The sequence below is a fragment of the Sabethes cyaneus genome, chromosome 2 (genome assembly GCF_943734655.1).
Source record: "Sabethes cyaneus chromosome 2, idSabCyanKW18_F2, whole genome shotgun sequence".
Taxonomy (NCBI): domain Eukaryota; kingdom Metazoa; phylum Arthropoda; class Insecta; order Diptera; family Culicidae; genus Sabethes; species Sabethes cyaneus.
In genome coordinates this window covers 220,633,872-220,750,836 of record NC_071354.1, presented here as the reverse complement: position 1 = coordinate 220,750,836, position 116,965 = coordinate 220,633,872, and the positions used below count along the sequence as shown (strand labels likewise).

The 116,965-nt window shown below is 40.4% G+C and overlaps 7 protein-coding genes across 16 annotated transcripts; 3 read left to right on the top strand and 4 right to left on the bottom strand.

Moving 5' to 3' along the window:
* Positions 1-1,842: 1,842 nt before the first annotated feature.
* LOC128737015 (transmembrane emp24 domain-containing protein 5) lies at positions 1,843-3,228 on the bottom strand. The gene is made up of 3 exons (XM_053831557.1): positions 2,786-3,228; positions 2,461-2,724; positions 1,843-2,336 (listed from the first exon to the last, which is right to left on the bottom strand). The coding sequence occupies exons 1-3, from the start codon at positions 3,008-3,010 to the stop codon at positions 2,106-2,108; spliced, it is 720 nt and encodes a 239-aa protein (XP_053687532.1). The 5' UTR covers positions 3,011-3,228; the 3' UTR covers positions 1,843-2,105.
* A 3,159-nt stretch (positions 3,229-6,387) lies between these two features.
* Positions 6,388-18,437, top strand: LOC128734176 (WD repeat-containing protein 26 homolog). 3 transcript variants are annotated; one of them, XM_053828226.1, is made up of 5 exons: positions 6,388-6,595; positions 7,303-7,425; positions 7,514-7,622; positions 14,180-16,684; positions 16,863-18,437. In XM_053828226.1, the coding sequence occupies exon 4, from the start codon at positions 14,777-14,779 to the stop codon at positions 16,676-16,678; it is 1,902 nt and encodes a 633-aa protein (XP_053684201.1). In that variant the 5' UTR covers positions 6,388-6,595; positions 7,303-7,425; positions 7,514-7,622; positions 14,180-14,776; the 3' UTR covers positions 16,679-16,684; positions 16,863-18,437. The 3 variants fall into 3 exon arrangements, with proteins under 3 accessions (XP_053684201.1, XP_053684200.1, XP_053684199.1); XM_053828225.1 differs by having other exon boundaries at positions 6,787-7,425; XM_053828224.1 differs by having other exon boundaries at positions 6,388-7,425; positions 7,509-7,622.
* An 8,392-nt stretch (positions 18,438-26,829) lies between these two features.
* Positions 26,830-37,444, bottom strand: LOC128734579 (E3 ubiquitin-protein ligase RNF185-like). 2 transcript variants are annotated; one of them, XM_053828845.1, is made up of 3 exons: positions 37,048-37,444; positions 27,675-28,126; positions 26,830-27,613 (listed from the first exon to the last, which is right to left on the bottom strand). In XM_053828845.1, exons 2-3 carry the CDS (start codon positions 28,106-28,108, stop codon positions 27,346-27,348), a joined length of 702 nt encoding a protein of 233 aa, XP_053684820.1. In that variant the 5' UTR covers positions 28,109-28,126; positions 37,048-37,444; the 3' UTR covers positions 26,830-27,345. The 2 variants fall into 2 exon arrangements, with proteins under 2 accessions (XP_053684820.1, XP_053684821.1); XM_053828846.1 differs by lacking the exon at positions 37,048-37,444 and adding an exon at positions 36,360-36,604.
* Positions 37,445-38,608: 1,164 nt separating this feature from the next.
* LOC128736679 (uncharacterized) lies at positions 38,609-42,645 on the top strand. Its single transcript, XM_053831168.1, has 3 exons — positions 38,609-38,777; positions 38,886-42,535; positions 42,616-42,645. The coding sequence occupies exons 1-3, from the start codon at positions 38,609-38,611 to the stop codon at positions 42,643-42,645; spliced, it is 3,849 nt and encodes a 1,282-aa protein (XP_053687143.1).
* Positions 42,646-47,552: 4,907 nt separating this feature from the next.
* Positions 47,553-49,989, top strand: LOC128734719 (PXMP2/4 family protein 3). Of its 7 annotated transcripts, none has more exons than XM_053829040.1 (5): positions 47,553-47,676; positions 48,085-48,143; positions 48,266-48,389; positions 48,817-49,192; positions 49,253-49,989. In XM_053829040.1, exons 3-5 carry the CDS (start codon positions 48,301-48,303, stop codon positions 49,364-49,366), a joined length of 579 nt encoding a protein of 192 aa, XP_053685015.1. In that variant the 5' UTR covers positions 47,553-47,676; positions 48,085-48,143; positions 48,266-48,300; the 3' UTR covers positions 49,367-49,989. The 7 variants fall into 7 exon arrangements, with proteins under 7 accessions (XP_053685015.1, XP_053685011.1, XP_053685012.1 ...); XM_053829036.1 differs by having other exon boundaries at positions 47,553-47,711; XM_053829037.1 differs by having other exon boundaries at positions 47,553-47,711; positions 48,211-48,389.
* A 12,547-nt stretch (positions 49,990-62,536) lies between these two features.
* On the bottom strand, positions 62,537-103,505 carry LOC128734422 (serine/arginine repetitive matrix protein 2). Its single transcript, XM_053828621.1, has 9 exons — positions 102,891-103,505; positions 97,448-97,552; positions 75,963-76,412; positions 75,806-75,868; positions 67,913-68,060; positions 66,102-66,157; positions 63,260-66,040; positions 62,968-63,192; positions 62,537-62,851 (listed from the first exon to the last, which is right to left on the bottom strand). Exons 1-9 carry the CDS (start codon positions 103,130-103,132, stop codon positions 62,749-62,751), a joined length of 4,173 nt encoding a protein of 1,390 aa, XP_053684596.1. The 5' UTR covers positions 103,133-103,505; the 3' UTR covers positions 62,537-62,748.
* A 3,814-nt stretch (positions 103,506-107,319) lies between these two features.
* Positions 107,320-109,604, bottom strand: LOC128733969 (transcriptional regulatory protein AlgP). The gene is made up of 4 exons (XM_053827894.1): positions 109,560-109,604; positions 108,338-109,161; positions 108,016-108,143; positions 107,320-107,728 (listed from the first exon to the last, which is right to left on the bottom strand). The coding sequence occupies exons 1-4, from the start codon at positions 109,588-109,590 to the stop codon at positions 107,467-107,469; spliced, it is 1,245 nt and encodes a 414-aa protein (XP_053683869.1). The 5' UTR covers positions 109,591-109,604; the 3' UTR covers positions 107,320-107,466.
* Between the last annotated feature and the right edge of the window lie 7,361 nt (positions 109,605-116,965).

Genomic DNA, 116,965 nt, shown 5'->3' with positions numbered 1-116,965 from the left:
CCTTAGCTAAAAAAAAGCTATAAAACTCACATTGTTGCTTGGGTATTCACGACAATTTGCTTACTTGGCTTCGCTCCTACCTCACTGGCAGAACTATGCCTGTCAAAGTTACCTCCGGGGTCCCCCGAGGCAGTCATTTGGCACCGTTCCTATTTCTGTTGTATATGAATGACGTGAACATGATCCTCAAATGTTTGAGATTATCATATGCTGACGACTTAAAATGTAGTGTACAGTACAAAGCTCTAATGACGCCTACCTCCTGCAACAGGACTTGGGAACCATTAATTTAGAACCGCTGGAAGGAAGGCGCAATGTGGCTAAGGCGTGTTTCGTTGGTGATCTCCTTTAAGGGAATATTGATTGTCCTGCACTGCTTAGCCGCCTTGATATCCACACTAGGAGACGTAACCTTCGTTTACACGCTTTCCTCGTCAATCGGCACTCAAGAACCAACTATGGATACACGAACCTGTGCTAAGTATCTTCTTCTTCAGCATAGAACCGGGGTGGTGGCCCGTGCGGTTTCAAGCACTCGTCTCCATTCAACTCGGTCTTGGGCCACTCGTCGCCAATTTCCTAGTCGTCTCAGAGTCGCAAATCGCTTTCGACCTGGTCACTGGTTCGACACGGCAAGGTATGTCCTCCGTGAGCAGCGTCATGGCTTCAAGTCAATAAAGAACTATCGGACTGCGCTCAGTATGTACCGGGTTTTTAATAACTGCTATAATGTGTTTGATTTTAATGTGTCTCGTGAAAACAATAAGCGTTCTTTTAAAAGATATTTGTGTTAGTTTAGTTGTCATTAGGAAAAATACTGTCTGAAAAAAGGCTTTCACGAAGTTTTTCATGGTGGAGGAGAACTCCAAAGAAAAACCGTTAAGACCATGTTCTGAATCCTAGATTCTTAGATTTGCGCTAGTTAGGCCTCTGCAAAATATTTTTAAAGATTTTGTCACCTTCCCCCCTTTGAAATCAAACTTTTGAGAATGAAGAGACAAAAAAATTTTTTGTATAAAATTAATTTTCTGTGAGCCTAAAAATCTCGAAAAATGACAGAAGTGAAAGTACATTTTTTTTTAAATTTTGTCTCTTGATAGATTTCGTAACAGAAACTAGTGTAACAGAAACTAAATAGAAAATTAACAATAAATAGCAAAATTAAAATCTAATCAAAATGTTCTAGACACGCCTTCTTAAACCCTATTCTTGATTTGATTGTTTGAAGCTTTACCGGTAGTTAGTTGCAAAAAGCAATTAAAAAAGTTTTGCTCTGCAATACCTGGTTTAAAAGATTTAAATCCGGAAAATTTTGTTTGGAATAATGTATCGCTTTTTTTAAATAGTGTTTTCGTTTATAAATCCTTTAACTGCTCGTTTATTCTGGGACTCTTCGGGTCAATGCTATCCACTCCTTTCGTTTCTTCGAAGTAACCAATATAAACAAATAATTCAAATTAGAAACATGATAGAAGCCCCCCAGTCTGGAGGTCTCGAAGTATGATGCTAACCTAATAAGCCTCTGTCGTCGTATGTTCGAATCTCAGCTGGGAGAGGCTGTTAGAGTCAGCAGCATCGTAGCAACTGGCTCTGCAATGATCCTGTACTCTAACAGCTGGCTGCGAAGTCTGTCATATAAAAACAGAAGGTCAAGTTATTCGATAACGGAATGTAGCACCTAGGAAAAAAAACATGATAGAAGCAATTTTTTGTCCGTCATTTTAATGCAATAAAAAGCTTATATCAACACTTTCAGACACATCGCCGTAAACTCTTTGGTGTTTAATAAGCAGAAGTATAAAAAACTAACGTTCGTTTTGATCAAAATAAACACACTTAATAGAAAACGTATTTATTTTATTAAATAAACAATGGGCTTAAATGAAACGACGCGACAAAATACATTTGTTTTTTCTTTTAAAGTATACTTAGCATACTGAAGTACTTCTGAATTATGCGAACTGTTTCTGAAGTTTTGTTTGCACGCTAGAATATCCAACTGATTGAGGCACGAGACAGACGGAGGCTGCCGTTCATAGTATTTCCTAAGTTTCCTCAGTCCACCGGGAATGATTGCAATAGCACCGTACCAGCTGTCGCTGCTGTTAGATCCTCATCTTGGTGTTTGTTCCTGTTTTGATGTCGAACAACTTCCGTACGAAGTAAACTTGAATCGAAGTGGTCAGAATTATGACCACAATCTGCAGGATGGACCATTGCAGCACATACGAGTTGTTATCGATTATCAATGCGTAGTCCCGTGCCTCAGTATTTCGCGAGTAGGCCTGATACTGGAACATGGCGTTTAAATTTCGTTCCACCGTGGAAATTGTGTTCTGTGGCGAGAAAAGGTGATAACGTAAATTAGTAAGATTGTAGATAACTAGAACATACAGTGAAGGTAAAAAATATTTATACCCTATAATAAATTATAGGTTTTAATCATACTAATATACATACCGTAAAGTTGTTCATATTGACATTCAAGTCTTCAATCTCTTTAGTATACTTCTCCCACTCATCGTACCGAATGACGGTGAGATACAGATTGACTAGCTTGCTGGCAAATTTGGCAAACTGATTGTCAATGCAAACGGCATAATATCCTCCCATGGAAGAACCGTCGGTAAAATCACTGGATGCTTGCCATTGGTACGGATGCACTATTTCCCCCCGAGGATTGCGAACCGCAAATCCGGCCATTCCATCACCTCCTCTGATGACCTACAACGTCGATTGTAATTAGAGGTACCCTATTTTATGTCTATAGTTTAATTGGACATACCTGAAAACTGACATAGAAAGTGCTACCCGGTTGCACGTACTGAAAGTAACAATCTTCCTTGCCAGCGTCGATGTGTACCTTGTAATCCATTGCGACGGCTGGCAGTTTTTCGTACCATGGCCGTGTTTCCTGGCTGTTTTCCTGTGTGCCGACTAGGTGGCTCCCAAGAAAACTAAACACCAAACCCGCTACCGTATGCCACGTAAATGCTTTGATAGCAAGCATGTTTTGCAGAAATGTCTTTACACACTAGTATTCTGCCTTTGCATCCAATTCAGACAACTGAACTATATTAGGTCTCTGCTCGAATACACTGTGTTGAACCTGTTCAACTAGTGCTCCTTTCACTGATTTGTTTATCCGTACTGTGTGCGTAATATCTGCTTATGGTAGAGATCAAATTTTGGATTCCACTTATGAATGTTGAATGAAGTTGACTTGGCAAGAGAACGGGCGATAGTAAGCAAGTGTGTGTTGGTGAAGTATGCAGTAGGATAGCAAAGCTGTTTATTTTTTAGACCCAATGAGATACTAACACAGGTGAGGCAATTGGCTTTGGTTGTGTGTGTGACTACGTTTCTCTCACAAAACCAGTTAAGCTCGAACGAGCATAAACATTGTTTCCATAAACGTTTTCCAAAATAGTTTTGGATAATAATAATAATTATGAAATTATCGTATAAAATAGGTTTCACAATTCCATGGACTGTCCATGATGGACATTGTGACCGTGCATTGGCACTTATGAACGCAGAGAATGTTTGGAACTGCTATTTTTCCAGTAAACCCCAAGGAAAATTTTTCGATTCTCTTGGACATCGCGTATTTTCAAAATTTATAACAAAACTTTAAAATTTAAAACTTTGAAAATGTAAGCAAATTTTTTCAGCATTCCAGGAAAAATATTTGGAAAAAGTTATGAAATTTTTCACGGTAGAGGGAAATTGGTGGAAACAAAACAAGCCAAAAATATTACGTTCTAAATCAAAGAAATTTTTTAAAAGCTTGTTGACTTGTTTAGAGTTAGGTACGAAGCCGGTTACCATATTTCAAAGCTGCTACAGTACGCGCAGAAAAGAGCAATTGCGCAAAGCACGCGGCATTGGACGAGTTCTCTACTTTTGCATATAGCAGGAAATTAACATCGTTGAAGTAGATGAGATAAACCATAGAGCCGAGATGGCTGCCTTGTATTCCAGATAATGAGGAGTGAAAGATCTCAAGACAAAACCTTTACATCACAAGCACTTTACGGGACAAGCTTTAGATGGAGATCGGACAGATGTGAATTAAACCATCGTAGCCATGGGATTTCGATTCCAAGCTTATCCAGTTTAGTGATTGCGATTTGAAGACACAATTTATCGAATACAGCCGATAATCCGCACGGCCACGGTACGATCATTTCGTTTTTAAAGTTGATTGCAGCTCTATAGCGCCATAAATGCAAAAAATAAAACTATGCTCTCTTCAAAAATCGTGTAGATAAAAGTTAACTCTATATATGTACACACTTAAAAAAAAGTGCCGAAGTCAGCAAAATTTTGCCGAGATTTGGACAGCCGAGCGTTCGGTAAAATTTTTTATGATGCCAAACGTTAGTAAAGATCCGTAAACGTCGATTTGCAAAACTGAAATTTTCACCGAACGCTCGGCTGTCCAAATCTCGGCAAATTTTGCTGAGTTTTTTAAGTGTGTAGGGCATATTGGCCAAAGTCCCAAAAAAAGGAGAACTGGCCTGGCATCTCCAATCTCCGTTCGTTCCCTGGCGTTTCTCGGTATCACTCTTGAAGTATTTTGTAAGGTATTCCTTAACCGGATCCAGGAGGATCGACGTTACTCTCCGGCGGCAGCTAGCTGGATTCCGGGCTGACCGATCACGTGTAGACCATATCACAGCGCTCCGCATTGTATTGGAGCAGATCAAAGAATTTCAAGGCTTTCTTCTGCTGGTGTTCGTTGACTTCAAAAAGGTGTTCGACCACCTTAACCACGAAAACATCTGGAGCGCTTGTAAGCGTAGAAAAGTTTCAGATAAGCTAGTCTCATCGAGGCTCAGTACGAGGCGTTCCCGTGCAAGGTGTTGCACAATGGTGCTTGTCCGACCCTAATGAGGGTTACTGGTGGTGTGAGACAAGATTGCATTTTATCATCACTTTTGTTTCTCATCGTTATGGAACGATTGACAGTAGACCAAATTGAGGATTGCTTTGGAATAACGATGGAGCAGCGATAAATGACCTCGATCTAGCCGACAAAATTGTCTTGCTCGCTTAACGCCAAAACGATGTGCAGAGCAAGTTAGATGACCTTTTCGAGAGCTCTAGGCACTCAGTAGGTCTCACAGCCAATGTAGCAAAGACTAAGTCACTTTTTTTGTCTCGATTTTGCTCTTTTGATTGCTGCACCTCAGCCAAGCAGCATTTGAAAAAGTGCTGTATGGGGCATTTGTAAAACTAGTCGTAATAATTTGTAGAATTAGTTGTAATATTACGTTAAATTAAGCTTAATCAAAAATAATTCATGTCCGTAATATGAATGAAGTTTCATCATTATAACAAGATTTAGTTAAGGAGAAATGAGCCGGCATTGATTCTATGAATTTCGGGAGCAGTTTTCAACTGAAACAAAAATTCTGTCCCTGAAAATGTATTCATTGTGCTCAGGTTGACAAGAAAAATGCAGTGAATACATTTTTCAAAGCAAAACTCTGGTTTCGTGCGTCTGAAATTCGAAAAGTTAATGACGACTCCTTTCCCCTTAACTTTTATTATTATGTTTAATTAATTTACTCAACTCACACGCTCTTTCTAGCATTATTAATAAATAAAGTTATAATAGAAAATATATTCAGTCGGTGATGCAAATTCGAACCTTATCTGTAGTTAGAACATAATTATTAATTTATTAATTATTATATTATTATTTAATTTTCTCAACTCCAGTAGTCAAAATTACTGTAAAAATTATCAAGTCAAACTGTATCATCAAAGCAAAGTAATTCGTATATTTATATATATTTTAGCAAAACAATTTTGACTGTACATGAATTTCAAATACCTTGGATTTGGACGAGTTTTATGTTTATGCTCTCACTCTCTCCTTCTGTGTAAAATCCATTCAAAGCGAAGTGCTCTACTGGTATTTGTGAGTACGGTTTACGGCCCAAAATACAAACAATTTACAGTTACTGTAAATTGTAGAGAAGACAAAGGGCCACTTTTACCGATTTGGTTCAGCAAATTACCATTAGTTTACTATAAACCAGTAACGTTTCTGAACCACAATGTGAAATGAACTTTTGGTTACCGCTGTTCAGCGACTGTAGAGACAAAAAGTAGTTCTGTAATCCAATTTTTGTTCAGCAAATTGGCTTAGGCAAATTTTCTGAACCAAAACGGGAGAATTAACCACTTGTCGCCTCTATCGCCTACGCTCTGGTTACTCTCTGGCTCTGGTTAAAGAGGTATTAGTGTTTGACTTTATCCCTGCAGCATCACTTACACTTTTATACAAAAATATCATTAGCGAAGCTCCCTCTTCCATGTTCCATCCATGGATATTGAATCGACACAATTCGTTCGTCGTCATTATTCCCTGCGTAGCTCTTCTGCTGCTTGAACTGTATTGAAGTATAGTGTTTTAATGTAGTACTTAGACCATTTTTCTAAACAGCAATAAATAAATGCATTTCCTGGCTAATTGGAGTGATTAATGGTTTACGGATCGAGATAGAAACTTTCTCTGCAGGACAGAAAAAACCAGTGAAGTAATTAGCTTTGCGTAAGGTACTCGAAGAAAAAGAGGACGGTGCGTAATTTCTTTGTGTAATCGGACAAAGCAAAGACAGTGTTATTCCGATTGGTTGAAAATTTATCGATCCGTTGATCAGTACAGATTTAAAGCTAAATTGGATCCGGTAAATGTTGGTTTAACGAAAAAAAATAGTTTCGAAGAGTTACGCGAGACGAAAGGTTAAATAAATTTTTTTGCCTACTAAGGGAGTGGGAGAAGATTTCCCGAAAAAAAGACCTACAAAATGGGAATGAAAAAATAAAACGTAAACAAAAACATCCAAGAAAATTTTGCTGAAGAGACACAAAGTCCCCTGTGTAGCATAAGCGAATAAGGGAATAAAAATACAGCATAAAAATAAGGTGGTATTAGTGACGATTCCTCTACGTATGACATAATAGTGCCATCTAGTAGGCAGTTTGTGTTACTAGAATTTGACTGATTTAGCAGGTTAGTTCTTGGGACTCTCGCCAGGTGTTTCTTGACGTTTCGACACACAACTACTATCTTATTGATTGAAGATTGCATTGGAATCAATTAAAAGAGTGGTGTTTGTGACTGGACCGAGAAAAGTCCAGGAAGGAACCGTAGCAACAGAAAAAAACTAATAATACTGTTATGTGCGTAGTCGTGCGTGACTTTATGTAGTGGAACGCTCACGAACACCTTTTCATACAAAGTATCACGGATCAGCTGTGGAGTAGTAGAGTGTATTTTTCTAGCAGTCGATCGCTGTTACTTCTGCTGCCACCATCATCGTAGTATTTTGAACAGATTGGTTTGATACACAGTAGCGAAGAGGAATAGGAGGAGCAACAACGCAAGTGAGAGCAGCGACCATAAAGGTACAGTATTAGTAGCAAGAAAAATATTGCATATGGCTGCAATGAATATTATTTTGTTGTTTTGATTCCTGCCTTTCGTAAAGTGCAGGAAGTGACGGATTGGCCACTAGCACTTTCTGCTACGCTATCCGAATTCTGTTTCCAACACATCCACGGGAGGGACTAGGAACTGGGATTACTTCTAATTCGCTGCTGCGGTAAGTGTATTAATTGTTTAATTTTTGCAGAAAATAGTTCAGGTATGATTAAATAGAAAAAATTCACGATACTGGCGTAGATTTTGTGTTTGAATGTAGCCTAAGCAGTAAGCAGCGAATTTGAAAACTGACTAACCAGCCATTTTCTAATTAGTTGCTGGGTAGAGTTTTTCATGCTACTGCACTTTTTCCTTGGCTCTGCTTGAAGGTTTCGTCTCAGTCGTGTGACGTCGCACAAAGAACATTTTCTACAGAGCATAAAATCAATTCCAATTGCGATGTGATTCGTGGAGTGAGTTGGAGTTTGGATAGACTACTCAACTAACTGGTGACTGTGACTGCATGCATTTGTGTGTATGCTTTTCTTTGTGGTCACTGCTTGCTTATCATCCGCAGCAGTCAAAGCAGTCTGGTTTTTTATTGTCTTAGTTTTCGAGTTTTCGTGCGAATTTTATAAAGTTTCACAGTTGTAAAACATAATACCAAAATTATATAATTTTATAAAACCAAATATTTCAATCTTCTTTTGTTAAGTTCGCAGCTATGTTATGTACAGTTGAACCAATAATTTTATAAGCGTATCAAATTTTTCAAATGAGCTGTCATATGCAGGTATACCTTATTTTATCAAAGCCTTTGCTAAAATAATTAATTAACTAAATAAAACTTTAAAAATTGGATAATCGAAGCTTACCTTGATGCAATGTTGTTAAATTTTCATTGTTATTTATGAAAATGTCACGATTCCACAGAAATATTTGTTTTATATTGAGATAACTCTATTTATATATATTCTTATATTATCATTTACTTTGGTAACATTTTCCCAAAAATATAGTTTAAGAAATCTGTGCATTAGGTTTTTGTAAAATTTTAAATTTTTTTTTATCCTTTCGAAATACAGAATAAGGATGTTTATTTTATTTCAAGTTTAGGAATTAAATCTGCAACTTTTTTTTAATGCGAGATGAATTGCCCATTTCTTAACTGTACATCCATTTAGGTGGATAAAATATTTTGGAAAGTACCTACTTAGTAAAACAATTTTTTATGTTCCAGCAGGAGTTCATTATGCGGAAATAACACTACTGCATACAAAATTTTCTTTCCTTTAAAACGGGCAGACAGCAATTATTTACAAAAATCTATGCATGTTTTCTTTGAACCGAGTGCAAAAGCCATCCACCATCCCCAAACAACTGCAAATTGTTTGAATCAACGTTACTTTAGAGAGGTTTTCGTATGTATCAAATTTGTTTATGAGTCATGCTGGGCTGGGACAATTCAACTTATCGGAAGAGGGTGAATCTGTTACAAAAATACAGGCCGAATAGGGCTGGTATCAGGGCCCTACAACGTTACCTTCAATTGCATAGCGTCACTCATAAATGAAGCAGTGAAGCTTCGGTTTCTACAGAAGCAGCACCGCTTCAGTTTCAAACTAGCTTCAGTCAGTGTCAGCAAAACGGGTTTCACTTCGTCATGATGATCAGTTTCAACTTTTCATTAGTATATTTCTATCAAATATTCAGAAGAAGACCAGCAACTATGAATGCAAATTAATTGAATTTGAGTAACAATTCCTACAATGCAACGCATATTAAAGGTAATCTTGTCAATGTCGACAAATCGTGCCTAACTTTCTGCTATCGTCAATTGAAACTGCCACCAACTTCAACTGAAGCTTGCTTGAAACGTTCAGTTCAACAAACGAAGCAAGTCACTTCATGTATGAAGCGAAGGTAAGAGAAAGCCAGTTTCATTTATTTGTTTCGACGATGCCGGGCCCTGGCTGGTATAACTAGACTTAAAATCAAAGTTGAAATTGGACTAGAAAGTAGATATAGACTTGATCCTTAAATCAGGCTTGAATTCGATTCGTCGTTCCGGTTAGTAAACAAGTTAGATTAAACTTCTCATTCGGTTTGACTACAATAGATGGAGGAAGAAGCACAATTTGTGTCTAAAAATAACTTAACCCCAGTGTTGGTGGAGTTTAAAGTATGCCGCAAGTTTAATAAGCGGGTTGTAGAGTCTTCCTTTCATCCATGGTTCAAAGGATCATCAGTACCGTTGATCTACAGGGCCTGGGAAGAAGGGGCAGTGGGTTCGAATCCGTTTGTAAGGCTCCGATTACAGCTTGGTTCGATCTAGAAGCGGTACACAACTTCCTAAGTGTTGCTTCAGTGACCCTCCCTTACCTAATTTTCCGCTCTTGCCCCTTCACTTTCGTTACTTGCTTCTACCGCTTCCTACGTTAATTGTAAAAAACTACCGTGATAAAAATTTAAATTTGGAGTAATTCGGCCTCACGTTTAAACGGAGTTGAAGTTGGTCCCGTAATAAAACGATTTACTTAAAATTAGACATGAAATCGAGCTTAAAATAAAATTGGATATTTTAGTTGAAACTGCTATTCAATTAGACTTGGAACTGGTTTTGAAATAGGATAGGAAATCGGACCTGAAATTGAACTTAAACTTGATTCTAAAATTGCAGTTGAAATTAGATTTAAGTTTGAACTAATTTGGACTTTGAAGCCTTCCTTCAAATTGAACTGGATAAGTTCCGTTTATTGTACCTAAAATCATAATTAAATTAGACTTGACATTCGATAGGAATTAACAATCGCATTTAGGATGACTTGTACTTCAATTTGATTGGAATGTAAACCTAAATTCAGGCTAAATTGGACTTCAAATTAAACTTGAAGTTGAATTTGACACTAAAATTGAAATAGGGTCCTAGGGAAGGGCCTTATGTCAAATATTGTATGACAAGAAGTTGAATCTACGCAATCCAAACGTTGATCGCTTATAAAACGGCACCAAATATCTGGATGTCCCCTGGAACCATTTCTGGGCTACTTGGAAACGTGGGTTACTGATAGTATATGTTAGTCCCTGCTCGAGTATGCTTTGGCATAGAACTGGTTGAAGGTACAACACCTTTGAAGAACTTGTAGCGGCAACGGTAGAAGGCGCTGAGGAATCGCGTACACGAAAATTACACAGAAAGTGCCTGAATTGTTTTCTGCAGCAGAGCTCTACACTATGCAAGTGAAGAGTGAAGGGTGAATAGTTCTGGAATCGGCAAGGCTAAATAATATGGTCATGTGAGTTCGACCCAGATGATGTGAATTGTACATTCTTAGATAATATTACGAAGTACCTACCGATGACCAACAGCTGGGAGTTCAGCACTAGCCTCGTTGCACAGTTTTTTTTTTAAGAACTGCATTACTGGGAAGTCGTAATCTGGGATTTTAAGTCTAACGCCGTCGGGATGGACGATTTGTCAATTAACTTCGTGTAGAATATCCTGCCGTTATTTGTGCAGAATACTTCATATTTATTTAATGTGTTTATTGAACATTCCACATTCCCTGACTCCTAGAAACACGCAAAAGTTATACTGCAAGGGAAAAAGGTGCACTTGAACTACATCTTAAATCTGCGAGCTATAAGGGTTGTCGAAGGTTTGATAAGCCTCAAACAGCAAATGATATACTACATAGAAGGTAACGCTTTGCTGACGGATTTTCAGGCTGGTTTCCGTAGAGTACAGAGCATCAAAATGACCGTTCAACGAGTATATAATGATTTAGCAACCTTTGTTGATAAGAAAGAAACTGCTAACCAAGCTGAATACTCAGTTCAATTTTTTTTGCTGCCGTAAGCCCAATGGGATCGTATCTATGTAGAAGAGCACAGACTACAGACCGTGCTTTGTAGGGATTGCCGTTCCCGTATTGTGGAGGCACTGTCCGGTGTTCCTCAAGGCTCGGTACTCAGCCCTTCATTATTCTGCTGTCATATCAATGATCTACCGAAGGTATTGAAGTACTGTTCGAGTTAGATTAGCGTCGATGAACTGCAACTCTACATCTGAGTTAGGATGACGAACGCTGATCGGTGTCGATTATCCAGTGAAAATAAAATTCCCTGACTTTTCCAGGTTATCCCAGGTGTATTTCGAAAAGTGCTTAAAGTGTTCATCATACAAACGTTTTTCCTTTTCAATTCAAATTCATTTTTTTATGCAAAATTTGTATGTGCACATCGAAATTAAAGAATTGAGCTAAATAAAAATTGCAAAATGTCCTTTCGGAAAAATAAAAATAGTCTGCTGGTTTATCCATTCACCAAAAGGTAGTTGGCGCAAGAGCCGTTTTGTCTGTTTGATCACATGTAAAAAATGGGTATAAATCCGCTTCAAACATTTAACTATGCAAAACAATAAGTGTAAAGGTTGGTCTTTAGATTTAGAACATAATTTGAAGAAATTTTTAGACACAAAGCCCGATTTGTCTGAGCAGTTATTTCGATTTGTTATCAAAATTTTAGGAAATAATTATTCCTCTGGTATTTAAATATTTTTGATGCCAAATGATCGCTCAACGATGAATTGAGAAACGCAGCATCGTTGTATTTTTTGATATTCAGGAAAACTTCGGGTTTGCGACTCTATCAACTCTGCTCGCAGTCGAATTTCAAAGATATGACTCATTTGTTAGACTTAATTAGAATTTTGAGGCTGAGATGGTCTTTCACTGGAATACGCATTAAGCGTAGGTTTTCACTAGTAATCGACAGAAGAATAAAAAGTCCGGGTTCTGACTCGTTCAATACCGGTTGAATATCGCAGCAAAACTTGAAAAGCTGTTCTTGGTTCAGTTTGATTAGTCCTCGTTCCAGTTACAGACTGTTTTTGGTCCGGAAGGCGAAATTATCTAGAGACAAAATTTGCTTGTTTTAAATACCGGTTTTTTCTCTAAATATCAATGAATATTTGTTCTCGAAGCATCGAAGAGTGTTTCAACAATTTTGCTGAATTGGCCGCAGTGGAGTTTCCAACAAAGTATGCGCTTTGCGTGTCAACATCCACCAGCGTGGTATAGACTTTTTATGTCACTTTCCCCGTACAAAATAAGTAAATTTCTGTACCCAACTTTTGGTCTAAATATCCGATTAATATCGAAGAAGTCAAAAGATATTGATAATGATCGATTAGATTGTGAGCCCCTAACTTTTCCGATGTTTTCTTCTCATGCCAAAAATCCCTGACTTCAAATGATATTCCCTGACTTTTCTAGATTGAAACGAATTTCACTGGCATTTCCAGGTTTTCCCTGATTTTCCAGGTAATCGAGACATTGTGATCTAGAACTTGAAGAACTTCAACGTTACAACGGAATAATTTTTCTGTAAATCTGTTCAACGCAAGTCGACGTCGTCGAGTCGGAAGCATAGTTTCACCAGCGTTTGGACTTATTCCGGATGGTCAGAGTGTCGAATGGTGATGAAGTGTCAAAAACTGGGGATTTACTTTCCTAAGTGATCTGCTGTGGGATGGCTTGATAGCACATCTACACTAGCCTCCTAACGCTGTATACTGTTGCGCCCCTTTGTATCAACTGCCGTCAAGCTAAAACCGTTTGGATCCTGCCGCATTTCCTTTTTAGTGATGGTCTCTACATCCTCCCCAACGCAAGTTCTTTCGATCGCAAGCTCTTTGATCGCGTGACTCATCTGTAACAGAACTCCATTGAATGTCCGTTACAAATCTTTTACGCTCATAGATACGACCTTTTCTTGCAGAATCTGTTAACAACACAATTTCTTCATTCACCAGGCATTGTTAAAACTCGTGGACGTTGAGTGCAGAATCTTGTACGTTCTGTAGAACCTTGTGTTATTCCGACAGTATCGTCTCTACGATGGAAGAAATGCAAGAAAGTCGTCTGATTCAACCGGATTACCTACGAATGACTGAATCAAGATTGGCCGAAATACAAATTGTCGAAATAATAAATGGCATAATAGATCTAATTTAATAGCCAAAACTCCAAATTCACTTGCTTCGGTCTGCTCAAAAGTTGTGTGTATGCGGTCCTTACTCGCTGCCGCTCGTTCGAATCCAACTAAGGGATAACCCCTACTAGTCATTATTAAATCTAGGAAAATGCATGCATTTAAATAATGGTTGTTCCTGGGAAAGGGAGGGCTGCCGACAGGAGGTCGTGTTTCGGCCAAATACAATTTGGACCTTCTATGATAGTTGAAATTCGACTCGAGTCGTTGAAAATCACCAATTGGGCAAAATTGGTGGTGAACTCCAAAGAAAAACTATGTTTAAATCATGGATATTTAAGAAAATTCTTGTTCGCCAATTCCTTATGTTTTAGTGATAAAAATTTCCTATCGCAAAACTTTATTTTGTTTTCGTTCCTGAGTGCTGTTTAGAGAAATCGATTCTTTTAGGACGGCGCATGACCGGTTATTAGTTTTTAGGCCATACCTTCATTATTTATTTATTCTCTTTATCATTTAGATGACTGTGAACTGACTGTTCTGATAGACCACTTAAATTTGAAGTGGTGAAACAATCAAATTGAATCTTAACTGCATTAAGCTAAATCGAACCTATTTGTGCCATCCGTTAGGCAAAATGAGTCATGCTAAACTTGCTGGCCTTATACAATAACTAAAGAAATAAGCTACCATGTTGCAATATTAATCTATTCTCGTTCTCTTTTCTTCCCCGTGGCTGCGCAGCTTGAATGTTAAAACAAACTCAAAATTGCTTACGTTCGGGAGAAGCACGGCTCTTCTGCAAGGTCGTCCTCGTCCTCAGAAGAAGACCTCAATGAACGACGAGCTACGCTACCGAGCACGAGCAGCACGAGTGACCAACAGCATAGCCAACAGAGCCACCCGAATCGCTCCCAAAACGATCGGCTACACCATCAGCAACAAAACCGCCACCATCATCACCATCATCATCAACAGCAGCACCAGCGTGTCCGTCACTCAACGTCTTCTTCATCGTCGTCCTCGTCGTCGTCATCTTCGCCATCGTCGTCTGCGTCACTAGACAGACTTCATCGTCCTGTCGGGGGCAGCAAAGCCGGATCGGCCGTGGAGCAGAAAGTGGACAAGCTGAGTCGACGGCAACGCCACCAGCAACAGCAGCAGCAGCAGAAAGAGGATCAAGACAAGCAGCACCAGCAGCGCAGAAAATCCCAAAGACGCAAAAGACAGTCACCGGAGGCGGAAGCTGATAAGCGTCGGTCAGCAGAAGGTGATAAGGGAGAGGGACTCGAGGATAAAGAAGGTTGTCCCTTGACCAGTCCTCACGGCAAGCGACGAAGGATGTTGAACGATAGCAATAATCTTAACGGGACTTTGTCTTCAACCTCCCTGATGGCTTCGACCTCGTGCGATGTGAATGGTCATAATAGTACCGTCACCAACAGCAACAACGATCAGCAGCAGCAACAGGGTGAGACTAGCAGTAATGGCACTACTGAGGCCACCAATGGAGAATGCTCGGGAACACCTCGTGCCATCATCAAACTAGACAAGACCAACCAGGAAATCGTACGTTTGATTGGCCAACATTTGAAAAATATTGGATTGGACAGAAGCGCCGAAACGCTGATGAAAGAATCCGGTAGCAGCCTCGAGCATCCCTCTGCCAGCAAATTCCGTCAACATGTAATCTCCGGTGACTGGACCAAAGCCGATCACGATCTCGCTGAGTTGCAGTCCATGGTTGATCCCAAAACCGAACGCACCAGTATAAACGAAATGAAATTTCTTCTACTAGAACAAAAATATTTGGAGTTTCTGGAGGAAGGCCGTCCCATAGATGCCCTGCACGTGTTGCGTAACGAGTTAACGCCGCTGCAACACAACACCCCTCGAGTCCATCAATTGTCGTCGTACATGATGTGCACCAACAATCAGCAACTGTACCAGCGGTCCAACTGGGAAGGTAAAGGTGTCAAGTCACGTACCCGACTGATGGATCGCTTGCAGTCGTATCTGCCGGCTACGGTTATGCTGCCTCCCAGACGATTACGCTCGCTGCTCGCACAATCGGTGGAGATGCAAACGGAACGCTGCCAATGTCACGATATGGCCTGGAGTACGAATATCGAAAACGTCTCACTTTTGGTTGACCACAATTGTTCATCGGAAGGTTTTCCTATGCAAGCTTTGCACGTACTAAACGACCATTCTGATGAGGTCTGGTTTTGTAAGTTTTCACCGAATGGTTTACGGTTAGCTACGGGCTCCAAAGACAACACCGTCATTGTCTGGGAAGTCGATCCCGTCAAGTTGGTTCTGAAGAACAAACGAACGTTCGATGGTCATACCTACGGGGTGTCGTTTATCGCCTGGAGTCCGGACTCGAAACATTTCATCGTCTGCGGACCGGAGGATTGTCCAGATCTATGGATTTGGGATGTCGAGCATGAAAAATTGGTGACGAAAGTGTCGCATTCTACGGACGACAGTCTGACATGTGCCGCATTCAACAAGGACGGTACACGGTTCGTTACCGGAGGAACGCGTGGTCAGTTTTATCTTGTTGACCTGGACGGAACGGTCCACGACAATTGGGAGGGCGTCCGTGTCAATGGTCTTGCCTTCCGAGCAGATAACAAAACTATTCTCGCTGCCGATACACACTACCGAATACGGGGTTATACCTTTGACAATCCGCGTAGTGACTACAACATAGTTCAGGAGCAGTGTCCAATCATGACGTTTTCGGTCAATTCGGCCGACCGATTGGCACTGCTGAACATTTCTTCTCAAGGACTTCACCTGTGGGATTTGCAAGACAAATGCCTCGTTCGACGCTTCCAGGGTGTGACGCAAGGAAACTATACCATCTATTCTTGTTTCGGCGGCGTGAATGAGAGCTTCGTCGCCAGCGGCAGCGAGGACAACAAAGTCTACATTTGGCACATCCGCAAGGAAGAGCCGTTGGCTACGCTGGTGGGGCACACGCGAACAGTGAACTGCGTCAGCTGGAATCCCGTCTATCCGTCCCTGTTGGCGTCCGCTTCCGATGATGGTACGGTGCGGATTTGGGGACCGAAGCAACCGCAGCTGGCCTGGGCTGCCAGCAGTAACAACGGGGACAGTGCATCGATTGCATCCACCAGCTCCACTGCTTCATCGACATCCTCCTCGTCGTCATCTTCGTCCGGCGGCGCGAACAATGATCTTATATCCAACTCATCCTGGAATATCACATAATATTAGGTGAGTCACGTCACTGCTGTGACACATATTAAATGGCACAAACAATGAATCGTTACTTTCGATTACTGGTCCGATAGAGTGGCTATCTCTTATCAGTGCACGTTCCTTGTAAACAGGGGCTTAGAAAGTGTGCTCATCTAATCACATACCTCCTTACTGTTATTTCTTCTGCTTGCAGATGTTACAGCACCTACCCGCCCTTACCTTAAAGCGATCATGTTAAGCATTATATTCGGTTCAACAATATTAACACTAAATTTAGTAAAGTAACCCAACGCTACTATGAAGGCAGATAATATTGTAATTAAAAACAACCAACAAATGAAGTAGATGCGGAATTCACACGCAGCATAAGCTACTATATATTAAATATAATAATTTAAAGAAGGTAATTATTAAAATCGAATCAAATAAACAACTGTGCGTGCGCGCAGCAGCGGGAGGAACAGAGCCGCCGTAAATTTGACGGCTTATCGAGAATCGGTTTAAATATCCTAACCGAGTTCAAAACGTTATATTATCATGGCTTGGTAACATGCAATCAGTATAGAAGTCATCGCCAAGCCAAGGACTCAAAAATAGATGATGATTATGATGATGAATCGGTGACGCTTCATTCGAGTTAAACAAAAAACAAGCATTACGATGCTCATCCGCGCTCAATTATGCGGTTCCATTTCTCATTACCAGAGCCGTAACACACCGTCGTAGTTGCATACAACCGTAGTTCAATAATATGACAGTCATGGCATTAGGTAAACTAATAAGGAAACACTTCAGAACAAGCGTACCATACTCTCCGATCTGGGGAGTAAATTCAAGATAAATGATAAATTGGTCAAACAAAAGAAAATGATAAGAAAGGAACTTTAATCAAATGCCGAGAATGTACCGAATGAGAAAAGTGAGGAAAACATAATTTAATATTTTACATTATTTGGTCTTTTTAACTGTGAAACAAAAAAAGTCTAAAACTAAACATTTAATTGAGGTGAACCAGACGACCTGGTGTACACCACGATACGAACGCATTCGAGCAGTACGTACCTACTTACGGTTTCATATAATTTCTTGAGAGAATTTTTTTTAAAGCGCTGTGCAGGAATTAGAAATACGAAACACAACAACACGCTATCCTGGTGTGGCTTTGTCCTTTCACGCCACTCTGATAGTAGGTATCTAATTTAGTAGTCGATTATGGGCGTGCGTGAGCGCCAAAAGTGTGTAGATTACTTGGTTTTAACTTTAAACGTCCTCCATTTTGGTTCCATGAAAAAGTCTATTTATGCACATTGTCGTTCTTTGTAGTTTTAATCAGGCAATACAAGAGTAAATCAAGAGTAGAGCAGAGAGCTGAATTTGTTTTTCTTATTATTAGTTACGGATTTGATAGGTTTAATGTATACACAATGAATAGTTTTAATTTATTGATCTTAAATTTCTATTCACAAATTGAAAGTAGCAATAAAAATAATAAGAGAGAGAAAAACACAAACAAACAGAGAAACCCAAAATAGGTTTGATTTTATAGATTTTGATGTGTAGGCGATTGTTTTCCCATCTCAGTTTGATTTTAATGCGTTTACGTTGATTAAGAAGCGAAGGAGGTAGTTCGTATCTACTATCATTGAAAATTGCACCGCATGATGAAAACCGATGAATAATAATTTGGCAAAAATCTAAAGTTGTGGAGTATGTATTTTACTGAATAAAGTTTTAAGCTGACCGATTTGGGTTTAAACAATAGCGATTAAACACCAAACATGCAAGTTTTGTTTGTAAATGAAAGAAAATACCGGATGTCAATGTGGAATTTTATACCATGATTGAAACTTCAGTTAATTGGATTCAAAGTGTAGATTTCCTCCTCGCATGACACATTTTCAGAATTAAAATTATTAGAGTAGTAGGTCATGAATTAGTATGAACTACTTTTAGCAAGCTATGATTTGATAAGTGCAATAAAATTGTTATTTTGTTCTGTTGTCAAACGTTACACAACCAAGTTGTGTTTACTGGAGTATTTACCATAAATTATGGGCCCGTTTTCGCTGCGGATTCGAAATCACTACAAATTTCGGAAGCTCGCGGTTTTTCAACTTGCCGTCAAGACATACTTCGAACTCGAAGACCTCTGAAAGGCTGTCAAATTCAAGAAGGTAAGGTATGCTACAAAAGCAACATTGGCGAGACGAGGGTGGGACAATCTCTTTTGATGAATTGAATAAGCGAGGAGGACTTTTGCGGAAGCTAGTGAAGACAAACCTTGAAAGCTGTTCGTTGATGTAATATGTCAATGAGGTAATTTCGGATTTTCGTGAACAAAATTGTGCAAAACGGATATACCTATCGTTTCCGATGCTCCACATCCCAGAATGCTGAACGAGACCAGAGTGCGATTTAGTGGCAACATGAAAGATCCCATGGATCCATGAAGTATCCCTGGGTATCTGGGGTAGACGGATGGGTCGTCTGATCCCGGCGGGACCGAAGAAGCTTGCAGATAGATTGGTTGTGTTGGAATAACAACGACCTTGCTACCTATACACAACTTGTTTATGAAGGACCCCCTGCGAGCAGTATTAGCTGAATGAGTGAAGTAGCAGCATTTGTTATAAGTAAAAGTGATCTCGTAGAGATAACATCGTTTTCAATCAACTTGTTCATTTTGTTAAGTTCAACCTTTAATTTCACTGCAACCTCCAATCCAAGAGGTTATGGGCACAGTTTTTTGCTTGAAAAGGCTTGAGTTTTATCTTACAGACAATAATTAATTGACAATAATTACAATCTTACAGACAATAATTAAAACAATTAATCGTTCGTGTCGCATCAGCAGAAACGAGTGCTTGTGAAAAACAAAATGACGGAAACAAAAACCACGATTGAAAAACTGAGCGATAGAAACTAACTAAGGAAAAGCTGCTGAAAGTTGTCGTGGATCCGTAACCCGAAAATGCTGATGCAATAACCTGAGTCTCAAATGATGAGAAAGCTCAAACGTTGATCGGGTTGGATTTGAAGGACACGCAGCTCATTCATGTTATTCATGGGACGCGCTGAACGATTACCACGAGCGCGCACCTCTGTCCAATATAATCCACGTAGTGAAACTGTTGATTACTTATATCGGGGCATGAATGATATGGCTGCGACTTCGATTAACAGCATTAGGTGGGGAAGTGATGGACAACTGGTTCGTGGCATTCATGTTGTGAGTCTTCCAAAATCCTACGATGGGTTGATCGTAGCGCTGGAAAGTCGACCAGACGCAGATTTAACTGTAGACTTCATGAAGAGTAAGCTGCTCGATGAGGGTCGATGTCGTGTCGAAAGTGAATTTCATAGTGATGAAAAGACACTGATAATGACTGTGGTTAAACCAAACAGTGTAGGCAACCGTAGTGCGAAGAAAAATACGGCAAAAAGGACGGTCATTTTCTGAGGGATTGCCGGAAATTTGCCCAGGATAAGCGTGAACAGAAGAAGCCCGATAATGAGAAGGCGAATGTTGCCATCGACTCTAGTTCCGCATTTAAAGTGTGCTTGGCTGCAGGTAGCGTTAAACGGTTTGATTTTTTCTGTTTAGATTCAGGTGCCTCTGCTCATATGACGAGTGAAGCGTCATTGTTGCATGGTGTCGTTGAATATGAATATGAATATATGGTACTACCACCTGCCTTAGCAGAACATCCGTTCATAGCAATGAGCCTATCATGTCAAAAAGAGTTGAACATATTCAACGATTGGTCATGCTTCCCAACTCTTGTATGAAGGGCCAAAAGGGAATTGGTCGATAAGCAACATCACTTACACGTACCAGGGATTTAGAGAATCTCCTTCCAAGGGCTAAGTCACCTGAGTCAATCGTTGAATAAACCGTCTTAATGCAGAATGACTCCAGCAGGTGGGGAGAAGAGCCCGCTCATTATCCACGATGTGTTGTTAATCGGGCCAAGATTAACCCTAGAAAGTTGACTGTTTCACTCTCCCTAGGCCCACCGCTTCAAACAAGTGCTCTGATGGTCCCTCCCTCTTCCCGATTCTAGTTTATTTATGAAATGTGGCATATATGGGTAAAAATAGAACAATCTCACCAGCAGTCCTTCGAATAGAATAGAGTTGCGTCCTTTTAGTTTCCATAAATGCTTCTAATAATTAATTTAATTTTTCTTCTGGTATCCAATATCCATGTGCAGTATTAACACTCGTATTGGCCAAAGTTTTCACTATAAAGCAGTAAATGCTTCATAAGCTAAAACGAAAAAAATAATTAAAATAACTTATATTATATGCTTACCAGATCGTGTGGCTCCACCGTCTGCCCAAAACCTCGATTATGAGATCAGGCAGCCGGGAACCACACAGTATCGCACCTCCTAGCTTGGCTACTCAATAGAGCATTACCGGGTATGGCCACGTGGAGGCGCTAGGTAGGGGCTTGGGATAGCTAGAGCTATATTGGACGCTCCTCATTTGCCTTCCCCATTTCATACCCTTGTTGCATGGTGTCGTTGAAACGCCCAAAGCGACTGTTTTTTGTTTGGCAAATGTGAAATCTATCGAATCATCGGGAACCGACTCGAGTAACATAATCTCGTCCAATTAAGCTGATGCAAAAATAAACGTTATGTTTGATAATGTTTTGCACGTTCCGTCGCTTGCTGCTAACTTGCTGTCGGTGAGTAGAATCACGGATTTGGGATTTCGCGTCTTATTTGAGCAAAATAAATGTCACATTCTGAAAGGAGAAGAATCGTTAGTGGTTGGACAGCGAAAAGTAGGCTTATACCACTTAAATCACGCGTCGGAGAAAGCACTTTTGGCAAATCCAAGACATGATGGTATGTGCAATCATCTGTGGGATCGGCGTTTTGGCCAGCGGGATATGCAAGAAGTTGACAAAATAGTTCGTGCTAACCTGGGGTTGAAAGTAAATCCATGTGACGTGTGGTCGGTATGTGGTTCATCCAGTAAAGCAAAGATGAGTCGAGATTCCTTTCCAAAGGTGTCTAACAGCAAATCTGAACAAAAATTGGATGCAGAGGCTCGAATTTGAGAATATTGCGGTGAACCAGTTTGGGAACTTTCCCAAGAAATTTCGTTCTGACGGCGATGGTGAGTTTTTGAGTAACTCTTTACAGAAGTATTTTGTGGAAAATGGTATAGTGCACCAGCAAACAGCCATTCGCCCCAACAAAACGGTGTTGAGCGGAAAAATCTCTATTTTGTGGAAATGCTGTGGTATATGCTTTCGGAATCAAGGTTGGAGAAGTACTGGGGCGAGGCGACTTGCACAGCAAATTATTAGCAGAATTGTTTGCCGTCATCTTCCGTTACAGATTACAGACACACCGTTTAAGATCTGACATGGTAAAAAGCCATCGTCATCTAAGGATTTTTGGGTCCAAAGCGTACGTACAAGTATCCAAAGAGAAACGCCGAAAACTGAATTACAAGGATGATAAATTAGTGTTTGTTGGGCACACTGGCTGGTAAACGGCTGAATATTTCGTACCGTCGGTGCCTTGTGCACGTGTAGACATAAAATAGACCCTACAGTGGTTCATAGCCGGTTATTCAGCTACTCCTGTTCCTACCTCCTCGTGGTACCAGCCGGGATACGAGCAACTTTGGTGGAGATCGGGTAACCAACCCCGGTGGAAGCCAAGGTCGTTTGCCGACAGGAAAGGAGGGCTCTTTCGAGCTTCGTTGGCCCTCCGGCGAAACAGGGGGTTTGTGTAGCAGGCTTTGCAAGCCGTCAGCACGAAAAATACTAAAGCACGGAACGAAGAACAAGGAAATTCTTACTGGAACAATCGTAATCCACGCGACGAAAAAAGACTATGGATTGGAAACTCGGGACGTGGAACTACCGATCTCTCAACTTCCAAGGGAGCACTCGAGTGCGAGTGCTCTCCGACGTATTGAAGAGCCGCAAGTTCGACGTCGTAGCGCTGCAGGAAGTGTGCTGGAAGAGCTCAACGGTACGTACGTTCAGAGATGGACATACCATCTACCAGAGCTGCGGCAATACACACGAGCTGGGTACAGCTTTCATAGTGATGGGCAAGATGCGGAAACGGGTGATTGGGTGGTGGCCAATCGAATGCGCAGGTTGAAAATCAAGAGCCGATTCTTCAATATAAGCATCATAAACGTGGACAGCTCTCACCTCAGAAGTACCGATGACGACAAGGATGAATTCTACGCGCTACGTTGGAGAGTGAATACGATCGCTGCCCAAAACATGATATCAAGATCGTCACCGGGGATTTCAATGCTCAGGTCGGTCAGGAGAAGGAATACAAACCAGTGATTGGAAGGTTCAGTGCACACTGATGGACCAATGAAATGGGCCTAAGACTTGTCGACTTTTCCGCCTCCAAGAACATGGCCGTACGTAGTACCTTTTTCCAGCACAGAATCCACCATAAGTACACCTGGAGATCACCAAATCAGACTGAATCACAGATCGACCACGTTTTGATCGACAGTCGGCACTTCTCAGATATTATCGACGTCAGATCCTATCGAAGCGCTAACGTAGACTTGGACCACTACCTAGTGATGGTTAAGATGCGCCCAAAACACTCCGTTGTGAACAACAGTCGGTACGGACGCCAGCCTCCGTTAGATCTCGCGAGGCTGAAGCAGCCAGACGTTGCCGCAAACTACGCGCATTCACTCGAAGCTGCGCTACCGGAAGAGGACGAACTGGACGAAACCCCTCTCGAGGACTGTTGGAACACTATCAAAACAGCCACCAAAAGTGTAGCGGAGAGCTCCATCGGGCATGTGGCCCAGAATCAGCGGAACGATTGGTTTGACGATGAATGTAGGAGGGTGATGGATGAGGAGAACGCTGCGCCGGGCGGCCAAGATGCGCAGTGCCACACGTCAGAACGTGGAAAGACACAAACAGAAGATGCAGCGGAACCAAATCTTTCAGGAGAAAAAGCGCTACCTGGAAGAGCAGGAATATGTAGAGCTGGAGCGGCTGAATCGTTCTCAGGAAACGCGAAAGTTCTACCAGAAACTGAAGGGATCCCGCAAAGGCTTTGTGCCGCGAGCCGAAATGTGTCGGGATAAGACTGGCAGTATTCTGACGGCCGATCGTGAGGTGACCGCGATAGGTGGAAGCAGCACTTCGACGAACACCTGAATGGCGCCCAGGCGGAGAACCATGGCAGCGGGGAAAGCGATTTCGACGGTGCAACAAACGGGGAAGAGGTGCCAGCCCCAACGATAGGCGAAGTTAAGGAGGCCATCATGCAGCTAAAGAACAGCAAGTCGGCTGGAAAAGATGGCATCGGAGCGGAGCTTATTAAAATGGGACCAGAAAAGCTGGCCGTTTGTATACACCGACTAATTGTTAAGATTTGGGATACGGAACAGCTACCGGAGAAGTGGAAAGGTGGGGTTATCTGCCAGATCTATAAAAAGGGCGACAAGTTGGACTGTGAGAACTATCGAGCGATCATCGTTCTCAATGCCGCCTATAAAGTGCTGTCCCAAATCATTTTCCGCCGACTATCACCAATTGCGAACAGATTTGTGGGAACTTATCAAGCCGACTTCGTCGAAGGTCAGTCTACAACGGATCAAATATTTACACTGCGGTAGATCCTCGAAGAGGACCGTCAATACAGAGTTCCCACGCATCATTTGTTCGTTGACTTCAAAGCCGCATATGATACCATCAACCGGAAAAAGCTATGGAAAATCATGGACGAGAACAGCTTCCCCAGGAAGCTCATTGAACTGATTAAATCTACGATAGAAGGTACACAGTGCTGTGTTCGGATTTCGGGTGGATTGTCAAGTTCATTCGAATCACACAGAGGGCTTCGTCAAGGTGATGGTCTTTCATGCCTGCTGTTCAACATAGCGCTACAAGGTGTTATGAACCGAGCGGATATCAACACGCGGGGCACGATATTCAACAAATCAAGTCAAGTCGTCTGCTTTGCCTATGACATGGATATCATCGGCAGAACATCTGTGGCGGTGACTGAACAGTACACCAGACTAAAGCGCAAAGCAGAAAAGATTGGGTTAAAGGTAAATACGTCTAAAACAAAGTACATGCTGACCAGCGGAACCGAGGCCGAACGACACCACTTGGGCAGTAGTATATTGATCGACGGCGATGAGTTTGAGGTAGTCGATGAATTTGTCTACCTTGGCTCACTGGTAACGGCGGACAATGATACCAGCCGTGAGATTCGGAGGCGTATTATCAGCGGAAGTCGTGCTTACTATGGGCTCCAAAAAAGATAATCCAATGGATTAAATTTTCTCCAAATCCTACGGGCTTACGGCAGTTGGTCGCACCCTTAGCGGTAACTTTCGGTAGGTTCATACTGTATAACTTCCCGGATAGAGCAGCGACTTGGACATTTCGTTCTTTCTGATTGCCAGCCACAGGAGGACCTTCTTCAGGAACTTGGTGGGCGAGACATATTTGACGTCATCGACGGCTCTGTCGAGGCGTAACGTTTCTTGAAATCGCCTGCTTCATTATGGGAATGATTCGGATTCCGCTGAGGCAGACGAAGAGCCTGAAGGTGCAATCCAGGAACAGATTACTTACTATTTTACGATAGTGCTGCTGAAGGAAACGATACGTTTCGTGGGTTTCCTGTAGATGAAATAGCACGGCGAGACGGTCGACAAAAGGAATAACACCACGCAGATTCATCGAGGAATCATATGCTGTTGGAGTTCTGAGTACTGATGTTGATGTTGATGTTGTTGAACCGAATACTATTCAGCAAGCAACAGCCTGTAAAAATAGACAAAATTGGAAAGCAGGACTGTTGGACGAGCTGGAATCGTGGAACGTGGGAGCTCGTTGACTTACCGCATTACTGCCAAATTCTGTGGAAGGTTCATATTTCCTCTTATCAAAAACGGGTAACGTTTAGAATAAAAAGTTCAAGTTTTTTGTCTTTCACATAAAACTACTAAAATTTGAAAATTACAGAAATGTGGTTAGTTCTGCCTTCATAAAATCGTAAATATCTCAGCGAGATTTGAACATACGTCCTTACTTTCTTCGGCAAAGTTGTTCGTCATAAAGTTTCCCATCTATACAGTATATACTGTTTATTTACACGAAATTTCAAAATTTTGCCGAATTCATTAAATTTTTGTAACCAAATATGACTCCAGACATGCCACCATAACTTTTTTATGAATGTACCTGACCTCAATGATTGTGAAAAAATAGTTAAGTACAAACAAAGAGTGAGGAAATGACAAGCCTGGTTTGCCGTCATCAAAGTCATTGGCCACCCTTGGTGAGAATCTTCTCTCGTTTCGATGCTCGCTTGTCGGATCACCCCCTCAACAATGATGTTGAATAGTGTGCAGGATAAGCCGTCACCTTGTCTCAACCCTTGCCTCTTCCCGAAGGTACTCGAAAGTGCCCCCTAGATGCGCATGAAACACATCACTCGATCCTACGATAGCTCTAATCATTCGCGTCAGTTTGTCCGAAGATCGTGTTCGTGCAATGTTTGCCATAGTTGATCTCGATCAACTGTATCGTATGCTGCTTTGAGGTCAACAAAGATGTCTGCATGGACATGTTGTACTACCGTCATGTTTGCAAGATCTGTCGGACGATAAAAATTTGGGCCGTAGCCGTAGTGGCGCGAGCTCCCATGAAGCCGGCCTGATAATTTTTTACCGAACCTCGTACTACCGGTGACAGCCCCGGCGTAACAGGATCTGGGAATGTGTTTGCTTTCGGTGTTATCTTACTCAAAAGTTGACAACGTTTTACACTACAAATAATTTGCTAAATTTTGAACTTAGCTTGCTGAGCAAGAAGAGAATTGCAACGAAATGAGGAGGCCGAAAGCAACAGGAAGTATTGATAAAGAATGAAGTTTTGAGCAATTATTTCATTTTTGAAACAAAAGTTTGCGTTGCCGGAGTATTTAAGTCTACGACGAGAATTTGATTTTGTTTGTGTTTTTTCAAAAACTGCAGAATTTAAATATTTGAGTTTTGAGCTGGAATTGCTCTATATGATAACTTTGGTATATTCTAGACTCTTGGCATTGCCCAGAACGGTCATCACGTTTTTATTGAATCGCAACAATGGTTGACTAAATTTCAAATTTTATTCGTCTCGTAATGTCCTTCACTTACGAGTCCTCGAATAAATTACACTGCTCATTTTTAAGAGTTACTTTTAGTAAGAAAAAATACAGCGACATGTAAATGATTTGCTTTCATAATTTTATTTGTTTAATACACATAGTTTCTAGAAATATAGAGGCAGATAAAATCGGATAAAATAAAAACGGAAAATGTACAGTAACTTCTGGTGAAAACGCCACCAATTCAACGACGGTTCCAGGGTACACTGATTGCAGAAATGTCTAAGATACGACGAAAACTAGCTATTGTCTATTATAGACATTCCTTGTCGGTTCATCGATACCTCCCAAAAGGACCTGTGGTCTTGTATCGTTTTTGTGTACTATTTTGTTTCATAAACCCAAAACACCACTTTAATATTTTTATATTGATTCATGAGGTTGCTACCGTTGCCAAAACGTCTTTCATTCGCGGGTTTGTAAATTTTTATATCACAACGCATGTACAATTTTGCATATTTCATCAATGCCTTACCGATGCTGCATCTAGGCTAAAACCAGCCATGCCATAAAGACCAATGCCACGTACAAGAAGATTTGCGACAGAAAGTGGTCCTCATCGAACTCGCGTGTATTTTCGTGTGGGGGATTACCGCGAAAATCTCCAAAGTTGAGAGTAGATGTGAAAAACCCAAATGGGAAAGCACCAATGCCGAATGACATATGAAAGCCACCGTCTCCGGTGAAGCCTTGGAAACCTTGCGGCTGCTCCGGTTCAGTTCGCTGTCCAGCCGGACGCGGCGGAACTGTTTTTCTGCAAAATACAATACGCTTTTTAAAATTTGAATCAAAATTACCGACAAAAAACGACCTACCTTGGATCTTCCTTGCTTCCGCCTCGTCCGTACAGTGGAATGACTTTCTCCTTGCTGATGGACGATTTGCAAACCGGACACGTGTTCCGGTAGCCGTTCATCCACTGGTGTATACAGGGCCAGCAGAAGAGATGGCCACACATGCTGACCACCGCATCCTTGGCCGTATCCAGGCAGATATTGCATTCAAACATGGAATCGTCCTTTTTTTCCTCTTCATTGTTGCTGCTGCTGCTGCTGTTGGTCGGTTGCTCTGTCGAACCTTTCGATGAATCCGAGTTGCTCTCCGAGGTGGTGCTCGTTGTTGTTGACCCTGCTGTTTCTGGTTCTGCAAAAGTAGCGTTGCCGGCAGCTGAGGTGGATGCTGAGTTAAGATCTTCCAAGCTGGGTGCTGTGGGTGTCGGGTGGGTCGGGCGCTCGACGGTTGATGCCATTATGACGTTATAATTTTGCTGAAAGTGAAGAGATTATTTGACGTTTAGTCTACGTGTCGTTGTGCTTGAATGAAGACACTTTATGTGCCTTCAACAATATGGTAAGAATGACAGATTTTTCTGAAGAAAGATTCTAAGCAACATAATCAATCAACGCACTTCACCCGTTGATTGGAAGATTTGTGCAAACAAAATATTTCTGAATACTGTAAATACCTAAATTAAAAAAAAACGTCGCTTCAAGCTAGCAAAAACTGAGACGCAATTCAACGATGTATCAGACGATGTATGAACTAAGAACTAGATAACGATGTGTACCGTTTTATTTATTCTTTTGAGATTGGTTTCATATTTTTGTGAGTTTTGCGCGTGGTTTGTCAGCATGACTTTGCCAACCATCAGCTATGAGGTGCTGTCAACATTCTATCTTTACTTAGTTTGATTTTTTTCTTGTCAGCAGGCTAGATCATTGTGTCCATTGTTTAGAACTTTTGTGGTTTTGATTCACTACATCTAATTATACCACTTCTTTGATCTAGACTGTTTCACGTTTGGAAATTTTAAACCTGCTGATTTCCCATCAAAGATCCATTTACTGTATCTATCGCTTCTGACATGTGTAGTTGTTATCTTCAACCATTTTCTTCTTCATTAGCATCTCTCTATCCGCAGTATTCAAATGCGCTTGTCTTTTATGCCAAGCATTGAAACTTATTTGAGATCCAACCAACAGATTCCATGGTTGTAATCTTTTCATTATTTTCTCTTGCTTCTTTAACCGAAAGCAGGTTCGTTTTAAATCAGAATGACTAAGCCGTTTTACCGTTTTAGGTTTAGGTTTAACGTTGAATCCAGTTATTAAATTTTCTCCAGCGACAATTTTGACGTAGGACTACGTCTTACGGCAAGGTTTGGGACTGGGTGTCATTCCAAAAAATCGAAAAATGCGAGCGTCAAATAAAGGGCCTGCATAGTGTCGTCGTCCTGCCAGTAAAAACAAGTTAGATTAAAACTTCTCGGTTGGTGGTTTCTACAGTAGACGGAGGAAGAGGCACAATTTGTGTCTAAAAATAACTCAACCAGATACGTCGCTACCTTAATAAAGGGGTTGTGCAGTCTCCTTTTGTCCAGCGCCTCGGTGGTTCAAAGGTGCATAGGTACTAGCGAACGACATGCCCTGGCGGGTGTTGTGGGTTCTAATCCGGTTATAATCTTAGATTATAGCTTGGTTCGACCCATGCACCTTCCAGCATTGGACAAAAGATAGGAGTCACAAGACTCACCAGCATTAACAATTGTCATAATAATTGGTTTATACTGCTCTTCTACTTCTCACACTTCTTCCCTTGCAAAGTTGAGTATGCTGCTTACCGGCTTATCCACCTCCTACCAACCCTCATCGCGTATGTCTTTGTTATCTTTCATTTGTGACTGTATTTTCCTCGGTCTTTCCTTTGCTTTGATTTTCTCATCCTCTGACAGTCCTACATCCAAGTGAAGCATTTCGAAAACAGGGTGCTGCGCTCAGTAACGCTCATTGGACTACAAAAAAAGCAAAGCCTTGCACATAAGCGTCTTTCTAAGACTTGACCCCTCTTTATCGACAGACTTCGTAGCCGGCTGTTACAGTACAGGACAGTTACAGGGCTAGTGCAATACAGTGGTATTCCGATTATATCTACACCTGGTTTAATCTACACCCGATTTTAGGTACCCCCGATTTTGTCAACCATTTTGACCCGGTTTTATCTACCTTTTTTTAAATTGTTATTTTAACCGTGCGGCATGAAAATTTGGAAGATTTCATGGATTTATGCATAACAGAGAATATTTCTTTGTATTTTATAGTTTACTATATGGCATTTGTGGTGTGTAATTATACACACAATGGGTATAGTAATGCTGAAGTCAAATACGCAAAGTAACTTTCATTTATTTTGTAACGCATAATTTAGCATTTCACAATGATCCTTTGTGAGATTTTTCTATACCGTAACGCTAACGGGCACACCTCGTCTCCGCTAGGAACTATGATTATCACCTTTCTTTTCTTATAGATTCTCATCTTTTGAACCATTTAATCGATTTTAATGATTTTATTACTAAAAAATTGTATTTTAATGAGGTTTTCAGAAAAAAAACAATAAACTGACGTTTAAAGTTTTTCATGATTGCAAAAATCACCTTAAAATCACCTAAAACATTTAAAATGTTCGTTATCTATTTTTTTTAATAATGCATTCAATGGCAAGCTACTTGTTTACATAGCAAAGCAAAGCCTAGGTGCTACATTCCGTTATCGAAACTTGACCTTCTGTTTTTATACGACAGACTTCGCAGCCAGCTGTTAGAGTGCAGGACAATTGCAGGGCCAGTTGCTACGATCCTATTGACTCTAACAACTTCTCCCAGTCGAGATTCGAACATACGACGACTGGCTTATTAGGCCAGCGTCATACCTCGGAGCCAACTGGGAGGTTACTTGTTTACATACGATATAAAAAAACAGATGTGATATTTTTAGTTTTTGAGATAGTCTTTTTTTTAAGAAATAAAGTTACGAAAATGTAATGGACTCGCATGGCATTTTATTTTAGAGACGCATTCCTTTGTCAAAAAAACCCTTTTATCACAGAGAACAGATTAACAGGCTCGAAGAAAGTAATCGACTTTTTGTGTCTAAAATCTGCCGGTGGCGCCCTCCAGAAACAGTTTGCCAAACGCATAAAAAATATGCATGCACCTTTACCAATATTATTTTGTGCTGGAGTTGCATAGTAGCGATGGCAGCGACATCAAGTTTTAGTTTACCACTTACTGCTCGAGAGGTGCTCCATCGAAGGATTACTTGTTGATTACATAAAAACCTTTTACATACGTCTCGTCGATTAGCTGGTAGTCTGTTCTCTGTGTTTTTATTACTAGTAAAAACAAAAACCATGCGTTTCCATTGTATTCTCGACACTTTATGAAAACTTAGAGTTTCTTTGGTCTACACACCATGTAAACACAAAAAGTGAATGTTTTCAATATTTTTGAGATAATAAAAAAAAACTAGGCTTCAGTATATTTTTTCTGAAAAGCTCATTAAAATACTTTCCATTTGGTATTAACATCATTCAAATCGGTTCAATAGATCAAGAGTGATGAATTTTTAAAGAAAGAAAGGTGGAAAAAATGGTAACTTTTGGGACCACACTGACTCAGAAAAGAGAACCCCCTAATTTCGATATGTCTTTTTTCATAATATACTGAGTTGACGTGCATTATGGCTAATGGTAGATATGACTAAAATGAGCCCTAAGCGCAAAATTACGCTGAAATAATTCACAATTGAAGAAAATGGTCAATATTAACAATATTTTTCGTTCATTTAAATTATTTTGGAGCAATCTATTTTTCCCCAAATTTGTCTACTTTCCAAATATATCTACCAAAAATTTTCGGATGGGTAGATAAAATCGGTAAACCACTGTATTACTACTGACTCTATCTAGTAGCACCGCCTAGCCGAGATTCGAGCATACGACGATTGACTTGTTAGACCAATATCGTACCCCGAAGCTAACTGCAGTCATTGAACTGCAGCCTGCCCAGTATTGAAACTCAGTCACACGTAGCTACTGAGACTATAGATTCAGAGGCGACTTGGCACTCAAAAACCGCTAAATTTTGAATCAAAGCAGAGAGTACCATCACACATAAAGTAACTCTCCGTTTTGATTCAAATTTTGGCGGATTTTGAGTGCCTTGTCGCCTCTGTAAACTATAGTCTCTGTACTGTAGTCTCTGTACAGCGATGCCGCTATTGCCAGATATTTGACACGCAACGGCAATAGTGACATCTCTGGTAACACTTGCATCTGTGAAAAACGCTGATATTGATATTGAGTCAATTTTGGAAACGAATTTTCAAAATGTTCGCAATATCACTCGAATGTACATTACAAAATACTTTTACAAACAATTTGCTTACAAGTGACTTGAAATTCGTTCTAAAATTTAGAAAAACTTTGCGCTTGAAAAAGCAAGGATACACGCATAACAGTCACAGCATGCCTTGGTCTACTTACTTTGCCGTTTTCAACGTTTGGATTGAAATAAAATGTATCAATCAATTGAATTGTATTTAAACTTTTCTTTGAACTATTTTGACTAAAATCTCTAGATAGCCTTTTCTGCTTTTATTTGTAATTTTGAGTTTTTATTGGGGCCAGGGACGGAAAATCTGTGGGTTATCGCCACACGCACAGATCATGACAAACAGTGAATCTTTAGCATTGATCACAAGATTTTGTTCTCTAAACAGTCTCAGCAGTCAATCTAGTGTTACATCTTACCTAGCTGCGAGAAAAAACTCACCATGTTGTTTGCATTGTGATTCATACGATGCTCACAACGGTTTGTATCTGCTATACTTCTCAACGCAATCATGCAATAAACATGATCTGACATGAGGTTTATCATAATTTATACAGATCGCGATTTGTTGCTTACAAGTAGTGATGCCAATGAATCTGAATCTGATTGCTCTTATGATCATGATCGCTAGAAGCGATTTTTTTCATCCCTGATTGGGGTCGTATGATGGGGGTTGGTTCAGCTCAGAAACTGGTTGCTTTCCTAGGTGTATCCGGAACGCACCCAGAACATGTCCGGGTGTGACCAATGTGGCTCTGGACACTTTACATGCCCACAAATGAACTGGTTTTGTAATTCCGAGTACTTAGAAATGGCACAGTTTGTATTTTAGTTTAATTCAAATATTGATGGGTATGTTCAGATGTGGTCAATGAGGCCTTGAACACTTTCTATATTACTACCAATGATCTAGTTTCTCAATTCTACGTAGAGTACTTAGAGGTGTCGTATCATAAGTTTGTTATGATTCAAGATGTCTATGGTAAAGTCCTATATATTCCTACTTGTTCCGGCCATATCCTCGGAACCGTACATCCGATCCATGTTCTGTTCAATAACGTTCTTCTAGGGCAAAAAACCTTCCGTATGTTACTTGTTGTAGTTGAATTGGTTTCTTTCCAAAATCTGTTATTTGGAAACAGATGTTTATTGTTATATTTTCACTATTGTTATGCGTTTATTTAGACTGGCATGGTTTGGGGTTTTTCTTTCTTCAACATTTTGGGAACAAACATGTTTTTCAGGTTCTGTAGGCGACGTTTCTTCGACAATTTCTCATAGAATACTGACCATGTTGATCACGGGAGATATTGGAATAAAATTCACGTAGTAGGATATTCCCAACAACAATTTTGATTCCCCAATAGTTAATAATGTTTGTTTCATTTTTATAAACAAGGAACATCACTGTTTTTTCCAACAGTCCGGAAATGTTCTTTGTGACAGACTGATTAAATTCTTAGTGGAACACACCGCGGTTGTACATATTTTTAAGATGTTGGCGGAAATACTGACTGGAACAGCTTACTTACTACTTTACTTTAGTGGCAACGGTCCGTTACCGATCCTGCGCCGAACGAATTATGGTCCTCCAGTACCGTCGGTCCTGGGCTGCCATTCTCCAATCCCCACGAACACCAGCTGAACGAACCAGCATCGTCTTCGACAGCACACACCCACCAGGTGCGGGGTCTGCCTCGGAGTCTACGGCCTATTCCTGGTTCTCTGCTGAAAATAGTTTTGGCTACTATTTCATCGGGCATTCTGGCCACGTGTCCAGCCCACCGCAGCCTGCCACATTGCACTATCTTCACTATATCAGCATATTTGTATACTTGGTACAGCCAAGTTTTATGCTTAAAAACCCTAAGCACTCATGATTCGTGTCCGTTAAGGGCCACCGGGAGGATTAGTGTTCTGTAGAGCGCCAATTTTGTGCTAATTTGCAAACTTCAGCTGGCTACGTAATCCGTAGAAAGTCCGATTCGCGGCTGCAACTCGTCGTTTCACTTCGCGGCTTACATCGTTGTTACATGTCACGAGTGTACCAAGGTATATAAATTCCTCCACTACTTCATATCGTTCCCCATTTAACCCCACCCCGGCACCAACACCACTTGGGCTCCCACGTTGCCTACCAGCAGTCATGCACTTCGTTTTGGCGGTATTAATGGTAAGTCCCAATCTCACAGCTTCCCTTTTAAAGGCCTGAAGGCCTCTTCCACTGCTCTACGGTTGATTCCGGTGATATCGACGTCATCCGCAAAACCAAGAAGCATGTGAGATTTCGTGATGATAGTTCCATTCCTTTCCACGTTTGCCCTTCGTAATGCACCTTCCAAGGCAATGTTGACCAGCAGGTTAGAGAGTGCATCCCCTTGCTTCAGTCCATCCAACGTCACGAAAGCAGCTGAGGTCTCACCCGCTATTCTAACGCATGATTTGGATCCGTCCAGCGTCGCACGAATCAGCGTAACTAGTTTCGTCGGAAAACCATGTTCTAGCATTATCTGCCACAGCTCATTTCGTTTAACAGAATCGTACGCCGCTTTAAAGTCCACAAACAGATGGTGTGTCTGCAAGTTGTACTCCCGGAACTTGTCTAGCAACTGGCGCAGGGTAAACATCTGATCCGTCGTGGAGCGACCCTCACGAAAACCAGCTTGGTACTCGCCGACGAAGGACTCCGCTAACGGTCTCAGTCTGCAGAACAGGATACGGGAAAGCACCTTGTAGGCAGAATTGAGCAATGTAATTCCTCGATAGTTTTTACACTCCATTCCATGTCCCTTTTTGAAAATTGGGCAAATGAGGCCATCCAACCACTCCTCCGGCATTTGTTCTTCCTCCCAGATCCTGACAATGATCCGGTGGATTGCTTCGTACAGCCGCTCGCTCCCCGCTTTTAGAAGTTCAGCCAGGATACCGTCCTTCCCAGCAGCCTTACCGTTTTTCAGCTCACTGATTGCCTTCTTAACCTCCTCCTGTGTTGGTAGCTCCACAGCTTGACCATCGCTTACAATTTCTATCCTGTCCCTGCTGAACGCCGCATTTACCTCTCCATTCAATAGTGTCTGAAAATGCTCCTTCCACCTCTCCACCTTTGTCGGTAAGCAGGTTGCCAGCACTATCATTGCACATCACAGGCATGGCAAAATTACTGCATCTCACCGTTTTAAAGAAACTCCGTGTTTCGTTGCTGGCGTATCGCTGCTCTGCGCCGGCGAGCACGTGCTCCTCGTACTCGCGTTTCTTTAGACGAACAGCTAGTTGGTGTTAAATCAGCACTTCGAGCACTGTCCACGTTTCACGCCCGTAGAGAACAGCCAATTTTCTGAGCGCCCTTTGTACGGGGGCTGGGATGCTTCAACCGAAACCCATAGTAGGCACGACTAATGCCTCCGAATCTCATAGTTGATGTCATTGTCTACCGTCACAGTTGAATCACCAAGGTAGACCATTTGTCAACTACCTTGAAATCGTTGCCGGCGATAGCTACACCAATGACCGACGTATAGTCGCTCTCTGTTCCACCTGCTAACAGTTTGTTTTGAACGTATTAATAATTTACAAGCTCTTCAACTATTTTTGTTTAAGGGCACCATATGTTTCCACCAGTTCGAAACCCATTGGGAAGCATTGCCCTTGCTAATTATTAAATTTAAGTGTGATTTTCAGTTTAATTTAGCATCTAGGATTACTCCCAGATAGCTAACACGTTACTTTCTGCTTTCCTTGCTTCAATGTGATAACCTAACTATGGCATCAGCAAACAATGACAGCTAGCAATGACAAAAGGCAAAAATGGAAAAAAACCTATTTTGTGGGCTATGTGAGGCAGCCACGATCTATGCAACGATACAGTTATCAAAGGCCCGTACAATATTAAGAACCACACAAAAAGCTGAGTTCCTTTCAATAAGAAATTTTTCAAATGTCAATAGTTTTAGAATTACCATTTACTAGCCAATTCAAAGTTTATTGGTAATTTACTGGTGTCATGCAAAAGAACTTCATGCTGTTGTTATGTGTAATCTCTATCACATTCACGATAATAAATTAAAAATAGATTGGGAACTTCACAACGGAGCAAATCGAAACGAATCGAAAGTCATCGTTTGTCACATGTTTCTTATAACCAATCGTAATAAAATAAAATTTATTCAACTTAGTGAAGGATTCCTTTCTAATTTCACCATTTGTAAGCACAATATGCATGATAATAATCTCTATACATATTTACCTACGATGGATTGCCTTGCGTTTGTAGGTGGTTCTGTTCATAAACAGAAAGTCAAGATAATTAAACTATTTTAAATCGTTCACTTACGTTTCCTTTTTTGTGTGAGTTTGTTTTTTTAAACCTACAAATAATAATGCCAGTATCTGTTTTGCTTAAACGACCTTCAATTGTTTGTTTTGTTGTTTCTTCTTCTTCAGCACTTGGTGCTACTACGCTATACCGATAATAAATTCAAATGAACCACGTCATACATTTAGTGTGCCTTATTCCGAGCTTATCAAGTTTTCCCGTGTAGCAAGTAAAAAACCTCCACAATCACAGCCCACATTGTACCTACTACACTAACTAAGAGTGTGACGTGAACCGATCGCCTGACTTTACTATCGATTGTGGCTGGTTGCTTGGGTTGGTTGGCTGCTGTTCGTTTGTTAGAATTAATTAGCTTAAAAATTTAGCGAACGCTTCCAACGCGAGTAGAATGTCGTAGACAGAAGCAGACAGAATCTACCTACTTCGCTGAGCGACGAGTTTTGTCAACGCCCAAAGGCCACTCGATGCACGAACGAAGTCAAAACCTGTGCTGAAGGTCAACACCCTCCCGGGTTTCCTCTTTCCACTGCGTTTTCGATTAAGTCTATATTAAACAGATTTCGACTCCGAAAGCCATCCAACTTATTAAAACCTTGCATAATGTTGTATCTTGACTATGCGCAAGGTCCTAGCATAATTAACATTAAAATAATGGCAGAATTGAAAAATAGAACGATTAACTTACTGTAAAATTACTTGCAAACTTCGTCTAAAATCTGGATTGACTGCATGAAAACCAATATGCTGGCGTCGCACTTTTCACGATTTTTCCTTTTTTTTTTAAATTATGAACACTCGAAAATAGAAATCACTTGGTTTATCATTTGAGGAAAGCGAAAGTACGTGACAAATTATTTACTTTCCCGTTTGAATCAATATCAATGCACAGTGAGTGCTCCGAAGAAAACTGCGTGAAAATCTTATAAACAACAGACGTCACAATATTCGCCAAGATTGCGGTTTCTTAAAACACTCTTCTTCACTTGTTTTGCGTAAATTTTGCAACTTCGAATGGCAGATTTTTCCTTTGCACTGACTATTCAACGTTCCGCTCTGTCTATACGTGTACCAATATGCAAATCTATGTAGTCAAAGCAACTAGCACTATAAAAGTTTCGTCATAAAAAAATAATCTATGTTGCTCGTTGCTGTCAAAAATTATTTGACGTATGCGCTGTTCGAAGACAGTTAGCACCGTTAATACACAGTAGAGGCCGCATACAGGCACACTGCCGTCGAGGGTCGACCCAAGTAACAACGGCAGCTGAATTGCAAGAGCAATTGCTGTTTACGGGTTGATTTTAGGCGATCAAAGCTGCATAAAGTAAGCACTTAAATGGTGTTTGTACAAGCGTCCCATGTTAGATTTAGTCATTTTCGACATTTTGTTGTCTAACGTTATAATTCGATGTATATTTCTAAAATGTGAATCGAAAACATGATGTTTATACAGCCAGAATTCGTTAATTGGGCCACGATTGCACTCCAGCTGATTCGCTAATTGGGCCGACTGACAGTTGTTAGAAATTTCTAAACTCGAAAATTCCATACAATTTTGACATTCAAGTTGTCATATAGCCCAATTAGCGAACACCCAATTAACGAACCGCCCAATTAACGAACCACCAATTAACGAAACTTTGCTGTACTAGAAAAACTCGAAAAAATTTGAAGATAATTTGTCCCACTGGAAAAATGGACGCATATTTGTCTCATATCATGTCTCATATAAAACTCGATATAAAATGTTTTCAAGTTATATTGTCAATTGCAAGGAAAATTGTACCATCCAAAGTGCGATATCGCTCATAAAAGTGCTATTTTAGCTTAAATCGTTTCGGTCTCTTCGGCGCACTTATTGCTTGGAAGATAACGAAAAAGTGCGCCGAAGATACCGAAACGATTTAAGCTAAAATAGCACTTTTATGAGCGACAAATGTTTAGTGCAAAATTAAATGAACTTTTTTGATGAACAACTTTGGTAATACTTTTATTTCTGTGCATATATGGGCGCACTGTTATTTGCTATGTGTCAAAAATGAACTTCCTGAAAAATTAAAATTGAAACGTGATTCTTACAAAATGGTCGTGTCGGTCTTTTGTTAAGAAAAGAAACCCCCTTTTTTTTAAGTTACAGTCCACTGAATTGGCTTCCCCGTGAATAGTTCAGAACATCTTGGTCGCGTTCGAACCGGATTAGTGAAATACGCGGAATCGTGAAGTGACCCATATGAATAGATTTAAAAATGGTTCACCGTTCTGGACATAAGAAGAAGCTAAATTTGGATGCTGCTGAAGGTGATTCTCCCTCGCCGAGAGTACCACAGTCGTCGGTCAGTGAGCAGAAGGCCGAGCAGGAGGCAGCAAAAATGAAAAATGCTATAGTTGCCAATATTGATGCTTTGAGTGTGTGTTGTGAGTCAGCAAAAAATAAAGTGAATCGCATACGGAACGCCATTGAATATGCGCGTCTTGATTATCAGCGTTTTCGTGTGCATGCATTGCAATTGTACATGAAAACAGTTGACGCAGCCTATCAAGAGTACAACGATTTCCAAAACAAGATTTATCTTGCTGATCCGACCAGGCGAAATGAATTTGAATCAAAGTTTGTGGAGTTTGAAGAACTTTACGAGTTTACTAGCATTGCCATTCGTGAGATGATTGAATCACATGAAAAGTCTCAGAATGCTCTTAAGTTTCCCGATAGCAACCACTGTCAACCAAGCAGCAGTAGTGTTTCGCAGTCGGTAAGAATAACGCCAACGATAGTGCTACAGCAGGCTGCGCTGCCCAGCTTTGACGGACGGTACGACCAGTGGTTCAAATTTAAACAAATGTTTCGCGACATTGCAGATAAGTGTACGGGTGATTCTGCTGCCACAAAACTGCATTTTTTGGATAAGGCTCTGGTAGGGCGGGCACAAGGTTCATTTGATCAGCAAATTATTCGTGACAACGATTACGAAGGAGCCTGGGTTAGTCTGGCACAGCAATATGAAAATCTGCCAGCCTTGATTAGCGATACAGTTTTGAAGCTGCTAAACCTGAAGGCAATGACAAACGAATCGTTTCATCAATTGAAATCGCTTACAGATGACGTGGAAAAGTGTGTTAGTTCGCTAGAGTTTCATGATTTGAAAATGGACAAGCTCTCTCAAGCGATTATAACTACTCTCGTTTCAACAAAGTTAGACCCAGATACACGCAGAATTTGGGAGTCGAATGTAAAGCGCGGACAGTTACCGATATACAAAGAAATGATCTCTGTCCTTAGAAATCAACAGCACGTTTTGGAACGATGTGAAAACTACAAAAGCATCCAGAAAGGCAGAGGTGGAATTCCGATGGCACGACCTGTTCAATTAGCTGCAGCGAAGACCCATACGGCAGCGATTCAGAAAATTGACAACTGCCCAGTTTGTGAAGATAATCATCTGGTGGAAAAATGTGACACTTTTAAGAGGTTGGCCGTAAAGGAGCGCTACGATAAGGCGAGGCAAATTGGACTATGCTTTGCGTGTTTAAAAAGAGGGCATAGAACAATGAACTGCAAAAACAGTGTGAAATGTACAAAATGTTCTAGACGCCATCACTTATTGTTACATCCAGAAGAGCCAGCTTCTCAGGAAGAGAAAAAGTGTACTGTAAAAGAAACTGAAAAAAATAGTGATGAACAATTGAAAAATGATACGACGGTAACAAACTGTTTGATTCCTTGTGATGCTGCAAAACCAACCAAGCAAGTGTTGTTGGCTACTGCAGTAGTGAGTGTTTTTGATGTAAATGGTGAGGAACACAAATGCCGTGTACTTTTAGACTCAGGAGCAATGGCGAATTTCGTATCGAAACGACTGGTTGATATGTTGCGATTGAAAAAGAATTATGTGAATATTCCTGTAACTGGTGTAAACGGAATGAAAACAGTAGTGAAGTTTAGTGTGCACTGCAAAGCCAAATCGAACATTTCTGATCAAGAATTCTGCTTGGATTATTTAGTCGTACCACGTGTGACTGGTGCGTTGCCTGCGTCGAGGGTGGATGTACAAGGCTGGCCAATACCAGTAGGCCTACACTTAGCAGACCCAAGGTTTTACGAGCCATCTCGCGTCGACATGCTTGTCGGTGCTGAAGCCTTTTACGATATTCTACTGGCAGGTAAGGTAAAAATGACAGAAAACCTTCCAACGTTACAAGAGAGCCTACTAGGATGGCTCGTTTCGGGACCTGTTGCCTCTTCAGCCGTTACACCAGCGGTTCGGTCGTACCATGTAACGAGTGTTCGTGACGCAGACAAAGAATTGGTCAGCATCCTAAAAAAGTTTTGGACGGTTGACAATCAGATTTGTGATTCAAAGATAGACGACGATCTCGAACAGCATTTTGTAGAGACATTCACTCGCAATGATGAGGGACGGTATGTAGTAAGATTGCCATTCCGTGCGAATGCTGGAACATTAGGTGATTCGCGACGACAAGCTGAGAAGCGTTTTTATCAGTTAGAAGGAAGATTAGATAAAAATCCAGAACTAAAAAATCTTTACTCAGCGTTCATTAGGGAGTACATTGAGTTAGGCCACTGCAAGTTGTTACCGAATACGGCAGGCAGCAACGAAATTTCTTACTATATGCCACACCATTGTGTTATTAGACCAGACAGCTCAACAACAAAGTTGAGAGTTGTTTTTGATGCGTCATCGAAAAGCTCATCGGGAACGTCGCTTAATGATTTGTTAATGATTGGTCCACCGGCACAGGATACCCTGTTCGACATTGTCTTGCGATTTCGATTTTATCGCTATGCATTTACGGCTGATGTGCCGAAAATGTATCGGATGATATTAATGGATGAAAGAGATACCAAATTTCAAAAAATCCTGTGGCGCGAAAAGAAAACTGACCCGTTGCAAGAAATTGAATTGACAACTGTGACGTACGGGACAGCGGCTGCCCCTTTTCTGGCGACGCGTGCTCTAAACCAGTTGGCGGAAGACGAGAAGGATGATTTCCCTGTAGCCAGCCTGGCTATAAAAAGAAGTGTGTACGTCGACGATGTGCTTACGGGAGCTTCCACATTAGATGAAGCAAAACAGTTGCAAGCGGATTTGATTCAGTTGCTTCGACGAGGCGGTTTTGGATTGCACAAATGGTGTGCAAATGATGCTGCTCTGTTGAACGATATCCCTGCGGAGCTTCAAGAAAAACAGTTGAACTTCAAAACCAATGAAGTAAATGAAACAATAAAGACTCTTGGCCTTCTCTGGGATCCGGTAGATGATAGTTTTGCGTTTCGAGTAAACCCAGTGGAAAGTAAATATGATAATGTTACAAAACGACAGGTGATGTCAGAGATAGCGAAACTTTTCGATCCGTTGGGTCTTCTTGGACCGATAATCGTTATCGCAAAGGTTATTATGCAAGATCTGTGGCGTGAGGGCTTAGCTTGGGATGAACATTTATCGAATGAGCAGTTGATTGCGTGGAAACGATTGAGGGATGAGTTGCCAAAAATTGCCAGTATGCGAATTCCAAGGTTAGTGAATATACATGCAGCATCTCGATATGAAATACACGGTTTCTCCGATGCATCGATGAAAGCTTACGGGAGTTGCATATATTTAAGGAATTTAAAGCAGGATGGGTCAGCGGAACTTTATCTACTCTGTGGAAAATCGAGGGTAACTCCAATAAAAGAAACAAAACGAGAACCAGGATCCGTCTCAAATCCAGCTGAAATGACCATGCCGCGACTGGAACTGTGTGCGGCTAAATTGTTGGCGGAGCAAGTAAGTGCTGTACTTAACGCATTAGAGCTTGAAGTTAGTCGTGTCGTGCTGTGGTCGGATTCACAAATCGTGCTCGCATGGATCAACAATATGAAACCAGATGTGGCGGTATTTGTTAGGAATCGAGTTTCCCGAATACGTGAGCTTACAAATAAATACGAGTGGAATTATATTCCTACGAAATTGAATCCTTCCGACTTGATATCTCGTGGCATGTATCCGACGGAGCTAGCAAACAACATGCTGTGGTGGAAGGGCCCCGCTTTCCTGCGGTCGCAGGAAACCGACTTGGCAGTTTTCTGTGGTGCTGGGATTAGCAGTTGTGGATCGAATAATCCCACAATAGAAATAAATGGTAGTGATGCTGTTGATGATAACTGTATTATGGTATTGATCTTGAGCACTAGTAATTTTCGTCGGTTGGAAAGAATTGCTGGTTACATAAATAGATTTCTAATGAACTGCAGATCCTTGAGCGGACAACGTCGCAGTGGTAGACTGAACGGATATGACTTTCGAGATGCTTTTAAGATGCTTGTCAGAGTGGTTCAAAATGTTGAATTTCACGATGAGATCAAATGTATTAAAAATGGGAAACTCGTCAAGGGAAAATTGCTGAATCTCAATCCTATTTATGGAGAGGATCGATTGTTGAGAGTTGGTGGACGTTTACGGTATTCCAACCTATCATATGACCAGAAGCATCCGATGATAATTCCAGAAAAACATCATTTCACTGAGATGTTAATAGAAACTCTTCATCGTGAACAATTACATTTGGGACAGAATGGATTGTTGGCAGTTATTCGTCGCAGAGTTTGGCCGATTAAGGGAAAGCAAGCTATCCGTAGAGTGTTGAGGAAATGCATAAAATGCTTTAGAACAAAGCCGACAGAAACAAGTCAGTTCATGGGTGATCTTCCTAAAGCAAGAGTGACTGTGACTGATCCGTTTCTTAAAACCGGGATAGATTACGCAGGGCCAGTGTTATTGAAGCAGGGACGGATGAAGGCACCAGTAAAAGGTTACATTGCACTGTTCGTTTGCATGTGCACAAAGGCGATACACATCGAGCTTGTGACGTCTATGACAAGTGATACGTTTCTTGCAGCTTTGCAACGGTTTGTGGGAAGACGAGGTCATGTAGCTGAACTGTTTTCGGATAATGGTAAAAACTTTATTGGTGCGAGTCGGCAATTAACACAATTACAAGAGCTGCTTAAGTCGCAAGTGTTCGAGAAAAAACTCGACGATTTCTGCCAGGCTCGAGGCATATCTTGGAGTTTCAACCCTCCCAAGGCTCCTCACCAAGGTGGCCTGTGGGAGGCAGGTGTCAAAAGTGCAAAATACCATCTATACCGCGTGTTGAATGAATCCTATCTAACTTACGAAGAAATGAACACGTTATTGATACAAATTGAGGCTGTATTGAACTCACGCCCGTTGTGTGAACAGTCGAATGATCCTTACGATTATCGAGCACTTAGTCCTGGACATTTCTTGATAGGACGCGAAATGACTGCTATTGCTGAACCTTTGTATGACGACATCAGGGAAAACGCACTCTCCAGGTATCAATTGATTCAAAAACGAAAACAGTCATTCTGGAAGAGGTGGTCGAATGATTACTTGACCGAGCTTCAGAGGCGTAATAAGTGGAACAAGGTGCCTACAGCTGTACGAAGTGGTATGATGGTTCTTCTAAAGGAGGATAACACTCCCCCTCAGAGTTGGCATCTTGGGCGAATCGTCGGTGTGAATCCAGGCCAAGACGGAATAGTTCGCGTTGTTGAGGTGCGCACTAATTCTGGTGTATACAGCAGACCAACGACAAAGGTAGCCGTGCTCCCGATTACGGACAATGAAGAACAGGATATAAGGTGAAGTGTTGGGCTGAGCCCAAGGGGGGAGGATGTTTAGTGCAAAATTAAATGAACTTTTTTGATGAACAACTTTGGTAATACTTTTATTTCTGTGCATATATGGGCGCACTGTTATTTGCTATGTGTCAAAAATGAACTTCCTGAAAAATTAAAATTGAAACGTGATTCTTACAAAATGGTCGTGTCGGTCTTTTGTTAAGAAAAGAAACCCCCTTTTTTTAAGTTACAGTCCACTGAATTGGCTTCCCCGTGAATAGTTCAGAACAACAAATAATAATATAAAAACTAAATAATTTTAGAAAAACCAGTTGTTCAACTTTGAGTGCGATTTTCTCATTCTCGTGTTTTGCAACATGGGACAGATATGCTTCCAGCGGCAGTTCAGGTGTAAAGATATTCCCACTGTCTGTTCTGCAGATGCAGATGGGGCGGATTATATATCGCACTTCCCACCAAACTGGACTCTGTTGTTTGAAAGTGCGATTGCACCAAACTGCGATCAAACTGCGACCAACTGAAATCACTGTACAAAGAAAGAGAAAGAGCAACAATGACAATGTTGCTGTTTCGTTCCGTCATATACATTGATATTAGGGAAAATAGTTTTAGCTAGATTTAGCTGCCAGGCACAATACTAGAATATTTTCTGTAACGCCAATGTATATGACAAAACAGAACAGCAACATTGCCGTTGTCCCTCTTTCTCTCTCTTGCTGCAGTAATCTCACAATGGTGCACTTTTACACTGTGCTGTCCGGTGTTTAAATACCATAGTGTTTCTCAACCTCATATCCAGTAACTTTTATCCCTACCTTTTCGTGGTACTAAACGCGATACGAATAATCTTAGAGGAAATCGAGCAACCATGCCGTGCTGATAGACAACATGGAAGGAGGCTCTCATGTGAATGCTCTTTGCTGTGATGAAAAATAGCCTTGAGCATCCTTTTCCATGTGATAAGCGGTTCTTGAGGGCTTGCCGATGCTTCAACCTAGAGAGCGGTTATCCCAGTAAACCATTTGGTTTGTATATCTCAATTGCAACTGAGAAATACGACATCATATCTGAACGAAAAAGTTATATTTCACATCAGATAAGAGCATATATGTTCCAAAGTGGAGGCAATATACGTGCGAAAATGTTGACGATTAATTTTAATTCTGTCTTGCATTTTATACAGCGATTTTTGTAACACGCAACTTAATACTCCTGAATATATGATTGAGATATAACTACCCAAGTAACCAAGAGTTCCGATAAAAGGGGATTTTTTGGCTTCATCAGCCAACGAAATGATCATGAATAGAACTCTTTTCAGCCTAATTTTTAAGAATTTAATCGTACTTTCAAGTTCGTATTTGATTATTAAACTTCGAAAGGAATACAAAAAAAACTTCTAACCGAACTAGAAAGTTCACAAAAAGTTCACTTAAGTCGCTATATAGAAAACTCTTCAGCTCAAAGAGAAACTCCTATAATCTTAAAAGTGAAAAAGATTGGGGGAATTTTCCCGCTTCTTCCTGTTTTGTAGATTCATGACATTTCCCATTTTAAGTTAGGCATTTAATTTTGGTTAATAGTGATAACCATTATCAATTATTTTACTTGATGGAAGATTATTACAAGAATAGTCGGCTGTTTTTTTATAAATATTAAGTTATTGTAACTTACCACATACCAGCAACCAAACATCGGGGGGAATTAAACTCGACTACTCCCTTTCGGTGACTCAGACGCATACCACTGCTCCGTTGCTGGAATATGCGATGTGCATCGATGTTCTAATTTCCCAATTACCACAGCCCCGAAACGAACTTACACTCAAGAACAACTCATCGGCAAAATTCATGTCCCTAGCGGCATCAAAGATGGCGCAATGCATCAGGATAGACTTTGTAACGCCGAACACTCGGGTTCAAATCCAGCAGCGGTAGGTGTTAGCATTTTTTTATATGGTCTATCTTAATTGCATGAACCAACTTTACAGAAGTTAGGAGGCGGAGGTAGAAAATAGAAAAGTATAAGAATAGAACTTAAGTGCTATTCTATAAATTTTTGACAAGGTTTCTTTAGAAGCTGCTTAGCGCTCTATACAGCGAACTTAAGACGGCTTTGAAGTTCGGTTAATTACAGGTAAAGCTGCTTAGCAACCTATAGATCCATATACATAAATCTTGTTAACCTTCCTTAGACACAATTATCCAAGCTCTTAGTTACTTTCAAGTAGCATATTGAACTTTGATGCTGCATGTTAAACTTTCAAGTTGCTACAGATATTAACGGTACTTTATTGAGAATGAAGTTCGGTTTACAAATGTAGTGTCTGGTTGTTCAGCAAGAAAGTTCTGCGGAACTAAATTTGAACCAAATATGAAATTCCAAGTGCGTTCCTTAAGTAAAATTCGAACTTTTGGTTGCTTGGGTAAATACTGCAGACATCTATACTTTATAATACACAGTCATGAGTTGTATATGAGGACACGCACGACTGTAAAACAACTTATTGTTCACTTTGTTTTGACACACTCAAATCATTATGCAATTCCAAGGTAATATTGATATGAAAACGATTTAATGTGAACTTTCTATTACGGTCTTGTGTTATCTGGGATATTCACGATTAGGAGCGGTTCACGACAACGTTTGATCCGGAGCGGGCTGAAATAAGAAATGTGTTATCTCGACACTTAAGCACAGAGAACAGATTAACAGGCTCGAAAGAAGTAATCGATTTTTTGTGTGTAAAATCTGTCGGTAGCGCCCTCCAGAAATAGTTTGCCAAACGTATCAAAAAATATCCATGTACCTTTATCAATATTTCTTTGTGCTGGAGTTACATAGCAGCGATGGCAGCGACATCAAGATTTAGTTTTCCACTTAGTACTCGAGGGGTGCTCTATTGAAGGATTACTCGTAGATTACATAAAAACCTTTTACACACTTTATGTCAATTACCTGGTAGTCTGTTCTCTGTGACTTAAGTAAGATGGGAAACTACCTAAATTTCCGTTATTACGTGAAAATCGCCAAAATTCGACATCAACAAAGTTGACGAAACAAGGAAATTGAACGGATGCTTACCAGAGTAGTGGGGCAGCCAACGAGCTGAAAACGGGATTTGTAGTGATGGACACAATGCAGGATCGCGTGAGAGATTGGAAGGCGATCAGCGAGAGAAATTGTCTAATGAAACCGTAGGCCCAGTAATGAGCAGGAAGCGTATGACAGCTGTTCGCTACGGAACATTAAAATCGTTATCGGGGATACGAACGTACGGATCAGTAGGGAAGACATTTAACTGTTTCAACAATCTGATTCATGAATTTTGACTATCAAAGCAAATATTTTTTAACAAAAACGCAATAATGATAGCTTAGCTAATATTACACGTAACGACAAGTAATGTGTGAATAGACCCTATCTTTCAATCCAGTGAAGATGGTGCTGGATGATGTTGTTGCTGGTGCGGGAGAAAGTTATTGGCAGCTGGTGCTGCTGGTCTTTCGCGTAGTCAAGTTTTTTCCTCCCAGTCCCAGATGAAGGGTTGTCTTCTCTGGCAAAATTGTTCGGTCTTTCTGGACGCATTTTGACGCAGTATTGCAGAAACAATCAACCGGGGAGAGAAAAAATCCGATTAACAGTTAGGTATTCGATTTTCTACTCCCTTTAGTACAAAGCGAGTAAGTATTAATCAGCGCATAACAGGTAAGATGCAAATTTTAATCGGTAGACTCGATCCATTCAGTGCTAGTGGTAGGCGAACATGGACATGTTTTACGGTCATGTATTCCAGTTATGTTAGCATAATACAGTAGAGTAGGTGCCTTAAGTAACCTTATGCTGTTTACACTCTTATCATTTCACCGATTAGACTTTATCATTTATTTCATTTTTCCTAAAATTTCACACCAATACTACCCCACTGCGGTAGTATTCATTCCAAAAAATAATCAGAAGTACCTACACAATACATTCCAGCTTAGTGTGAAGATAAGTAGCTTACCACACGGTCATCTCTACTCAATTAGGTAATTGGCTAATTATACGTTTCAGTTCGGTTTGTCCTGATAGTCTACCGGCGACCAAAGGCCGGATTGGTTATCGTGCTATAGGTATCTATAACATCAAGAAACTAGATTGACTTGTTTTTCAGTTTTTTTTTATCTGCTCTAAAACCAGATTCTCACTAATCCTCATATTTATGCTTCTACCGTTTCGCTGCTGGCAATTATAGGATCTGAGTGAGGTGTTGCGTGCATCTTAGCAAAGATGTCACTATCGAAACCGATTTACTCGCTGCTGGGGTCGTACTTTGAACAACTGTTCAACCACCCAGTCAGAACGAAGGCAATTACGAGGTAAGTTGAACTATTGAACTCTGTATGGGTTATTGATTCCTAAACAATACATACAACAATACATACAAAATACAGGTTTGTGCGCTGTTTGGGGATGGCATTAAACAACTTTTTTACGGATTCTACGAATTTACGTGCTCAAATTAACGTTGTTACTTGAATTGTACTCTAATTTTAAATGTTATTTGGGTGTCTAAATCTCCAGTTATAAGTGCATAAATCTCTAAATCTAACTTTTCACACAAACGCCGGCATTTTGCGCCGGGGTAATCTTATCTCGTTGCTGCCCGCAAGTAATTCTCCACTGATAATGTCTTTCACTGCATCCCAACAAACATGGACCTTGTTTTGTATCAAATAAGCCATTTTTATGTACTCAACGGCGCTGGTACGTTGCTATTATAGATTACCATATCTCTATTTCCAGCTGCGTCATTGCGACCTCGGCTAACTTTTGCTCGCAGAAGATCGCCGGAGCGAAGAAAGCCAACAGCAACACGTTGGTGGCCTATGGTTTGTTTGGTTTGATTTTTACCGGCCCTCTGTCGCACTACTTCTATAAATGGCTGGAGCGAGTTACGGAAGACCGGCGCTTCAAGCAGCTGCTGATGCTGTTAGGTGAACGAGCTATTTTTGCCCCGGCTATTACTGCCTTGTCGCTCTATTTCATTACCCGCTTCGAGGGTAAGAGCCATGAAGATGGATGCAATAACATGAACGATCTATACAAGCTGATTCTGTTGAACAACTGGAAATATCTAACGCTACCTGTGCTGATAAACTTTAAATTTGTGCCGCCGATGGTAAGTTTAATCATAGGTACTTGAAATGAGCTTTTATTAACGGATGATCCTACGAAACAGCTACGTGTTCTTGTCGCTAACATCATTGGCTTCTGCTGGATAGTCTTCCTATCGGCTAAGCGCCGAAAGGCTGAACTCCGCCGACGACAGGCCGAGGAACAGAGAAACACCTGAGTAGCGGTGAACGTCTCTTTCTGGCCTTTCGCGGTATTAACGGGGAAGCGCCTCAATGATGACGACGATGTTGACAATTACGTAGCACCGGAGAAGCCCACATCCTACGAGAAGCTGGCAGGGGGCATTGTGTAATGGATCGTATTCAGGAAATACAGCAAAAGTGGCCTGCGCGGCCAAATAAACAACAAGAAGAGGGAAACCGCGCAGCTTAGTTCGTATATGAAAGTAAAATAAAGAAGAAAAAAAAACAATAGCAACAAAAAGATAACATTTAGCAAATTTGCATAATGCCAGCAAACACTAACAAATAAATACCAGCCTTTTTAAATTCGCATATAAGACACGCGCGTTCGACAGCTATCGAAAACCAGAAAATATAATATTAGCAACATAGGATACATTTAAAATTATAGACTTGTTCAGCATTTAAGAAATTTGCTTCCGTAACATGGTGAATTAATGCAATAATATTTGTGAGAGGATATCCCGTTTCCCGTTCAGTTATTAGCGTTCCATTTTTAGGTAAGGGAGGTTTAAGACTTTTTTTCTGTTAAATCTTTTGTTTCTCGGATGTAAGTTATTATCATGGGTAAAAATATAGCATTTTTATATCACAGTACAAGTGATTTGGGGTTTGTTTTTGTTTGCTAGAGAAAGCTACAAGTGGATGTAAACATCACGAGGAATGTGGTTATTTTGATGTAAGGTAGTTAGAAAAGTACTCAAAATAGGGTCTCTTATGACCCTCAATTTCTATTCAGACTGCTTGACTGAAACTGCAGACATTGCCTGAAAGTCATAATTGTCGACCACGCTCATTGAGCTTGAGAATAACGAAAAGAAGTGATGATGTAGTACTCACTTTATAGGAGACCTCCGATTCAGTGACTCTCCTGTAAATACCACGGAGTTGGAAATGGGTATGTTATTAGTCAAGTACCTCAACAAGTGATGCGACTTAACCCTCTCTATCCCATGGTAGCACAGGTGCTCCATGACTTCTGGTACTAAAACTGGCCGATAAAATTTTTGAATGATTTTTAAATGACACACTAATATATTCATATTCATATAATTAATTTTCGGCAACAGGGCCAAAAAAGATTGGGAAAACTTATAAGCAGAAACACTTGTGCGCATTAGGATTGGCTAAGAGCACAACAAAATTGTTGTGTCAGCCATCTGAGAGTTTTATCCTAAATTTACCCCTGAATTTAGCAAAGCACGCATTCCAAAATCAAATGCAATACCTACATATTCGTGCAAAAATAGAACAAACTCACCTGTCAGTTGTTCTTTGAATCGAATATAGCTGCATCATTGGAGTCCAAGAGAACCTAATATTTATGTGCACTATTTAATTTTGATACGGTAAATATTGCCACTATTGAGTAGGAGGAGTTTTATTAGCTGAAATAAAAGAAAATACTAAAATATAGTCATAAACAGTCAAACACTATCCAAACTTACTTGGTATCGTAGTCATGTGGTTCAATCGGGAACCACAAGTGTCGCGCCTGCCAACTCGGCTGCTTTATATTATGGTCAGAGCATTTCCGGGTATGACTTCGTGCGAGGCGCTAGGCAAAGGAATGATAAGTCTAGATTAGTCTAGCACCAGGGCCCAACATCATCGAAATCAATAAACGAAACCGATTTTCTTCCTATTTTCGTTTTAAACATAACGTGACTTGCTTCAGCCTTTCAAGCAAACTTCAGTTGAAGCTGCTGATTGTTTCAAGTGGCAACGATTTGTTGATGTTGACAGGATTAATTATTACATGCGTTTAATTAGGTCAATTTCAATTTATTTCCATTTAACGTTGCTAACTTTCTACCCAACATTTGACGATTGAAATGTTAAAAGTGATTATAATAATGAATTGAAACCCGGCTCACTGATGTTGATTACAATCAGTTTTGAAGCGAATTCGTTCAATTTTATTTGTCGCTTCCTTAGCTATGGGGTAACTGCATAGCACGAGCCCCGCAATTGTCCTGTACTCGAACAGCTGCCTCGAAGTATGTCGAATTAAAAAAACAGGCCAAGTACCCAATACGGAACCTCACAGGTAGTACACCGGGAATATGCTTTGCCTTGCTTTGGGCTTCCGCAGATGACCGAATCAGTTAAAGGCTAATACGCGTCACACTCTCGTAGCAAAAATTGGGGTAAAATATTCTTCAGGTCGATAAAACTATGTTCCGTGAACAAATACCTAACCATTGATGAAGGTAACATAAAAATTTCGTTCTTTTGAAGAAAAAACTATTGTATCTAGTCCTGTAGAAGCCAGAATTATTAAATTTTACATCGAGAAAATTAGAGTAAAATACCTTTCACTTGATCAAAAGCGCCCAGTTAGCTTTGGGGTACGATGCTGGCCTAAAAGAACCGACAAATCTAAAGCAAAGTAAAGCCTAGGTCCTACATTCCGTTATCGAAACTTGACCTTCTGTTTTTTTAATACGACAGACTGCGCAGCTAGCTGTTAGAGTGCAGGACAATTGCAGGGCCTGTCGCTACGATCCTATTGACTCCTAGTCGAGATTAGAACAAACGATGACTGGCTTATTAGGCCATCGTCATACCTCGAAGCCAACTGGATGCAAACCGACAAATGTACATATTTGATATACAGGTCAGAGAAGTTATAGTTCTTCCAAAACAGAAAATTTACATTTGAACCAACCGATTTCGGGAAATATATTTTATATCGAAGAGGTGATGCACAATATGGTGAAGAGATAGAGCAGCTTCAGATTTGGTTAATCCAAAGAGCAGTCCCAACAAACATTTTATTTAAACAGTATGTCATTTAACCATTATATAGCCAATGTTCGGAAATTAAGCGCTTAATAAGCAATTCTAGATAGAATTAACAAAAGGGCGAATGTCGCAAGCGTAAACAAACCGAGTGAGGGTTGATTTTCCTATGCTGGTCCAGCAAAAAGTAACTCTCGCCCGATTTGTTTACATTTGCGACATTCGCCCTTTTGTTAATTCTATCTAGAATTATACAACAAAAATGTTGGGGAGATATTATCGTTTTTCAGCTGTGGATATTAGCATAGACTCCCAGGCATTTAAATCCGACGACTTTCTCACGTTTTTATTTTTCATCATTTATGCACTGACTATCTGGTGTTGTTTGAAGACTGATGGAATGCATCGCCACAATGCACAGTGGTCCAAACTGCGAAATACGTGATCGTTTGATATAGCACCGAAACGTGAAGTTTTTCGCGTATAGTGTCTTTAGGAACATTTCTTGGTATAACAAGCCCCTTCTTGTGAGAGAAATCTTTGGGTGATTAACCCCTCTAAGGTCTACATCATTTTTAGCACCGCAAAATTCACTAAAATGGCCATAACTTTTTTATCTTTTAATATTTTTTCACCAAATTTGGGAATTTTGCCGAAAATATTTTCTATTTTCATAATATCTATAGATAATGGCCATATGTCATATGGTCCCGGAGTTCCTTGGGGGACCGAGATATGGCTTTTTTAGATAAAGTTGCCAAATATCTAAAATTTGTTTGAAATCTGTTGATTTTTGTAAACATATCATCGACTGTGGACATATCAGTTACTTTGCCGCAGTTATGAGCCATGCTGCGCGCCATCCGGATCCGGGGGGACCCTATGAATCCGGAACCGGTTCCCGTAACGGGACATTTCAGCATCAGTAAAGCATGTCGTGTCGCATATCAAAAAACATCAGCATTCGACAAAATAGCGATTGGTGATCATCTCATGTCTCTCAGAGGCCGTATGACCGGTTCCGGGTCCGGGGAGGGTTTCTTTTCTGATTCAAGCACGGAACGGATTTCGGAGGAACTTGTCCGGGACCTGGAATCGGCCATATGGCCTCTGAAAGACATGAGATGTTCGCCAATCGCTATTTTATCGAATTCTGATGTTTTTGGATATACAACACGACATGCTTTACTGATACTGAAATGTCCCGTTACGGGAACCGGTTCCGGATTCATAGTGTCCCCCCGGATCCGGATGGCGCGCAGCATGGCTCATAACTGCGGCAAAGTAACTGATATGTCCACAGTCGATGATATGTTTACAAAAATCAACAGATTTCAAACAAATTTTAGATATTTGGCAACTTTATCTAAAAAAGCCATATCTCGGTCCCCCAAGGAACTCCGGAATAACTCCGGGACCATATGACATATGGCCATTATCTATAGATATTATGAAAATAGAAAATATTTTCGGCAAAATTCCCAAATTTGGTGAAAAAATATTGAAAAATTAAAAAGTTATGGCCATTTTAGTGAATTTTGCGGTGCTAAAAATGATGTAGACCTTAGAGGGGTTAATTCTCTTAAAAGTGAGATACGAAATTTATTTTCTCGTATATTCGAAATAAAGGTTTGGGACTTTTGGCAAAGTTGTAGTAAATATCAATACAAATAACTTTGTCAAAGACACCATACTTGTATCTCTTCATGGAAAATTGTCTATGAAGCGTTATTCGTGGACAAACCCTTCAAAACAATTTTTAAACCCTGGCTTATTTTGGTCAACTTTTATGTGTTCATTGTGTTCTAGAAAGTTGTTTATCTTGCTAAAATCAACATTTTTGTAGAACATTATACACGATTATCTGTAGTTTCGGAGATTTTGAGCATTTTTGATGAACAATAGTACTATTTTGAGCCTAAATATTAGCCAAGGTGGGTACTTAAAAGTACAACAAAAAACTTTTAAAAGCAAGTGTCAATTGTCTGTATCCGTTTGTATCCTCAAAAGTTTAAGAGTTGTTTTAAAAATTCATCTCAGTCATGTTTATAGAACAATTAAAATGTACTTCGGATGCAATAAACGCCATTTTGTTTACGTTGACAATCTCTTTCTAACAATTTGAGTTACCAGTAACTTTTTTGCCTATTTTCGAGTCGAAAATGAATGTAGACTCAAAATCATTTGACGCAATTAATAAGAGAAAAGCTTCCAAATAACTAACTTAAGTCTACTTTGTTCAATACCTTCGATTGGTGTCTTTTCAAAAGATTACACTCATAATGGGCTGATACCAAATGACAGAAACACAAATGGTCGAATCTCGAATGGCTGAAATCCAAATGGCCGAATTTCAACAACAGTCACAGAAGGCCGAATTTTCTCGGAATGACTAAATAACTATTTAATTAGAAAACACAAATTAACAAGCAGTTAACAATTAACTTTACTCAAACCAATAATAAAATAAGCAACTCATCTTTTTGTTGTACTTTTAAGTAGGAGTTGTTTGATCTGCCACCATTTGCCACCTTGGGAAATATTTAAGCTCAAAGTAGTACTATTTTTCATCAAAAATACTCAAAATCTCCGAAACTACAGAGAATCGCGTATAATAATGTTCTACAAAAACGTTGATTTTAGCAAGATAAACAACTTTCTAGAACACAATGAACACACAAAAGTTGACCAGAATAAGCCAGGGTTTAAAAACTGTTTTGAAGGGTTTGTCCGCGAATAACGCTTCATAGATAATTTTCATGAAGAGATACAAGTATGGTGTCTTTGACAAAGTTGTTTGTATTGATATTTACTACAACTTTGCCAAAAGTTCCAAACCTGTATTTCGAATATACGAGAAAATAAATTTCGTATCTCACTTTTAAGGGAATTAATCACACAAAGATTTCTCTCACAAGAAGGGGCTTGTTATACCAAGAAATGTTCCTAAAGACACTATATGCGAAAAACTTCAGTTATGGCGCAATATCACACGATCACGTATTTCACTGTTTGGACCACTGTACAATGGAGTAGTTTACACGTTTATTCTCTGTTGTTTTCCTGTGTCCCTTTATCTTGAGTTTGATTTTACGGCGAGTTTCTTCAACATATATTTAACGGGCAATCTACCTTCTCGTGGCACCAACCGGAATACAGGCAACCTTAGCGAAGATCCGGTAATCACGGTAACCAATTTCGGTGAAAACCAAGATCGTATACCGACAGGGACCGAGGCACTCGTGCGGATACTGAATGCAACAACGAGGAAGATTCCGCAGTAAAGCACACGGTAGTACTCCTGGTTAGGACACCGGCTCACGACAGCGTCTAATCCGGAGTGACCGAGAAATGTGTTGTACTAGGTACTACACCTAAGATGACAGCCCCATCTTGAGACACGGTAGCGTGGCCCTAGTATCTATCGAAATCTTAAACATTACGAACAATCAAGGAAATCCCACTCGAAACATTTGGCATTGACAAAGGCGACGAAACAAGGACATGGAATGGATGCTTGATATCTGGAACTGCAGATCGCTGAATTTGGTCGACGCCGCAAACTACGCGCATTCACTCGAAGCTGCGCTACCGGAATAGGACGAGCTGGACGAAGCCCCTCTCGAGGACTGTGGGAACACTATCAAAACAGCCATCAGCAGTGTAGCGGAGAGCTCCATCGGGCATATGGCCCGGAATCAGCGGAACGATTGGTTTGACGATGAATGTAGGAGGGTGATGGATGAGGAGAACGCTGCGCGGGCGGCCAAGATGCGCAGTGCTACACGTCAGAACGTGGAAGGACACAAACAGAAGAAGATGCAGCGAAACCAAATCTTTCGGGAGAAAAAGCGCTACCTGGACGAGCAGGAATATGCAGCGCTGGAGCGGCTGCATCGTTCTCAGGAAACGCGAAAGTTCTACCAGAAACTGAACGGATCCCGCAAAGGCTTTGTGCCGCGAGCCGAAATGTGTCGGGATAAGACTGTCAGTATTCTGACGGACGATCGTGGGGTGACCGATAGGTGGAAGCAGCACTTCGACGAACACCTGAATGGCGCCCAGGTGGAGAACCATGGCGGCGGGGAAAGCGATTTCGACGGTGCAACAAACGGGGAAGAGGTGCCAGCCCCAACGATAAGCGAAGTTAAGGAGGCCATCATGCAGCTAAAGAAAAACATGTCAGCCGGAAAAGATGGCATCGGAGCGGAGCTTATTAAAATGGGACCAGAAAAGCTGGCCGTTTGTCTACATCGACTAATTGTTGGAATTTGGGATACGGAACAGCTACCGGAGGAGTGGAAAGATGGGGTTATCTGCCCGATCTATAAAAATGGCGACAAGTTGGACTGTGAGAACTATCGAGCGATCACCGTTCTCAATGCCGCCTATAAAGTGCTGTCCCAAATCATTTTCCGCCGTCTATCACCAATTGCGAATAGATTTGTGGGAACTTATCAAGCCGGCTTCGTCGAAGGTCGGTCTACGACGGATCAAATATTTACACTGCGGCAAATCCTTCAAAAGGGCCGTGAATACAGAGTTCCCACGCATCATTTATTCGTTGACTTCAAAGCCGCATATGATACCATCGACCGGAAAGATATATGGAAAATCATGGATGAGAACAGCTTCTCCAGGAAGCTCATCAAACTGATTAAATGTTCGATGGATGGTACACAATGCTGTGTTCGGATTTCGGGTGGATTGTCAAGTTCATTCGAATCACACAGAGGGCTTCGTCAAGGTGATGGTCTTTCATGCCTGCTGTTCAACATAGTGCTACAAGGTGTTATGAACCGAGCGAATATCAACACGCGGGGCACGATATTCAATAAATCTAGTCAATTCGTCTGCTTCGCCGATGACATGGATATTATCGGCAGAACATCTGTGGCGGTGGCTGAACAGTACACCAGACTAAAGCGCGAAGCAGAAAAGATTGGGTCTAAAACAAAGTACATTCTGACCAGCGGAACCGAGGCCGAACGATACCGCCTGGGTAGTAGTATATTGATCGACGGCGATGAGTTTGAGGTAGTCGATGAATTTGTCTACCTTGGCTCACTGATAACGGCGGACAATGATACCAGCCGTGAGATTCGGAGGCGTATTATCAGCGGAAGTCGTGGTTACTATGGGCTCCACAAGCAATTGCGGTCGAGCAGACTAAGTCCCCGTACAAAGTGCACCCTGTACAAAACGCTTATTAGACCGGTTGTTCTCTACGGGCATGAAACATGGACAATGCTCGAGGAGGACCTGCGAGTGCTCGGAGTTTTCGAATGACGAGTGCTAAGAACGATCCTCGGCGGTGTACAGGAGAACGGAGTATAGAGGCGGAGGATGAACCATGACCTCGCACAGCTCTATGGCGAACCCAGTATCCAGAAGGTGGCTAAAGCTGGACGGATGCGATGGGCAGGGCATGTGGCAAGAATGCCGGACAACTACCCTGCAAAGATGGTGTTCGCCTCAAATCCGGTAGGAACAAGACGACCAGGAGCGCAGCGAGCAAGATGGTTAGACCAGGTGGAGCGAGATCTGGCGGAGAGTACTCGGTGTCCGAGGAATTGGAGAGCGGTAGCCCTCAACCGAGTTACATGGACAACCTTTGTGCAACAGGCTTTGTCTTAGGACGGCAAGCCACCTAAGTAAGTAAAGTAAGATTATTTGACCATTATATAGCCAATGTTTGGAAATTAAGCGCTTAATAAGCAATTATACAGCAAAAATGTTAGGGCGATATTATCGGAGCGTCGTCGTTATCCATTAGCGGTTTTTCAGCTATAGATATTTGCATAGACTCCCAGGCATTTAAATCCGACGACTTACGTTTTTATTTTTCATCATTTATGCACTGTCTATCTGGTGTTGAAGACTGATGGCATGCATCGCCACAATGGAGTAGTTTACACGTTCATTCTCTGTTGCGTTCCTGGTGTCCCTTTATCTTGAGTTTGATTTTACGGCGAGTTTGGTCAACATATATTTAACGGGCAATCTACCTTCTCGTGGCACCAGCCGGAATAAAGCAACCTTAGCGAGTATCCGGTAACCACGGTAACCAATTCCGGTGAAAACCAAGATCGTATACCAACAGGGAAGGAGGCACTCGTGCGGATACTGAATGCAACAACGAGGAAGATTCCGCAATAAAGCACACGGTAGTATTCCAGGTCAGCAGCGGCTCACGACAGCGTCTAATCCGGAGAGGCCGAGAAATGTGTTGTCTAGGCAAATCTAAAACATTACAAACAGTCAAGGAAATCCCACTCGGAAAATTCGGCATTGACAAAGGCAACGAAACAAGGACATGGAATGGATGCTTCATATCTGGAACTGCAGGTCGCTGAATTTGGTGGATGGCGATCAGTTAGAACCCCGAAAGTTCGGTATCGTAGCATTGCAGGAGATCTGTCGCAAAGGTAAGAAGGCGTGGAGAATCCGTGGCGACAAGGCTCAATTTTACTAAAGCGGTGGAGCGACCAACAAGCTAAGAACGGGCTTTGTAATGATGGTCGGGATGCAGGATCGCGATGTGTACGTTGAGGATATAAGACCGTTTCATCAACTACACCATCATAAACGTGCATTGTTCACACGAAGGTGGACTCAACGACGAGAAGAAACCTATGGGCAGCTGGGAGGGATATGAACACCCAGATCGGCAGGGAAAGCGACCAGACACACCGACACGAACGATAATCAAATTTGCAGCTGCCCGAGGTTTGGTGATTAAAAGCACTTTTTTTCCTTGCAAAGATATCCTGTAGGACACCTGTAGATTCCCTGACCAACATTGAACCCAGGCTTCATTTTCAGTTTTTTGCTCAGTAGATGCACATTTGACTGCAGCGCCTTAACGAAACAGAATTCGAAAAAGTAGTGTAAAAGGCAATTGTAGAGTTAATTATTAGCTACATTATTGTTGAAGAAAGTATAGTTCTATCTTTTGTATTTACGGCGCTATGGGGCTGCTACCCCGTTGGTAGCAAAAAGAGCGCTCATTTGGCTATTAACGGGGTAGCAATCGCATTGCGCCGTAAGTACAAAAGATAAAGCTATACTTTCTTCAACAATAATGTAGATAATAATTAGCTCTACAATTGCCCTTTACACTACTTTTTCGAATTCTGTTTAGTTGAGGCGCTGCAGTCAAATGAGCATCTACTTAGCAAAAACCCGAAAATGAAGCCTGATTGAACCAAATTGACATAGTCTCATTGATGGCTGTTTTTTCTCGAACATCATCAACATACGCTTCTTACGATGTGCGGATATCGACTCGGATGATTACCCTACCCTCGAACAGAAGAAGACGGAACGGAAGTTAACCTAGGAGTGCTTTCAAACGAAAGCATTCGTCCCCGCTCCCGATCTCGAAGAGATCCGGCGAGAGATTGGTTAGCAGAAAAATAGTTGCCGATAAAAACTGACTCCCGGCCGATCTCTGCAAAGGAGAAACTACCAGTGGAATAGATGGAAGATGTGGTTTGTCCTATTTATAAAAATGGTGATAGGCTCGATTGCTGTGATTAGCGCGGCATTAAGTTGATCAACGCCAGGTCAGGGATGGCACGATCACTTTGACTCAATTCACGTTTATTTGACAGTACCGTCTCAGCTAAGCAAAATTTGACATTGGAAAATAGGTACCAGATTGTGGATGTGCCCCAAGAGCGCTCCTTGCACACCACCCAGTGTGAAGTGAGAGTGCGCCCTAAATACTTAAGATAGAACAATACTTAGTTCAACAATCTTATGGATAATAATTGACTCTATAAATGCCCCATACATAACATTTTCGAATTTTGCTTGGCTGAGGTGTTACAGTTAAGGGGGCATAGTACTTTTTACACCATATTTTTTGCCTTATTTCAAATATTTTTTTCTCGATAACGCGAAAAGCGAATCGATTCGGGTTTATTGCTTGCTAAACATTGCACTTTATACTAATATTTGCAGTTTTGTTTGCATATGTGAACCTCTTCCCCTCTCGCCTACGGCTCCTTGAACATGATCATTCGAAAAAAACATGATTTGCGGTACCATGGATTGGCGCTGGGGGGCTTATCCGAATTGAAAAATTCCAAAACGACATGAAAGAATATTAAATTATCTCGTGTTTGACCCATCCTTTTTTTAAAATTCGAACGCATAACAAAATGGCGGACATTCAAACATAAAAGTAAGGTTTTTAGCCGAAAAAATTGGCTTTAAACATTTCTAAAAAATACAAAAATTGTAATATCGAAAAAAGGATGGGTCAAACACTAGATAATTTTGTTAACTTTCAAACAAAAAAAGAATCATGAGAAATGCTTCAGCCGTTCTTGAGATATTTATGGTACCGACTTTCAAAACCTGGTTTCGAGAAAAACGACGTTGAAGTTTTTATTCGCTGTGTAATCGCTCCAGACATGCGCGGTACAAATAGCTGTAACTTTGTCAATTTTTGGAATTCATCGAAATTACTTGAAACACATATGGTCAAAATGTTAATCTTTCGAAATAATCTATAAAAAAAATTTCGATTTTTTTAAATCGAAAAAGTACTATGCCCCCTTAAAAAAGCAAAACAGGTGCAAACAGTGCAGGACAGCCCTGATTTGGAGTGATTCCCATCGTGCACCTGGCGAAAGTTGGGAGATTATGGTGGGCCCAGCCATCAAGAACGACACCGACATCAGAAATAGATAGGCCCAACGTTCTAGGTGGCTCGACCAGGCTGAAGCAGGCTTACGTGTGACGAGACGATCAACGAACTGGCGACGACTATCTCATGACCCAGGATAATAGAGAGAAATTCTTGATACGACTCTCGGTTGGTAGAAGAGAAGCCAGCCCAAAAAATTATTGCACCGTCGAGGGATCCTAATACTGCAGGGAAACTCACATAACTACAAAATGTTTCGTATAAGTGTTTCTGTTCGTGGATCCGCTTAACCCTTTCTGACCCTTTTAGGAACAGTATTAGTGCGCAATTCATTTAGTAATCAAATTTGTATTTATTCTACCGTGATGCTTTCGTTCATAAGACATTCTGGTAGCATTCGTCCTGTTTTATATAATAATAAAAGAAATTCGAAGAAAATTGTAGAAGAATGAAATTCTAAAAGACCTTCACAGCAGAAATAATTGTAAACTTGTAAACTGATAGAAAATAGGTTTGGCATTTCAAGAGGATTATGAGTAGCTTTAAAACCGCCCAGTTAGCTTCGAGGTACGATACAAAGCCAGTCGTCGAATGCTCAAATCTCGACTAGGCGGTGCTGTAGAATCTTCGCACTAGCCCCTTATTTGCACTAGCTAGGTTGCCCAATAGCCTTTCGGTGCGCTGGTGGCCGACCAAATAAAACAATAATAAAATAACTTCGTTAGTACACGAATGCTGTTAGACCTTAATAGAGGGTTTCGGAATATAAGCAAAATCGTTTGTTGTTAGTATATTTTGTTAATCACATTGTATTTACCATTGGATGCTAGTATTTCTTAATGGAAAGGAAAGTTTTGTTACCGAGTGATATGATTTAAACTAGGAGAAAGAATGTTACTTTTCAATAAATAAATAAATAAATAAATAAATAAATTAGACATTACTTGACTAGGAGTATTAAAATCGATATTAGTTCATTGCACCTAAATAAATGACTAGAGGAAAATTAATTATCAATACCATTTTAAGCTTCAACAAAAAATAAAAATAACTCTGATAAATGATGGATTGATTAAAAAAATACTTGTTTTCAGTTTGCGTAAGTACGGAGAAATTTGTTAATTCAAGCTTCAAGATATTATTTGAGAAAGAGAGAGAGTGGACACTTTAGAGATCAATTAGATTAGACTCAGTTTGAAACTTAATGAGTATTCCTGTTACTAATATCTGCTGTTAATGCTGTTAATACCTTCATCCGGGAGCGGGATGCTTGCTTACGATTGATTGTTTTTGATTTTTATTTGTGTATTTTAAAATACCTCGACGACAGTCGCAAGGATCGAACATTTTTTCATTTGTTTTAGGTTCAGCAATTGTATGGGTTTGGTTCCATTCACAACGTGGAAATAACTTAACAGAGATCGGTGAAATGCAACTAAGCGCTTTTGCTGCGACTTCGTGATCGTGAGCGGCTGCAGCTGTTGTAACTGCTTCCGCTCGATTGCGACGACGGAGTCGGACGACGATATGGAATTGGACGTTTCCGGGCACTGTGTCAGTTTCCGTGTAAGCAGAATAGTCAAATAGAAGTAAAATGCATTTTGAGTTAAAGTAGTTTTAGGGCACTTCATATGGACACTACATTAAGAATACCAAACTTACCGTAGAAGCAATGCAAACAACTCATAATAAGCAACTGATTTCGGTATATTTCAGGACAACAAACAAAAAACTGTGCTACATTTCCAAGCCTTCATTCAGTGATACAAAATATAGTTTGAACTTAGAAATAAACTGAAGATAATTCTACAATCAACACAACCAGCACTCCGTCAAAACGTGAATGGAACTGAAAAAACTTATGACAACGTTTCGCATGTTGTGAAAACGTAGTAAAGTGCTTAGACAAGCGCATCAATTAATGAAGAAATCTAGCGCGATAAATCGATTGACCTATCTTCGCCTTCGCCTCCGTGCGGAACGATCGGAACTACTCGATCGGCTACTATAGCTAGAGCTACTGCTGGATCTACCGCGCGATTTACGCGTTCTCGAGCTAAACCAAAGAAGAAATGAAACGATAATCAAAATAAATAAAAATATTCATGTAGAAAAAAAATCAGTTCGAAACCTAGGGAAACTTGTAGTAACAAACGTGCAATTTACACCTACCTGGTGATTCGGCGCCTGTCGAGGAAACTGGGTGAACCGGCTCGCCGGGGTATTGATGGCGAGCGAGAACGACGCGGGGGCGGAGTTCTGGACCGCGAGCGGGACGTGCTGCTGTGCGAGCGAGAGTGGCTGCTGTCGCGGCTGGACCGCGAGCGTGACCGAGACGAGCGACTGCGCGATCGGGAACTGCGAGAACTGGAACTGGAGCTACTGTAGCTGCGGGATCTGCGGAGGTGTTCAAAAAAGCACTTTTATTTTGTTCCCTAAATATTTGCGTTTGTTTTAAACATACCTATGGGATCTGGATCTTGATCTGGACCTTGATTTGGACGTACTGCGAGACTTTCTTGTGTTTGCTGCCGCCGCATCAAGAGCGCCGGATATTTTCTCCTTCAAAATGCTGTCGACCGCACTTAAGATCGTACTTTTGGCCAGACTAACGGCAACGCTGTTGCTCTTGTTGTCCTCCATTCGGCATGCACTGACAGTAGTTAAAATATCGTGAATATCTTTCTTGATCTGACTGGTATTGAGACAGCTGCTGCTGCTTGCTTCGACGGTACCGCTGCTACTGCTGGTACCGCTGTGGCTGCTGTTACTGTGAATCGGAGAGTCCTTCTTTTTGGACGGTTCCTGTGTATGCGCAACTGGTGGTTCGGTACTGAACTCGATTCCCCTACCACTGCCACCACTAACCGTGTGGACAGCCGCCAGATTGGCGGCGGTTCTGGCTTGCTGAATCTGAATACTGCGTTCGCGACTTTCGCCCAGCCGTGGCAAGCCAACCTCCGACGGATCACCCTTGCTGGACATTTCCGAGACGGATTTTTTCTTTTCCAAACATTGCTTAGCTTTGGCGGCTAGATCGTTCTTTAGGGCTTTCAGTAAGCACAGGTCTTTGTCTTCCCGATTGTCCCCGTAGGACGGTAGGAACGCATCCAAATGGTCGGACCTATCTTTCTTGCCGGATTTATTGGGCTGATCAGGTGAGTCGGAGTCCGAGTCTGACGAAGATGAAGCAGGCGATTGCAGCTTTACAACTGGTTGGACCACCTGCGGTGGTTTCTTTTTCGACTTTTTGGCTGATTTAGGTTTATCGCTTGCGGGTGAATGTTTCGGAGACTTGCTTTTAGTTCGTCTCGGCGCCTCTGGAGAGGGCGTGCGTGCCCGGTTGCCATAATCCGGTTCACTGTGCTTTGGAGGGGTCGGTTCTCGGATCGGTTTGGGAGGCGATCGTCTAAAATCGCTCGATTTCGACGGAATTGGGGGAGGTGTGCCATCCTTACGTCTCTTTATCGCCGGTGGTGAGCGAGATCGAGCTTTTGTTTTTTTGCTGGTGGTTGGTTGTGCATTTATCAAGGGCGGTGTTCCATGCTCACGTTTCCTCGATGGAGACCTTGACGGTGAAACGGTTTCTTGCCGGATCACCACCGGTGGTGGCGATGGGGTGCAATTCCGGGGTTGTTTTTGTTGCGAGTGGCTCGGTGGAGGACTGCATTGTTTTGCTACTTGCACTGGAGAATGGGATGAGCGGGAAGACGACGAGTTATGCTTTCCCTTAGAAGGAGACCGAGAAGTTTTAGTCTCTTTTTGCTTCGATAGCTTATCAAGTATGTCCCGGTATCTGTCGGGGTCTCGCTGTGCTGGTGAATAACTGAGATCCGACGACGTGGAGGATCCTGAAGAACGCTCCGATGACGACCGACTACGGGCATTCTTAGATTGCTTCGGTTCCGGCATCTTGGGCTGCTTCTTATCACTCGGTGTGAGCGATCGGTTAGCTTGCGACTGTGGTTTTTGCGGACTTGGTGAATGACCTCGTTTCTTACTCGGTGGAGTCCTCGAGGCTGATCTATGGTTAGGTGTTCTAGAGCGATTAGGCTTATGTTTTTCAGCGGGTGCTGGATTTCCCCGCATTTTATTGCTTGTTGGTGATTTAGAAAGGGTTCTTTTCTTGTTTTTGGCGATATCCGGGGAAGATTTTCTAGTTTTGTCTGATGGCTTTGCATGTTTAGATTTCTGCTCGATCGGGGACTCTGATCGTTTCTTTCGTTTGTTATCTGGCGACTTTGAACGATGCTTTCGTTTCTCAATTGGAGACTGGGATTTTTCTCTGCGATTTTTCGACGAACGTTCCCTGTGACTGTTGGAGGTTGATTTGGATCGCGCTCTTCTGTTGCCTGTTGGCGATCTTGGACGCTCTTTGCGTCGTGGAGTACGACTGCGTGCTTTCTTATCGGATTCGTATTCCTTGCGTGGTTTTGCTGGGGATACACTCGGCTTTCTAGCAGGAGTAATACTTCGTTGTCTCTTCCGGTCTTCCGGTGAAGAATCACGTTTCTTATTTTCTTTACGATCTTTTGATTTGTTTCGGTTCCTTTCTTTGGAAGCAGACCTGTTTCGTTGACGACTCGTGGAAGGCGACGGTTCACGGCGCTTTTCATTTGATTTTGTTTCCAATCTTTTCCTACTGGTTGATCTGGAGCGGTTTCTACGTTTTTCTTTTGATTTAGTTTCACCTCTTGGCGAGCTTCTTGATCTGCTACGTTCGCGCACCCGATCTCTTGTCTTCATTTCTTCTCGTCTTTTGGTAGGTGTTCTTGAACGTGATCGAGACTTATTTCTGCCCTTATTTCTATCACTTTCTGACTTCTTCGGTGGCGATTTCTCCTTTCTTTTGTCTTTCGATCTATCTGCATCTCTAGTATATCTTTCGTATGACTTTCCACGTCTTTCACGTGCCCTAGATGTTGATGAAGATCGATCTCTTTCCTTTGAAGCAGATCTTGACCGTGATCTAGCTCTATCGATAGATCTATGTGGGCGACGATTTCGGGAGCGACTTCTTCGTTCGCCACGATCGCTAACTTTTGCGGAACGATCTACTCTGCTACCACGTTCACCACCATGGTCGTTTCGTTCACGTTGCTTCTGTGGTGGATAGTGAGAATCTCTTTCCTCATGCTGTCGACGATCACTTCGAGCTCGGCTAAGACTCGAACCTTCTTGACGATCTCTTTCTCTTGCATTACCGCTTTTGTCATTACTACGTTCCGGATGCTTGTATGAAGAACTAAAGTTTAGAAAGACCCAGTTAACTTGAAAGTTTGTTTGACAAAATCAAATAGACATACCTATCATGCGATTGAGACTGTGACCTAGCTCGCTTCTTTTTAGAAGATTTCTTTTTCTGTTGGTGGAAGCATAAATACAAAAATTGACATCTTAGAATGGAAAAAGTAAACCTGTATCATACATTCTAACTAAATCACTAAGTACTAATTTACTTGTATGTAAAAATTGATACAAACTAAGGTTTCGCATTAAAACAAATTAATTGAATTCTTTAAACTTGATCTTGATTGATGAAATAATCTGTCAGTGAATCATGAAACGAAGAAAAATGGAACGAAATACAAATAAAAAAGTACAACTTACGTCCAATGTAAATCGAGATTTTTCTTATTTAGGTGGGAATTGTGCGGTGCGGCCTTCGAGGTTTTTCCTCAGAGCTAGTAGGTATACATAACGGATAAAACTGTGAGAATGGTCAGTGTAGGGTTGGTTTTTTTTAACAACAGACGGTGTCTCGAAACAGGATTCCTAGTTCCAGTTTTATTCAACACTTGGTTCAATAAGTAGTAATTTACTTAACAAATCTATTATCTGTGGCAATTTGGCTATCTCGAGATACATTGACAAAAACTGAGAAAATACGTAAATCATGTTATAGTTTGAAAGATGCCCTCTGGTTACGGACGCTGGCAGACGTGGTAGATGAAAAACAGCTCTCTTTCACGGACAATGCAAATTTTTGCAAATTGCTAAATGATAACGATTGAATATTTAAACATGTTATTTGCATTGGCAGATCACGTTTTTATTGGTGAATGGCCAACTGGTCAAAACCACATTAAAATAAAAAAAATAGATCATGTTTTTACCCAGAGAAAATATAACAATGAAGATAAAGTAGTAAACATGGCAACGGAATAAATATCAAAGTAAGCCTAGCGTCGCTGACATACAATAGTAAACAAAGTTCTTGGGATCCGCTTTGAGAACTTGATTGGATTCGATGCTTTGGAGAAGGATTTGGAGCTTTATCAACTTTCTTTTTTTATATTTTCAAACATTTTGAAGAACAAATTTAAGTCGGAAGGTCTCTTAACTGGTTTCATTAAAATCTAGGATATATTTGTCAAATTATTAGGTACTCAATCGCGTACAAGAAACTGAACAAGCAGCTAAACTCTTTAGTAACAGAACCAGAGGGACAGTTTCAAACAACGAAAAAAGAATCGAACCAAAGCAATGTATAGAACACAGTAATGCGCAATATGGTAATGAAAAAGTTTTGTCACTCATAAAATTTATATGCATAAATTTTCATTTATTTTTTTGGCGGTAAAACATTTTCAAACAAAGTACAAAAAATACCTTGGACTTTTAAAATCGGTTTCTATAGAGTTCCCGTTAAATATTTGGCGAGAGAAGAAGTTGATAATCAAAAAGAAATTAATAAACATAATCCTTATGTCGCATTGTAAAAAGGAGATGATAGCTTAGAAAATCTGGTTTCGCGTTGTTAGCTATACACACACAACAAGGATTTCGATTAGTATAACGGTATATTTGGTCGATATTTACACTTGGCAAACTTTCTTTGCAGTTTTCGCAAAGAAAAGGAAGAAAAGAGAGAAGAAAAGAAAATATAATGAATCTAATTCATTTGAATTGCTTTGTGATGTATTTTACACTAACAAGCATATTTTGGCGTGACGATTCGGCCGAGCAAGAAGTCAATTCGGGATAAGGCGGTTACTAGAGTTACTTTCGACGAATTGGCTTCTTCGGCGAAGGTAAATAATAAGTGCAGCTTGTTTGAAACTAACTTCGAATACACATTGGTTTGAACCGGCTTTCAGCTATCCTAGCAACGTACCTTGTCTTTACGGGAGGATTTCCGATGGCGCTTTTCCCCCTCACGGTCGGAGTGATCCGAGTCCTCGCCGGAACTGGCTGAGTCCGAGTCCGAATCCTCACTGTCGTCTCGATGGTGTCCCGATCGTTTTGAGTGTTTCTTCTTCGATCTACACATACATTTACAATTCGATTCGTAGCGTCGTCAGTTGGGTTACACCAAACCAAAATAATATGGAAAATAAAAAAAGAACATTTGAACAGACCATTATTACCTAGTTAATCTTTTCAATAGAGAAAAAAGAAATTTCTAAATGGAAAATAGATCTCTTGCGGAGAAGAAGAGATACCTTTCGCAACTTGGTTTGGTTGAAAAAATAAAAAGTCAAAATCGTAACGGAATTGCCGTAACTGTCGTTGATTCACAGTCAAAAAACATTGCTCTATGAAGCGATGAATTTTGAACGGAAAAATGGTTGAAGTTGATTCCAAAGAATATTAACCTTTGAACACAGTAGGTGAAAGAAAATTTGCTTCCGAAAAATTACGAAAAAAATTTGATTATGAGCAAAAAGTTTATTTACGGATCGGATTCACATTTTCTGATCAAAATGTTTAGGGTTTGTTAGTACTTAGTAGAGGAGGCGAGAAACTTCGGTTAATCGATATGAAAACTTAACACTATTTATAGTAAATCGTTGGTAGTAGTGATAAAATGATTAGTTCAATACTTATGTAGAGATAAGTCGCAGCGGTATAGAAATGATTGATTTTACCTTTCCTTTATGTTAAATTTATTTTCTTCGTTATATTGGTCTGTCTTTAGGAAAAAGGAGAGAGAAAAGAACAAAATAAGAAAGATTTCCTTCTCTTTTCGGATGACAAATTGAGAGGAAGGGAGCATATCTTGTGAGAGAGAAAAAGACTAAAAATTGCAACCAATTTTACGTGTCAAAAATCAATACTGACCAAAAATTAAAACTAAAAAATTAAAAGATTTTTCTTTAAATAACACTAGTACAAGTGAAAAAGAAAACAAGACTTTAGAAATTTGCGCTCTTATTTCTGATGAGCCACGACACAAAACGCACATGAGATTTAAATTATCGCTTTAGTCTATAACGTACGAAAACAATTTAAGATATGATGACATAAAACCCAAAGAAAAACGTAAAAGAAAACAGAAAAAGAAGTGGCAACAAACTAATGTTAGCTGACAGCATACTTACCAACTGCGAACGGATTTTGAGTGGTTTGATTTTTTGTTTGGTTTGGAAGTATTTGTATTTTTAGATAAGTGATTTGCGATTGAGGGCAAAAAAAGTTAAATAACAACGAGAATGTAGATAGACGTGAGTGTTAGTAATTGAGAATATTAAAATGCTGGTTTATCGGAAATTAATAGAGAGAATAAAAGCTAAATAAAACAACTATTTGGGGATGATTCGTTTTTTCGGATTGCATTTTGATACAATAATATGCATTTGTTTCCCATTAGGTACAGTTTATGCTCTCCTTTGTAAAATGTACCATCGTTTTCTTGAAAATAACTAAACTTTCCACAATTTTAATATACTTATTTAGGATAAGAATGTTAATTGCATTACCTAAGCTTGAGTTAATAAATAAAGCAGTTGAATTTTTTAAATAAACATAAAAACTCTTGCTTAGGTTTGCCACTTTGCAGATATGCTATTCAACTAAGAAAGTTTTTGCCATTATCGGGGTAAAAATATAGTCTAAACTAGTAGACAGTAGAATACTTGTCACCAGTTATGAGCGTATTATACCTACTCAATTTCAAATTTTAAATACGCAATGTGTTGAAACAAGCACTTGAGGGTGAGGGATTGGTTAGCCGAGTACGTGAGTAAAACTGTGGTTTTCGGATACCGAGCGAGAGTTATTCTTGTGTGATACCACAAGGTCGCCATTCACCGCTCAGCTCCATTTACCGCTCATTTCAAATAAAATATGTTTATACCTTTTTAAAATGGTTCATTATTGTAAAAACTATTGGCAAACAATAATTTTGTATGTTTAATGATTCGAATTAAACATAAATTTCCACTATATTTATAAAAGCTCATTTCCAAAATAAATATTCTTTATAGTGAGGAGCGAAAAACGACATTTTGTTCGCGTCTTTATTAAGACCGAGTGCAAATGACTAAATTAATTATTAGCTCAAGCGAATTTGTTGCTTTGGTTATTTAGAAACTATTCTACTAAAAATTATGCGAATTAAGTCAACAGTATTTATATTACCGTTCTATTCTGCTGTAAATGGCAAACCGAAAACAAGGGTTAAAACGCGGCTTTTATTTATTTGGTAACAATAAAAAGCGGTAAATGGCACCCATATGGGCGGTAAATGGATCATTATATTTCAAGTGAGCGGTAAAAGGGGTCATGAGATTGCATTTCTTTTTTTAAAACAGTTACTACCGTCATCTGGGGTGAGATTGTGCCAAAAAAGCATATGTTTTTGTTCTTTAGCTCAGTATGCACACAATTTAGGAACTAGGTTGATTTCAAACCTGTCAATATATACTAATTTGTTCAATTAACAACTACCGTAGAGATGGTTTAGTTACAATGAAACCTAATTTTACTGGAAGTTAAGGTAAATACCTAAACGGTGAACATTAGCATGTTTATAAACAATACACATAAATATCAGTATAAAGTAGTTCATATGGGGCCGTCCAGTGGACTATTAGGGGCCAAAAACAACGCATCATACAAAAAGTGTGAACGAAAATAACCCGGGGAGGTCTGAAATAACTAAAAATGAGTTCGTAGTCAATGGACAGCCTTTATATAGCCAGTAGCGTTTCTGGGGTTAACAAGGGAGAGATATATGGAGGGCGTGTATCCTTAGGGGGCATACCTATTTGATCAATTAACAAAAGTAACCATTACTTCGTTCGAGAACCCGTGGTCGCAGAGAACATGTGGGTCCCTCCCACCCCCCTCCCCTTTCTTTAAAACTGGCAGTTTATATACGGTATAATATATTGGTCTTATACTAGAGTGTTGCAATTTCATTGTAATTTGTAATATCCAATAATTTTTTGACTGTATATGTATTTTTGACTGGTTTTCTGTGCGATTCGTAACGTCTGCACTCGGAAAAGGCTGGCAAATGAGTGAACATGTGCAAGTATATATTTACATTTCATGCAGTTTCATTGTAATTTCTAAAAAAAATTTGTAATTCATAATATCAAATAATTTTTTGACTGGTTTTCTGTGCGATTCGTAACGCCTGCACTCGGAAAAAGGCTGGCAAATGAGTGAACCTGTGCAAATATATCACTTCTGTTTACTAACTCCTATCTCTACCTCCGGCAGTGGTGCCGGCTGGGGTATGGCAACCAAAGTTGCGCACTTTGTGGTGCGCAATCTTGATTGTCGTACGCAGACAGAGAAGGTGGAACGCAGTTCGGCACCGGTTTTTCGGAGGGCGTTGCTGCGGGGTGTGTGCACACCGAGGGAGATTTATTTTCTCTGCTGGATTACCATAGAGAGAGATCCTCAATCAGTCTGTTTACACATTCCGCAGTTGTGCCCTTTGGCGGTTGGTGCCGAATTGTACATTTAAGCAAAAATTGAGCCACGGGACCTGACCCTGCCGTGAGAGTCGGCAAATCAGGAGCCCCTAAGTCAAGGTGTAACTCCGTGCCGATGACTGGATGGCTGGAGGGGTGAAAACATGCCAGTCGCGAACGGAGTGCTTTGGGCATCTTGCCCATACTGTGCCATGCGGGGCTCTGGTACGGCCGATCTTTGTTGTCCCTTGCGTCTCGTGGGAACAACAGAGGAATCCTATCCCATTTCCCTTATGGATATTACGCCAAGTGCGTTATGGCCAACATAATTGGCCTCGCTTACAATTTTCTGTCTGATCTGTATTGGAGATTGTTTGTGCATATTAGCGCTAGTCAAATAGTTAGAGTTGCACAAATAAATCTTCAACACAAACGGGCAGCAAATTTGTAATTACGCGAAAAACTTTTTAATGGCTCTGTTACCATCGCATTGGTTCAGGAGCCATATTTTCGCAAGGGGTATTTTCATTCGACGGTTATTGGAAACCAGAACTTTGCTGCTTTCAGCAAAACTGGTATGACAAATCCTCGTTTGATGCCCAGGACATGCATATTGTTGCATAGGTCAATAAGTGCATGCCTTATCTCTGAGTTGACTACTCGAGATATTTGTGCAGTTACAGTGGAGCTCGTCGTGGATGATGTCCATAGGCGCTATGTCTACTGTTCTGCATACTTACCACATGACGAACCGTCTCCCAGCGACAATTTCAGAAATGTGGTGAGATACTGCCAATCTAATGGGCTTCCGCTCATTGTAGACAGTGATACCAATGCCCATCTCATCATTAGGGGCAGCTCGGGTATCAATCTGAGAGGCTCTGATTTGACGGAATACTTGAGTAGTACCAACCTTGAAATACTCAACATTGGCAATTGTCCAACTTTCATACGAGCTGGTAGAGAGGAAGTGTTAGATATAACACTCTGCTCTAACAGGATCAGTCTTGAGTTGGCACAATGGCATGTTTCAAATGAGACACCAATATCTGATCACTGCTTTATATATTTTGATCATTTGGGTGTCTCCTTGAACGCTGCAACTTTTCGCAATCCGAGATTTTCCGACTGGGAACTCTTTGAGGAAGAACTGGCGACGAAATTTCAAGGATTCGAACCGACGATTGAATCATCGATCAACTTGGATGTTGCTGTAGATGTCACAACATCTTTTATTGCGGAAACTTTTGAAGTAGCCTGCCCGCTAAAAACTATTAAAACGACTAGAGGAACACCATGGTGGAACTCTCATCTCGCGGAACTAAAGAAACGATGCAGGAGAGCCTGGAATAGACGTTGTAGGGATGGCGTGGAACCTTTCAAGCAGGCCCGGAAAGCCTATGCGAAGGCTCTAGGATCTTCAGCACGCACGAGCTGGCACAGGTTCTGTAGCAACGTTTCCAGTTTCGGCGAGGCAAGTCGACTTAATAAAATACTGTCAAAATCGAAAGATTATCAGGTTAATAACATTCGAAGTTCGAACGGTGAATACTGTTCGAATGACAATGAAATCCTGGAATGTCTCTTTTATAGTCACTTTCCAGGCTGTGTAGAACCTGAAGCTCGAAACGATCCGAAAAGCGTTTTAGGTGGCTTAGACTCATGGGTTTTCGCTCGGAGACTTGTCACGACTGAAGCAATTGAGTGGGCCGTGAATAGCTTCTCTCCATACAAATATCCTGAAACAGATGGAATATACCCTATTCTACTGCAGAAAGGATTCAAATACTTCAAACACATTCTGAAAACGATGTTTGTGTGTAGTATTGCTATTGTCAGTTTCTTTACGAAAAACGAAGTGCGGAATACAGAAAAACACTGGACGATATCACAATAATCAGAATACTGTGATAATCAGTGACAATCCTAAGTAACAATATGAATTTTATATTTTTATATTTATACGATAACGGCTCTGGCCGCAAAAACCAAAATAATAAGTCAATTTTTTGCCTGGTCAATGTCCCTACAGGAATATGGACACAGAACATGGACATTTGGACTTATGGACATTATGGTTAGTGGTTTAACAATGAGGAAGATTTAGTTTTAAACAGTGATATGCCGCTAATACCTTCATTACGCCATAACGCCCATCAAAATAATCCAGGAGCAAGTAGAATTTTGTTAAGATTAATACTGTAAAGGCATCTAAAATATATGGAGCTTAAACATTAGGCTCTGTACGCTTCAAGCGACATTTTTGAGAATAACGTTTCTAAAATATTTCATCATGCCGAAGTGAAATGATCACCAGGGGCAAGATGGACCCCCTCAACGTAGCTTGCAAAACTAAAAACTATAAGTTACTTCTTGTCATTGTCTTAAACGTATTTTTGGGTGAATACGAATAATTAATACTGATCTTGGGGCTACCAATGGAATGAGGCCGTTCAAAACCATATTCAGCCAGAAACAAAAACTTACTTTCAAATTGAAAAATACCCTTACGAAGTGGCCCACTTGGGGGTTTGGCATTCGAGTTAGCAACAGAATGTTCCTCATTTATTCGATAACAATACAGTGGTTTCCGGGAAGGACTGGTGCAGCGAATTTCGCACGCAGCACAAGCAACTTTAGATTCGAATTCGCTAACAAACTTTAATCAATCATTTCAACGCAAGTTTTCTTAATGATAGCTTGCATATTATGCCAGCAATTGATTAATGAATACAGGTGCATTCAACTTTATTTGCATCTCCGTAATAAACTCAAGAGAGAAGAATCAAAGAGTATCTCTAATTGTTACATTGGACCTTTTGATAAGTTAACAAGAACTTGAAAGGGTTGAAAGCACAAAGTTCTTTTACAAATATGCAAGTATCATCTGATAAAGTTATTTATCAAACAGAACAGTGAAAAAAAAAACAACTATTTACTTATCACACTTTTTGAATATGACTTAAAACATTTAAAATTAAAATTATATAGGAGAGCAAGAAAAATTTATATTAAATTTAAATAAAGGAGACAATAAGTTGCTTTCAAACTCAATTTGTGATAATTTGCTTTTGGCGACGGGCAAAAAGGCAGTTTCCTCATTCAACGGTAAAACTGCAAAAGAACGAAGTGCGGAGTACAGAAAAAACACCGGACCTTGCGATGGATCAAAAATCGGACCTTGTGATGGATCAAAAATCAAAATACAGGCGCCAATAATTTATATGGGAAAAAAGCGTCCTTCAGGTTTTCAAACAAGACTTTAACCGTGTTGATTTCCAGGAAAAAAAAACATCCCGTGCAAAATTACAACTCAGTTGGACTTGATTCACAAGCGTCGCAGCAAAGCTGTCAAAATTTGAGGTACGATTTTTGTTAAAAAAATATTTAGATAACACCACGTTGCATGCATTTCTAAGTCATTCAATATCAAACAGAGTTCTTTTGAAAACCCCGATGTCACGAGCGGCTTAAACTTTAATGGCTTGGGAAACTCAAATCTTGACCAATTACCCGGATGGAAGTAATGGCAGAATCGAATGCGCCCACGATTGCCATATCGAAACACCAGCGCTGGAAAGGTCACGAGCCATGAATAAAGCATTGCAGTCGTTGTGGAGTATTTGTAAGCGGATAAAGACAATGTTTCAAGCACATTACTATGACTTCAGGAAGAATGTTATTATATAGTACTATTGAGGGACATGACTATATGATTTTCGACAAGATTTTCGTGAGACAAAACCGATTTTTTATATCACTTAGTGGATGTTATAGCATGTTTCTTATCGTATCGGAAATATTTCGCTGCATATTTTCAGACTGGAGTGAATGGACAAAATGTATAACAAAGATTACACAGAATACTTCATGGTAAACATCGTAAATAATCTGTTCAATTTATATGTAGAAATTCAGAAACGATTAATATCTTCAGTCACTACTCAGATAACGATTGGTTAGTAAGTTAATTGAAGCTTATCGCACATAACACGTAGCACGACGTAAGCACATACAAGACAAAATGGAACGGTACTCAGTTTCAGATCTTTCAACATAGAAGCTAGATGATAAATATTAATTTTATCGACAGCCAGGAGTTTTGAAAAGTGCAAAAATGACTAGCTAAAGTACGAAGCTTTTATAAGTCCCAGGAAACCATGCATACGAATTAGATTAATTAGATCTGGTATACTATATTTTCTAAACATTTGAGAATTGGATGGGTTGTAAAACAACCCCGTGTGAAAAATTTACACAGCACGGTAAGAGTTATCGTTCCATCCGAACACGAGACAAATACAAGTAGCGGCAATTGTATTATAGGTACATGAACGTCTAATGTATCAAATTTGAATTACCTGTCTTTCCTGTTTTTCTTGGACTTCTTCTTCTTTTCCTTTTTACGCTCAGGACTTGATGACCTGGGAAAGCAATTAAAATTGTTATTAGATAAAGGTGTTCCATCCTGCCCGTTTGCAGCATCCGTTTGCGAATGCAAAGATAACGTATACTCACGTATCGCGATTCTTCTTCTTGCGTTTTTTCTTATCATCTCTCCGCCCACCGTCTAGCAATTCATCATCATCTACGTCCTCACGACGACGTCGACTGTCTACCTCACCATCCTCTCCTCCGCGTTCGTCATCATCCCGCGCCGCTCGCTTCCGATGGTGGCCTTTGCCATTGGCTTCAGCCGTCGCTGTCGACGCAGACGCCGATGGTTTCTCCGGCGAAGGAGTCCTGACGAGGGCATACCGCTTTCGGGATGCTTTCTCCGCTTCACGGGACCGCTCCTTCTCCGCCAGTTCCTTCTGCAGCGCTTCCGATTTGGCCTGGTCCTCCTTGGCCTTCCGGTCCTGGTCGAAGCTGGTACCTTCGACGAAATACTCGGAGATCCCGAACGCTTCCCTTAGTTTTGCGTTTTTCTCCTGCTGGGCCTGTGCGATGTGGTGAGTTTCGCGAACGCTGCAATCAAGAACAAAAGAGAAAATTCGTTAGCCACGTTTCACGTTTATAAATTATCATTTTATCATAAATTATATAATTTGACGGTATAAATACAATTAAATAGGCTGTCCTAAATGCTACCAAGATGGAAGAATGTATAGTGGAGTACCCAAATTCGTATAAAATTGAACTAAAAAGCGCCTCAAAAGCGACTCTAGTGCACGTTTGTCGGTTTCTGTATCCTTCCTTCGGAACATAAAACCCAACATGCAAAACGTCGTTCGGAGAAAGGAACTATTAGCATACCGAGCCACGAACCACTTCCGGTTGTGGCCTGTCGAAAAATGGAATACGAGGTGAGAGATGCAGAAAGGAAACATTACGGAAACATTTTCCGCTTTCGAACGCCGGTCTGTCTATCGACAGGCATGTTGTCGGCGCATTAGCAGTGTGGGATATGATAAGCGTTAGCGTGAAGGTTTTCATGCAAGCTTTGCATGAATTACGTGTGCCGGAGAATTTGTCTATATTTGAATAAGAGAGAACCCCCAAAACGGCCTAAAAAGATGTAGCATGCAACCTCCTTTTTTCAAACACAATAGCAAAAGCACTGTTATGTTTGTATTAAATTAAGTTTGAAGTAACTGTAGGTATGTATTTAAACAGTCAATTTAACAGTCACGCGAGCAACCATGATTTACTAAACGAATTCCGTAAAGTCCGATGAAATACCAACTCTCGTACGTAGGAATACAGAGGAAATAATGGTTATACATAATCACACGGTACGCCGTTTAAAAATTAACCATTTTAACTCAATTCTAGGTGTACCGGTTACAATGTTACCACTCCAGAAAATCAATACAAGACAAGATAGCATAAATCATGAAACGAGAGCAAGTTCCAGCAAAATACGTTATCCAAATTAGTTTCACCATTTTAATTCGAATCAAAGAGGAAGCTAGTACCGCACTATGTAATTCACTTTCATCTTGCGCTTCTTGTTTTCTTGAAAAAAATATCACTTCTAAATTAGTTGTAGAGCGCATCACGGTAGTTAGTCCTGGCGCTAATTGCTTTTTTTCACTTCAAACCTACCTGACCACACTGTGCATCTCTTTCGTGCAGAACGGTACCGTAGCACCTGCCGGCGGCACAGTCCGGAAGGAGGACTCTTGCGATGGAATAGGCCTTGGAGGAAGACACTGCGTCGTCAGGTGTCGTCCCTGCGACCGACGATGCTGAGGCGGCAGCTGATTATGGCGATGGTAGCTTTTATGGCACTGGTTTTGATAATGATGCTGCTGCGGGTCCTGTTGATGATGAAAGTAGTAGGTCGAAGGTTGAAAGTCAAATTCCGGTGGCGCGCAGCCTCTGCTGGATCCGGAAGGTGATTCCACAACTATTAGAGGAGATTCGCTTTCCGGAGGATTTATTGATATTGAACCGAACTGCGAGGAGTTTTGATATGCTGCCAGACTCTTCGACTGCTGGTACTGTTGTTGCAAAGGATTTTCATGTTGCTGAGGGTGTTGGTGTAGACGAGGGTGATTGTTGTTTAGGGAACATGCGCACTGACAGCAGCACTGTTTCGCGTTCGTTCCATGATGCAGTCCCAACGAAAGTTGTCGGTATCTCGGCGGAAAATATAATGCCGGATGAGACTGATGCAGGTGTTGCAAGCGACGAAGCTTTTTCAAGTACCGCTTCTTATTATTATTCACGGCGGCTTTACGCTTTGAAAAATAGTTGTTGTTTTTAGCACGTTTATTCACCTGTATCAATGATTTCATTTTTGGCTCCGTGATTGATTCGGAAGACGTTGAACTAGACTGTTGCTCCGGTATTAGCTCTGCAGGATTGGTTGAGGAATCCGGTGTGACTCCAATATTTTCTTCATTTTCGTGTGTGGCATCATTTGAGGAATCTTTTTTGCCATCGTCATTGTTGCGAACGTCATGTTCAAAAAAATTCTTATCCTTCTTGCTTTTGTTGGCTTTCTTCATAGCAGCTAACCTGCGCCGGAATTTATCCGCTGGTGAAAGCTTCTTCATTTTCACCCAAAACAAATTTCTTATCAAAATGGAAGACTGATTTTTATTCACTGCTGATCCTAGCACTATTGGAAGACGTTGGATCTTGTAAACTTTTAGTCCCTTCTTCTTACATTACTAATCAACTATACTAGAGCGCTGTTGGAGAAACAGCTGGAAGACTATGGATTATTGCACCTTTCTCAAAGGTTACATCACCTTCTATTCATTGTATCTCATCTAACCCTTATTTCACCTTTTTCTATTAGTTTACATTAACTATCTTCTAATCTTCTCATTTTGCACAAACACCTTCACAGCGGGAACTGCTTCTAATTGAAAACTGAACTGATATTCATCGAGTTCCATTTTGCTCCTTCAGCAGGATGCTGCGTGACTCTTCCAGAAAGCGTACGACGATGGAAATTATCGATCGATTCTAAATTAGGACTTTTGTTCGCAAAAGCACGTTACTCGAAATGCAGAAATCAAACAAACACCAAATGTAAAACACAGAATCACTGTTTCCTATTGAAATTACACTAAAGACTGCCGAAATACAGCGACAAACAAACAGCTTTAAACGAGATGCATTTGAACGGTTGTGTGGCCATCTTTGAAATGACACCGACCGTGGGTGAGGTGGTGTCGACTGGTCTACGAACGCAACAACAATACCACCCAACCCAACCCAGCCCAACCCCCACCCACAGCCACAGGGACTGCTGAAAGAGCAGCAGCTCGATGAACGAGACGGACAAGGATGAAGGATGAAAACTTTTGGCACAGCTGAAAATTCACCATTGACGTTGGTCGTTGTAGTGGTTGCTCGTTGTTGGCATTTGCTGTGTTGATTTGAGTGAAATGCTGCTAGTGTGGTAATTAAGATTGTGTAGAACAGATTACCATAAAATAGGTCGATTGCCGTGATTTATTAATATAAATATTCCATTTAACCAGCAGGACTGTTTTGCGAAATTATTGGGCTCAATGTACTATTGAATGCTATACAACCATAAAAAATATTGGGGAGTGGTAAAACCTTGTTAAAACGATTAAACCTAACTCGAAAAGCACCAATTCATTTACTGAAGTTTGTGGAGCGTCTTAGTAGAGTTCGAAAACAGACACCGAGGAAGCCTGCAAGTCATAGGCGAAATACGTATCTGTCAAGAATAAATATACATAGTAGAATTAAATTGGATCAGTTTTCTTTTTTCTTTTAATTTAATATCAATTCATTTGAAAAACATCAGGAGAGCTGAATATTATCGATTTCAGACCGTGAACATCAGGAGAGCTGTGAAGAAGTCACATACGGCCCATTTTGCCTGATTATCTCCTAGATCCACAGAAACACGTTCATTTGCTATTGCGTAAAAATGCGTAATTTTTCAACAACGGTGTCTTTAGGGAAGCTTATCTATAAAATATAGCGCATCTTCTTACACTATTAGGCTGACCATAAATTCACCTATTAGGGTCACCTGATTCACCAAATTCACCTAAAATGGTCAACTTTGCCGAATATAGTAACTATGTATCTCTCAGGAACGTGCTGCTCGAGCCAAAGATGCTGATACCTGATCTCTCACTAGTTGAGGGATATACTAATTTGTTTAAAAATAACCCTTAAAATCAAGCAGCTTGAGAAGTCCAAATTTTTGCAAGTCGATAATTTTTTTTTATATCATTTATACCGTTGCATGATTCAAGGCTACTTTGTATAGGGTAACCAACCTATTTTGGACCCCATCAGCAGCTGTACATAATTTGGACACTTCCATTTGATTTTGCTGTAAGTGTCCAAATTATGAACAGCTGTTGAGGGGGTCCAAAATACGTTGGTTACCGTACAAGTGAGTTGAAGTTCACTATTGGGGGACGTACAAAAAAAATCGGTCGTAAAAAAAGTGAACGTTAATTCAAATTTTGGACGTAAAACAAGAGGACGTTAATTCAAATTTTGGACGTAAAAAAAGTGGACGTTAATTCGAATTTTGGACGTAAAAAGAAATGATGTTATTTCGGATTTTCTAAAACCACCTAATGATTTTTGACGACGACGTTAATTCAAATTTTGGACGTAAAAAAAGTGGACGTCAATACAAATTTTGGATGTAAAACGAGAGGACGTTAATTCAAATAACGTTCGAAAAGGTGACGTAAAACAAAATCACGTAAAATGAATGGACGTAAAACGAGATTCTAGTGTAAACATTGGCATTACTACGTATCCTTCCAGCCTTGTCTTGTCCATTATTTTCGAAAGAAATTAATCTAAAGAGACAAGGTAAAGAATTGCAAGCAACTAACTGACGCAAAGCAGTAAATGAAACGATCAAACCTATTCTCGGATAAAAGGGCCGCTAATCTTCCTCGCTTTGAGAATTGCTGCGATACGTCACATGCACAAATATCCCCTCAGCCTGTTTCCGTGCAAGACAACAGCTCCGAACAAATTCTTGCAGTACCTATATGGATACAATCTAGCAGAAGGAAAGGATGACCGCTCACTTTTCTTTGACGTTTAACTTTCAGGATATAAATTTAGACTCAATGCTTGAAGATTAAATCGGTTGAAGAAAAGGGGTGGTTTTCCGGTCTGACGTACTTCCCAAGCACAGATATCAAATTGATATAGGTTTAAAAGTCGTAAAGATTTTTCGACCTGTTGGGATGGGGAGTTTATGTCACTTTTATGCAAAAAACACGTTCAAACTTTGATGACGTCTTTTCCAATCATTTCAGTTTTTCAATAGTGTACACTTACAAATTAATAGTGTTCTTCATTTGGGCCAACGCGTAGAAGATGTTCCGATCGATTGAAGCAAAAAATGAAAATCGATCGGGAAACCGCTAAGCTATTAGCGTTCAAAATCTGACCACTTTTCTGGAAAGGTTTTTTGGAACTAGCCAAACCGTGCCGTAAGACGTAGTCCCTTATCAAAAGATGGTTCAAAGAATAAAATTTTTGTCGACCTGACGGGTGTCCCTCATTCGAGGTAGTCATTCGTTTAGCATGTCCTGAAAACATGTACAGTAAGGAGGGGCAAAAGTGCGATGGGGGTAAAAGTGCGATTCACTGATTTATCAGTGCAGATTCCAAGTAAATCAACTACTTTGGCATATATTGGTGACAACTTTAATAGCTTGAATCTATCGTAAACATTTGTTGTTTACGAAGCATGGTTGCTTAGTTATGTGCAAATGTTGTTTTAGAGTAATTTTGATGTAATTTTTCGTTATACGGCGAATACGATATCAACAGAAGGATATTGCTTGTTGAAAAATTGTAGCAGCATTTCACATCTCGCACATATCTCTCTTGAAAATGCAGTGAAAAGAATTAACAAAATATATTTCGCTTTTCCATAGTTTGATCAAACCCTATCAAGCGCCTAGCGGGCAAAAGTGTGATTCATGGACGGGGCAAAAGTGCGAATCATGAACGGGGCAAAATGCATAGGTAATTATATACAGTTTTAGGCACTGTATTACAGATACTAGAAATGGAAGATCTGCCAAAAACTGTGTTCTCTACAGATGCTGGCCGAAAGGAAACAGTGTCTATTCACTGGTGAAACAAAAAACACGTTTGGTAAAGTTTCGATCTGACGGAGGCTGCAGTACGCTAGCGGAAAACAGGAAAGGTGCAAAGTGAGAATATTCCTTACCAAAACATATCGCAGATTGAAGATATTATCGTTTTGTTAGCTACTGCTGTGCTAATTTCATGGATTCGAACTTCGCACTTTTGTCCCGCGGTATTCGTACTTTTGCCCCGCTAGTGGGGTAAAAGTGCGATTCGGCACCTAATCCGAAATCAAAGAGGGATTTGTTTTGCATAACACTATTACTGCACATGATTTATAGTTGAATGTGAAGATATTGAGTTATTGCGTCAATATAAAATATATTTTATTACTGTGTTTCTTTTTATCTCATGAAAATTGATGACAACTTTAAACATCGCACTTAACCCTCCGTTACTCGCGCTGTTGTATTTTGTACAACGCCTGTGAACCAGGCGATAAAGTTAACATCTCGGTATATTTCGGGATTCCAGCAAAAAAGAAAATAACTGTTTTCAGCAAAGTTGATCCGTAGACTAAGATCTTTTAATCGGTGGAAAAAGTTTCATAAGTTTTTCACCAAGTGACATTAGTATTCGAGTGAATTCTGTTAGGTTTTATCATGCCTATAAATCGAAGCTGGCGCGAGTAACGAAAGGTTAAGCCTCGCCCTACTCTAATAGACGGAAACAGCTAGTGGTGTTCCGGCCAGCTACAAACTGTATGATGCTCTACAAGTGGTTTATTTACTATTCCCTAGAGTGCTTCCAATAATTTCAATCATTAGAGTTTTGGTACTAGTACGGTGAAGGTGTCAAAATTAAGTTAAGTAGTATTATGGAGTTTGAAGAAGTAACGTTACAAGTGAAGTCTTATTGGAAATAGTTTAATAATACTTGCCGACGTTTTTTATACCAACGCTTCAGCCAGTTCTTTTAACAAATTGCGGGTCGCGGCAGATGCATGTGCAAGGTATGTTTACAACATTTCAAGATTTGACAGAGTATCCCACTACTTAAACAGCTTAATAGTGTGTCCATTTACAAAATTCTATGAGTTTCGGTCATGTATCACTAGCTTCAAAATTGTACGTACTGGGAAGCTAGAACCACTACGCAACACTCGTACTATAAACTTCCGCATTCCTCAGCATAGCTTTGCCTATTATGGCCAATCCTTGCTTGTTAGAGGCATTTTCAATTGGAACTTTCTCCCACAGACTTTGAAATCCAGTTTATCTACGTCTATTTTTAGATAGAATCTTTTGTCAAGGCTCAGTCGCACGAACAATGCAATTGAAAATTGAAAATGAAATATACAGCAGAGTATTTAATTTTGAGTAGAAATAGAATTTTTGCATTGCCTAAGGTCCAACAGATTGTAACATTAAAAAAGACAACATGTCTTACGTTGCATTATTTGATAAATAAATAAATAACAGGCAACATCATCGAAGCCATCAAGCTATTTTTATGACTATTTTTTCATGATAGCTCACTCAAAAAAACCTGAAGTTTTAATTTACATGTAAGAACTGTCTAAAAAATTGTTCAAGAAATCTTTTCTGAACCCCTTGTTTCAACACATTGTCCATATTGTCCAAAATTTATAACTAATCTAAATTTTATAACTAATCCAGCTTATTGTAATCGAATGATTTCATCGGTCTTGTTTAAGCATGTTCTGCAAAATAAATGATGATGATGATGGTCCCGCCGCATACCCCCACAAAGGATTGAGCAAGACGTGATATCTATGAGATAATTATTATTATAACAATATGAACCAGTTATGCAAAAAAACGAACTGGTTTTATATACAGATATAAGAAGTCAAAGTCATTTATATCCGTATGTCGCGCGCGAGGCTCAAACTTTTGTAGACTACTTTTGTATTTTTTTAAAATTATAATATGAAAGAAAAAAATCCATCATCACCATCGTGGCGAACATAGTAGTTACTGTGGCATTACAAGAATAAAGAAATAAATAAATTAAGAAAAAATATGAATACAATTTCAATTACAATGAGATCATTCGTAAAAAAAAAACTTCGTCAGTTACAATCTTCTATTCAATAAAATAAATAAATAAATAATCCTAAAATGAAATAGTCTGTTCAATACGTCGTCAGTTATAATCTAAGTCAATAAATATTTTTAAAAAACTGATTTTACGTGTGAAATACATTTCCTCTTAAACTCTGCAAGCGTTGACGCACGTTTAATGTGTCTTGGCATCGAATTGAAAACATTTATTCCTTTATAAAATAACGAATTTTGTGAAGCACCTGACAAGAAATTTGGTGTTCTTACTTCATCCGCGTTTCTAGTATTATATCTATGATAGTCTCTTCCTCTTTCAATTCGATTACACAAATACTGAGGCAGCAAACCGTTGACTACTTTATAAATGAACACCATAGTCAGATAAACAATTCGCTGCTTCACTGACAACCATCGCAAAACGTCTAGCATTAAAACCGAGGAAGTAAATCTGTCACATCTTAAAATTAAACGCATAATTTTGTTCTGCACCGTAAATACCGCAAAGATTAAAAAGAAATTACAGTAGACAGAAAAAAAACTAGCCTAGACTAGAAAAATACTAAATACTGTCAGTAGCATCGTTGCACTAGCTCCATAATGGTCTTGTACTCTAACAGCCGACCGCAAATCTATCGATAAAGAAGGGTCAGGTCTTAAGAGACGTTTAAATCCAAGGCTTTGCTTTTTTATAAAAGGGAATAATAAACTTGTATATCACAAACTTTTTTATATTGTATGCATATTATTTTCTAAAAGTGTATGCTTGTATCTGGGACGAGGAAGTATGTCGATGGTAATGCCATATTTTCGTCCGGATCTTTAGTTTTGAAAAATCTTTTCCATCGGCAAATTCAGCAAACATTAACTCAAGTGTCAATATAAAATCTGTAAATTTTATAAAATATCTGTTAAGATTTGTACATGGCGGTCTTCCCCATTTTTGTTGGAATTGTACCTTTGTAGCCAAGCAAAGCCTGGGTGCTAATTCCGTTATCGAAATTTGACCTTCTGTTTTTATACGACCGACTTCGCAACCAGGTGTTAGAATACAGCACAGCGCGGGGTCAGTGCTACGATCCTATTGACTCTAACAGCCTCTCCCAGCCGGGATTCGAACATACGACGACTGGCTAATTAGACCAGCGTGTTACCTCGAGGCCAAATGGGAGGGGAAATTGTACCTTTGTATACATGGTTAAAAAAATGGTGCACAAAATGACGATAGTAATGATAATTAATTCATTCAATTTAAATATTTTTAATCCTGCTGATGTAAGGTATTCGTCAGTTGTAACATCATAGAAAAAGCGTAAACCGATTTTGACATAAGGCATTCAATTTCCATAGCACAATCTGCAATAAACTGTTCTGTATAAAAAACGCTCATAAAACCTATAATTTTCATACATGTTATTATTATTCAGATCTATAAGCAATTTTAATTTAAATTGCAATAAAAAAACTCGTCTACAAAGTAACAGTGCAACTAGATAAAACCGTGAGAAATTAAGTGCCATTTCGAGCGATAAATGTCGTAATAAAGGGCTACACACTCACAGAAGAAATAAAAAATTCTTCCATTCACAGTGAACCACTATTTGTCTTCACAGTGCAATCAGCGAGCAAGCAAGCAAGCAGGGAACACCCAGTCATCATCAAATGCATCTCGTCGCAGCCGGCATCTACTAACATAAACAGACAGCAGCGTCAAAGCTACTTGATACAAAACAAATCCACCCTTACAATTCCTGGATTGCCTGCCGTTCGTTCGTACTATGTTGTTATGCTCTCGATTCGTCAACCACGTTTTCCTGCGCTCTCTCGTTGCCGCTCATCTATAACCCAACATTAAAAACATTATTACCGCACATAAACGCGGCGAGAGCACAATGTAGCTGGATATATAGCATCGTTATAGTTATATTAAAATGACTCTCACGTTCACTTTGACGCATGTACCAGGTCAGTCTGAATGTGTGTCGGTTTTATTCTGTTTCTTCAGCCATTTTCAATTTGACTGCCAGTCCGATCGGTATAATTCCTTTCGAGAGCCAAACATTTGGTGTGCTACTTCTAGAGTAAAAAACAAAGTTTTCAAAAATATTCTACATTTTTTTGGTGAAATGAGTGACAAAGACTCACTCGAGCCAGAAGGCATTGAAATAGAACCTCTGGACGAGTACGAATGTCTGGAGCTAGAAAAAATAATCATCAACGAATGGGGAATGCAACGAAGTTCATTGAACAGAATGATTTGTAAGTATAATCTGATAAATTCTTTTTGAACATGCCTGTAAGCAGGAAAGTGCGCATGCTCATAGCAGATTCGAAATGCTGTGCTGGTTTCAACGTTTATTTGAATTGCAGATTGCGGCATCACGGTACGATGTCTGGAGGTGATACAAGATGCGGAGTTAAATGAACTATTCAATGACCCACGAATGCTGGGTCAGAAGATTGTCTTCAAGCACAAGGTGAAAGAGTTGCAGGCAAATGCAGCATTTCAGATTGTTAGTGCGCGAAAAAGGCGTCGTTTCTCTTCAGAAATTGGTAACATCAACAAGGTTGACGAACCCCGTGACGTATTGCAGTTTAATAAAAAAGTTAAAGTGGAGGAGGATTCCCTAGAGGACCCATCTTTCCTCGAACCAGTTCAATCGCTGGAATCATCCGATCAAGCTATTCCGATCCATGAGCTTCCAATCGAAAACGGAACCACTATCAAAGCGTCAACTGCTCATTCCGTGGCCGGTCATTTGCCGATACGAATTTCAGCCGATGGACTTCGGCAACTACTGCAGGCCAGTTGCCAGGGCCAATGGGTGCTTTCGTACTTCAACACGTACCACACGATGAATCGCAAGACGCAAGCTGCTCTCACGCACTGCATTGTGGAACAGTTCCTAGTGTATAACATCATGTTCTCCCACCGGCTAATGCGCCATTATGCTCACATCATTACACAATTGTTTCCCACCGAAAACGCGGAGGTCTACTACAAGCCGGCACAAACACTCGGCTGGAAGCGAACGTGCGCCTCGGGCAAACTGATGGACCGCTGGGCTAATCAACGGATGCGTCACAAGGATCGTTATCCCCAGCAGCGGCCACGGATCCTGGACGACATGTCCGACCAGCGAACGTTCGCCGAAATGTCACTGGTCATTGGGCGGGTGTGATGGATGGAATCGAGTGCACTGTAGGGTACTGGGCTTGATACACGTATACTTATCAACATAAGCAACAAATATTAAAAATAATTAGTAAGCCGAAAACTAGTCAGGAAAATAATTCAAAATCGATCATGCGTTACTTAATAAACTATTAGTATGCAGTTTATTGTCAAGTTTCATATTAAAATATCACATTCAAATGTATTTTCGTCATTCTTATTGCCTAACTCTCTGAATTTTGGGTTGTCGACAATGAATTCTATTTTACTTTTGAAATCTGAATGAATGTTTTTTTGCTGCCTCAAACTGCGTTTCGAACTTAGATTTTCTCCAGCGTCTAAGATTTAGTCGATACGCAAGATGGAAAATATTTTGAAAATTTCGGATTCGAACATTTCAATAGAATAACATGAAAAATATAATGAAGAGTTAGAATGAACTTTCATTTGCTGGCTGATGGCCAGCGATTTCCCACTGTGCAATAGGGTAATATAGAATTTAGCACAAAAGAAGGGTAACCTGTACGACCATTGGTTTCTCAAAGCAGACTCAGTAACATTGCGGCCACAAAGTCCCTTAAATTATACTTAAGTATAAATTTAAACACTTACACATTAAAAGCGACAAAAAATGAATTTTACAAATTTTAACATTTAATGACATATTACAATTCGCCGCCTCCAACAACATGACCATACGTAATATATTTTTCCAGCATAACCTCTACCATCGGTACACCCGGAGGTCGCCCAACCAGACGGAATCACAAATCGACCACGTTCTGATAGATGGTCGGCACTTTTCAGACATTATCGACGTCAGAACCTATCTGGCGCCAACACTGATTCGGATTACTACTTAGTGATGGTAAGGATACGATATCGGCCTCCGCCACGCGACTGAAGCAACCGGATGTCGTCAAAAGCTACGTGTTATCTCTTGAAACCGCGCTGTCGGAATAAGGTGAGCTGGAAGAAGCCCCTCTTGACGACTGTTGGAATGCCACGAAACAGCCATTAACAGCGTAGCGGAGAACGTCCTGGGTCGTGTGGCGCCGAATCGACGTAACGAATGGTTTGACGAGGAGTGTCAGAAGATATTGGATGATAAGAACGCAGCGCGGGTACAAATGCTGTGTAGAGCCACCCGTCAGAATGCCGAGCGATACAAACGATACAAACAAAAGAAGAAGCGCCACCAGGAGGAGAAGGAGTGCGAAGAACTCAAGCAGCTGTACCGCTTTCACGAAACACGGAAGTTCTATCACAAACGCAACGGATCTCGCAAAGGCTTTGTGCCGCAGGCCGAAATGTGCAGAGATAAAGATGGAGGTATCTTGACTGACAAGCGTGCGGTGATCGAAAGGTGGAAGCAGCACTACGATGAACACCTGAATGGCGTGCAGGCGGAAGACCATAACAGCGGAGGAAGAGACAACGTTGGTGTAGCAAGCAACGAAGACGTGCCACTCCCATCGATAAGGGTAGTTAAAGAAGCCATCCAGCGGTTGAAGAACAACAAAGCAGTTGGCCGGCTGTCTGTATCAACTGATTGTCAAGATTTGAGATACAGGACAACTACCGGAGGGGTGGAAAGACGTAGATATTTGCCCTATACCCAAGCAAGGCGATAAGATAGATTGTGAGAACTACCGAACGATCACTATCCTGAATACCACCTACAAAGTGCTGTCCCAAGTCTTCTGCCATCGTCTATCGCTAATAGCCAAGTTCTCAGGCCGGCTTCATGGAGGGTCGGTTTACAATGGACCAAATCTGCACCCTGTGGCAGATCCTCCAGAAGTACTACGAATTCCGAGTTCCCACGCATCACCTGTTCAAAGATTTCAAAGCATCATATGATAGTGTAAACCGACAAGAGCTATTTTGGACGAAAACGGCTTTCCGGGTAAGCTTGCTAGTGAGTGCTGTGTGAGAATCTCGGGTGGATTGTTGAACCCATTCGAATCTCGCAGGGGACTTCGATAAGGAGATGGTCTTTCCTGCCCGCTATTCAACTTTGCGCTTGAAGGTGTTGTAAAACGGGCGGCGATCGAAATACGGGGCACGATTTTCACTTGTTTCCAGTCAATTTATCTGCTTTGCTGACGACGTGGATGCTGTCGGCAGAACATTTGAGGCGGTGGAAGATCAGTACACCAGACTAAAACGCGAAGCAGAGAAGATTGGGTTGAAGATAAATACTTCTAAAACGAAGTATATGCTGGCGGGCGAGAGCGAGCGCGACAGGGCCCGCTTGGGCAGAACCGTGGTTCTCGATGGGGAGTTTGAGGTAGTCGACGAGTACGTATACCTTGGCTCACTGGCATCAGAGGACAACAATACCAATCGTGAGATTAAAAGGCGTATTATCAGCGGAAGTCGGGCCTACTACGGACTCCACAAACACATGCGGTCGAACAATCTAAGCTCCTGTACAAAGTGCACACTGTACAAAACGCTTATTAGACCGGTTGTTCGCTACGAAACGTGGACACTGCTAGAAGAGGATCTACGAGCACTCGGAGTTTTCGAACGGCGGGTGCTAAGAACCATCTTTGGCGGCTTGCAAGAGAACGGTGTAGGCAAAGCGAGTATACAGAGAGTAGTTAAAGCTGGACGGACATGTTGGACAGGACATGTTGCTAGAATGTCGGACAACTATCCTGCAAAAATGGTTTTCGCACCGAATCCGGTTGGAACAAGACGAAGAGGGGCACAGCGAGCGAAGTGGCAAGACCAGGTGGAGCGAGATCTGGCGAGCACTGGGTGCCCGCGGAGCTGCAGACCAGCTGCACTGGACCGAAATAGATGAAGAGAAATTATCCTGCGCAGGCGTTGTCGTAAGACGTTAGGCCAATGAAGTAAGTACAAGTGACTGAGAGGCAAAGACGCCCCGAGTAAGATCGGGTAATCAACTAGTAATAAATAGTTCAAAATCATAAATACCCAACACAAGGCAAAATTGGCGGCTGCCAATGAAAATTTCGATAACTTTTTGAAATGATAAATTGTCAGGGATACCTGCATAGGGTATGTTACTGCTTCGTCCTAATTGCCTATTCCCGCCCTATCCAACACAAATTATTTGTTGTTTATTTAAAATTTTCCATCTGATAATGATGTCTTAATGAATAAAATTGGCTAATATATTAACGACCTAATTCTATTAATAAAATTCCTAGTCGGTTCGTTAAACTCAAAGTATTCTTCAATTGCCGTGAAAGCGCGAATGCATGCTGAAATCGGTTCATTGTATCCAAACAACGTTCGGTGGAAATTTGGTTGCAGTAGCGTCGTATTTCGAAGAGATCTGCTTGGTATGCGAAAGTTCAAAATTGAGAGTAGTTCACTATTTAGTATTTCACTATTAAGGAACTTGGCTATAAACAGTGCTTGCTGAATTTTCCGTCGTTGTTCCAGAGTATCAAGGCCCAAAAGTTATCAGAATCAGGATCACGCTAAGGCAAGTTTCTCAGCGCCAGACGTATAAACCGTTTCTTAACTCGCTTAACTCGCTCAATCCTAAGGCACCATGTGAGTTGGTGGACAGACGCATTTTTCAAAATTGGACGAACGAGTGCACAATACAATGACTTCCAGCAATACTGGTCCGAAAAGTCCTTCGCTACCTTGGCGGCACCGTCGATGTGGTAGTCGAATAATATTGGCTGGACCGTACGATGAAACGTGATCACTTGGCATTTTCCAACACCAATTCGCGAATGATATTAGCGAGTTTTGTAGGCGCCAACAGTCCTCTAGCGTGCGCACTGTTACGTACAACTTTAAATCGTCTGCATAAACGAGCTGGAAGCTACCGACCAAAGAGAAAGTAGCGCCATTGAAAAATAGAATGAACAGCAGTGGCCCAAAGCTGCTGAAAATGTCGACTAATCGTTTTAATTTCCGTCATTCATAAATGAAAATAACTCACGCAAGGCATTGTCGTTAATCCACAACCAGGAAAACTAGCCTGACCTGTAGAAATTTTGCAGAATAACATTTGTCATGCCGTCCTACACAAATACATGCGCGTTAGCTTCGTAAACATTGTTGTGATTTTTAGTTCGGACGATGAAAAATTTTGATGCACGAATTTTAAAATGGTACGACGAATTAAAGGAATAAACTCAGTTGCGAAATTTCAATAATATGCTTTAATAATCGCTTTTCAGTGATTTCAAAGTTCACGGATCGGAAGATAAGTGTGTTTTAGTCAAATCAGCACAAGAACTTTTGAAGTATTCATTAAATCCATCCAACAAATGATGAAAATTCGAATGGCTTTACTTCCTACGACGGGAATTAGAAATAAACCCTATGACATTTTATTTGTTTCGCTGCTTGCTTATCTACCATTACAGTTTACAAATAAAAAAATTCTTAACTTACAAAAGCTTACAAGATCGCTCAAAATTTCTAATTATCGGTGATTTTAATGCTAAACACCGGTCATGAAAGCACTCATTATATAATTCTAATAAAAATATTAGTTTTAATGATTTTATACCCAAACAGACCTGCATGTTTTTCTTCTGTTTCATCTACAATTGTACTGGTTCTCACAGATAAATGTCATATGTTCGCCTTAATGTTGCTAATAAGACAACATTAAATCATTCAACTTCGTTAGCTTGTATGGTGTTCCACAAGGGAGTAACATAGGACCGCTATATTATCCGGCCTAGTTTTACGTTCGTTTATGCTGATGATCTGAAACTATTTCTTGCCGTACAAACTATGATGAACTGCATTGAGCTGTAACAGGTTCTGAAATCTTTCAGTAACTAGTGCTAGCACAAGTTACTGACTATTAACGTGTCGAAATTTATTGTGATTTCTGTCTCACGTAAGAAAAACCCAATGTTTGATATATAACTTTTTCAAATTTTGCTTGGCTTAGACGGTGTTGTCAAATGAATCAAAATTTAGTCCATTAAAAAATTGGAAAACTATGTTCTAAATGTTGAAAAATTTCCAAAATATTTTTTATCATTTTCTGATTCATTATCTTTCGGCAATAAATGTTTCACGGTAGTATTATTACCGAAAAACTAAAGATTAACGACGGCACATAACCGGCCGTTAGAATTTTGACCATAACTCGACTAAAAACATTGGAAAATGGAAATTTTGGTAAAAAACTTTTCCCAATGATATTTCCAAATTAACGGGGATTCTTCCAGTTTGGTACAAAGGAACAAACTGCGAGTTCAGTAAGTGCTGTTTAATAACTATCCAACTTTCCGCTCTTTTCCTTTTACGTCTCACCCCGCCGCCCTGTGGATTACTATAAACACCTTTATTTCTATACTTTCTTCTGCCATGTTTTCAGATTTTTATCTCTGCTGGACAATGTATGGGGCCAATGGGTTAGCTTGACACGTAGGTTTGAATCCCAATTAGCAGAAAGATGTAACTGCGGGATCAAACAAATCCTAGTTATAGCAATTATGCCCCTAATAGTATTGAAGGGTCACATGATTATTTTTTTATTGGGGCTGCCTATAAGCTTCATGTTGATATGTTAACATGAATTAAAAATTAAAATACACATTAATATTTAACTTAGCATCATTGTTTAATACGTTTGGCAAATGAATGATTTATTTGATAAAAGAAAATCGAGAACTCCAAACAGTTGGCGTCGCTAATTAACAATATGAACGAAAGAAGGACGGAAGTAATACGGAAAAGCAATTTTTGAGATAAATTTCAATTTTATCCACATCATGTTTGGTAATGACTCAGACAAAAACCACCCAATAACGATTATCATTGGCTGCATCGGTCGGTTCCGCTGGCAGATTTAATTGAAATTGTCATAAATCTTGCTTTTATGCACCAACACATAGTTGTCCCCATAGTTAAATGGGTTAAATACATGCAAGCCAAAACACAAAAATCATAAGCCGCTAGTCTTGTGCCCTGTGCTGAAAGAAACTGCCTCGACAAAATACATAGTCAACTCAATACACCATAGAACTTACGAGTAGTAAAATCCGCCTTGCTTGGTGGTACAATGAATAGCTTTCTTTATACTTACAAATACAATACGAAAGGAATAGATCTAAACAAGTCATTCCCCTTCATCGCCCAGGCCAGACCAAGCAGTACACATTTTAAAATGAACTTTATCTCTTCCATACCAAATTCCCAATTTTCTTCCCCGGGCTCTTTGTGTCTTCCCGCGCCGCACAGCCTCAGCAGTTGGGTAGCTAGAAACTGTGCACATACATAGCGCACCGATCACATCGACCGTCGTGTATTTGAATGTAACATTTTACTATTATATCAACTATCGAGGAGTTCAACATTTATTATTATTATTCTTTTAACGTGTCGTTCGTTATACCCAGCATGCTTGTTTATGCTCTCTTCGTCGCTCTCGTTGCGTAGAACGTATTTACTTCTCTGTTCTCTCGAACGTGCAGGCCGTTCGCGCCATGTGGGCGAGAGCGAGAGCGAGAATCAATCGGGTATAATAATAATAAATTTCAACAGTCACGTACGGTTAACTACCATCGAGCAAGCATGTAGCTACAGTCAACTGCGCCGAGGGTACCAGTTTATTTTCAGCAGTGGTCGCAGTTTGGTGTGTATGGTGAAATTTAACAGCGAACGGCCATCTTTTAAAATTAGGAATTACATTGTTTGCAAACGCCCATAGCTTCTGGAATCGGAATCAAAATGACCCTGAATAATAGCCAGCACCAACCGGCGGAAAACTTTAAGCAAGATTTGGATGAATTCGAGCGTTTCGCCCTGGAGAATCTAGTACGGAACGAATGGGGTCTTAAGGTGGCCACATTGAACCGACTGATGTGTGAGTAGTTCTTTTTGCTTATATTACCAGTTCCCGATGTCGACGGCAGTGAATTTTAACAGTGCCAGCTACTGCTGGTCTTGTACGCGCATGTCACTGCTCTCCTGTTTACACCATAGAGCAGGAAAGAAGAGCTCGAACAAGCTTTCAATGTTGTTTGCTACTCAGCAACGATTTTAAATGTTCAAAATCGACAGTCTTAAACATAAAGAATCATAAATATTAATAGCCGAGCTCTCGTCGCTGGAATAACGTTCCCTTTATTGTTTTACTTCTATGGCATTATTTTAACGTTATCCTTCGCTTTACATGATACAATACAAAGACTGTGGAATTTCGGTGGAATGTCTGGAAGTGATGGAAGAGCGCGACTTGAACGATGTGTTCAACGATGAAAGAACCATTGGTCAGAAAATACTGCTCCGACATCGGATGCGCGAGTGGCGCCGAGGATTGCACTGGGTGAGTACTATTTCGGTGCTGTTTTTACGAATTGATAACAATATCGATAAAAAAAGGACTAATGGAATAGACTGATCTATTCCTATTTGTTACAGGGACTTAAATTTAATTAGTAGACAGAAAAAAGATTGTCACGAAATTTTTATTTTTTTCTAGTTTTCGAACTTTCTAAATAAGTTCAATTTTCTTGTTTTTTTTACCGCCAGAATTCAACACCAGACCATTCGATCGTCAAACGCCGGAACGAACGCCGTACGGACGACGATCCGCTGGATCTGGAGAAAAAACCTCGCATCTCCATTGCCAGCAATAGCATACAGCAGCTGCACACACCGAACGTCGTACTGCCGGATACTCGCATTTCCACAGCGGCGATCGCATCCTCTTCTACATCATCCTCGTCGGCAAACAATGCGAACAACATTATGGATGCTGGCAATCTGCCGATCCGTATAACTCCAGAAGCACTGCAAAGCTTCCTGCAGACCAGCTGCTCTGGCCGGTGGGTTCTGAACTGTTTCTCCGAAGGCCAGCAGCTGGACAAGAAAGCTCTCACCGAGCTGACGCACGTCATCGTGGAGCCGTTTTTGATCTACAACATAGCATTTACTCATGCGCTGATGCGACACTACGCGGAGATTATCGTCCATCTTTTTCCAACCGAACGGTTGGAAACATTTTACTGTCCCAGAAATATTATGCGTAAAAATCCAACTGGTAAACTGTACGATCGCTACGTAAACCAACGGCTGCGGTACAAAACCAAGTTCAATGCGCAGCGGCCAACCATGGTGGAAGATTTCAATCTACACCGGACGTTCGCCGAAATGAGCACCATCGGAGATCCAATGATGCAACATCATTACCTGGACTTCAGCATGGAACAACCGCCCAACCAAAGAGGAGATTTTTCCGAAACTCCATCGCAGGCGGACAATTTTAGCGAAGAATCAATGAATGTCTATGGAGCAGACGATGGCTCGGTGGAGGTGGGCAAAACGGCTCTTATGTGTGGTGACCGGCTCTGAATCGTTCATTTTGTGTTGTCAACCGACCCAAATGAACGGCTCATGGTTAGCTTTGCTAAGTTGATTAAGAAAATAGTTTTAAGTTATTTGCCATCAAAGAAGCACAAACAAGAAGACATGCATTTAGCGAAATTATTTACTTATAGTGACAAGAATGTGTTTTAACATTCAACTGAACCTTCCAACTTGAAATACAAATTGTTCGAATTTAATATTTTTAAACTCTCTGTTCAAAGTAAGCAATGTTACTGTTCTGAACAAATGCAATAAAACTCTACAGTAATACCAATCTATTTCAGTTAAATACAAATTTATTTCCTTTCGAAACCATTATCTTGACGTAGGGCTACGTCTTACGGCAAGGTTTGGCTGGATAGGATGTCATTCCAAAAAAATCTTTCTCGAAAAGTGGTCAGATTTTGAACGCTCATAGCATACCGGTTTCTCGATCGAGTTTCAATATTTTGCACCAATCGATCGGAACATCTTCTACGAGTTGGCTCAAATGAAGAATGCTATTAATTCGCAAGTGTACACTATTGAAAAATTGAAAAGCCTTATCCAACTAGAAATCCTCGCATCCTGATTGATTGGAAAAGACGTCATTAAAATTCGCACGTGATTTTTGCAAAAAAGTGACAGAAACTCCCCGTCCCAACAGGTAGAAGATTCTTTACGACGTTTAAACCTATACCAGTTTGATATCTGTACCTGGGAAGTACACCAGAGGGAAAAACCACACCGCTTCTTCAACCGATGTTATCATTTGATGTCCTAAAAGTAAACAATTTTGTTACAGCACAAAACCAAACCTTTTCGTCAATCGAGTTTATCTTTAACCCCTCTAAGGTTTACATCATTTTTAGCACCGCAAAATTCACTAAAATGGCCGTAACTTTTTTATCTTTCAATATTTTTTCACCAAACTTGGGAATTTTGCCGAAAATATTTTCTATTTTTATAATATCTACAGATAAAACGGATCCGGATGGCGAGCACAATTGCTCGTAACTGTGACAAAGTAATTGGTATGTCCACAGTCGATGATATGTTTACAAAAATCAACAGATTTCAAACAAATTTTATATATTTGGCAACTTTATCTGAAAAGGCCATGTCATGGTCTCCCAAGGAACTCCGGAATAACTCCGGGGCCATATGACATATGGCCATTATCTGTAGATATTATGAAAATAGAAAATAGTTTTGAGAAAATTCCCAAATTTGGTGAAAAAATATTGAAAGATAAAAAAGTTACGGCCATTTTAGTGAATTTTGTGGTGCTAAAAATGATGTAGACCTTAGAGGGGTTAAACATTGAATCTAGTCCAACTTAAAAGTGAGCGGTAATCCTGTCCTTTTGCCAGATTGTATCTATATTCGCGTAAACTCATATCGTAAACTTTTATAGATGGAAATACCGTAACTCCGTCATTAAAAAATAAGCGAATTTTCTCAACCTCAGCTAGCCTTATCAAACCCATCAAGCGTGTATATATGAAGAATCATATTATTACATGCATGGATATATGATGCTATCGCTACACAGAGACCTACGTAGTCCTGCGTCACCTATGCGGTATTGTCTTGTATACGGCCCCTTTGATTTTTTACCCTAAATTCTTCAGTGGCGAGAACTAGCTTTGGACACATAAATATGAAAATAAAAAACTGTTGCTATCAGAAAACACTTTAAATACCTAAACGATTCGGTTATTAATTTTCGTTGTCATTGTGAATGGACAGCAGCCGATGGGAAATTAAACCTATCGAATAACGGTGGCAGTCAATGCCCTCACTCGCCCTGCTAGCAAGCAAGCAGGCAAGGAACTTGAATGGTTTCCCAGATCCCCCCAGTACGGAAGTATAAAACAAACGCTTGAAAGTTGGAAGTGCAAGATACTTACAGTAATCGTCCATAATCATCCTTCGGTAGTTCCATCGACGTTCCTTGGTTCATCAGTTTGGATCGGTACAGTTCCACTTTGGCACGAACTTCCTCCTGGCCAAGCCTGGAAATGATTAAAGAAAAATTTATATTTTGGTAACGAGTTATGTAGCACGTAAATCTATACATTTTAAAAATTAAACCATTGAAAAACTAAAACCGCTATTGATTGCGTTCCTGCTTCAACTTGATAGTTGGCAGATATGATTGTTTGACCTCTAGATCATTTCTAATTGCTGTTCAACGCTATACTGTTGGGGGCGATCAAATAAACGATTTAGGACTAACACTGTTTCTTAATCACATTTTATTGTTATAATTGGCACACAAATTGAAATATTTCTAAAGAATAACACCCTAACCCTGAAGTGCTAACAACGTTACATTGCCACATACATACTATAGAACGACTGACTGTAAACTATTTTGATAATCAACAGAAAAATTAATGCAATGCTGCAATAAAACTCTAGAGTACATTTAACTTTCCAGTTTACAATGTTCGTTTTGTTCGGAGTACTATGATCAACATGGTTATTTAATTTGTTCACCTGCTTCACGAGTACTGACGAGTCCGACGAAACCTAAAGCGGCCGCTTTTATAATCGTTAGAAACGCAACTGTTCCGTACGAATTATTCAATTCAATAATGGGATATGCTTGTATTCCGAAACATAGTTATTCTGTTGAGTTTCATATTCAAACAATCCGGAATGTTTGATGTTTGAGAGCGGCGTAAAAATTAAAATGAGAGCTTACGATATTCTTTGGCACAAATTTCCTTGTGATACGACCGATGCAACAATAGAACATTTTACGAACTGACAACATTATGTCAAGTACCAGCACGTTTCCGTGCCAATAACAATAGCATCTGTCATATTAAAATGCTCTCCCGGAAAAAATGACCATAACACGAAGATAAAAATTGTTGAAGCAGTAAGATACAATATACAGTAAATTAAAATAATCGTCAGAAAAGATAACCAAACTTTAAAAAGGACGGCTTGTTAAGTATTTGAACAATAAAAAAATCTATTTTTTCGCGAACAAAAATTTTCTTTTACAGTAAATGTTATCGTCCTTTTATGGTAATTTTTTTCAAGCGAAACAACATAATGTAATTAAAAAAAGCACCAAATTTGTGACGAAATATGGCCATTTTTATTCCATTAAATATGAAACAAAAATGTGAACTAAATTTCAATTTGAGACACTTTTACCATAGGTTTTAATGTCCACAATAAAAGCTGTTGTAGACGCATTGTTTCTACTACAGAATTTAATGTAAATTTTTTCGTGCTTTTTGGTTCTGTCATGTAAGAGAGCGATTTACTTTGTACAACTAAAGTAAACGTTCGTGTGTAAAAACCAACAACAGCAAACTCTACTGCTTTGATATACTCTTCAACCATCTAACGTGTAAGACCATCTCTTAGCTCCTTGGACATTACAAGTGTCTAGAGCTTAAAGGTTAGAAAAGTTGGTATAAATGCTTCGCGAACAGAATATACACCCAGACAATAGTAACGAACCCGTAAAAAAATTTATATTAAATTTTGTAGTATAAACAATGCGTTTACAACAGCTTTTGTTGTGGACATTGAAACTTATGGTAAATGGATTGTAAAAGTGTCTCAAATTTAATTTTTTTCATAATTTTGTTCCTTATTTTATGCAATAGAATTGGCCATATTTCATCATTTTTTTGAGATCTTTTAACGACATAACCGATCTGGTAGCAATGAAAGAGTATTTTATTTTGAATTGCGCAGTGAATAATTATCATTGAAACTGACAATGTTTAAATGCTTTAGAACAGATAATTCGTAAACAAGAGTGACAATCTCTTGAACGGTAAACCTAAATTGTAAAAAAAATATCATTTTTTATCTTGCAAAAAACAAATCAATGGATCATTCCACCAAAAGTTCAAACAGTTTAGCCAAAAAACATGAAAAATTAATGAATTAGTTAATATACTCTTTTGAATTGTTGTTCAGGCAGCTTTTTGCGTTCACATTCAACATAATAGAAGTAAATATTTCCTTTAGAAATCAATGGTGAGTAAATTTTGACCGGCACGTAAAAACGACCGTCACGACATCTTTGACACTGGCGGATGTTAGGGGGCGAACTGTTAATAACTGTCACTTTGTTAGGGGACAGCACGCACACGATGGCAAATTGGCTTCTAACTTTACAGAGCACCACAAGAAATATGTGCTAGTAAGTTGTTCTATCGCTGAACCAGTAAATGAGAAAGTTTTGCGAATGATGCATGCAGATATGACAACCACGCTCTATTTCTATATTGAGTTTGATTTATACTGAATTAGCACCAGAAACAATGCGTTGGTATGGTTGTTCAATGAGATCGCTGAACCGACGCTCTCATCGTGTTGAACGTTTTGCTCATCAGCTTTGTCGGAATTTACGCGAATGTGCTCTATGAATCTAATTTTACGCGTAGCTTAACAATGAAGTTTTTTTACGCGAGCTGTGGAATTTACGCCATTTTTTACGCGAAATCTGACTTTTACTCGTTTGCCCTAATTACAGTGATTTTTTTTATTGCACTAACCTTATCGTCGATATTGGAAAAGAGCTTAATTGATTATCACTAACATTTCAAGTGTTGTTCATGTCATCTCTTGGCTTTATCATATCAGCCCGACTAACGAAAGTTTTTCTCAAAATCGGCGATAAGCTTAATGTAATTAACCAAATTTGACTGTACAAAATCGTAAGTATTATTCATCATGTTAAATCAAACGAGCGGTAGCGAGTTACGCTCATTACAACTTGTGAGACCTATTTACCGAAGTAGTACCAAACGTTTCCTAGACTATGCAGGGCTAGATGTTCGTCGGCGACCCATCTGGGACTCTTAGTTGAGTCAAAACGGCAGCGAGTAAGGAAATCATATACCCAGCAATTGAGTAGGCCGAATTACTCCATTCCATGAATTATATTTAGATGTTTTTTTGTGTGCTAAGTCAGCTACCGTTGCATCAATTCATATAACTTGAAAGAGAAAAAGTTGCTTTTACACTCCGCCATGCTAAAAATTTTCCAGATAGAAATTTCGATGGACATATTTGAATCCTCCGTAATTTTCAATATAACGCTCTGGTAATCACGAACGGAGGCTAGAAAACCAGGATTGGGACAAACCTAGATATACCCTTTAAAGTAATCAAAACCGATCGTAGCATTTGAGAAGAAGGCGGTCCTAAAACTCGTCCAGGATTACTCTTGTATTACATGGATGTTTTTAAAATTGATAAATCTACCGGAGCTGTGGTTACTGAAACAGGAATCGATATATCAATTCCAATGGGACAGTGGCGCACGGTCTTGCAGGAAGGAATACATACATCCTCTTTTTCGGGTTATCCAGCTGGTCGCTTAACCACCTTAATTCTCCTTAATAGCGTATAAAACTTAATGTCGGGTCCTTTTGTGTTGTTATCATCAGAGTTTTAAGGCGACCTCAAACGCCAATTCTACCCGACGAGACAGGCAATGTCGCCCACTAAACACTGGCAGAGTCCCAAGCATAGCGTTCCGACCCTGCGTGAACTCCTCGAATTGACGCTGAGATATTTCTGCTGAAGGTCGGGATGCTAAATTCTAAATATGATGATGATGATGATGATGAGGAAAAATGACAGATAGATCGCTTTCGGCGAACACCGGTTGTCCGCCGTCTAGTTTCCAACACAAACAACCACAAATGAACCAATAGAAAGACAAATCTAGGACCGTCAGTGGTTATCAATTTATAAGCAGGCGGTTCATTTTCGGTTTTTTGCTTAGTAGATGCTCATTTGACTACAACACTTCAATGCCGAAAATAAAGCCTGCTTATAAGGGCTTGACCCATGAAACAAATTTCAACTTCCATCCCCCTGGTATTTATGCACTGTCTCGAGATAGGTCTACAAAATAAATTGAGCGCAGTACGACGTGAGCATACGCGGTAGTAGATAGAAACTTTAGAGCATAGAGTCGCATCCGCCTCCCAACCCTCGAGACCAAACAGCTAGTGCGCAGTATTTATAACGGGGAGCCATCACCAAACCCCATAAAACGACCGTTGCCAAGCGCTTAGCTGTCCCCGCAACCTGTATAGAAATATGTTTGCAATACGATCGAATGACCAATTGTGTTAACGTTAAAACGCCGAAATGCCCTTCTGAAATAATAAAACCAGCTAAAAATTTTAATATTTTGCTCCTACTTTTCGTCAGCGGTTCACTTTACCTCTTCTCATTCTCACACCGGTTAGCTTTACCTTAATTTCCTTGCTTATCGAAATGATTTTTGACATTCTAGAACACTTCGATCCACATACGCAGAAATCTTACTTGATCTAAATAGGAACATCATTAGAATGAATTATGTAGAATATAGGATATAAATCAACATGCATTTTTGCATCCCCTTGTTTGTATTTGTATCAATAATTAAAAAATTAAAATTAGCATGCCCTAGATGAATGTTTCGGCATTTAAATTTGTCTAGATTTTTGAATATTCGCTACTACACTTGAAATTATCTTTAGAGCTTCCTTGTCGAGCATAGACATTTTTCTTCTTTCTGGTGCATTTATGGGTGTGGATGTTTCCACAAAATAGGCATTTTTACCATTATTTTTATCATCCGCATGATTCTACTCAAAACTATCACACTGCGGCTTATTGCAACGATTGCATTAGTCATAGGAGGCCGTATGACTCAACGGATTGCAATCAAAGCAGTTCATTACTGCGACGGCTAGGTGGTGGAGCAGATCCGGTAAATGCGTCTGGGCAGATATTTTGCAAACATTCTGAATCCATATTGTTTTGTACTAGAACGAGGTCAAAATATAGACAAAATAAAGAGCGAGCACCGTTAAAACTGTCTTCTGGAAAATCGATCCCCTTACATTCTCAGGTTTACACGAAGGAAGGTTTAAACGAACACAAACGGTGTGTGGTAAATTCTTTCGAGTAGACAAACAAAAAATCGACAAACATCGTGAACTTTTAACTAACGATTAGCTATCAGCAAGTTAGGGCATATTGAAAAGCTCTGTTTACTAAGGTTAAACTTAATATTGGCTCAAGCGATGTGCGGTCGTGATAAAATTAAGGTAATCGGATTAGTTCTACGTATTTGCTTAGCAATATACATATTTGAATTACAAAACTATATAAGTTGTTGTAAATACAAGCCTCGGTTTTAACATTAACATACGAATTTAACTGAAATGACAATTTACCTGCTTAAAAAATTGAGTTGTTTAATAGTTCATATCTATATCCATTCGTCAAATTACGCAATGGCGTACCGTGTGCTATCAATTTCACACGCTACAAACGTTAAACCTAAATCACCCCCATATCACTCACCCTTGGCTCTCCAGCACTTCCTCCAGTTCGGCACATTTCACCTCGATCTTGCGCTTCCGTTCGTGATCCAGAATGCCCTGGTTGGGCTGCCGGTTGGACTGTGCATCCAGCTTAGCCAAATCGTCCTCGGTCCGGTAGTTGACACTGTCCTTCTTGCCCGGTCGGACGAAGGCAACATTACGCTGTACGTGACCATTGGTGCCGGACCCGCGGGGAGTCGTCAGCCCGATTCCGTTGTACATTTTCGATTCACTTAACTATTCCCGAGGCAATAGTTGAGCATACTTTGCAGCAACAAAACGTTTATCAGCGGATTTTGACAAATACTGCCAACGAATACACTATTGATGTGTATTTTTAGAGGCTCTTGTTGGCTTCTCGCAAGGAAAATTTTCAAGTGCAGCTCCGCGAGCCGCGATAGGAAAATCAATATTCAAGCACTAGTAAATAAGTATAAATTCTGATAGAAAAACACTAATTGCCCGTCGTTCTATGCCGGAATAAAGATTTCGCACACCGCACGAGTATTTTAATGCCGATTTTGCAACTAAATGACGACAAATTTGTAGTTCAAAACTCTTTGCAGCAAAATTAATTAGCTAGAGCGTGTGTAATCGCGTTCTTCTCTTCGGCCATCACGCAGCAGCAAAGACGATTCGACGACGAAGGACGATGTGTTGCGAAAGCCGTTTGACATTTCGGCTTGAGTGTGTGTTAGTGCTAGCGCGAGCTTCAGCTTCACACAAAATTTCAGACGAATCCGAGGAATCATTGGAAATAGCTGGTTTTGAAGTGACAACAACTTTTTTTTTTTTTTCCTGTATGGACTCATCACTGCGACCAGTAAGTTAGATCTATTGTGATATCGCCCGGGTGTTTGTTGTATAACCCGCACTGCATTTATTTTAGCTATAGTCGCTATTGAGTGAGCGATATGCTTATTGAATTTCTTTTTTTTATGCGTGCTTGTGTGTAATTGGGTACCCTTCTTTCAATGCTTTACTCTACTTTATCCACCTCGTTCCACATGACAGCGCACAGTCCCCAATTATAGTCATCCCTGGCGTAGCAAACCAGTGCATTTTTACTACAAGGGTCTCATTTTTGCACTGTCAATAGGCCATATCGGGATAATATAGAACTCAGCATGAAGGAAGGGCGATGAGGGGCCTGAGAATAAACCCATGCTAAAGTCACTTTGACATCGAATGGCCTGATTCTACTAAGATTCGAACCCATGACCATTCGCTTGTCAAAGCAGACTCGGTAACCTTGCGGCTACAGAGCCCCCAGAGACAACAACTTACTCTTGGCGCTAGTGTATACGGATAGCTTATAATGTACATTAGCGCTAGAAGCAAACAGGTGTCAATCAAAAACTAGTTATGTTCATTGATCCATTGGCAGAAAGAAGCTTGTTGGATACGTAGTTGGCGCTACAGTAGACAAATTACTTATATAGAAATAAATACACTCAACCCCCGCTAATATGAAAAATACCCCGTTCAGATTAAAGCGGGGTACGCTGCTGAAAAGAAAACAGCTCAAGAAAAAATCTTGTTATTTACCGAAGAAATTTTGACAACTCCAATGCAAGCAACCGCCTGTCATTTTTTCTTGTGGTAATAATTGCGCCGGATATTATTCCGTACGGAAAAGTGACGCTTTAATTCACTTGCGTGTAAACCAACGTCATCTGGACGTGAAATAATATTTCTTATGAGGTGCGTACTGCTTAAGAAATCGTAAAAGAAATCGATTTCTTGAGCATTTCTTGTCCTATCTTTTTACCCATTACTTTTCAGCAGCGTACCCCGCTTAAGTGTGGATTAAGCGAGTTTATTTTTAATCTGAATATTTGGTCATTTTATTCATTTTTACATACGCGCAAGGCGCGCTCCCTATAAATTGGTTGTTTTGATTTGACGAAAACAAACGTTTTGAAAACTTTTCGAATATGCGCGAATTCTACATGACTGGATTGTACAAGAGAAAATTGTTTCGACAGTTTCAACAGTATAATCAATACAGAGCACTGCAGCGACACTGGCATTCTATCGAGCTTTGTACGAGCGATAATGGCGGATATTGAGCACAAGTGGGCACAATCTTTTGACATTCCTTGGAGGAGCGTCGAGTTCGCCCTGACGTAGTTACTATGGATACATTCATGATTGTTTGTTGTTCGAGTGTAAAAATGTAAACATTGTTTAATTTTGCAGATCAGCTGAAGTGGAACATAACTAACCGGATTCAAACTTTTATAGTGGTTTGCGGCCATAATTTGCTGAAGGCACTGGTTCAGAATACTTTTTCACAATCGTGCGAATTAAACATTCGAAACATCACACATCAACGCAAACATTAACTTCATGTTGGTCGAGCCGTTGTCACGTTTGCTCTCGAACAGCGTCTCGACTTGATAAGAAACTTTCCGTTGCGTATTAGGACATTCTCCCTGAAATTTGCGAAAACTGCAAAGCCGCAATCCATAAAACTTGTTGTCCGTTCAATTATGTTCCTCTTTAGCTGATCTGCAAAATTGAACAATGTTTACATTTTTACATTCGAACAACAAACAATCATGAATGTATCCATAGTAACTCCGTCAGGCCGAACTCGACGCTCCTCCAAGGAATGTCAAAAGATTGTGCCCACTTGTGCTCAATATCCGCCATTATCGCTCGTGGAAAGCTGGATATATATTGATTCTACTGTTTCAACTAAAACGATCTATTTTGGGTGCTGAAGACAGGTAGGTTGCATATAGAGCTTTCAAGTTATGTGTGTGTTGGTGCTTGAAAATGAAGCAAACAACAACAGTAAACAAAAGAAAAGCATTCTTTTGTCACCAAGGTACAGAATGAATTTCATCTTCCGCTGGCTTAAATGCCAGCAAATTTTCAAAATGTGTGCTTGAATTGGAAACAGGATGAAAAATTTAACCAAAATATGTGCTCTGCAGTATAGCAACCGGAGCAACACAACTCATAATCACTATTTTTCTGGTTGTTCCCCAACATGAGGCAAACAACTTGTATACACGCGTATTTCGGTGTTCACTAGTGTGGGTTCTGGGTAGTTCAGATTAAAACTGTACAGATTACAGCCTACTATCGCCCTGAAAAGAAATGGGCAAAAAGATAGGCCAAGCAATGCTTAAGAAAAGATTTTCCGTTCGCGATTTCTTTACCAGTATGCACCTCACAAGAAATAATATTTCACTTTCAGATGGCGCAGTTTTACGTGCAAGTGAATTTAAACGTCACTCTTCCGTACGGAATAATATCCGGCGCAATTATTACCACAAGAAAAAAGGACAAAGAATTGCTTGCCTTGCAGTTGTCAAAATTTCTTCGGTAAATAGCAGGATTTTTTCCTGAGCTATTTTCTTTTCAGCTGGATACTAGGCTTAAAGGTCATTCCAGCGGGGATACATGGTACCTTAGATTATTGCTTAGATTATTAAAGTAGATACGCCACTCTTCGTAGATTCAATCGCCAGTAAAGTGGCTTCTGACGGCAATAAGGTATACTAACCTGCCATATGTTCGTAGAGCGTTTTCATAGGTACACGTTTGACTATAGCATCTGTCACTACCACTTGTGTAAAATGAGAAGGTGATACAAAGACTATGACAGTCTACTTCACCCTACCGCCAGTCGATAGTGCGGATGGCATACTTTTTACCACAGAGAATTCTTACCATCAAGCTTTTGTCTTATAGATTATTAAAGAAAGTAGTTATTGCCCCTTTTATGACTATTTAGTCTACTGTGATAATCATTTAATGCAACGTACCGCATTTTGCACTGTTAATCTGACACTAGAGTGGCTTTTAATTTGATCTACTAATGAGTTTGACTTCTTCCCCTTCTTTTTCACTTCATTTTCTTTGAGCGAAATCGTGTGCGAGATTCGACTGTGATAATCGTGTAAATCGGGGTAGTCTAAATAGGGGCAAATGTCGCAATATTTACGCCACTCTTCGCAGATTCAATCGTCGGTAAAGTGGTTCCTGACGGCAACAGGGTGTACTAACTTGTCATAGTATTCGTAGTGTTTTCATAAGCACACGTTTGGCTATATCATCTGTCACTAACACCTTAGAATATTAAAGGAACTAGATACGCCAGTCTTTGATTTCCTCATTTTTCCTTTGATTTTTACCGAAGAAATTTTGAAAACTGTGGATTTCCATAGAAATCTGCGACATCTGTACGTGACGTGATTATTAATGTTTATTTAATTCGCGCCATCTGAACAGTTCGTGACTTCAGCACTTCAGGTTCAGGTTCAGACAGTATGCGTATTTTTTTGATTTTTTGAAACTTGAAAAAGCTAAGCAACTTTAAGTTTCCGAGTGAAAGAAATTTGCAATTTTTTTTAATTAATTTTCGGATCAATTTTCACTCATGATACATTGGCTGATTTTTGTAAATCTTATATTTTTCTTACTTCGCGCAAAACTCAGCACTTTCATCTCGCTTCTTGAGTTTGGAATATTATTTTACGTTTCCGACCGCTCTCGGCAGTCAGAACTTATCAATAGCAAAAGCAAAACAAAAACTGCATTTAGATGATACCGATCTTGTTGGCGATATCCAATGCATCGTAGTCCCGAGCCAGCCGCACGTACGCCTTCTTCTTGCCGTCCGGTCGCACCAAGGTGTTAATCTTGGACACCTTAATGTCGTAAAGCTTCTTAACGGCGGCTTTAACGTGGTTCTTGTTAGCACGCAGATGGATCAGGAACACCAGCGTGTTGTTGTCCTCGATTTTCTTCATCGCCGCTTCGGTTGTCAGTGGGTATTTGATGATGTTGTACGCATCCATACTGGAGAAGAAAAATGCAGCCGCAATTTCCGCATGTTAGACAATTGGTATGGCCATTTATAGATATTACTAATTTACGGGATGGGTTTGTAATTCCGTAAGGAACTTTCGTATGACTGTTTCTAACTTTAAGTATACTGTCTAGTTGGTATGTGGTAGACAATAGTTGCAACAGAGAGATATTTTCTTTTGCATTCCTTTAACAAGGGATTCCATAGTGGGTAGGAATCTCTTGAGTAATTTCTTTTAAGAATGCTTATACAATGCGCATTATTAAGAGTTACTTACCGGCTGCGGGTTGGGACTGACTTCCTGGGGAACTTGGGGTTACGCGGCAACTTCAAGGTGCGTGGCCGACGGAACTTAACCGTGGTGCGGATTTTCCGCAGTGCAGTTCCAAACGGTCCCTTGACGACCTACGAATCGAATAGAGAATAATGATTGATTATTGAGAAATTTGATTGTTGCGGATAGAATTTTCATTTTAAAATGGTCAGTTAGAAGACATGTTTTTTTTCACTATCACAATTCAAGGAGATTCCCTCTTCAAATTTTCATCATATAAATTAAGTAAATTCTATCAACGAATTATCAAACGATTCGTACTTACCTTAGTCTTGGTACGCTTGGCCCTCAGCAGAGCGGCAGCACGAGCTTTGGCTGCTCCCTTCTGAACCTTAGCTTCGACGGCCTTCTTGTCGCCTTTGGCAGCAGCAGGCTTCTTGGCAACCGGTTTCTTACCGGCAGCACCCTTTCCAGCAACTGGCTTCTTACCGGCTACTGGTTTCTTACCAGTGGTTGTTGCCTTCTTAGCGGTAGCAGTACCAGGTTTCTTGGCGGCAGGTGCTCCCTTCTTGGCAGCCGGTTTCTTGACTGCAGGCTTTTTGGCCGCAGCCTTCTTATCACCGGCAGCGGTTTTCTTTGCCTTGGCAGCAGCATCGGCAGCCTTCTTGGCAGAAGCGGCAGTTGCAGCAGCTGACTTCTTGGCTCCTCCTGCAGCAGCCGGTTTCTTCGCGGCTCCTGCAGAACCAGCCGCAGCAGCAGTAGCTCCCTTCTTAGCATCCTTTTTCGCCTCGGGCTTAGGGGCAGCCGCTGGAGTCTTTTTGCTCTCAGTAGCCTTCTTCTTTTCCGGAGCCGGTGCTTTAGTTTCGGCTGGAGCAGGACGTTTTTCAGCGGATTTCTTCTCGGCTGGCTTCTTTTCCGGGGCAGCTTTCTTCTCAGCAGCTGCCGGTTTCTTTTCGGGAGCAGCCTTCTTCTCAGCGGCAGGTTTCTTTTCAGGTGCCGCGGCCTTCTTCTCAGGGGCTGGTGCTTTCTTCTCAGCAGCCGGTTTTTTCTCGGGGGCTGGTTTCTTTTCAGCTGCAGCAGGCTTGGAACCCGACGCTGCCGAAGCAGCGGCTGCAGGTTTCTTCTCTTTTTTCTCGGCCGGTTGGCCCGCTGTAATAGAACAAAGCACTTAGTCATTATTCAGAGAAAAAAAACAATACCGCACAAATCATTGTGTAGTTTTTTCAGTAATCTAGTTAATATAGTCTCATTCACTGAGTATTCAGAGAGATTCCCTCTAGAATTAAAATTCATCATTAGGTCACAGCATTTTCTGGTAGATTGTCACTACTGATACACAACACATATGTATTTACAAAATGCGTGCAGGAGACGATATTCCTCGTGGCGTATACAAACGAAATTTGCACCCAATTTTCTGACTAAAACTTTAAAAAGCGGCGGAATATTTTCTTAAATTTTGAAACACAACGTAATCCGAAGCTTTGACAAGAACTTAAAACACTTTTTAGGTATTTAAATCAGTAAAATAGTCGAATTTTCCTTACCGGGCTTCTCAGACGGTTTCTTCGGAGCCATACTTGTGATGGAAAAGAGCTGTCAAAGGGATTCCAATTTCGCTAGCTGCTTTTGCTTCCGGTAGGGTGACAGATAAGGGGCTGGCAAATAAATTATTCTATGCAAATGTTTTTCAAGCGAGTCAATTTTGCGCTTGCGCGTCCTCTGGCGGTCAAAGTCGGAAAGGTATGCAGTTTCCGCTTCATACACTGAAAGAATAATGTTTCAAACATCGTGGCAGTCATTTTCAATGCAATTATTAAAATAAACAGACAGCGCTGAAGCAGTTTTTTCTTAAATTTTCGAACTTTTAAACCAAGTGAAGATAGAATTAACAAAAGGGCAAATGTCGCAAGCGTAAACAAACCGAGTGGGGGTTGATTTTCCTATGCTGGTCCAGCAAAAAATACCTCTCACTCGTTTTGTTTACGTTTGCGACATTCGCCCTTTTGTTAATTCTATCTAGAAGTGTTTAAGATTTTTTTTCGAGAATATTAAATAAAAAAGTTTTTTAATTAGGGTCGGGATTACCGATACGGCCAACATCATATTTTAAGAACCGGAATTTTAAAACTGGAAAATTTGTTTTTCGGCAGAAATTTGTTTTTGACGGTAAATTTTTATTACTGATGAGTAAAATCAACAATTTCATTATAAATCAATCGCTTATTAGTATATCTGGCATTTTATACAGCACGTTGCTGTATATTTGCATTTCGACTGCATAGATGTTGTAAATCAACATGCAAAATTTTAATTCTTCTTGTTGGTAATTAGCTAGAAATAAGCACTGTCGGCATTAAAAGAGGGTAAGCAGTAAAGTAGCCCCATATTTATTGCTAAAGTAGCTTTTAGATAGCAATCAAGATGACTTAAATGCTTATTGGCTTGCATGTGAATAGTATTGGCAGTGCTTATTGGTTACCTGGGTAGTATTATTTTTTAGAAACATTCACAATTTTCCATACTTTGAGCAACACCTGTCGTCTGTTGGTGAAGAGCCAACGTTTTTTCACAATGGAGGATGTTCGCAATTAGACCTTTTGATTACCAACAAAAACGAAAAGATTATACGCTTCAATCAGGTCAGTTTTCCCGGGTTGTCACAGCATGACCTTATATTCGCTTCGATAGACTTTAGCGTCACAGAACCCGTACACGTGAACACTTATCGGGACTATGTCAACTTTGACCCGCATGCTTTGGAAAATGCAATACTCGCGATTCCTTGGAATAGTTTCTATGAAATTGAAAATGCTGATGAATCCTTGGAATTCTTCAATTTCCATATCAAAGAAGTACACGATTGCTGCATACCTCTACGAAACAGGACCAATCCAACGAGATCCAACGCGTGGTTTAATGACAGTTTTCGACGTTGCCTATTCGAACGCGACCTTGCATACAGAGATTGGTTAACAGCTACACCGCAGTTGAAGGGTTTCAAACGACAGCATTACAAGAGGCTACGGAATCGTGCGAATGCGGAAGTTGCACGAGCCAAAAAGTTGTACCTTGAGAGGTACCTGGATAGCAGGATGTCTTCAAAAGTTTTGTGGCAGCGTGTAAAGAGCCTGGGTGTTAGGAAAAATCAAGCCCCAAACACAATGCATACGGATTTTACTACGTTGCGGAAATTTGACAGAAAACCCATGGAAAACCTGTCAAATTGCCGCAACGTAGTAAAATCCGTATGCATTGTGTTTGGGGCTTCAGACAGCGCGGCTCAGCGAATTTGATCCTGACGAAGTAAACAGTGTTTTTCTGTCGAACTATACCACCAGTGACACCATAGACAGAGGTTCTTCAAGTGCAACATCACCATCGCCGTACGCTTTCACTTTTCGCCAAGTACATTGGTGGGAAATTACTAATATTATCTAGGGAATCAAGTCTGGATGGTATACCTATCGGCTTTATTAAGGTCATCTTACCGTTGGTTATCCAACACAAAACTCACTTATATAACCATCTCGTTGCGTCCTCTAGGTTTCCGAGTTGTTGGAAACAAGCAAAGGTTTTGCCACTAAAAAAGAAACCTCATCTAGATGTCATCACAAATTTACGTCCGATAAGCATATTATGCGGATTGTCAAAAATATTCGAGAACCTTCTCAAAGAGCAAATGACTTCATATATTGACAAAAACAACCTACTAAGTAAATACCAAACTGGTTTTCGAGTAGGTCAAAGCATCAAAACCGCCGTACTGAGGGTTCACGATGACTTAGCGGGAATAGCCGATAAAAAAGGAGTAGACATCCTGTTTTTATTGGATTTTTCGAAAGCTTTTGACACCATTCCTCATCGGGAACTATTGGATAAATTGGGAGCACAATTCAACTTCTCTTCTGCAGCTGTGAACTTGCCCCAGTCGTATCTCCAAGGAAGAAAACAAACGGTGTTCTGCAATGGCCGCTTCTCGAATATGGTAGAAGTAACGTCTGGTGTACCCCAAGGCGCAGTACTTGGCCCTTTGTTGTTCTGTTGTCACATAAATGACCTTCCAACGGTTCTCAGGCATTGCTCTATCCAAATGTATGCTGATGATGTTCAACTCTACATTGGACGACTCGGCCTGAGTATGCGCGATATAATCAGCAGTGTGAATGAAGATCTAGAAATGATCTCTGAATTGTCCCAGCGAAATGGTTTGGTGATTAACGCTGATAAAAGCAAGGCACTGTTAGTTACAAGCAGACGTCGAAGAACTGACAGGTCAATGTCATCGATACCCGACATCATGATGGACGGCAAGAATATTCAGTGGTCAGAAAAGGTTAGTAGTCTGGGATTTATATTCCAAAGCGATCTTCAATGGGACGGCCTAATAACACAGCAGTGCGGAAAGATCTACGCTGGTTTGCGGACGTTATATGTGTGTATGTCTGCGGCACCGGTTGAAACCAAACTAAAAATGTTCAAATCGCTAATCCTACCGTATTTTCTTTTCGGAGATGTGTTTTACATTCGCCTCAGTACAGCCTGCTTCGAACGCCTTCGAGTAGCTCTAAATTGCTGTGTGCGCTTTGTCTTTGGGCTAAGCCGGTATGATCACGTGACCCACCTCCAAAAAAACTTGCTGGGATGCCCGCTGCAAGTCTTCTATTCGTATCGTTCCTGCATTTTCCTGAGGAAGCTGACAGCAACACAAGCTCCAGCCACACTGTACCGAAAATTGATACATGCCCGCGGTCGACGTTTGTCAAATTTAGTTATACCGGCAAATAACACCATGAATTACGCCAACTCATTGTTCGTCCGGGGTGTAATAAATTGGAACTGTTTACCATCTATAGTAAAGCGTGCAAATTCCGAAGTAGCTTTTAAGAGAGGCTGCATCGACTTTTGGAATCGTAATTAGAGTAATAGTTTTAGTTTAAATAATTGTGTAGAAATGTAAGACTTTATTATACTTATCGACAAATCGGAAGTAGCATTTTTAAAAGGGTAAACCTTACGCTACTAGACAATAAAAGACAAACAATCCTCAAAAGGTCCAATGTGCAAATGAGAGATTCTCTTTGTATCTCCTCTCTTACGATTATTCCGTTGACGCAAGGAGAATCTCTTATTTACAGATTGCTTGTGATATCAACGATTTATACCTCCCCACAAAGCCGCCCTTCTCGGTTCAATTAAACGACCCGTCAGTTGCCGGAAACTACACGCGCGTACTGGATGAAGTTCTAACTTCTTCTGTGGAACTAGATGCGCAAGTTCCGTTAGTGTCAATTTGACAGTAAACCAATGGGAAAACTGTCAGAATAACGCTGACGGACGCGTTGACGCAGCATTCTGTTTGGCCCTTTAGACCGAAAACGGATGGAGTATAATACGCTCGGCCATCAACGAGGCCGCAACCGCGGTGCTAGGTGTGAAAATCTCGAGTGCACGAAATGGTTTGTTTGACGGGGAATGCCAACAAGCGTTAGAGAGGAAAAGAAACTTGGAAAAACTATCTAAGAAACATATTCACGAGAGAGAATTTGACCCGATATCGACGAGCGCGGAATGATTTGACCACGATGCTGAGGAGAAAAAACAGAGATCGTGAGGAACTCGAACAACTATTCCGGGCTAATGACACGTGCAAGTTTTACGAGAAGGTGAACTAAACTCGCAAGGGCTACACACCTAAACCTGTCATGTGTAGGGACGAGGGAGGGGATCTAATCACAAACGAGCGCGAAGTGGTCGACAGGTGGAAGTAGTTTTTCGATGAGCACCTTAATGGCAATATAGCAGAAGGAGACGCAATGGAAGTTAACCTCGGAACGCCAACATACGACAACAGCGTGCCGGTTCCCGATCTCGAAGAGATCCGGCGAGAAATTCGTCAGCTGAAGAATAATAGAGCCGCCGGAAAGGACCGACTTCCGGCAGAACTCTACAAAAATGACCAAGGACCGCTAGTAACAGCACTTCATTGGATAATTTCAAAAATTTGGGAGAAGGGGAAACTACCGGAGGAGTGGATGGAAGGTGTAGTCTGTCCCATCTACTAAAAGGGCGACCGGCTAGATTGCTGCAATTACCGCGACATCACGTTGGTCAACGCCGCCCACAAGGTGCTCTTCCATATTTTGTCTCTATTTTCGTCGTCTATCCCCAATGCCAATAGCAAGAGAATTCATAGGGAAGTGTAGCCGGGCTTTATGGGGGCCCGTGCTACTACAGATCAAATTTTTACTCTCCGACAAATCTTCCAGAAATGTCGAGAGCACAACATGCGCACGCATCGTGGATTTCAGAGCAGCATACGGTACAGTTGACCGCGAACAGATATGGCAGATAATGCACGAGTACGGTTTTCCGGACAAACTGACGCGGCTGACCAAAGCTACTCTGGAACGAGTGATGTGCTACGCGCGCATTTCAGGGACACTCTCGGGTCCTTGCGAATCGCGCAGATGGTTGCGGCTAGGGGATAGACTGTTGTGTATGTTATTTAATATCGCTATTGAAGGTGTGATCCGGCGAGCGGGCACCGAAACGAAATATCTTATAAATATCTTCAGCAAGAGTAGCCAACTGTTAACCATTGCAGACGACCTCGACATGATTACTAGAAACCTTGCGACGGCGGAGGCAATCTACGCCAGACTAAAAACGGAGGCTAGGAGGATAGGGTTACAAATCAATGCGTCGAAAACCAAATATATGGCAGGAAGAGGCTCCAGAGAAAGCAACTTTTGTCAGTGACTATCGATAGTGATAAACTGGAGGTAGTTGATGAGTTCGTAAATTTGGGATCTCTGCCCAGGTAACCAATAAGCATTTCCAATGCAATTTAAAAGCAAGCCAATAAGCATTTAAGTTGCCTTAAATGCTACTTAAATGCTATTTTGGCAAAATATGCGGCTACTTTACTGCTAGCCCTCTTATAGTGCTGACAATGCTTATTTGCAGCTAGTTACCAACAAGAAGAATTTAAATAGAATTGTGGATGCCAATTTACAACAGGCTTGCTGATTATCGCGAAAGCACTCTACTCTCTTTGTTAGTTATTCTCCAGAGAGTTACACGACCTGTGAAAAAAAGCTTCTCAGATCAGCTTCGATCAGCTTTGCGGTTGAAGCTATTCGGCATATTTCGTTTTTTCATGTTCTTCGTTCTGCTCTGAATTATCGCCTGTATGGCAGGCAACAAGTATTGCTCACCCATGAACTACGGGTTAATGCGATTCACAAAGCAGTCTTCAGCTAAAGAAGCGTTCAATAGTGAGCGATATCATCTACATTCTTCATGAAGAATATTTTTTGGTTCTTCCTCGCGAATGAATGAATGATTTTAGGAAACAAGGGAAACCAGTTATTCATGTTGAATGGCAAAATTCGTTGTGATGGTAAACAAAATCAGAAGATTTGTTGCATTGCGGGTAGATAAACCTAAAACTTTTCCTCTTAATTCTATTATTTGGTCGGCGTTAAGTCAAACCGAAGACCGAACCAAGTAACAAAACTTTGATTTCGAGAAAAACGCGTTCAAAGTTTGCTGCTCTGTATGGTTTATAGCTATGAATCGTTCGAAATCTTCTCATAACTCTGGCTGTTTGCAACATTTATGTAGTCTGATTAGTGTATAATGTAGCTTAGAAATTTCTTGATCGTTTGCTGTCATTAACTCATTTTATTAAATGTTGCGACTTGGTGTAGTCTGATTTAACACCGACCATTTATAAATCGTAGAATTAAAAGGAAAACTCAGTTTTTTTTTCATTCTGCATAATCTTCTTCGACGAACTGTAGGTCTAATTATAACGATAAATAAGACATTGTAACAAACCTTAAGTAACTTTGTTTATCTTTATACAGAATATAGCTATAGTTATAGGCTATAGCTATTGGCTGCGAAATGTGAGGGTCGACGAAGCTTGATGGTATTATCAGCGCGTCGCTTACGTTTTACTATTAAATTAAGGTTTCGCGGTCGAAAAACAAAAGAAAAAATGATTTTTTTTCGTTATGTTAAGCAAATTTGATAGACGCTGCTCATGTAACATTACGTTTTTAGCTTCATATACCTTTATCTCAAAAACTAAACAAAATGTTTGTTGACAGACGTTTGAAGAAAATGTTTATAATTTGTGAGCTTTGGCCACAAAATACAACCTACAACCTGTAAAGGAACTCAGGATCCAGGTTCGCAGGTGATAAACCATTCTGTGTAGTTTATTAATAAAAAAAAAATCTGAGTCAAATGATACCTGGCATTCGTCCCACAGGGCCTTCTTTCGATTTTCGGTTTTCCGAGTGATTCCTATACATTTATACTACTATATTTTCATATACACATAGTACAAAGGCAAAAACTCAAAAAATGCAAAATTGCAAAATAATAAATTTATATCTAGAAAAATGTATTTCTGTCTGTCTGTGTGTTCCTATATGCATGTATGGTACTTTCCGCGAAATGGTATTCCGCGTTATGGTCAATCGAGAATTGCTTTTCCGCGAAATGGTGTTCATCGAAATATTATACAATCACGGCAAATATTTTAATGCTATCAGCTTTATTTTTTTTCGGATTATAATCACTTTAACAGCATTCGTGACTTCTGCGGGGTTGGGATTTGAACCCGGGTCCGCCGCGTGAGAGGCGTAAATGTTAACCACTACGCCGGGACTGACCCCCGGTATCAGTTTTGTTTTATTTAGCATAGCAAGGGGGTGTTGTTTTATACTTTAGTGCGAGGAAAAATTGAAGATTGTTATATTAGACTACCCATGCAGTTTACAATTTTGTACAGCACAGATTATTTGTGGTAGTATGAACTATGCCGGGTCAGCTAATAATAAGTAAATAAGAAATAAATGTTTCAAATTAAATTAACTATAAATTAAACTATAAATGTATTACATAGATTAGACTATAATAAAAAGTTATAAGTGTA

Excerpts from the sequence above, each read along its gene's own strand:
- LOC128736679 (XM_053831168.1), top strand. The coding sequence starts at position 38,609 with ATGGTTCACCGTTCTGGACATAAGAAGAAGCTAAATTTGGATGCTGCT. Across the intron at positions 38,778-38,885 it reads TGATGCTTTGAGTGTGTGTT|TTGACGCAGCCTATCAAGAG; the intron begins GTGAGTCAGCAA and ends ACATGAAAACAG. Across the intron at positions 42,536-42,615 it reads TTGATGATAACTGTATTATG|ATCCTTGAGCGGACAACGTC; the intron begins GTATTGATCTTG and ends AATGAACTGCAG.
- LOC128734176 (XM_053828226.1), top strand. The coding sequence starts at position 14,777 with ATGTTGAACGATAGCAATAATCTTAACGGGACTTTGTCTTCAACCTCC.
- LOC128734422 (XM_053828621.1), bottom strand. The coding sequence starts at position 103,132 with ATGTACAACGGAATCGGGCTGACGACTCCCCGCGGGTCCGGCACCAAT. Across the intron at positions 75,869-75,962 it reads AAGAAGAAGAATCGCGATAC|GTCATCAAGTCCTGAGCGTA; the intron begins GTGAGTATACGT and ends TTGCTTTCCCAG. Across the intron at positions 63,193-63,259 it reads TCAAGATCCAGATCCCATAG|ATCCCGCAGCTACAGTAGCT; the intron begins GTATGTTTAAAA and ends ACACCTCCGCAG.
- LOC128734579 (XM_053828845.1), bottom strand. The coding sequence starts at position 28,108 with ATGGCATCAACCGTCGAGCGCCCGACCCACCCGACACCCACAGCACCC. Across the intron at positions 27,614-27,674 it reads GGAAGCAAGGAAGATCCAAG|AAAAACAGTTCCGCCGCGTC; the intron begins GTAGGTCGTTTT and ends TGTATTTTGCAG.
- LOC128734719 (XM_053829041.1), top strand. The coding sequence starts at position 48,301 with ATGTCACTATCGAAACCGATTTACTCGCTGCTGGGGTCGTACTTTGAA. Across the intron at positions 48,390-48,816 it reads AGAACGAAGGCAATTACGAG|CTGCGTCATTGCGACCTCGG; the intron begins GTAAGTTGAACT and ends CTCTATTTCCAG. Across the intron at positions 49,193-49,252 it reads TTAAATTTGTGCCGCCGATG|CTACGTGTTCTTGTCGCTAA; the intron begins GTAAGTTTAATC and ends CCTACGAAACAG.
- LOC128733969 (XM_053827894.1), bottom strand. The coding sequence starts at position 109,590 with ATGGCTCCGAAGAAACCGTCTGAGAAGCCCG. Across the intron at positions 108,144-108,337 it reads CCAAGCGTACCAAGACTAAG|GTCGTCAAGGGACCGTTTGG; the intron begins GTAAGTACGAAT and ends TTCGATTCGTAG. Across the intron at positions 107,729-108,015 it reads TCAGTCCCAACCCGCAGCCG|TATGGATGCGTACAACATCA; the intron begins GTAAGTAACTCT and ends TTTCTTCTCCAG.
- LOC128737015 (XM_053831557.1), bottom strand. The coding sequence starts at position 3,010 with ATGCTTGCTATCAAAGCATTTACGTGGCATACGGTAGCGGGTTTGGTG. Across the intron at positions 2,725-2,785 it reads CTTTCTATGTCAGTTTTCAG|GTCATCAGAGGAGGTGATGG; the intron begins GTATGTCCAATT and ends TCGACGTTGTAG. Across the intron at positions 2,337-2,460 it reads TCAATATGAACAACTTTACG|AACACAATTTCCACGGTGGA; the intron begins GTATGTATATTA and ends TTCTCGCCACAG.